The sequence below is a fragment of the Lissotriton helveticus genome, chromosome 4_1, assembly GCF_964261635.1.
Source record: "Lissotriton helveticus chromosome 4_1, aLisHel1.1, whole genome shotgun sequence".
NCBI classification, from domain to species: domain Eukaryota; kingdom Metazoa; phylum Chordata; class Amphibia; order Caudata; family Salamandridae; genus Lissotriton; species Lissotriton helveticus.
Window position 1 is genome coordinate 354,097,111 of NC_136063.1, and position 144,179 is coordinate 354,241,289.

A 144,179-nucleotide genomic window follows, 5' to 3' on the forward strand; every position below is an offset into this window, starting at 1 on the left:
GAGATATCCGACATCTTTGGCATAGACGGCACGAGCGAAGTGAGAAGCACTTGTGATTTTCAAGCAAAAGATTATTATATTTGCCAAATGTTTAGTGAATCAGCGCGCCGAGAGGTGGCAATTGGCATTTTTAAAGGGCGCCCTAGCACTTTGGCACAAAGCGGAGCACAGGCACCAGACACAGTGCAAAATGATTTGAGGAGCAAATATCAACAACTTGAGAGAGTATATGAACGAGAAACCAGGAAGTGGTGGGAGGCCACTTCCTTGCAACATTACGTGGATGTGAATCGCGTCCCTCGCGGTCTTCGAATATGTCTTTGCATACGAGAACCCAGACCCAGAGCTATTAACTGAGTGGGCAGAATATATAGCGCATTCCTGTGAAGGAATGCTAAGACTATTGATCAAATTTGCCTGGAAAGACAACGAAAGGGCTCTGAAAGACATTGAGAATTTGGAGCTAAGAATCCTGGAGTTGGTGAAACCAGATGAGCTTGATAAGGAGAAGGAATCCATGAAAGTACGTCTGGTAAAATACGAAAAAATAATCAACCAACGGAAACAATAAAAATTTGAGCGGGACGCTCGTGATTACGAGCAGGGAAGAATACTAACTTTTGCTCGAAAGTACGATGCCCCACGTAGGGATCTGAGGGCAAGGAATTTGAAACAACAGGGAAAACAATCTGAAGTAATAGAAACCTCAGAATCAGAGGCAACCAGTGCGGAACACTCAGAAGAGGAGAATCTGACGGATACACGTCCGAAAGAGAGGGCGAGATGCCAGCCTTCTTTTCACGAGGAATTCGACCTCATCCGTCAGAATTGGTTGAGGGACGGAAAGAAACATCCCCCGGAAAAACAACAAACCACAAACAGAGGCGCATCACGCGAAGAGGAGGGTGGAAACATAGAAAGCACGACCCGTCAGACGAGGAACCGCCAAGCGAGGACCAAGAAGAAGTGACAGAAAATTTGAATATTCTCAATCTATCACCAAGAGTCCTCACGCAATGTGAAGAAAGAGTATTAAAGTTAGGATTAACGTTCTGCCCTACTAACCGGTATGAATATACACAGACGCGCATAGATCTGTTCCTTTTCACCCGCAAGATCAAATTGTGGAAGTTCTTTAAACAAAAGGCCCTCAGAGACAATGAACAAAATCTAAACTTGGAGGGACAAACCGACCCGGACAATCCCTTTGACATAAATATTTGAGATTTGGAGAGCATGGCAGTCCTGGAGGAACTATTGGAAGAAAATGAATCTCTTCCTGCACCACGAACGACAGCAACCGAGAGAGGCATTAGCCTTGGTATCGTTCAGGTGGGAGAAAAGAGCAATTTGAAGCCACAATCACGCTTTTTACCACAAACGCCAACGGATGCCATAGACATTTTCTCAGAGACAGTGAATAGAGAATTGCAAAAACTGTCAGAAGAAGAGTCTGAGAATAAAAACAACATAAAATGGAATTTGACACCAAATGAGAGGGCAGCAATTTCCAGTCTAGAAAGGGATGAATCCATTGTAATTAAGCCCTCGGACAAGGGCGGCAATATTGTCATCCAAGACCGTACCAACTATTGTAAAGAGGCTCTCGACCAGCTCCAAGACCGCACAAACTACTCATTGACTACGGAAAAAGAATACCTCACCAGCATCCATGAATATCATTTGCTAATCGAGTATTGGTATAACAGGGGAATTCTAGCAAAAGAAGAACATCTCTATCTGCAGAACCAACAACCTAGACTCCCTTGCTTCTACCACCTACCCAAGATACACAAACATCCCACTAGACCACCTGGGAGACCCATTGTTTCCTCCATTGGAGGTCTAACTGAGAGGATGTCTAAATTTATCGATCTCTTCCTAGCACCCTGGGTTATGCAGTTAAGTTCTTATACTAAGGACACAAAAGACTTTCTGCGTCAAATACAAGACATCACTTGGGAAGAAGATATGATCATGATAACTATGGACATCTCTAGTCTGTATACTAGTATTGGACACCTGGAGGGAATAAGAGCAGTAAAAACATTTCTGAACTTACGCTCTGCAAGATATCTGGAGCATAGCAAGATGCTACTAGAGTTCATCTCGTTCTGCTTAAATAATAACATTTTTGTCTTCCAGGAACAAAGATACAGACAAACCAGAGGGACGGCGATGGGCACCTGCTTCGCCCCCAGCTACGCGAATTTATTCGTGGGCTGGTGGGAGAAGCAGGTGGCCTGGGCCGATGATAAGGCAGTGTGGGTGGATCATTTGATTTGCTGGAGGAGGTACATAGATGACCTCTTCCTCATTTGGAAAGGACCTCAATCCTCAGCTGAGGAATATATCAAGTCCCTGAACACAAATGATCTAAATCTTAGATTTACTTATCAGATAAGTAAAGAGGAGGTCAGCTTTCTGGATTTAAAAGTTTTCGTAGAATCAGGCATGATCCAAACAGCTCTCTACAGAAAAGAGACAGCAGGGAATTCTGTCCTTCATGGACGTAGCAACCATCCAAGATCCCTCATTAGTAGCATCCCCTACGGGGAGCTGTTGAGAATCAAACGCAACAGTTCCCTCGAGAGAGATTATTCCATTGCAGCAGAGGGCAGCATCAGGCGCTTCGAATCACGTGGCTACTCAAAGAAGGTTCTTATAAAAGCAAAAGGGAGAGTAGCCCAAACTGAAAGGGAATCACTTCTCAAGGAGAAACAAAGTAAGAACGACAAGAATGGAAGGGGCATAATTCGGTCGATCACCAATTATTCGGTGGCAGCGAATAAAATTAGAACTATAATGCTCAGAAATTGGAACATTCTGAAATCAGACACTGTCATTGGCAAGGAACTGTCAGATCATCCGCTGATAACCTTTAGGAAAACCAAGTCCTTGAAAGATAGGTTAGTCCGGAGTTACCTGCCTAGTATAAAACCTAAAAAAGAGCTGCAATCTATGCATGGATCTTTCCCATGTGGTAAGTGCAAAGCCTGCAGCTCAAGCAAGAGAGTGTTGTCCTATAGTGTTCCCCACAAAACAGAGAAGATTAGGATCTCTAAATTCATTACATGTTCAACACCTTTTGCAGTCTACTGCTTGCAATGTCCCTGTGGACACCGTTACGTAGGAAGTACTACTAAGGCAGTCAAGCTTAGAATACTGGAACATCAACGTGCCATCGTAAATAAAGATGACAGCTATCCGATGGCACGACATTTCGCGACACATCATGGGAGTGACAGAAACCTCTTGAGCTTCTTTAGCTTAGACTGCATCAAACAAGATCTGAGAGGAGGAAACTACAAATGTCAGTTGAGACGTTTGGAGTCTAGATATATTATAGAGCTCCAAACAAAGTCCCCGGGAGGTATGAATTCGGGGGAGGAATTACTGTCACATCTGTAGTAGCTGAAAATTTTGGGACATTAACTGATCTAATTGCGTAACTGTGTGTGAGCCTGTGCTCTCTGTGCTCATATGTAAATATGTATATATATGTATAGGGTTGAAATTAGGAAAGTGTTGTCTTATAATTTGTTAATATACGAACGTAAATGAATTTAATTAATTATTAGAAATCAAATGTGTAATTCTGTAAGATATGCCTATCATAGGCGTCAATAGTTTCTAACACAAAAGACAACAAACAATTGCTTTTCTCACAACCTATGAATTTATTTTGGTGTTGACGTGACGGTTATGATCATTGTTTATAGTGTGAATTATCTGGATTATCACGAATGCCCATACAGGGCGAGATTGATCTGGTAATGATATAATCAACATATCAATTGAACAATGCTTATAGCGTTCCACAGCACGATTTGCTTTGTACTTTACTGCTTCAAGATGGCGCCTATGATTTTGGACGTGTAGTCCTTTGTTTATGTTTGTAACTTGCCTTTATTTTGCATGTACCTCTTGGACGCCAGTGTGAAACTGACGAAGGCAAGAGCCGACACGCGTTTTTCTTATAGTGCAAAATAAACCGAACGGTTTAACTTACTGAGAGTGCTGGAATTTCTGACTTCTGTCAGGGGGAGCTGTTATGTAAAAGCGGCACGCCGCCGCTTGTATCCGGCACCCGCTCGGTTGAGTGCGGGTTCTTATCTGGCGATTTTGGAGCTTCTGAAAAGGTGTAAAAAGGGAACCGCACCGCCACGAAGAGTCGGCGAAACCTTAACTGTCCGGAGGAGTACGTGCTCCAGAGGAGGAGCTCGGAAGACGGTGAAGGGCAGTGGAAGGTAGGAGATATCCGACATCTTTGGCATAGACGGCACGAGCGAAGTGAGAAGCACTTGTGATTTTCAAGCAAAAGATTATTATATTTGCCAAATGTTTAGTGAATCAGCGCGCCGAGAGGTGGCAATTGGCATTTTTAAAGGGCGCCCTAGCACTTTGGCACAAAGCGGAGCACAGGCACCAGACACAGTGCAAAATGATTTGAGGAGCAAATATCAACAACTTTAGAGAGTATATGAACGAGAAACCAGGAAGTGGTGGGAGGCCACTTCCTTGCAACATTACGTGGATGTGAATCGCGTCCCTCGCGGTCTTTGAATATATACGGTTCCCGCATACGAGAACCCAGACCCAGAGCTATTAACTGAGTGGGCAGAATATATAGCGCATTCCTGTGAAGGAATGCTAAGACTATTGATCAAATTTGCCTGGAAAGACCACGAAAGGGCTCTGAAAGACATTGAGAATTTGGAGCTAAGAATCCTGGAGTTGGTGAAACCAGATGAGCTTGATAAGGAGAAGGAATCCATGAAAGTACGTCTGGTAAAATACGAAAAAATAATCAACCAACGGAAACAACAAAAATTTGAGCGGGACGCTCGTGATTACGAGCAGGGAAGAATACTAACTTTTGCTCGAAAGTACGATGCCCCACGTAGGGATCTGAGGGCAAGGAATTTGAAACAACAGGGAAAACAATCTGAAGTAATAGAAACCTCAGAATCAGAGGCAACCAGTGCGGAACACTCAGAAGAGGAGAATCTGACGGATACACGTCCGAAAGAGAGGGCGAGATGCCAGCCTTCTTTTCACGAGGAATTCGACCTCATCCGTCAGAATTGGTTGAGGGACGGAAAGAAACATCCCCCGGAAAAACAACAAACCACAAACAGAGGCGCATCACGCGAAGAGGAGGGTGGAAACATAGAAAGCACGACCCGTCAGACGAGGAACCGCCAAGCGAGGACCAAGAAGAAGTGACAGAAAATTTGAATATTATCAATCTATCACCAAGAGTCCTCACGCAATGTGAAGAAAGAGTATTAAAGTTGGGATTAACGTTCTGCCCTACTAACCGGTATGAATATACACAGACGCGCATAGATCTGTTCCTTTTCACCCGCAAGATCAAATTGTGGAAGTTCTTTAAACAAAAGGCCCTCAGAGACAATGAACAAAATCTAAACTTGGAGGGACAAACCGACCCGGACAATCCCTTTGACATTAATATTAGAGATTTGGAGAGCATGGCAGTCCTGGAGGAACTATTGGAAGAAAATGAATCTCTTCCTGCACCACAAACGACAGCAACCGAGAGAGGCATTAGCCTTGGTATCGTTCAGGTGGGAGAAAAGAGCAATTTGAAGCCACAATCACGCTTTTTACCACAAACGCCAACGGATGCCATAGACATTTTCTCAGAGACAGTGAATAGAGAATTGCAAAAACTGTCAGAAGAAGAGTCTGAGAATAAAAACAACATAAAATGGAATTTGACACCAAATGAGAGGGCAGCAATTTCCAGTCTAGAAAGGGATGAATCCATTGTAATTAAGCCCTCGGACAAGGGCGGCAATATTGTCATCCAAGACCGTACCAACTATTGTAAAGAGGCTCTCGACCAGCTCCAAGACCGCACAAACTACTCATTGACTACGGAAAAAGAATACCTCACCAGCATCCATGAATATCATTTGCTAATCGAGTATTGGTATAACAGGGGAATTCTAGCAAAAGAAGAACATCTCTATCTGCAGAACCAACAACCTAGACTCCCTTGCTTCTACCACCTACCCAAGATACACAAACATCCCACTAGACCACCTGGGAGACCCATTGTTTCCTCCATTGGAGGTCTAACTGAGAGGATGTCTAAATTTATCGATCTCTTCCTAGCACCCTGGGTTATGCAGTTAAGTTCTTATACTAAGGACACAAAAGACTTTCTGCGTCAAATACAAGACATCACTTGGGAAGAAGATATGATCATGATAACTATGGACATCTCTAATCTGTATACTAGTATTGGACACCTGGAGGGAATAAGAGCAGTAAAAACATTTCTGAACTTACGCTCTGCAAGATATCTGGAGCATAGCAAGATGCTACTAGAGTTCATCTCGTTCTGCTTAAATAATAACATTTTTGTCTTCCAGGAACAAAGATACAGACAAACCAGAGGGACGGCGATGGGCACCTGCTTCGCCCCCAGCTACGCGAATTTATTCGTGGGCTGGTGGGAGAAGCAGGTGGCCTGGGCCGATGATAAGGCAGTGTGGGTGGATCATTTGATTTGCTGGAGGAGGTACATAGATGACCTCTTCCTCATTTGGAAAGGACCTCAATCCTCAGCTGAGGAATATATCAAGTCCCTGAACACAAATGATCTAAATCTTAGATTTACTTATCAGATAAGTAAAGAGGAGGTCAGCTTTCTGGATTTAAAAGTTTTCGTAGAATCAGGCATGATCCAAACAGCTCTCTACAGAAAAGAGACAGCAGGGAATTCTGTCCTTCATGGACGTAGCAACCATCCAAGATCCCTCATTAGTAGCATCCCCTACGGGGAGCTGTTGAGAATCAAATGCAACAGTTCCCTCGAGAGAGATTATTCCATTGCAGCAGAGGGCAGCATCAGGCGCTTCGAATCACGTGGCTACTCAAAGAAGGTTCTTATAAAAGCAAAAGGGAGAGTAGCCCAAACTGAAAGGGAATCACTTCTCAAGGAGAAACAAAGTAAGAACGACAAGAATGGAAGGGGCATAATTCGGTTGATCACCAATTATTCGGTGGCAGCGAATAAAATTAGAACTATAATGCTCAGAAATTGGAACATTCTGAAATCAGACACTGTCATTGGCAAGGAACTGTCAGATCATCCGCTGATAACCTTTAGGAAAACCAAGTCCTTGAAAGATAGGTTAGTCCGGAGTTACCTGCCTAGTATAAAACCTAAAAAAGAGCTGCAATCTATGCATGGATCTTTCCCATGTGGTAAGTGCAAAGCCTGCAGCTCAAGCAAGAGAGTGTTGTCCTATAGTGTTCCCCACAAAACAGAGAAGATTAGGATCTCTAAATTCATTACATGTTCAACACCTTTTGCAGTCTACTGCTTGCAGTGTCCCTGTGGACACCGTTACGTAGGAAGTACTACTAAGGCAGTCAAGCTTAGAATACTGGAACATCAACGTGCCATCGTAAATAAAGATGACAGCTATCCGATGGCACGACATTTCGCGACACATCATGGGAGTGACAGAAACCTCTTGAGCTTCTTTAGCTTAGACTGCATCAAACAAGATCTGAGAGGAGGAAACTACAAATGTCAGTTGAGACGTTTGGAGTCTAGATATATTATAGAGCTCCAAACAAAGTCCCCGGGAGGTATGAATTCGGGGGAGGAATTACTGTCACATCTGCAGTAGCTGAAAATTTTGGGACATTAACTGATCTAATTGCGTAACTGTGTGTGAGCCTGTGCTCTCTGTGCTCATATGTAAATATGTATATATATGTATAGGGTTGAAATTGGGAAAGTGTTGTCTTATAATTTGTTAATATACGAACGTAAATGAATTTAATTAATTATTAGAAATCAAATGTGTAATTCTATAAGATATGCCTATCATAGGCGTCAATAGTTTCTAACACAAAAGAAAACAAACAATTGCTTTTCTCACAACCTATGAATTTATTTTGGTGTTGACGTAACGGTTATGATCATTGTTTATAGTGTGAATTATCTGGATTATCACGAATGCCCATACAGAGCGAGATTGATCTGGTAATGATATAATCAACATATCAATTGAACAATGCTTATAGCGTTCCACAGCACGATTTGCTTTGTACTTTACTGCTTCAAGATGGCGCCTATGATTTTGGACGTGTAGTCCTTTGTTTATGTTTGTAACTTGCCTTTATTTTGCATGTACCTCTTGGACGCCAGTGTGAAACTGACGAAGGCAAGAGCCAACACGCGTTTTTCTTATAGTGCAAAATAAACCGAACGGTTTAACTTACTGAGAGTGCTGGAATTTCTGACTTCTGTCAGGGGGAGCTGTTATATATATATATATATATATATATATATATATATATATATATTATATATATATATATATATATATATATATATATATATATATATATATATATATATATATATATATATATATATATATTACCTAGGTTAGGTAGTTATAGTTAGGATTGTTTTCCATAGGGAATCCGCAACATTCTATTGGGAATAACTTTGGCGCAGATTGAAGGATCTGCCTGTAATTTTCCTCAAATTTGCCTCGCGGCGCTCCGCTCCTTCCCTGAAAGATTGGGGGGGATTTGTCAAGCAGGGGCCGAGATAAAAGGGAGGTTCCAAAACGTATTTTCCCCATGTTAATTTCCATAGGGCGGTTGGACTCACTTTTAGCCCGAACGGCTGAATGGATTTCCACGAAACTTGGCAAAATTGTAGGGACTGGTAGCCCGATGTGCCTTTGCTATGTCTCAAGATATGTGCTCCAGTGAATTTTGAGTAATTTAGGTTCAAAAAAATATATATATCTATAAGCGCGCACCGGTACGCGCACCGGGAAGCGCACCCGGCGCGTAGCGCGAGTTCGCAATCGGAAAGCTGATTGGCTCTCGGGTGTTTGTCAACATTCTAAACAGTCCGGAGCAGCCGCCATCTTGTGTCTCGGTAGGATCGAGACACAAGAGGTGCCAAAACAAAGGGGGAAATAACCAAAAGGGGGCAGGGTAGACCCCCCCTGACCCCCTAGGTTTGATGTGGGGGTCATAAAAGGGCCCCGCCGCATAAAAAAAAAAAAGAAAAATTCGATTTTCGCGAAGGGAGCGCCTGGTACGCGCCCCGGCGCGCGTACCGGGGAGCGTACCCCGGAGAAAAAACAATGACAGACTTCTTTACAAATGTAGCCTTTTTTAATACATTGGAGGTAGTTCTTTTTCATTTTTTTAAGAACACAGCTCTTTGATGAGAATTGGAGGTAGCTCTGAAAAAAAAGAAACAAAAACAGGGAACTGGAAACAGCTCAACAGGAGCCAAAAAAAAATAAAAAATTAGGCCTGGGGATGGCAGCGGTGGTTCTCGAGAGCTCGAACCATGAGTGTGACACTTTGCTCCCCATAGCAAAGAAGATGGTCACATTTTCGGCATTTTATTATAGCCTGATTAAAAGCAGGCTGAATATTTGGTATCATCTCCTGCTCACTCCGACGCACAGAAGGTGTTGCTCCACCGGTAGAAGTAGAGCCACCATCCCTGGGAGCCTCTCGTGCCAGAGCCCTGACACTCTCCCGTGCATAGTTCTGGGGATGTTTCCTTTCCAAGTGGCGTATCATCGTCCAGTTCCCGAAGCTGTATTTTTTTCTGGGATTTCCTCTCGATAAGATGGTGTGGCATATTTTACACTCCACCTTTGGAGCATTTACCTTCTTCTCCCCCTCTGGAATTTTGAAAAATTTCCAAATGAAATGTTCCTTCACAGTTCGTTCAGGAACCTCCTCATCAATGAAATCCTCAGTCTCATCACTGCTGCTGGATGCTCTTGCAGCCATGATAATAGAAGTAAATATGACACAGGTGCCAAAAGCAGGTCTTGCACTCACAAAAGTGAAACAAGAAGTGAAGGAAATGGGTGGGGATTTCAGTCTTTGTAAAAAAAAAAAGTTAGGAACCAATGAAAAGAGTTATTTCAAGGTCATATGACTTGTTACGCTTACGCTACGCGCTCTGGAGCGCTTCCGGGGGCGCGTATGCGCCGCGAACGTGGGCGCTTCCGGATGCGCTTCCGGGGGCGCTTACGCGGAGCGCCTAAATGACGTTTTGCGATCTTTTTTTACGCACGGGGAAATAGCGCTTCCGGGTGCGCTCTCGGGTGAGCGCACCGGTGAGCGCACCGGTGCGCCCACCGTGAGCGCACCGAGGAAATTAAAAATATATATATATATATATACATTGAACAAATAATTTTTTTTTACAAAAAATAATATAATTAATTGTTGTAAAAAACAGCTAATAAAAAAAAAACTTAGGTTACAAAGTCGATGTACAAAGGAATTAGCTTTTAAAAAAACTATGAAATTCACTGAAAAAAGCATAGGTTTCACAAACGTTATAGTTAGGAATTAGTTTTTAAAAAACCATTGATATTCACTGAAAAAACCATAGGTTTCAGACCAGTTATGGTTAGGAATTAGCATTTAAAAAACCTTTTAAATTCACTGAAAAAAACACAGGTTTCACACCAGTTATAGTTACCTGGAAATTTTACTGACATAAAACCAATGAAATTCCCACATTATAGGTAGTTGGACTCACTATAACTCGCGAGCCCGCAATGCACTGCTGATGATGTCACATATTACATCATTCATGACATGGTTAGTGACATCACTGATGACGTCACTGATGACATCTCAAATGACATCACTGATGACATCACTGATGACATCATCCATGTGATAATACAATACACCTCCTCACACTGTAATCTAACACATTAAATAGAAACTACCATTCTTGAAACCATTGACACAGTAAAACCACTTAACCACATATGCACTCACTGATTTCTAAGTCTACACACACATCCACTCATTCACCCATACAATCTTTCATACATACAGTCACTCATCAATACAAGACCAACATATAAACTCATACACCTATACAGGGACTCACACACTGCCACTCATCTATTGAGTTACTCCTACACCTAGTCAGTTAGGTAAAGAATCAATCACACTCCCATTTCCACAACTATACAGTTATACACACAAAACCTTGCTTATTTAAACATAGACTAACATATACTTATTGTGTTTTACAATCACTGATACAAGTACATATTGATAGATATAGTCTCTTATGCAATCACAGGCTGTTAGACAGTTTAGTCAGATACCCATGCATTCACTAAGACACATTTAATTACTCACTCATGCAGTCAGTCATGCACCTACTAAATCCTTCATCCAGACACTCATAGATACACTTACTCTTCAATATGTAACACATATTTTAACTTTACAGAAACACACATTCACTGGATGATGTCATCAGTGATGTGATTTGAGATGTCATCAGTGATGTCATCAGTGATGTCATTTGAGATGTCATCAGTCACTAACCATGTCATGAATGATGTAATATGTGACATCATCAGCAGTGCATTGCGGGCGCGTGAGTTATAGTGAGTCCAACTAACTATAACGTGGGAATTTCATTGGTTTTATGTCAGTAAAGTCAGTAAAATTTCCAGGTAACTATAACTGGTGTGAAACCTGTGGTTTTTTCAGTGAATATATATATATATATATATATATTTTTTTTTTGTCAGGGGTGAAGGGGGGCTTGGAGTCGAATAAACTTTGATTCATCACGACATCGGAGTGCTTGCCGTTTTTTTGACCTGGACAGGTTGGATTGTGTAATATATATATATATATATATATATATATATATATATATATATATATATATATATATATATAATTACCTATATAATTACCTATTGTCGGTCGCCAGTAGGTAGTTATAGTTAGGACCTAGTTTCCATAGGAAAAGCTTTTTCTGTTTTTCAATAACTTTGGCGTTCTTTGATGAATCTTCACAAAATTTTCAAAACTAGTGGCCTTCTCTAGTCAGCTCCTGTCATGGAAGATTCGAGGTGATTCATCAAGTGGGGGCCAAGAAAAAAGGGGGGTCCCAAAACGTGTATTCCCTACGTTAATTTCCATAGGAAAGCTACATCCGAACTGCTTAACGGAATTACACCAAATTTGGCAAAAAGGTAGCCCTTGGTTCAGAAAGATTCCTTTTTTTAAAATGGTGTAAATCCATTCAGTAGTTTTTGAGATATTAAAGGAAAAAAATCTTTATATATCTGGGTGGAGCCTAACCCCCCCAGCAAAAGCTTAGCTCTAATTGGCTGCCAACACTTCAAATCAAGAAGTGTCGGAATCTTGTGCCTCGCATCGAGTGAAAACCTTTGGGGGCTGCTGCTGGAGGCTCGCTGCTAGCACACCTCTAGGTTAGTGATAGTCTTGATGTCACCTTAGCAAAGCTGTTCCATAGATATATAACTTTGTTGCTGGGCGCTATACAGAACTCAAATAATGCACAAAAGTGAAACGAGCGATGGTAGCAAAGCAAAAGGGACGTATAATGTATACAATAAAAGAGTGGCAGGCGTCTTGCTGACAAATTAATAATTATTTCCTATTAGAGGGCCGCACTGTCACAGAAGAGATGCGGCTCGTAGTGTGAGGCATCCCGCTGCCATATGCAGGGGACGCGCCTTTGTCCTCGCATGGTTTCCTGCTGAGGTTGAATAATATTGTTGTTTTCACTCTTAATTGATGTGGTGCAGTTGTTGGTTTTAAAGCAGCACCTATACTGCTTTACACAAGCGATTTCCTTCCATTGGCTTGTTTATTTCCAGATGTGCACTTTCAATTACATCATGCAAACTGTGCTTTTTTTTTAATTTCACCAACAGATTACGCCCTCATTCCTTATTAACCACGGAACATACTCCTGCAGCTGCATAATGGTTTTTGAGGTAACAGTGATGTACAGTATGCTATTGATTGTGCTGCTGGGGGTGGGGCAGAACTACAGGTGGGACAGAAACAACGGCTGCCGTCGGGTAGGTGTTGAGGGGGCGCTCATGTTGGAGGTGTGCATAGGTCCCGGCCAGCGGAGAGGTCATGGGTGGCCTGCTGCCTTCGTGGCCAGAGTGTTGTCGCCCTCCTTGGATGTACGTGGTTCCGTGGCGGGGCAGGAAGTGGCAGTGGAGTAATTTGGAGTGCCTGGTCAATGCATGTAAAAAATGTGGTGCATCGATGCGTGGTACACACATGGATGATGTCTCCTTGGACTTTACTGACATTTTGTACTTGGGACTGGAGCTAAGAACGGATGAAAGCTGGGGGCTCAGTGTGCATGCCACTTTCGGGGGCGGATGGCTATTGGTGTGATCATGCATATTGTGGAACAGTGGTCCATGCGGGATGTGTTGCCGGTTTATCCAGTGGTTCGGATGAGGTGGACCAAGGTTTTGCATTACGGCAATGTGGTATCGGGTGCTATATGCTGAGATAGGGAATTGTTTGGTCTCTTGGGTAGCTGGAGATGGAGGGATGTACGTTTCGCCACGGCTCAGGAGTTTTGGGCTGAGTGGAAACACTCGGTTAAATTTGGCGGCGTCTTCACAGTAGGCAGACGGGTTGATCGGGCTCTGAGTTGGGCTGTTGCGGTAGTGTATGGAGCGCGTAGCTCTGGGACGATGCGGTGCTGATTCCAGTGCTGGCCTGTCAGTGTTGAGTATGCCTTTTGCCATTTGTTGAGTGATTTGCTCTTGGAGATATTCGGCATTCGGGGCAATACTCGGGGGGGGGGAGTGCTAGCAACAGGACTATAGAGCTCTACTTGCCGCTGAGGTCCAGGTTATTCTAATGTGATTTGCCCTTTCTGAATTCTATCATGTCTGCCAATAAATGCACCAAACATGTAGTCCTTTAGTCCGGTAGACGGTAATTTCTAAATAATATGGAACACAGGATCTTAGTTATAATATGTGTGAATTATGTATCATGTTAGGTGAATTATTTCCAGATGTACAAGTCAAATGATACACATGTTATCAAATATTTTAATAAATAGCTGGTTCCGTGGTCAGGCCCGGCCAGGTGGATTAGTGGATTAACACATCCATTGCAGGGGCTAGGGTTTGGCCTTGGCAATTGTTGTATGAGCACTCATTGCGGCATTCCCTTGTTGTACAACGCACAGGTTAGGGTTGCCAAGATTATTGGTATGGGCAAGAATTCATGATGGCAAAAGTGGTTGCCCAGGGTTACAGCTTGTTCTCATCTCTCTTTCTGTTTCGCAGCCTGTCGTTTCCTTTGAAGAAGCATTGCACAGGACATAAAGGAGCGCTGTGCGGGCTTATACCAATGTTTATGGGTTCACAAATGGTGCTTTGGAGCCGCATTTCAGCACTTACATTCACGGCGGAACGGCCGGTGAGATTTCCAGGGGCTAATACCAAATTGCTTCGGGCGCATAAATGATGCTTTGGTGCCACACATGAGTACTTATATTCAAAGGCAAGGCTGGCAGGTTAGAGTTATGGCAGCTGCCAGCAAGACAGGGATGAAACGGGTACTTAAATGAGAGATAATTCTCTCCATTCTTTGGGTGCTGGCCCACGTTAGGCAAACGGATCACCTTTCCCTCATGCCATGTGGGTGTGCCTGCAAAGGTGCTCTATTACGGCCATCACCAAGACAAATTGCCATCGGAAGGCACCGAATACTGTTCTTCCCAGAGCCCTAACTCATGTGTACGGTAAAAGTTCAGGATAGCTAAGGCAATACCATTCCCATGTATAAATTGCAGGGTGTTAGGCAGTTAACCAGTATGTAGCTAACAAGAACAGGATATATGTGGAGTACCGGAGATGGGTCTCTTTGGTGATGGTTTGATTTGGAACTTCCTTGTTAATGGAATAGCCGGTGCAAAACCGCTATTGCAACAGCCTGCTCCCAACTCTACTCATTTTCCCTCCATGAGACAAACTTTCATGTCCTCAACTAGACACTCTTCACCACATTGGCTAAAATATAATTTCTTTTGGATACAATGTAATGAATTGGGGCTATCTTGGACCATCGAGGGAGTGTTGATTCGATTTTGGTGAAGGCAATTAAGAGCCCCTTCCATTATCCAAAATGAATAGCTATGCAAGCTTTTGAATGATGTTTATTAGATCTGAAGCGGACCAATCCTGGACTAGCCGCACTATTGTCACAAGCGGGCCACTGTTTTTACAAAAATCTTTTCCACATATTCCATAGACTGTTCAGCAGGTTGAAAAGATTGAGTGGAATACCTGCAGTATCTCTCTTTAAAAGAATACGCTAAATATGCTGAGTATTAAGAGTCTACATTTCCACCTTTAGAAATTACCTCATTATCAACACTATATTATGACAAAGAATTAACTGTGACAGATCCCTGAGGAAGGAAAAGCTGAAACGCGCAAATTGTGTTTCTATTAGACCGCCAGTTTAATTAAATGTTTATATTTGCCATGTGTTTAAGACATCTAAAAAATGTCAAGATGTACTATGCTTAGATCAACTCAGTTCATATATTGTAATATTGAGAGTAATCACAACAACATTGACTGCATTACTTTGTCAGAATTGTTAGGTATATACACAATTGTGTCTTTTTTGTAAATAAATATGTATGAGTACAAAGAAATGTATTTTAAATATATACATATAAATGCTTCTATAAAACATTTATGAATATTTTATACCAAGTAAATGATTGAATGTTCAATCTTTGAAAGTCACTTTTGATTGTATGTCACATACTTCTTTCTATCTTTGGTTTCTCTGCCCATATTAGCTAATGACCACCACCTCGCCTTAGGCTTCTCTTTTCAAAATGCATTTGGAATGTTACATGATCAGGATTAGTTGCCACATGTTATCCAATTTTTTCATTAGGGGCTGGTTCCATCGCCAAGCCAATGGATTAGCGCATCCATTGCTGGGCCCTGTTTTTCGCGCCTTGGTCACAAGTTCAGTCCCGGCAGGTACATGGGGCCGCTCCTCATGGCCCAAGTGGACAAATCAAACACCATTCGGTGAAGTCAATTACACATCTGTTATTCGGCGCCGAGATGCCCCTTTGAAGGAGTTCTGGGGCACAGTGCAAATACAAGTCATGCTAGATATCAGAAACACGGATGGGCTGCTACGATCTGGTGATTGAGGAGACACATAAGCATCATTCAGTCAGGTAAATAATCATCTGTTATGCTGCACCAAGATGCCCCTTTGGGGGAGGAAGTGCACGGGGCAGCTACAAGTCCCCTCGTGTGTCAGGCATATGGATATGCTGCTGCGACCAGAAAGTGACACCTTTGCTGTTTGGGATGGTGATCTGATTGGTTGCAGACCCGAGGTGCAGCATCCTTTGTTAACAGGTTCAGAGATTCTCGTACATGGGTTGACGTCTGGTGTGATTCACTTATTGAAAGTCAATACAATAGGGTGGTTTCACCCTGCTGCTATACTACTGGTAGGTAATTAGGCTTTAGGCTCCTATGGGGGTATAATGCAGGGATCTACATACTTCACTACTGCGCCCCATAGCTTTATTACGTCATTTGCCTTCAGATTAGTGATCGTCTGACGTTGAGGGGTAATCCTCAGGGGGTATCTAACAGCTAAAGGGAGCAGTTGGTTTGCATTGTCAAATACAGAGATAGTATTCATTCATAGTTTTAATTATAGTCACCGATGGTGCAGAGTCACCCAAGCAGTGAGGGCATACGGGAATACCTATTTTAGAATGCAGCTTTAGGGAGTGGGCTACGTAACTCTCTGTTGTCCATGCAATTTAAGAGCTATTCATGTTTTAGACAACAACACAATGTCCTGGTGTTGCTATATGGGGCGTGCTGCTCAATTTCATTATAGGACTTCAGTTTATACACTCATCACAATTGCTCATTGCCAAATGTTTAAATGCACAGTTCTCTTCCCATTTAGGTGTCAGCAGTCTCGTGTGAGGCCGCTGGCGTACTCTACAATTAACAAGGAGTGGGCATTGGGCGAGAAATGCATTTTAAAAGCTCATCCCAATAACAGGTGGCGATGTATTTATAACATAATACAGAGGCAATGGTGGAACAGGTGTCAGCAGTCCTTTGTAGGGACCCATGCACAATGGACCCCAGGAGGGGGTAGGATTGAACTGTGCAGTGGGTTGGCGGGGTGGGGGACCGGCGTGCTGGTGGTCCTCGACTTTACTGCCCTAACACGCCACTTATAGACTGAGATGAATCTTGGGTAGGCTGCCTGTATTCAGGGCTGGTTCGCTATGCGGTGCCCTGGACTGGATTTCAAATAAGGCAACTGATTGCTGTAGCGCGTTCTGGCCTGCTGGCACAATGTGCGCAGGAAAGGGTTCAAGACTGTGGACAACTTGATGCAATGCTTAACTGTAATGACATTTTAATTTTGTGGTGCCTTTGACATGTGAATGTTGCTACAGTGTGATGCCATTGTTCAGGTACCACGCAGGGCCGATGCGCTCTGTAGTGTCCTGGCTTTCAAGTAATGCAACTGTTTGCTGTAGCGCGTTGTGGCCTGCCGGTACAATGTGTGCCGGAGACTGTTCAAGAGTAGGGTCAACTTAATGCTATGCTTAAGTGTAATGACAATTTTAATTTCTTAGTGCTTTTGACTAACGGGTGGCGATTTATTGGTAGCATAATCCACAAATAATGGTATTTCGGAAGTCAATCATATGTAGGTTGGCTTTACTAAATTGCCAAGTATTTAAAGGCAGAGTGTGGTTTTTCCTTCTCTATTATGTGTCAGCCATCTGTGGGTGGTCCAATTATGGTGCGATGCAACCTACATGGAGGGGTTCTTCGGAGGAAATACATTTTGAAAACTCATACCAACAATGGTACATATCCCAATATATATTGCAAAGTTTCCCTTTCCTTTGTCGGAGTTAGCAGTCCTTAGTGAGGCTTGGTGGTGTGCAACTGATTTAACGTGGACTGGGCTTTGGCAACAGACTGCATTTTTAAAGTAAATCCCAATAACAGGTTGCGATTTAGTTCTGTCATTATCCATACGCAAGGGGGTTTGTTAACATTTCAACAACAAGTATAGTGGCTCTATTCAATAGCCCAAAATACCTACATACGGAGTTCTCTTGTTCTTGTCACTATTTGCAGTTAGTGAGGACTGTTGGTGTGCGGCCCAATTGTCATGCAGTAGGCCATGTGTATTCCACCATGTGTTCGAGTACCCCGGGGGCCGGAGGGCTACGAGGGGGCCTGGTTTTAAATACAACAGTTTGTTGTAGTATGTGGTGAGGGCCTGCCGGTACAACATATGCAAAGGAGCGCGTCCTAAGGACGCTGAGGGACAATACACGAGTTTTAGTGTATGGCCAAGTCAAAGTTTGTGAGGATTGGCTTGCCTAATGTCCTTTCTGCCTTTATGATGGGGAGTGTACCATTGCAGGTTAAGTGGGACAACTGTTTGTTGCAATTATGTTGAGGCCGTTGGTGCATGGTACACAGCAGAGCGGGTCGGTAGGACTTCGAGTGGGAATGCTCGAGTTTTTGGGTACTTTGATGGCAAAGTCAAGTGGAGTGTTTTGCCTAATTTCCTGGTTGCCGTAAGGCTGGGGTATATAACTGGCAAGTTCTGTGTGGTTAGCTGGAACAGGCTATACAATCAAACGCAGTTTCTCATCTGGTCATTTTAGTCATTAACGCCCATGGGAATAATATATAATATTATGCCATTTAAGGAGGCAACAGTTTTGGGAGGCCTGGTTTACATCCCCCTCTTTCGGAGTTCACAATTTGTACTTGCATCATCTATAATATGGTCGGCAGTACGACCACAAGCAGTTGTGGCAGGAGAACCCCAAGTTTTGGTAACAATCACATCTGGATAGCTGAACAATCTCATTAAATACATTGTGCAGGTTCCACGTAAGGCACTAGTAGGCACACCTTGCTCCAGTTAGGTAATAGGGCTATTACGGAGCACTGTCAGCGCCTGGGGGGGCAAGTGCGCCGGGAATTTTTTCACCCTGTGGCGGAGCACTGACAGGTAACAACATAGGTGGATGCACAACAAGGGAGGTTCAGTGACTGGATGGACCCCAGGAGGGGGTAGGATTCACGTGTGCAGAGGGTAGGCGAAAAAGGAGGACTGACCTGTTTTTGGTCCTGGACACTATTGCCCTAACCCTCAATGTATGGACTGAGTAAAACCTCGGGGAGGCTGCCTGTGTTCTGGCACCCCGGTGGGCTGGTGTGTTATGCGGTGCCCTGGGTTGCAAGTAATGCAACTGTTTGCTGTAGCACGTTGAGGCCTGCCGGCACAATGTGCACAGCTGAGTGGAGAGCTTGGCAGGCTCAATTGTAAGGCCCAAGTTCAAGTGCAGGTGTAATGTCTCCCTAATTGTTCTTACTGCCTTTCACATGATGTTGCCGCTAAAGTGTACGGCCAAAACTGAAGTTCAAGTGTAATGTCATGCCTGATATACTTAATGCCTTTGACAGGTTGATGCGGCTAAAGTGTGATGCTGTGAATAATTGTATATATCCAAACAGGATGTTTTTCTCGTATTGGTCTGTGAGGAATTACCTGGTTTGATGTGAATAAAAGGCTACACCCTGAACAACATGCTCTGACTCTGGGAGTTATTGGGCATAGCGGGTTAGCAAATGTTTGAAATGGAGAAGGGTGAATATCTCGCTGTGCACATACTATGACTGTTGGTAGCAGTGCCACAATAAAAGGCCATTTTATTATTGTGAGCTATATTGATGCTGTTGCTGTGCTGCTTTTCTCCAGCAAGTACATATATTTTTAAGTGTGTTACATCGTTTATCACTAGTTTCAAATCTTCAGTTACAACTCACGTTTAGCTGTCTTAATTATACCTGAACTGAAAATCTGTAGCCACCTACCAGTGCACAGCAGGCAGAGGACAAAGAGCGAGCGGTTATAATTTCGCATTATAATTTGAATTAATTGGCCAATTATGAAAAACAACTATAAAACTGACATATCTGAGAAAGAAAAATGCATTTTTGAGGAAACCGGCACTTGTCTCAGCCACGTATTAGTCATAAAACATACCAACTTTAAGGAGAAGCATACTTTTTATTGAATTGTACACCAGTAAATGTTGAATATTTAGGGACACAGTAAAATAATAGAGTACTTAAACGTGAGGCTTAGTCCACAGGCATGTACGATGCCATCCACTAACATGCCCCAATGCCACACATACCTCACTGGCACCTCTGTACCTCTCTGCACTGCCAGACCTCTTATGAATGACGAGGCACACAATCACCTACTCGTGAAACTAACAGCTGTCACTGAATGCAAGTGGGCACATGATGTCATGTAGGCAATGACTAACTACCCATCTCATGCACTCAAAGTTCAGAACCAGCTATCATCCCTACACGAATTACCATGACCAGGTCAGGACAAGTATGCTAGTGTGAAGGCGGTGCCAGGAGCCCACAAAACAAAGAGAGCTGTTAAATCAAGCACAGTTAGTAACAGGTATACAGACCTGAGCTCAGTTTATCTTAAGGGAGTTTTACAAGTATTAATAATGTGCACTAGGAGTTATGCGTATAGAGGTATACATAAACTGCGTGATGTACCATTCACTGCAAAATATATTAGCTTCATAGTGCAGTTAGTAATGTTTAATGAAGCAATATGACATTTCGCTAGTCTGACCGCTTGTACCCTTTTAAAATTTGCCAGTGGTGCCTGAATGGATAAGTGCATGTTGAAAATCAGAGGGCACTGTCCACCTATTATAAGACCAGGCAACATTACAGATTTGGTGCACTGTCACACACTGTCCTGCATTAGCCACTTACGTCTGTCAGCCAGATGCAGACCGGGTCAGTGCACCGTATCAAATCACATGCACTGTTCCCAGGACAGGTGCAAACCTATGCCTGCTATGGAAAGAGCATTTTAGTAAAAGATAAACAGAGGTTTGAAGCAGCTGATCCACCTTTCACCGTGCAAACGCTATCCCGGCCTGTGTGAAATGGAGGTGGAGACCCCTCTGCAGCCAGGTCTTGGAGTGACTGTACCGGCGCCCAGGAGGTGCACTCACTTTGTATCACCTGGTGGCCTCTTGGCTGTCTGTAATAAGGCAGAGACACAAAGGCAAAACGATTCTATTGTCGCATGGGGTTCCCCCCATGCAAAGGATGGAACACCCTCTAGAGATCGTGGCAGTGTATATTTAGCACCAGCATATTACAGAAGGGGACACCACTCAAATTACTTTCATATTTCACTATACTAATTCACCACGCTAGGTTCCGGAGTAGCGTGCGTGTTAGAAATGGGATCTCTGGTTGGCTAAGGCTTGCCCAAAGCCAGGCAGAGACCACCACTCTAGTCAGGGCAAGGGAGTTACACGCGACGATAACCCCTGCTCACACCCTTGGTAGCTTGGCACGAGCAGTCAGGCTGGTGAAATACTGAACTGAGGCTTAGATCTGGTAACATAAAAAATATAAGAGGCCTAAATCATGTCAGGCATATATCACCTTTGCATGGACCACATGAATCACCTTAGCATAGACCACCTTAGGCATAAAACTACATTATGCGCCAGCCTAATAAACATAAATTATATGAGGTAATAAGCGTCACCAGCATAAACACATTGGGCAATAATTAGTATAAACACAGTGTGCCCCAATCGGGGCACCACACACTGGAACTGGCCCCGGCCTATAGGCCTCTCTCAGGGGCTCAAAAGGCCCTATGTCCTGCAAAAGTCAGGGCTGGCTGCAGGAGCAGCGAAAGCAACGTGCGCAGGTGCACAGCCTAAACGTGGCAGCTGCCCACTAATTGCTGGGCAGCTGTGAAAATGAGCACAGGCACCAGCATGCCTCCTGAGCCCTTTTCTGGGATTCTAAATGAATATGCACCCAAGGAGATATGGGGCTGGCACTGCGGTGCTTCCTGAACTCCCACTGGGGCTGTAACAGAAAAGATGGCCCACACGTTGCAGCTGCCCATTGCCAGGCGGGGCAGCTATAAGACCAGCACAGGCACAACGGTGCCTCTAGAGGGACCACGGGGGGCAAGCACCGACAGTGTGCCCCGACGCCCCCTCCAACAACTAGATCACCAATGAGCCCTACTCACCGGGCTCTCACAGTGCCTGGGGAGGGCTAACACGGTTCCCCCTTCATCCCCCCCTCACCGGGACTTTGACGGGCTGCTCCTGTCGCGGAGGGATGCTCTATGCTCCTGTTGCGGCAGGTCATGCAGTCAAGGGAGCCCGCGAGGCTCCCATGCCCCCTTTCTTCTGTCGGCTTCACTCGGTTCCTCTCCCAAGGTCACAAGACTTTGGCAGACATGCGGGGTTCTCCTCTGGTCACAAGGGCACCGCAAACAGCAGCGCTTGTCCTGACTTTACCCGGGCCCCCTCCAGTGACCCCGGACTACGATGCAGAGCCCGCAAGGCTCCTTCCTGCTTCCTCTTTGCCGTGCTGCAATTGGCTGCCACCTAGCTCTGCCCACAATCAGGCCACGGGTCAGCCTGTCTTCCTGTTCGCCTCTCCGATGCAGCAGTTTCTTTATTTGGATCTCGAGCCGCAGCGGTGACTTCTAGGCAGCAATGCGTGGTGGGCTCCCGCTGAGTAATTAAAAACTAATGCGGGGTGGGCACCCGCTTCTGTGTAAAAAGGTATAACACGGGATAGGATACCGCCAAAGACATAAGGAGTGGGCACCCACCTTCAAGGTACCAATGCGGGGTGGGCTCCCGCTCGGTTTCCAGTCTAAATCAGCGGCACTAATGCGGAGTGGGCACCCACCGTAAAAGCAGCAAAAGCGGGGAATCCCTACGTCGGGATTCCCTCGAAAATGATCGCAGCTCAGCGCTACAGGCAGCAACCGGAAGCACCTCTTCTCAGCTGGCAAAGAGTCAAGTGCACCATTGGAGCAAATGCAAAAGCGCTCCTCAGAAATAAAAAACAAAGCGCTCACACAGCACCTTAGTGCAAGTCCAGGGGGGCAAAGGCTGGGCCCAGGCAGGACAGCACACAGGGCCCTCCAGCAGGGAGGCAGTCCCTTGTGGCGGTTCCTCCTAGAGCCCGGCAGAAGCAGGCCCCCTTCAAGTCAGGAGAACAACACAACAGAACAGTTTCATGGGGTCACAGCCCCTTCATTTATACACCCTTTTCCCTTTTTCTGTAGGCACAGGGCTGGGGAAACAAGATGCAACTGGTTTGGGGAAGCTTTGGAGCACTTTGTTTTGCTCAGCTCCTCTCTCCTTTGTCAGCTGGGGGTTCAGGGATCAGACACACCACAGGGGGCAGAGCCGGCATTGTGGATCAGCTCCTGTCAATCACAAGCCAGACATGCAATTCACATCAGGCAGGCAAACACACAGCAAACAGAAATGCCAACTTCTAAAAGTGAACTACAAGTGTTTGCCTATGCCTCCAAACTAATTAGGGTACTCACAGATTCATGTACGAGTAAACAATAGTTTATTAGTTTACCCAAACAACACTTTATGTTTTTCAATTAGTATTCAATTCATAAAAAAGATATTCAAAAAAGCAGACCCAAGTCTGCTATCAACTTCATGTCATAGCCATACACACTTTCGAAAAACAATTTAAACATATATACAGTGAAACAACAAATAGTTGACGTTTTTAACATAAAATGACAAAAAACTTATACCGTGAACACATTTCACCACGAAAACAGTTGAATAACATGGATAATTTAACCATGCATACATGAAAAACTTTTTCAGAAAAAAGAGAGAGAGACAAGGATATTATTTCCAACAAGTTACACTCCCAGGTCCTGAACCTTATGTGATCAATTGAATGTCAGGAACATTGCTCATTTTAGCATCAATAACATTGGCCAACTGGCCAGTGAAAAAAGAGAGAATGCCGACGCGTTTCGAATCCAGATTAATGAATTGCTGGATTCTCGTCAGGGCAGTGTAATTCTATTCCGTGGGAGCTGTTTAAAAAAACACAACAAAATGTTTGTCAAAGAGTGGGTCCTCTAGCCACTCATCACTAAACTAGTTTAGGAACAGAATAAAGCGTAACTTGTAATATTCTGCCCACAGTCGCTCCTATTTACATGAAAAATGACGTCTATGCCGGTCAGTTTGCGCTGCAACAGAGTGAGATTTAGTCAAATCTGGTAGGCGGCACCTTTTTTGCATAAGGATATTCACCGAGTGTTTATTACCTGCACTATTCTTGGACGTATGGCAAGTTGTGCCGATATCTTTCCGTATTTGGGATTGTGCTCATATCATTTCTGAAAAGACAGACAGAAACAGGAGCGTGTTTGAATAAACTGCTCGCTCGGTGGCGCACCCATGATCCCGGCCCATGGAAAGAAACTTACTTGAACACCGGTCCGCGGGTTTCAAAAAATGGGGATTCTGTTTCTTAGGACGCGGTCGTCCGGCACAGTCTAGCTTCGCAAATCTGGGGGAGTAAGGGGAAAAGGGTGTTAGCGCCCTACAGCACATAGTCCTGTCTCATTCCAAACAGTACCGAGGGCCGATCTGCTGGCAGATCTAGTTGGCGGGTCTCAAGCTTACCGCAATTGTTCATGAACCTCCGCTTAGTGTCCTCACTCCAACCGACACACTCCGGTTTGTGAATGTCAGTGGCAATGCCGGTTTTGGGAATTCCGGGTCATGTGATTGTTGTGGGACCAATCAGAATTCAGAGGCAATTCTAATGCACTCTGGGACCTGTAGTTCCAATTAGCGGTTGTTGTGTGCACTGTGTGTTTGACCGGGATTATCAAGTACCGATTATGATGCACGCAGGGACCTGTGATGTCAAGGGGACAGACCAATGTTTTATGCCCTGTTAATTTCGCTGAGGCTATTCAGACCCTTATTCACACTATCAAACTTGAGGATTAAGTAAGCCTCCTTGCGCAACAACATTGTGTCAACGTCTTGATAATGTTTGGGATCAATCCAAACCAGTGTAGTCCACCTGAGATCGTTCTCAGAGTGAGCCTTACTGATAAAGTGTTCCACCATGGGGGCGGTCAGAACTTTTTTCTTTATGCGAGATCGATGCTGGGTAATTCTAGCATTGATGGCCTGGTTCGTCTTGCCTATATACACTCTGTTGCATGGGCAAACCACCGCATAGACTACATTGCGAGTCTTGCAATTAGTGAAGCATTCATGCTTCCATCTGATGCCATTATTTGTAAATGTGTCACCTTCTAGTGTAGTGGAACACGACACACAATTACCACATTTGTGGTGCCCGCGTATTGGTTTTAGCTTCCACTGCGCGACAAGGTCACTTTTGGGTAGTGGAATATGGCTGTCTGCTTTAATCAATTGTTGCCCAATGCTTCTGTTTTTCCGCATGGCAAAAATGGGCTTAGAGAGGGGGTGCTCCAACGTTTCAAGGAGATGCCAATTTTTCCGAATTATATTCTTGAATTGGTTTGTGTGTTGGCCAAATGTTGTGACGCAAACCAATTGTTCCAAATCCTTCTTTTCTTTCTTTTGGAATAATGTTTCTCTTGGAGTGAATTTGGCCCTATTTTTTGAGTGTTTTAACAATTTTTTGGGGTACCCTCTCTCTGCCATTTCGTCGCAGAATCTTGATGCATGACAGTCAAAATCACTTACATTCGTACAGTTTCGCCTAATCCTCAGCAGTTGCCCATAGGGCAAGTTGTTTTTGAGCGATTGGGGATGCGAACTGGTGTAATGCAGGATTGTTTTCCTGTCGGTTTCCTTCTTATGCAAGGAAGTCGTCAACTTAGTTTCGCTGGTGCCTACAGTGACGTCAAGGAAAGTCATTTCCTTTGGACTGTGATTAAGCGTGAATTGGATGTCAGGGTGCCTCGAGTTCAACCACGCATGAAACTGTTCGAGTGACGCCTGGCTCCCCTGCCACAGGAGCCAGACGTCATCGATATATCTTAGCCATTGAATGATCTGGCCTGAGAAAGGGTTGTCATTCAGGACAAACCTCTCCTCATATTGTGCCATATAGAGCACTGCCAGCTCCGGTGCATAGGGACAACCCATGGCTGTCCCTTTGATTTGAATAAAGAAGTTATTCTCATACTTGAAGTAGTTGCTTCGAAGAGTAATCTCTGCTAATGACAGAATGAAACTAGTAGGCACCCGGTGGGGTCTCACCCTCTGTTCTAGATAGAGTTCAATGACCTCTAGAGCTTCATCCTGCGGTATTTGGGTGTAGAGCGCAGCAACATCCAATGTTACCATCAAGTCAGTCTGTTCATTGAATGTGCGCCCCTCAATTAATTTGATGAACTCCGTTGTGTCTCTGAGATGCGATCGGACTTGTTGTATACATGGTTTTAAGAAAAAATCTATGTATTTCGATATTGGTTCAAGTGCCGAATCGCATCCAGAGACTATGGGTCTGCCAGGGGGTGCCTTATCATCTTTGTGAATCTTCGGTAAGAAGTAGAGAATTGGAGTTCTGGGCATTTTTTTATTCAAAAATTCGTGCTCTTTAGGCCCCAAGAAACCTTCATCCAGACCTGCCTTTGTAATTCTGGAAATTTTCTCCTGAATCGCATGAACGGGATCTTCTTTTGAAGATCTGTACCACTCCCTATTGTTCACATGTGCTTGGCCTTCAGCAAGATACATCGGGCGTGGCCAAAGGACCACTGCCCCGCCTTTATCGGCCTGTTTTATGACTATTGATGTATCAGATTTCAAATCATCAATCGCTTTTTTTATACCTTTGCTGATGTTATTTTTAACAAAACTAGTTTTCTTCTCAAGTTTAGTGAGGGAGGACAGTACAGCTTGCTCAAAAGCAATGATCTGTTTTGGGATATTCGAGGTAGGAGTGAACCGTGATTTCACTCTGAGTCCAGTAGTTTCCTGTGATGACGTCATTTCGGCTCCAGCGAAATAAGTTTTCAACCTGACCTTGCGACAGAAGTCAAGTGCTTCCAATTTCAGTTTTGTAAAATCAGTTCTTTTGGTGGGGACAAATTTGAGACCCAGGTTAAGAAGCATTTCTTCATCTCTAGATAATTCCTTATTAGAGAGGTTCACTATGGTGGACAGATTTAATTGTTGTTGTTGTAATTTTTGTTGCGAGTTCGCATTTGTCATGGTTGTTTGAAACGTGGTCGCGTTTGGCCGCCCCTGGACAAAAAAGGAGCCGGCCCTCCAGTTGCGCCTCGTTTGTTGAAATTAGACTGCCTAGAGTCTGTGGAAGAATCAGAAGAAGTGGTGTCTGAGAAGGTCAGAAACATGTTTTTTGATCTACCCTGAAATGTATTTAGGGCCCCTCGTGACTCACCAGAAGTATAGAAATCCTCTTTTAGAAAAGGGTATACTCGATCTAGCTGAAAAGATTTGGAGTCTTTATCAAACTGTGCTGATTTAGTATTAAGAGTGAAATCTTTGAATGTGGCAATTTCCTTGTCAATTTTCTCCAGGAGTGCCTTAGCTTCAGTTGTGGTCTGGTTCTCATTAATGGTTTTGATCAAGTCTTCTATCTCCCTTTCTTCCTGGCTGCAAATGCGTTGGGCAGTTTCAATGGTATGTACCATTAAATCTCTACTACATTTAGTATTGATTTGACTGAACCCTTTCTTGTACTCGGTGTCCTCTATGAAGATGACCGGAATGTTCTTCACCTGAAGGCCCCAGGGTATGGTACCTGCTTTTAAATGTCTAAGTAGGAAGTGGCCGTGAAGTTCCGTTCTGATATGCTTCTTATGAAGCCTAGTTAGTTTGTCTGCCTCGTTTTGCTGTTTTGCCGAGGCACTCAGGGTAATCGAGGAAAATGGCGAGGACGCAATCAATTTTTCAATATGGCTTTCCGTGAAGGACAGCGTGTCCTTGTCTGCCATGCTAAGCAAGAGTACACACTCTTGCAAGGCACTAAGTGCTCACTAGAAGAATCAAAGGACACTTTTTTTATGTCGTTCCCAGGCCACTCGGGCATTCGCCCGCTCAAATAATCAAAAGAAACAAGGGTGGCTGGGCCCAGTGGGAAGGAGGGTAGGCAGGGCCTCACTATTATGAACTACAAGTGTTTGCCTATGCCTCCAAACTAATTAGGGTACTCACAGATTCATGTACGAGTAAACAATAGTTTATTAGTTTACCCAAACAACACTTTATGTTTTTCAATTAGTATTCAATTCATAAAAAAGATATTCAAAAAAGCAGACCCAAGTCTGCTATCAACTTCATGTCATAGCCATACACACTTTCGAAAAACAATTTAAACATATATACAGTGAAACAACAAATAGTTGACGTTTTTAACATAAAATGACAAAAAACTTATACCGTGAACACATTTCACCACGAAAAAACAGTTGAATAACATGGATAATTTAACCATGCATACATGAAAAACTTTTTCAGAAAAAAGAGAGAGAGACAAGGATATTATTTCCAACAAGTTACACTCCCAGGTCCTGAACCTTATGTGATCAATTGAATGTCAGGAACATTGCTCATTTTAGCATCAATAACATTGGCCAACTGGCCAGTGAAAAAAGAGAGAATGCCGACGCGTTTCGAATCCAGATTAATGAATTGCTGGATTCTCGTCAGGGCAGTGTAATTCTATTCCGTGGGAGCTGTTTAAAAAAACACAACAAAATGTTTGTCAAAGAGTGGGTCCTCTAGCCACTCATCACTAAACTAGTTTAGGAACAGAATAAAGCGTACCTTGTAATATTCTGCCCACAGTCGCTCCTATTTACATGAAAAATGACGTCTATGCCGGTCAGTTTGCGCTGCAACAGAGTGAGATTTAGTCAAATCTGGTAGGCGGCACCTTTTTTGCATAAGGATATTCACCGAGTGTTTATTACCTGCACTATTCTTGGACGTATGGCAAGTTGTGCCGATATCTTTCCGTATTTGGGATTGTGCTCATATCATTTCTGAAAAGACAGACAGAAACAGGAGCGTGCTTGAATAAACTGCTCGCTCGGTGGCGCACCCATGATCCCGGCCCATGGAAAGAAACTTACTTGAACACCGGTCCGCGGGTTTCAAAAAATGGGGATTCTGTTTCTTAGGACGCGGTCGTCCGGCACAGTCTAGCTTCGCAAATCTGGGGGAGTAAGGGGAAAAGGGTGTTAGCGCCCTACAGCGCATAGTCCTGTCTCATTCCAAACAGTACCGAGGGCCGATCTGCTGGCAGATCTAGTTGGCGGGTCTCAAGCTTACCTCAATTGTTCATGAACCTCCGCTTAGTGTCCTCACTCCAACCGACACACTCCGGTTTGTGAATGTCAGTGGCAATGCCGGTTTTGGGAATTCCGGGTCATGTGATTGTTGTGGGACCAATCAGAATTCAGAGGCAATTCTAATGCACTCTGGGACCTGTAGTTCCAATTAGCGGTTGTTGTGTGCACTGTGTGTTTGACCGGGATTATCAAATACCGATTATGATGCACGCAGGGACCTGTGATGTCAAGGGGACAGACCAATGTTTTATGCCCTGTTAATTTCGCTGAGGCTATTCAGACCCTTATTCACACTATCAAACTTGAGGATTAAGTAAGCCTCCTTGCGCAACAACATTGTGTCAACGTCTTGATAATGTTTGGGATCAATCCAAACCAGTGTAGTCCACCTGAGATCGTTCTCAGAGTGAGCCTTACTGATAAAGTGTTCCACCATGGGGGCGGTCAGAACTTTTTTCTTTATGCGAGATCGATGCTGGGTAATTCTAGCATTGATGGCCTGGTTCGTCTTGCCTATATAATCTGTGAGTACCCTAATTAGTTTGGAGGCATAGGCAAACACTTGTAGTTCATAGTAGTGAGGCCCTGCCTACCCTCCTTCCCACTGGGCCCAGCCACCCTTGTTTCTTTTAACTTCTAAAAGTGGCATTTCTCCACCAGTCACCAGAAATCAGCGAACACCATTGTGAGGTATTTATCCTCACGAGTTCATACATACTAAACTCGCCCCTGTACTCCCCTCATACCAGAAATTACCATGGACACACATATCCCCTATGGGAGGGCAGGCCAATCTCACCACACGCACTCAGAGCGCGCACGCACTTTACACTGGGCCACAGTGCTAAAGTGCCCAGAGGCCTAAAATCACTACTACTATGTCAGAGCTTAAGGCAAAAAGTTCAAGTGTGAACCTGCCAAAAAGGGCCAAGTCCAACAGTGCTACTCACCGAAAAAGCACTTTGAAGAGTTGTCAGGAGTACTCAGCGCTATATAAATGCAATTTGAATACAACACAATATAAGCATCTGCAGTCTCTTCTGTAATAGCAAAATGCCTCAGGTGCCTAAAAGAGGACACACCTGTTCTGTCAATGGGGCATTTTTTGTAATACCACCCCTGGTTTCACCTACGTAGTTTCTCATTTACATCCAGAAAGTCAATGCCCTCTTCGAATGTCCACAAATGACATGTATTTAGTATCCCCCAAACAGGTAAACTTAAGGTGGGCTGGAGCTGCTCTACTCCAATTTCCCATTCACATGCCAAGATGGCTTAGGTCCAGTCGTGTGCCTGCTTACTGGGCAGTAGCAGAGAGGCATTACAGCTGACCGTTCTCTAATGATTAGTCAGCGTATTTTAGAACACATTTGCTTATTTAATCCCTGGTCCAAAACAAACTGGACAAAGTAGACAAGTGCTACAAAACGACACAAGGGCAGTGGAATGCTATGCACACTCATGTCAAGTAAGTATAACTATAGATGAGCACTGGCAGAGCTTCCAGTCTGTGAGCAGTTTTCTATTGCACTAATCTATAACTATGGCTGTCACACATCCAGTGAAGCCCTATTTAAACCACACCTGTGAACAATTGTACGTAAGCCCAACCAGGGGAGTAATACAGGCCCCTGCAGTGCGGGAGGGGATCCAACCCTTCACTGGCCCCCAATCAGCCCAAAGCATACGTTTGTCAACCATTGGGGGCTCTGGGACCCTTTTCTCATTCTCTAGGGGGGCATCATGTTGTCTTATGCACTGGGACCAACCCCTTGGGCTATGATGAAGTAAAGCTGGTAGGCCACCAATTAATAAAAAGATTATTTCCGAGATGTGTGACATTACTAAAGTTCATTGGTGAGGCACTGCCAATAAAACCCCTCCTAGGAGACTCTGTGCTCCAAGATTTGGCCTGGGGAACTGACAGCAGGCGTGGCTAAAGGACCGAAGAGCACACAGATCTTATATTTCTGGTTTTTACTATATGTGCTATTCTTTTAATGTCAATCTAAACCAATCTTTATCTAGAGCTTTAATTCCAGTTAATTGTATTGTCTTTTTGTTTCTCCAATTCCATTCCTGTAGTGTCAATGGAGCCTGGACTCTATGAGGATCAATGCCCTTCAGCTAGGGATGAGTCTTAAGGACCACATGATATAAAAGGCATTAATGTTCCAGGCATTAATGGCACCATACCCTGATTATAATTGAGCCCAGTCACTGAGGGTCCCGCATTGCCCTTGACAATACAAGACATTAATGGGCGACAACTGTAAGGAGTATATTAATGAGCCTAAATGGCTCCATGATGTAATATAGCATTACAGTGCACTGCTGTGAGCTATAATAGTGTCAAAGGCCCTACACCCTAGTTATAGGACCTTGCCTCATGCAAGAGCATATACCGATGGAGAGGACCTTTAACAACTAGGATAGCCAGAGGCAGAAGAGCTATAATTTGAGCATTCCACCTAATTTCTTTTTTATGCCTGTTAGCTGCCATTATGGCAAATAGACATCAGGGCTGTTGTTTTTATGTAGCCTCAAATGAATTAGGGCGATGATGGACCACATCAGATGCATTGATGTTCATTTTCCCATATCATGTTGTGGGACCAACGACTTAGCAAGGCCCAGGCAGTTTATTCTTTACACCTCATCCTGTGGAAAGCCCTTGGTGCATTTGTATCCCCCGTCACGGCTAGGACAGGAGGAGTTGGATAAGGGCCTCTTTCTTTTGTCATCTCTCTCCAAGATCTGCAAAAGTAGGTAGACCTAGGGCTCATACACTCATTCCTTCTGCAGAGTGGTATGTTTTTAAGGCTTAAACAACTTTTCAACTTATATGAGCTGTTTATCCAGCTCTGATTTGTGAACATTTGGATGTTCATGATCACAAAAGGAGGAAACAATGCTTTTACCTGGAAATGTTTCAAAGGTATTCTCACATTGTGATGCTTACAAACATAACGATTATTCAAACAGGACTTGTAAAGCACGGCTAATCACCTGTGAGGGTGTCCCGGCACAGTGAACCATGTGGCAGAGGGGTAGGTGGGGGGGGGAATTCAGTTGAACAGCCAGTTCTTGAGTCCTTTCCTGAATTCCAGCAGACAGGGTGTGGTTCAGAGGTGAAGGGGGGAGGTCATTATAGGACTTTGCTGCGTAATAGGAGAAAGAGCATCCTCCACTGTTGCTTCTGTAGATGTGGGGGTTGTGAGCAAGGATGAGGGAGGCATAGCACAGGAGTCTGGTGGATTGGCAGAAGCTCAGGCTGTAGTTGATGTATGGTGGTACTTGGTTGTGTAGGGCTTTGTAGGTGTGGATCAGCATCTTGAATTTACTGTTCTTCTGAATGGGCAGCTGGTATAGCTTCCCGAGGTGGGGGATGATGTGGGTTTGTCTGGGGAGGTTGAGTGCACTGTGATTCCTACATAGAGAGCGTCGCTGTAGTCCAGCCAGCGGGTGACTAGGGCTTGAGTAAAATTTCTTCATATCTTGATGAGGAGCCTTTTGAAGATTTTATGGAGCATGCGAAGTGTGAGGAAGCAGTTGGAGGAAACTGCATTGATATGCTTTTAATGGTGGTCTTGCTGTCCAGAATGATGCCAAGGTGCGGACATTGCGGAGTTGATGAGGGTCCTAGCTTTGAAGGCCACCAGAAGTCCTTCCACCTTGAGGAGTTATTTCAGAAGATTAGCAATTCTGTTTTGTCTGTGTTCAGTTTTAGGCAGTTGTCTTTCATCCAGTTTGAGATGCTAGTCATGCAACTGTGGTAGTTGGCCATGGTGGTGGAGGATCATCCGACAGCGAGAGGATGAACGAGGTGTTGTTTGCATGGGATATGATGTTAAGTCTGTGTGTTCTGACTTTGTTGGCCGAGGGAGCCATGTAGGTGGTAAACAGAGTGGGGCTGAAGGACTAGCCTTGAGGGACAACCAGATGATGTTCTTGGGTTTGGCATTGAAAGGATGGACGCAAACTCTCTGGGTTCTTCTGGTGAGGAAGGAGGCAATACACTTGAGGGCATTTCCTTGGATTCCAATGTAGTGGAGTCTCTTGATGATGGGATACAGCTGAGGAGGATCAGGGCTGCTGTTTCCCCCAGGTTAAGGAGGGCTCTGATGTCATCGGTGGCACTGATTAGGGCGGTTTCATTGCTGTGGTTGGTGCAGAATCAGGATTTAGAGGTGTCCCAAGAACTGTTGTTCTCCAGGTGCCCCGTGAGTTAACGTTTAATGGCCTTTTCACGGATGGGAAGGGTTGCAGAGAAATGAGATGGTACTTCTTGAGGTTGCCTGGGTCTGGAGTTTGTTTCTTGAGAATGGATTTGATCTCAATCTGTTTCCATTCTTCGGGGAATGTGGTCATGGTGATGGAAGTGCTGAGGATGGCGGTGAGTTTGTTGCTGATTATCTTGCTCCTGAGGTTGAAGATATGTTGGGGGCAGGGGTTTGAGGGTGCTCCAGAATGGATTGATTTCATGATGGCCGTGGTGATTTGCATGGTGAGGTGGTCCCAGGTGGTGAGCAGGTGGCCGTGGTTTGCGCTTGTGGGAGCCAGGAGGTTGAGAGTGTTGCCGGCAGTGGGTTAGGGTACAAAGTTTTTATAGATGGTAGCACATTTTGTCCTGGAAGAAATCTACAAGGGTGTCATGGAGTTCCTAGGAGGGGGTGGTGATGTTTTTGCAGGCTGAGGGGTTGGAGATCTCTCTAGAGATGTTGAAGAGTTCTTTGCTGTGGTTGGAGCTGTCTTCGATGTGGTCAGCGAGGGCGTTCTTTTTTGTTTTTTTCAGGAGCGATTGGTATTGGTTGAGGGTTGTCTTGAAAGTGCCTCAGTTTGGTTGAGACAGGTTTTGGTGAGGAAGATGACATCAGAGGTTTTGGAGCTGATGGGTCCTAGCACCTCAACACTGAAGTGCTACATGAATGCAGGTAAAATGCTGGGCTCCGGTGACCTGGAAAATGAAGAGCTAGAGTCTGAAGAGCTACAGCCTGGAGAGATGCTGCAGCATCCTATTCGTAAGTCTCAAAAGCAATCAGAGAGGTCCAGACCTGGTGTGGCTTTTATACCGGAATGGAGTCAAACTCTACATGACTGCCGAATCTGGTTTTTCATGGATAAAGCAGGGTTGAAATTCACTAGCTCAGTGTCCATACAACAACCTGCTTATTTTAATATTCTGCCTCTTTCTGCAGTTCTCTTTCTTCTTTTTGCACCCCTCCTGCATCTTTCTCTTGCCTCTTTTTATACCTCTCCTACCTCTTTCTTTACCCCTCTTACCTCTTGTTGTACCTCTGTTGGTTCTTTCTGCACTGCTCTTGCTTTTTTCTGCACCTCACTTGCCTCTTTCTGCACTTATATTGCTTCTTTTTAAATCTCTGTTGCTTCTTTCAGCATTTCTTTTGCATCTTTCAACACTTCTCTTTCTTCTTTCTGCACTCCTCCTGCCTCTTTCTGTAACTCGCTTGCCTCTTTGTGCGCCCCTCCTACTTTTTTGTGCACCCCTCTTGCCTCTTTTTCCACCTCTGTTTGTTCTTTCTGCACTGCTCTTACTTCTTTCTGTACCTCACTTGCCTCTTTCTGCACCCCTGTTCCGTTTCTGCACCTTTCCTGCCTGTTTATGCACTTCTCTTGCCTCTTTCTGCACCTCTGAGTTAGAGGTAGTTTTAATGACCCTGCCCTATTATGTACTAGGGCCTTACAGGAGAGGTCATGCCAATCACAGGGATACCCCAACCATAGTGTACCCTAGTGTATGTAGGTGTTTTTACTGTATTCAAAGTGTCTTTCAGCATAGCACTGACTCGGGGCCTCCTTAGTCAGAGTCAGTTACCAGTAGTAGTCAGTTAAAAGTTGAGGGCACATGATGACTTTGCAACAAGGCCTTTTTCTGCACCTCTGTTAGTTCTTTCTGCATATCTCTTGTTTCTTCCTGCACTTTTCTTCGTCTTTCTGGACTTCTATTGCCTTTTTCTGCATTTCTCTTACTTCTTTCTGTGCCTTTCTTCCTTTCTTTGCATGGCCCATCTCTGTAGGCATAGTTAGAAATTAACATTTGAAAAACATTAGAAATCCACTGAAAAAAACCCATAGGTTTCAGGGGCGCTATAGTTAGAAAAGGTCATTTAAAAAAACCTTTGAAATGTGCTGAAAAAAACATAGGTTTCAGGGACAATACAGTTAGAAATTAGCATTTAAAAAACCTCTGAAATTCACTGACAAAAACATAGGTTTTATGGACGTTATAGTTAGAAATGAGCTTTTAAAGAAACTTAGAAATTAACTGAAAAAATCACAGGTTTCAGGGACGTTATAATTAGTTGGACATTTCACTCATACAAAACCAGAGGAATTTGGCCGTTATAGTTAGTTGAGCTAACTATAACTTGCTCCCTCGCAATGCACTGCTGATGACATCACATATTACTTCATGAAATGGTCAGTGACATCACAGATGATATCACTGATGAAATTTCAAATGACAATGGATCCACATTTACTTTTACAAAACTGCATAAGTATGCAACAAAAAAAATTCTAAACCATTTGTCTATACTTAAAACAAAAAAGGGGCCAGAATACAGCCCTGGCGGACACCTTCAGTTGATGGGATAGACCCAGTTTTTTCGCCACTAGGGCCATATCGAATAGCCACAGAAGTAGCAGCATGTAATCTGCGCAACAAAGTAACCAATGATTCCTCGAACCTCATGGACTCAATTAGCAGCCACAATTTCCCACTACACACAGTGTCGAAAGCACTGGATAAGTCAATAAAGGTCAGGTGAATTGAAGCAATCATGGCCTTTATTTACTTACCCATAATCAAGGCCAGATTAAGGCACTGCTCTGTTGTCCCCCTACCTTTCCTAAAGCCATATTGTGTATCCACAATGAGTCCAGAGGAGTTCGCCCATGTCTCTAGGCGGGCAAATATTACTCTCCCCAATAGCTTGCAAGAGGCATCTATTAAGGAGATTGGCCTATAGCAACAGGCTTGCTTGTATTACCTTTTTAAAAATGGGCACAACTACTGCCTCTTTCCAAGATGATGGAATGCGCCCCACAATAATCACCTTGAAAACATTAAGCAACAGGGGCACCCAAACTTCAGGATTATTTTAAAAAAATCCAAGGGTACAGCGTCAGGACCTGGTGCCATAAGTGGGATACCTCTTCTCAGGGCCTCCTCCACTTCACCCAACGTAAGCGATACACTAAGCTGCTTTGCAGTCTCAATATTAAGATTAATTTCATCCTCACTTTCATTTATCAATGAGGTGCCCTTTGGATTAAAGATCCTAGAGTAATGGGCCTCCCAAGCCTCCCCGGTTATCTGCGTGACCATGGTCCTGTTTTCATTACTGAAAAGGGGGCGATATATTTTTTTAAATCATTTCTTTATTAGAGATAAAGCACAGATTCATCAGTACAATATCACAAAAAAGTTCAACTTATGAACGCCACCTTTCCACATCATATCACATTTTTGTGACAATTTGGAGATTATACTGTCACAATGTCCTCTCAGTACCGTATCATCTGATATAAAGGTCCAGGACCTCCCATAGGTGCTGTGCAATATCAATAGATAACAAACAATTGAACACTTGGCAGATCCCTGTTTCAGTTGTCCCTCATCTCCATATCCACTGACGGAGAGGTACACATTTTCCCTCTGTATATGTTCCACCCACCCCTCTTCCTATCCCACTTCTTAGGGCAGCCCCACTGCTTGTAAACTCTTTTTATGCAATCATGCATCGACCCATTTCCACCACCCACCCCACCTTTAATGGCTGTGTGTTGGATCCCCAGTGCATTGCTATTGCACGCTTTACCAGTAAGTATGCCAGTGCCACCCATTATTGCTTCATGTGTGTCAAGTCGGTGGCCTCTCAGATATTCTGAATCCCCATTTGCGGTGACAGCTGAAGGGGTTTACTCAGTGTGTCTCTCATCTTATTAGTGGCACCGTCCCATAGAGGACGTATGATGGGACATTCCCATACGATGTGATAAAAGGTACTGCCTTGGCCGCATCCTCTAAGGCATAACGCGTCTTTTAGGTTTCCTATTTTGGCCATGAGTGCCCCGGAGAGGTAGAACCTGTGGAGTATTTCCAGTTGTATGAGGCGAAAATGGTGATTTATTGCAATTTCCCACTGGGACATTAGTGCATTTTGCCAGTCTTCATCGTTCAGGGGCCCCATGTCTGTTTGCTAGCATTTACAGAGAGCTTGGAAAGAGTCAGGCAAATTATTGCAAAGTTTGCGATATGTACAGGAGACTGCTCCCTTCCTTCAAGAGCCGTTCGGAGAGCAGACGGTCCTCCAAGGGGGAGGATTCCTGCAAGGAGGACAAGTCCAGAGCACATGTGAGAAGGGCGTGTCTGATCTGCATGTATCGGAAAACCTAACCTGGTGCTAGATCATATTTGGTCTGTAGGTCTTTAAATGTGAGGAGCTTTCCCCTACCGATCAGCTATGCCAAGGATGTCCCATTTATCGAACCCTACATGATTGCAGAGTTGTTCCAACCAACCTCTAAGAAGACCACAGCGGTGTAGCTTTTGGGAACCTGTCCGCCCATCCCAGGCACCTAGTAGCTTTATGCCAGATGGCATACTGTCTGTGACACAGGTCCCATATAGCAACCTTTTCGGACTGTGCTGTAAAGAGCACCCAGGTAGCCCTCCCGCCCTGTTTGGTATTGTTCTAGGTTGAATGCAGGTTTGATGGAGAACCAATAATCCAGTGGTTGACAACTACAGGGCCACTAGTTGCGAGGCCCAGTAATAGAGGCGTAGGTCTGGAAGGGCAATCCCTCTGTCGTACCACCATTTTGTTAGCTTCCAGAGGGCGATGCGAGGTGCTCTTCTGTCCCATAATAATGTACAGAGTTCTCCTTCAATAGTTGTAATATACTTGTCATTGAGTGTGAATGGGCAGTTTTGAAATATGTACAAGAATCTGGGAAGGCTGCCCTCCCTAAGAGAGATAAGGGCTGCGACCTCCAGTGTTTGATGTCTTCCAGCAAGCGTTTGAGGGGGCCTTGTAGATTTTGGTCGTAGAACTTTTGGGGGTCTGGTGTGATAAAAATGCCCAGGTACTTAAAAACTCCGGCGGCCAATTCCACTGTGTAGCCGCGAGGTAATAGGGGCGGGGTGCCATGTAAAATATATAATACAGATTTGGACCAATTTATGGTATATCCTGCATATTTGCAAAAAAACGGTAATAACTTTACATAAACTATCAATAGGAGTTCGAGGGGAAGCTAAGTATATTAAGATATCATCAGCATATAACAATATGTTGTCTTCTTTATCTTTGCTCCATCGTAGTCCCCTTATCGAGACATCTTGATGTATCCAGTGTGCTAAGGGCTTCAGGGTTAGGGCAAAGAGAAGGGGGGAGAGGGAGTACCCCTGCCTGGTACCTCCCTGTTAAGCAAATACACGTGATGTGTGATTGTTAATACAGAAATGACCCAATAGTTCAATGTAAAGTAGTGACACCCATTGTCGGAATCACGGACCAAAACCAAATCTTTTCAGTACTTCAAAGAAGTAGGGCTATTCTATTGAATCGAACGCCATTGTGGCGTCTAATGATAGTAGACTGCATCTTCTTGCCGGTATGCCTGTCTACCCAGGACATTGTGTACCTGTCGGATATTTAAGGCTATATTTCGGCCTATTACAAACCCGATTCGTCTTCGTGGACCAGGGAGGGAAGAACCGTGATTAGACAAGATGCCAGAAGTTTAGCTAGTACCTTAACCTCTGAAGGGGGCCTATATGAGCTACAGCAAGAGGCCGGTTTGCCGGGTTTCCGTATGATGACTATGGAGGCTAGCCTCTGGTCTAAGGGAAGAGCTCCTTTTTCTAGGCTTTCATCTTTTTGCACGCTAGAGCCTTATATTCCAGCTGTTTGTTGCAGGGCTTTTGGGCTGTGGTCTCAGTGGGAGGGGTAGTTTGCTCCGTTTCTAAAATAAACTGTTCACTTTCCAATTGGGTCAGTTGTTCATTTTGTTTATGGATATATCTAATCTTTAGTGCCAGAGCTCGCCCATTCATCGCTGCCTTGTGGGCCTCCCAAATAGTATTTGCTGAATTAATGGATCCAACGTTTTCAGTGAAATAATGTTCTGTCTGCTCAGAAAGGTCTCATTTGATGTCAGGGTTAGTAAGAATCCAGGGATTGATGACCATGGGGCCTTGGGTACTCTGTTGGTGGAAGGTAAGGTCAACCCTGAGGGGAGAGTGGTCCGAGATGCCACTTGGGAGCCCCTGGGGATGTTGGAAATGGCCTTTATCTGCAAGGAGTGTGAAGAAATAATGAATCCGGTACTGACTGTTATGTGCATTGGAATAATGTGTGAAGTGAGCTTTCCCAGGATTTAATACCCGACAAATGTCCACAATACCCATAGCCTGGGAGAAGTCTGCCAGGTATGTACTACGTCGGGAGGATGGCTTTAGGGGTTGCCTGCCGACGCGTAACACAGGCCCCTGCAGCCCCCGCGGTGCGGGGGGGCCCTCACCTTCCAGGGTGCCCGTCAGCACCGCACTTTTGCTGGGGAGCTCTAGATTGAGTCCGGAGGGGGCCCCTTCACGTACCCTGCAGGGGGGCCCCCTCAAGGTTCGTTACGCCACTGGTTGCCTGTCGAGTGTGTCATCCATAATCATATTAAAGTCTCCTCCCAGTATGAGAGTGCCAGGTGGGAGATCTATCAATATCTTGCCCAGGTCCTGCAATGCAATTTTCCCCAGAGCTGGAGGAAGATAAGCAGATATTATATTCAGCAATTTACCTTCCCACATTGGCCATAAGACTGCAAATCTACCTTGTGGGTCTGTCCATATATGTGCAGGAGTAAGGGCTACATTTTTTCAAATGAGAATACCCGTTGCCCGGGATCCTGAAGTGAACCCAGCGTGTGCCACAAGCTTGTATCCCCACCTGTGAAGCGCCAAGTAGTTTTCTTGTAGGAGCACTAGGTCTGGTGATTGTCTCCTAAGGAACTGCAGGACCACTCCCCTCTTTATCTTACTAACCAGGCCGTTGACATTCCAGGTCAATATTGATAACCTTGTTTCTTTGGAGTCTGCCATATCTTGCTAATTGAAAAGAGCAAATGGAAGGAGAAGTGCTGCCTCACTGTTGGTGGCCTATCTGACCAGCCGCTGTGGGAGAAGTGTGACACCATAACCGTATTGGCTGAGTCTCTCCTGGTCCCCCTCCCAAAATACATTAACGATAACAGTAGTATAGCATTGACATGTGGCAGAAGCAAGTTCAATAATATGTTCTGTGTTGAAAAACAAATAACAGTGAAAACTTCAACTATCCTCCTCCCCCTCTGAGTCCCCCTTCCTGCCCCCCTGCCAGTGGACTTGAAACGTCCCACTCCCCAACAAGGCAGAGTGCCTGTCGCCCACCCCTCTATGTTTGAGGTGCCTGACTCACCACCTCTACCTCTCGCCTAGCCACTTTAATATGTTCATGATAAATTTAGATGTATTTAATTCTAGTCCCATCCTCATGTTGGCTTCTAGGTACCAGAAAATGGTGAAATATACGCCAGTTCCACCTCGGAGATAGTGTCCATAGGTACTCATAATGTTACGGCATACATGATGCAGATCCTTGAAACCAAAAGAAAGAAAGACCAAAGAAAAATACCAAGAGTTGTTAGGTCGTGCAACCCAAGTCAGTGTGCCCTGTCCGAATCTTCCTCCGGAAGCCGTTCTCTGGGCGCAGGAGGAGCATGTTACTATTGCTGGGGCTTCTGTTGTTACGGCCAGCTGATGGCCTTCCTATTTGATGCCATCCATCTAGCCACTCCCAAGCTTCATACGGGGAGAGGAAAAACCAAGTCTTACCTTCAGCTTCTATCCAAAGTGTAGCCGGGAACAGCATGGAGCATTTAATGTTTTTGTCTCGAAGTGCTTTCTTTACCGCTGTGAAGCTGCGTCTTTGTGCTTGGACTTTAACTTTGAACTCCGGGAAAAAGGTCACGTTGGCTTTGTATATTTTCAGCAGCGGTCCAGCTCATGCGGTCTGCAGGATGACATCCCTGTTGCAGAAATTAAAGCCCCTCACAATGATGGGGCATGGGGGAGCTCCTGGCTTTGGACGTCCTCCGGGTACTCTGTGGGCCCTTTTGATGGAAAAGTAGCTGGAAAGCCGCTTAGGTTGAAGTTTGTTAAGCACTAGGTCTTCCACAAAGAGGTCCGTGGCAGGCCCCTTCATTCACTCCAGGACTCCTAGGATTCGGATGTTGTTGCATCTTGCCCTCCCTTCGTAGTGGTCCAGAAGCTTTTCTATCTGTTTCTGCTGATCCTCGAGTTGAGTAACGTGATGCTGCAGCACAGAAGTGTCAGAGACGAGGGCCGTCTTTGTGGATTCAACATCTTTAACTCTAGAGTCCATTTTCTTGAGGTCCGCCTGCAGGAGAATCACTTCAATATTCACTAAATCTATTTGTGTCTCTAAGGATGTCCATACTCCCGCAATTGCCTCCATGATGTCTTCAAGGGTAAGAGTTTTTGCTGACGGACGAGGTTGTGCAGTTTTGAGATCCTCTTCAGGTGTCGTAGCGACATCTTTACCCTTCTTGGACAAGGCATAGTTTGCCAGTTGCTTTTGTGTTTGAGATTTGAGTCCTTTGGTGCTGGCCTTGATGGTTGTGTGGGAGACAGAGGAGACGTTACCGCGGAGGGAGACACACCTGTAGAGGCCACCCCCTACCCGGAGGGAAGAACTACCCTCCGTCGGCCTGTCGGTGTTCCAGGTGGGCCTACTGAATAACCAGAAAGTCAAACCGTCTCCAGCTCACAGCTATGTCGCAATGTAGCTGAGGTGTGCACCCAATAGTGTTCAGCAATGTCTAATGCAGCTACGGTGAGGAGCATTCAAACAGCGTCTTGTTAATTGGTCACATTAGATGGGGCCCTTGCTGCCGCTCCTTCGTGGGCTGTTGGGGACTCAAGCTATCCCTGAGTCACAGTCTTTTCCCTATTGGGGTGGTTCTTAAAAAGAGTCATCAGGTTACCAGAGGTCAGTAGGGAATAGGCCATCCAGTAATACTCTCCGGAGCTGCCGTGAATATAGGTCAAGGATGTAAGCTCTGATTAAGTCCTCAGGGCTGCAGCCCGAGTTCGCCTAGCCAGCTGAAATCCTGAATGGGTAATACCTTTCAAATATCTCTGTGGTATAGTGTTGTGCTTCTCTGTGGGGGCCTAAGAAAGTACTGCTGATCCTATGACTACCAGTATCGTAGCGTGGTGTCCCTGTTCCAGTCACGGATCATAAGTCAAATGGAGCCTGAGTATCTCCGAGTGTTAGGCCTTGCAGCTGGGCAATTGGATGCTGTCTGCACTGTCTGCACACTGCCTTGTGCATATGGCGGGGGTGTTTTAGCAGCTCCGTCCCCCTTTCAGATCACCCAGTCTGCTCCTCTTCACCTTGTTTTTCTTGGAGTTCGCCGAGGACTCCATGATGCATTGAGTGCCTCGGCGGCCTCGCGAACAGGTCTCAAAGCTGGGGCCTAGATTTTGGTGACCCTCGGCCGATAATTCGCCTCCACAGGCTGCAGCCACTCCTCATCCCCGTTGTCTGCTGTAATTGCTGTTCCCACACCCACGTCGTCCTAGAGCAGCCCCCAGGGGGGTCCAGCTGCTTCTGATAATGCTGGTCGTGAGGCGCAGGGATTTTTCGCGAGGAACGGTCGGCGCTAGTCCCTATGCACTACAGTCGCCATCTTCTCCTCCGCAGCTCGCCGCACGTCTGATGCCTTTTCTAGCTCAAAAACCAGGCAGGACTCCTCTACAGGCAGCGTCTGTGTCTAGGCTGGGTTCGCTGCCAAAGATCCGCCTGGCCAAATGGGGTCTGTTCAGAAACTATCACAACGTTAGCGTAAGGATCTCTCCCATGTCACTTATAATAACAACCCAAACACCAGCATTCCACATGCACTATACAGTGCCCTTTTGCACAGCACGTGGAATCAGCACATGATCGCCATGGGCTCTTAGACTTCAGCCAGTTTGTGTTACGTCCATTCGCTGATACCGCATGCAGTAGGTGCTGATAGACTCTACTTGTTCCAAGAGGTAGACCCCAAAAAAGCAAAATGGCTTCACCACTTATACCTATGCAGAATCGGACCCAAAATTAAGTCCAATAAGGCATAACCCCAAAGAGTAGACATGAATCTGACCTGATTCGGGGCCAACCCAATTGCTCTGTACCTTTTCACTCAGCCTAGCAATATTTAAACTGAGCTAGACAGGATGCCCAGGAAATGTGCAATAGGGGAGGATAATGTTCAGCCCAGGAGTTTCCAGAGGAGAGATTCTTGAAGATCACAAAATGGGCAACTCAATGCACAAACACAACAGTTGCTGCCTTCATTTGTGGTCCACGGGTGGTCCTTAGCGTATTCAGGACAGTCTTCTTTAACAACAAGTGGACCCCAAAATGGAGTTCCTATGTAGGGCCATCACTGGGGTGAATGTATGACATTGTTCTGCATTCTGTCCATTAACTGTTGTTTTTGCATTTGTCACCCCGAGTGGGATGGATATGCTCAGACGTGAGTCCCATGCTCTCCACACCACTGGAGTCAAGCTATCCTGGCTGATGACGGCTGATAGCCAGAAACCGGTCCTAGGATGCTTGATTCCGGTCCAGGAAAGACATGGCTTGGCAGTTCGGGCTGGACTGTTCCCATGAGGCACAGGGTCAAGGCTGATTTGCATATGGCCATGTCTGAACAGGGGTGGTGTGGAGTGCAAAAAAAGATGGATTTAGGCCCAGATCTCTCTACTGGGGTGAATGTATGACATTGTTCTGCATTCTGTCCATCAACTGTTGTTTTTGCCGAGGTCACTGATTAACAGATCACAGGTGAGATGGCACGTAGCCAGGAAGGGTGAGTTCCGAAAAGTTCTGCAACTGAGTTTTCCTCTCTTGCAGCTGGCCAACATTAACTTGGAGAGCACAAGCATGGAAAATCATACTCTAGACCACTTCCCAGCAAGATTTCTCTACTCAGGCAGTTGCATCAGGTTGCTACTGCTTGCATGGAGAAACCTGCCACTCGCATTGAGGAAGTTCCACTCGAGTAGATCATCTACTTGAGCAGGAGAACGAAGCAGTGCCCTCTTGCCCTTCATGTGGTGCCATTTTTGGTGATTTTACAGGGAGCAGGACAAGCTCCAGGCACTATAAATCAGTGGGAGCAGCACAACTTACAGCACTCTCCCAATTGGGGAACTCTACGGAGAGCAGCAGAGTTTTCTCAGCACTTTACGGACTTCCATGTAGTAGAACTCCATGAACTCCTCCCAGGCCTAGTTGCCAGCAGACAAACACGTGAACAGAAAATCCTAGATCAATTCCATAGGTAGGCACAGCAATACCACAATGGTCCAGGGTGATTGGCCCCAATAAAGCACACATGGCTGATGGGGTGCGCACGTTCCTATAACACCAGAAAGTCAGATGCAACATGAAGTTAGGAACACTTAGCCAATTAAGTCACAGTATACACAGTACACGCAGTGATCACACGTCCCCCATGCTGGACATATGGACGTGTTACCCACTGGCTGAATTGTGTCCATGCAAGGTAGAAGCCCACCTTGATTGCTCATCCAATAGCTTACGTTAACAGTTCTGAAGACTGAGGGACACATGCCTTAGCAAAAAAAATTGCCTGAAACATTTTATTACAATCAAAGAACTGTAAAAAATTCTATGTCAGACTGACTGTAAATTGAGACAGTCCTCAGACCCTATGTGACTGTGCTCCCGACCACATTGTTCAATTAAACAAACTGTTCCTGTTTTGCCAAACACCTCTTGTCTATTGTTTTTCCAAGTTATTTCATGTTTAAGCAACACTGGCATGATAATACATAGCAGACAGCTGTCCTGATGTGCGGGATTAGACCACACAGGTGTCAGTTACCAAGGTAAGGGTTGACTGAACTCACACCATGTATTATATCTGCCTGGTTCAGAGTCAATGCAAGTGATGCACACTAGGGGAACATTTGTGTTAAAACCAAAGATGCTGTGTGGAGCTGGTAGGCCCCTGGTTGTGCAGTGTTTTATAAGTGCTGGCTGAGTAGGTTGAACTGCCACTGTGTTGGAATGGGGAGACATTGCATAGCAATGATCTCGGAATGGATATGAGTTCTGCAAGGTAGCCAAACTAATACACATGTGTCTGACAGTGTCACACTTGTATTGCAGCTGGGAAGGGATGACTGTGACATCCTACATGTGATGTGGTCCTGGGTGAAGATGTAGCATGTGCCAGGTGGATTTTTAAAGATAATTTGCCTCCCCATGCCACATATATCTCAGTAGGAAGATGTGAAATATGGATCTCTCAATGGACATGAACAATGAATCTCCCACCACAAAGGGAAGGAGTCAGCAATGGTTGGGGAATAAAGTGGATGTGCCCAGTTATGTTGCAAACCTTGGTAGATACATATCACCAATTATAGCACTACTGCCATGTGGGGTACAGCTTGATTCATAGCCTTCAATAACAGCCAGCCATGTCAGACCATTGGATACGGTCACAAATATTGATGGTGAGAGTCAATGTATGACCTGGGTTACATCACTGTGTGGCATTAAGTTGAGTCACTGGCACAAAATTAGAAGTGGCTTAGGAAGCATAGACATGGAAAAGTATGCATTTCTGAGTCACAGGACGCATCATACTTTGCAGATACCCAACTCTAGCAATTATCAACTGTAGTGAGTGTCAGTGCTGGCAACCTACCTAGTTTAAAAAAGCCCATCCCCTCAGATTTGGTACACGGGGACCACTGTCAACAAACATGAAGCAAAATGAGTATCCAATTAAAGCAAATGAGTATCCACAAATATGAAATAGATGATAAGCACATGCCCTCACAACTTCCTGCAGTGTAGCAAGGTTGGTTGGTGTGTACAGTTGTGCAGGATATTTGTTACACAATCAACCCTTTCCCACATAAATGCACAATGTGCATTCAAGACCACACAGTAAACTTTGAAAGCTAGATGGGAGGATCATAACTAATGCATGATCACACCAACATCACCTGCATGAGAGCAATGGGCAGAATATTGGGGAGTTTAGGTACCCTGGGGATTAGGTAGACTGTGGCAAGTAGTGATGGTAATATGTTAAAACACAATCAACATAGGTGAAAAAGACTGCAAATCACCTTGGCAGATGCAGACCTGACCTCTTCCTATCAACCCAGGAATGGTAAGCACAGACACCTGTGTAACTGTGTTGCAATATGTGTCATAAGACAAAAAGTCAGAATTGTCACACAGTGGTTGTATAAAGTAAACAGAGATACTGCCATGTGAAAGACAACTACAGTGTAACTTGGACTCTAAACCTCTGTGTAACAGACATCCTATGCTTCAATGGTAATCAATCAATCAAATCATCCTTCCTGAACTCCTGCAGGCAGGGGGCCATGCGGAGATAGAGGGGGAGGCCGTTGCAGGATTTGTCCTGCAGGTGTGAAAGGACACGGCCACCACTCCTGCATCTGTGAATGCCGGGTTTGTGGGCCACGAGGAGGGAGGTTGACTTTGATTAGGATTAGAATGTAATACTAACCTAACCATTAACCTATTCTACTCTCCACATATACCACAACAGACAACAGACAGTTTAAACATCACACTCCATTCTTCACAATACATATGTGCACATGAGACAAACATAAGCTACACCTATATGCAAACTACCTAAACATTAAAACCTAAACAATTATATATTTATGTTTGTATATTTTGTATTGCTTTTTTACATTTTTCTGGTACATACATACTAAACATTAACTCCCACCAACTTAATGACCTGCCCACCCACATCCTAACAACACATAAATATTAAAGTCTATAAAAACAATAACACTTACCTACCTTATCACTTGTCTAAAACCTATCCTTATCTATGTTAAAACTATATGCACTATGAAATTTACAAAAACATAAATGTGGGGGGGCAAAACATTGGAGGAAGGCCCTACATTTGCGCAGCAATTTTGCTCATAAATTGGTGGAGTGTTTTTTTTACCATCTGCATAGTGCTGCCATCTGAAGTTTATGCCCTGCCAGCCTTAATTTCATGTCAGCATTGTCAATCATGGCTTGTGTCTCAAGGTCTGTAGGCTGAGTTACAGTCGGGGTTATCGCCTGTGGTGCCAATTCTGGCGGTGCTGTGAAGAGTCCTGCTACAGCACCGGGATCTGGCACATGTGAGAGGGCCACTTCATGCCTGATGCTTGCCCTGTCCTGTTCGGTCTGGGCCTGAGATGGTGACTTTCAGACCCCTGCTGTCCTTGCCATCCCATACTGCTTTCCCATCCTCTGGAAGCCTGTGGCCTTGTGCACGATGTGGTGGTACCTCTCCTTTCTGATGCAGTACTAGCATTCCTGCTCAGGGGTCATGAGGAGGAAGGACATATGTATCAGCCCAAGCTGAAATTGTCCAGGTTTCCATCAAGTACTTGCATGAAGTACAATTAGCTGCACAAGTGGAATCTCCAGCCAAAAAAGGGACATCTATAGAATAAATCAGGACCAAAGGTCACAAGAAGCATGCACTGTTCCTAAAGTTACAATACTAAAGTGCTCATGTCTTGGCATTGTAGGTACATGAAATAGCAGTGTCTGGCCTAATAAACAATAACAAAAAGAAAAATTGATGGACAGAATGCAGAACAATGTTATGCATTCACCCCAGTACAGAGATCTGGTCCCTTGCTCACCGTGCCACTGGATTCATGCTAGCCTGGCTGAAGAAGGGTGACATACCCTGAAACTGGTCCCAGGATGCTTGTTTCCAGTCCAGGGAGGACCTGGCCTGGCAGTTCGGTCTGGACTGTTCCCATGGGGCACAGGGTCAAAACTGATTTGCATATGGCTGGGTCCAAACTGGGGTGGCGTAGTGAGCAAAAGAACAAAGGATTTATCCAAGATCTTTTGAATGGGGGAGAATGTTTGCATTGTCAGCATTCCGTCCATAATTTGTTTGCTGTAACACTTTTCACCCTAAGTGGAACGGGTATGCCCAGACGTGGGTCCCTTGCTCACTGTGCCACTGAATTCAAGATAGCCTGGTGGAAGAAGGGTGACATACCCTGAAACCGGTCCAAGGATGCTTGTGTCCATGCCAGGAAGGACCTGGCCTGGCAGTTCTGTCTGGACTGTTCCCATGGGACACAGGATCAAGACTTATTTGCATATGGCAGTGTCCAAACTGGGGTGGCGTAGTGGGCAAAAGAACAATGGATTTAACCCAGATTTTTTGACTGGGGGAGAATGTTTGCACTATCAGCATTCCGTCCATCATTTGTTTTCTGTAACACTTTTCGCCCTAAGTGGGATGGGTATGCCCAGACGTTGGTCTCTTACTCTCTGTGCCACTGGATTCAAGCTAGCCTGGCTGAAGAAGGGTGACATACCCTGAAACCAGTCCCAGGATGCTTGTTTCCGGTCCAGGGAGGACCTGGCCTGACAGTTCGGTCTGGAATGTTCCAATGGGGTACAGGGTCAAAACTGATTTGCATATGGCTGGGTCAAAACTGGGGTGGCATAGTGGGCAAAAGAACAATGTATTTAACCCAGATCTTTTGATTGGGGGAGAATGTTTGCATTGTCAGCATTCCGTCCATCATTTGTTTGCTGTAACACTTTTTGTCCTTAGTAGGATGGGTTATGCCCAGACGTGGGTCCCTTGCTTACTGTGCCACTGGATTCAAGCTAGCCTGGCTGAAGAAGGATGACATACCCTGAAACTGGTCCCAGGATGCTTCTTTCCAATCCAGGGAGGACATGGCCTGGCAGTTCGGTCTGGACTGTTCCCATGGGGCACAGTCCCAAGACTGATTTTCATATGGCTGGGTCCAAACTGGGGTGGCGTGGTGGGTAAAAGAACAATGGATTTAAACCAGATCTTTTGACTGGGGGAGAATGTTTGCAGTGTCAGCATTCCGTCCATCATTTGTTTGCTGTAACACTTTTTGCCCTAAGTAGGATGAGTATGCCCAGACATGAATCACTTGCTCACTGTGCCATTGGATTCAAGCTAGCCTGGCTGAAGAAGGGTGACATACCCTGAAACCGGTCCCAGGATGCTTGTTTCCGGTCCAGGGAGGACCTGGCCTGGCAGTTCGGTCTGGACTGTTCCAATGGGGTACAGGGTCAAGACTGATTTGCATATGGTTGGGTCCAAACTGGGGTGGCATAGTGGCAAAAGAACAATGGATTTAACCCAGATCTTTAGACTTTGGGGAGAATGTTTGCATTGCCAGCATTCCATCCATCATTTGTTTGCTATAACACTTTTCGCCCTAAGTGGGATGGGAATACCCAGACATGGGTCCCTTGCACACTGTGCCACTGGATTCAAGCTAGCCTAGCTGAAGAAGGGTGACATACCCTGAAATCAGTCCCTGGATGCTTCTTTCCGGTCCAGGGAGGACCTGTACTGGCAGTTCGGTCAGGACTGTTCCCATGGGGCACAGGGTCAAGCCTGATTTGCATAGAGCTGGGTCCAAATTGGGGTGCCTTAGTGGGCAAAAGAACAATGCATTTAATCCAGATCTTTTGATTGGGGAGAATGTTTGCATTGTCAGCATCCCGTCCATCATTTGTTTGCTGTAACACTTTTCGTCCTAAGTAGGATGGGTATGCCCAGACGTGGGTCCCTTGCTTACTGTGCCACTGGATTCAAGCAAGCCTCGTTGAAGAAGGATGTCATACCCTGAAACTGGTCCCAGGATGCTTCTTTCCAGTCCAGGGAGGACATGGCCTGGCAGTTCGGTCTGGACTGTTCCCATGGGGCACAGTCCCAAGACTGATTTGCATATTGCTCGGTCCAAACTGGGGTGGTGTGGCTGGCAAAAGAACAATGGGTTTAAACCAGATCTTTTGACAGGGGAGAATGTTTGCAGTGTCAGCATTCCGTCCATCATTTGTTTGCTGTAACAATTTTTGCCCTAAGTAGGATGGGTATGCCAAGACGGGTCACTTGCTCACTGTGCCACTGGATTCAAGCTAGCCTGGCTAAAGAAGGGTGACCTACCCTGAAGCCGGTCCCAGGATGCTTGTTTCCGGTCCAGGGAGGACCTGGCCTGGCAGTTTGGTCTGGACTGTTCCAATGGGGTACAGGGTCGAAACTGATTTGCATATGGATGGGTCCAAACTGGGGTGGCATAGTGGGCAAAAGAACAATGGATTTAACCCAGATCTTTAGACTTTGGGGAGAATGTTTGCATTGTCAGCATTCCATCCATCATTTGTTTGCTGTATTCAAGCTAGCCTGGCTGAAGAAGGGTAACATACCCTGAAACTGGTCCCAGGATGCTTCTTTCCGGTCCAGAGAGGACCTGGCCTGGCAGTTCGGTCTGGACTGTTCCCATGGGGCACAAAAGACTGCTTTGCATAGGGCTGGATCCAAATTGGGGGGCCTTAGTGGGCAAAAGATCAATGCATTTAACCCAGATCATTTGACTGGGGAGAATGTTTGCATTCTCAGCATTCCGTCCATCATTTGTTTGCTGTAGCACTAATGAACATTAACCCATGTGCATATTAAGTTAAGACATATTCTGCACCATTATGTTGTGTATACATGGAATGATACACATGGTCTATCTAGGTACTCCCTTGGGATAGTAATGTAGCATGCACGATGGTAAAATCAATGGCCTATATGCAAATAGAAATGTGTTGCATGTACATGTATTGTGCCTCAGCAATGCTTCACTATTATGGCAGGTGCACAAGGTCACACACATTGTAGCAGCATTGTTTCAGGTAGTTGAGACATAGAGACAGTGTGGCTAGCTACCTCCGAATCAACAGACCTGGTGGACACTTGTCCAAGCATGACACATGGACATACCTGGAGCATTTTAACCTAGACCACATCATGGAAATCTATCAATGGCATGTGGCCCCCTTCACATATCCAAGAGTGTGTCTATAAATGCCCTGTAGGAATTGTTACCTAGATGCAGATCAACTCATACTTAATACATATGGTGAATGTGTGAATGCATGCATAATTCAGATCTCATATGTATGAGTATATTGTGGTATCTTGCATGTAATTGGCAAAAATGGTTCAATGGTGACATTTCATAGGGGAGACAGTATAGGTAACGGCAGCAGTAGTTGGGCTGTGAAATAGCCTGTATGCTAACACAGTGCATACTTGCATGTGGTACACATTAGCCTTATTTCTCACAAAGCAGTGCAAAGGCATGGGCATGTGTCCATAATATGTCTATAATAGGACATTAAATACATGGAGCAGGAGTCAGGCATATAATAGCACTGGATTGGTGACATGTTCCACATCCACTCATACCTATTTAGTCTGCACCAGTGTAGGATTCATCACAGCCTGTTAAACCTGCCACACAAAAAGTACTATAAATCAACTGTGGTTCACTATCTCACATGTAATCGATGTGCAGTACTCTGAGGAATACCCTGGTACCCATGATGCAAGATGACAGTTGCCACATATCATGATCAACGTGGGCTAGGGGTGAACCCAGCTAAGTCCTTGGCATGGTGAATGGGCTTATGCACTCACTGCAACAAATGGAGATATCATGAATGATATACATTAACTATGCCACCTCACAAATACATATGCAGCATCTATACTATGATGGAATCATGTTTTGGAAAGCCAAGCCTTTCCACATGGTACCCCAAGGCCATTGGATTCCAAACTCTGGATAGATGCTGTAAGGGATAAAAATTAGATTTTCCATACATGAGGAGCATCAGACATATATATTGTGTTAGTATGATGTATCTATATATCCTCTTTGCTTAATATGCACACAACATAACCCATATATGCTTTAGCTGGTAGGAAAAGGTTTATTCTTTCTTGTTTGTTCCATACTAACAGAGTAAGCCGAGAACCATACAGACGCCACATTCTTTCTCCTGATTCGGACACGAGCTGTGATCACGTGTTACTCTTCAGTAGTTGTCAAGTCCCAGTTCATTTCTGAGTTACTGAGAGCAGCTGAAAGTAAACTGTTTTCCCTCTGTCCTGGGACTCAAGGTCGCAGCTGGCTTTGGGTGCGACAAGAGCATTCCTGGAGGGGCCATGCCTACACTCCCGGGCACCAGGACGAAAGGGAGTCACCCCTCCTGACCTTCCCAGTATTAAATAGTAAAGCTTTGAACCAATCATGTGTGCCATATATGGTCCTTCCTTGGGGTCCAAGGGCCAAAGTGTATTTTTCCATGTACTGTGGTTTCATCTGTTGAACTGAAAGTATACATGTTTGGTTTTGACTGCAAGCCAGCAGTCTTCTCCGCTCACCTGATGGGTGAGGGTTGGAGAGGCTCCTCTATAGAGTATTTTGCTTAATAAACGAGTGAACCTTCTTCACTGCCGTCTGACTGATTATTTGGTAATGGTTTTGGGGCTACATGGTAGGTATAGCCCTTTATGTTATTTTTACTGTACATCAGTTGGCGACTCCGCCGGGACTCCACGATAGGGTCGTCCTCCCGTAACCGGGTGGTAAGGACAAAGAAAGGGGAGCTCTAATCGAGTGGGTGGACTGACCGGAAATTCGGACTTACCCCACTCTCGCGATCAGGGACCCCCTTCTGCTAGTGACCCTTCACCTGAGTCCTATGGGCGTAACACGGGAGCTGACCGTGTTGGTCCTCAGGAGTTGGCAGTGGAAAATACGCAATTGTACCTGCCTGTACCAGGTGAGTGAATTGTTTTTGGTGTCTTTTGGAACACGCTGTTGAACGGTGTTTTGTGAAGCAAAACTGAATTAACTGTATTGTATTTGGTGGTCGGTGTACCACGGAGAACTTTGGGGGTCTGACGGGGCAGCATTGTGGCTGCACGGGTAGATGCTCCACGGACTTGTTATGTGATTAATAGAGACATCGATCGGACGCCTTGGTGTGGCTTGTGTGGTGCACCCGGCCGGACTGGTCTCGGAAAGGCCTGTGGTTGTACCTGGGTAGCCTTTGGGACATATCTGAAGCAACGCTAAGGCAGCGGGCTTAGTCAGAATAGTCCCGAGTGTGAACCAGGAAGACTTCGGGATGGTCTGTAGGATAGTCTGTGGTTAATACCTGTCCGACGGTCTCTTGGTAGTCTTTGCACTGCTTGATTTTGGTATCTGTTGGTCTGGAATCTGAATTGATTAGTTCTCCATGAACGGGAGTTGACGGGCTCCGTTTTTTTGTTTGGAAAGAAGACATGTTTTGAAAATTCTTTCATGGTGTAAATATGTATGTATTGTTCTGTCCGTGTTTGATTTTGAGAACGAGTGAAAATGTTGAGAATGTGTGAACATGGCCATGTTTGAAAGACTGTTTTCTGAATGAGATTTAACTGTCAACAATCATTATGCCGTGTTTTAGTAAATTATGTTTTGAATGTTGTTGTCGCCGAAAAGGCACACGTTTGGATGAAAGTCAGCCTCCCCCGCCAGAGGGCAGCCCAAGTTATGATATGTATGTTAAACATGGTATTTCACCCATTCTGTTTAATACACTATGGCATAAATTTACTAAAGGTAATGTGGATCTACAATGGCGCTTAACTGGATCTTTTGATAAAAAAAAGATACATTTTTTTCAGGATTGATTGCTCTCTAAACGAAGTCGGCACGGAATGTTTGATTCTTTAAAAATGTGGCAGAAGGAAGCAAAGCGTAGACGCATCAGGGAGGAAAAGTTATGTAAAATGAAAGGAGGCCAGACGATTACACAGAAAGCTATAGCTTACGATAAAGCTCAAACCGAGAAAGGAATTGATTATACAGATAGACAATTTAGATTACAGGAGGATAAAAGCTATGTTACTAGGACTGAGCCAGAGGATGAGATAGAGGATTTATTGGATGTGCATCAGCCTCCCCCTTATACTCCACAACGCATATATCCTGCGGTCCCTTTAACTCGAGCTCCGGCTCCAACAGCTTCTGTGCATGTTGTTTCCTCTCCCCCGTTCATCTGGGAACGTCCTCTGTTTTATCTCCCTCCACATTTAGAACGGCTACTTTATGGACCAATGCGTTGCCGTGCCCCACTATGTCCACAGCTGTTTTTTCTCCCCCTACTTCCGCTTGGGCGGCTTCCGAGTTCTCGAGCACGACACAAACCCTAGCTGACTCAACTCCCTCTCGTGCCCCGGGGGATTTTGGCGCGCAAAGGTTTTATCCTCATTCGGCGGTAGGTCTAGAAGAGAAGCAAGCAGACGATTGCGAATCACTCATCTCAGTGGATGCCCAATCCTATTTATACTTTAGCTGATATATGGAGTACACTTCGGGACTGTGAGCCCGTTATGCAGTAGCACATGGCCATACGTCTTATTTCCTTATGGGAGCAGTGTTTCCCGGGAGGGTAGGCCCCACAAGTGATGTATGATATTCGGGACAGGGCTCATAAGTCTGAATTAGGACTAGAGGAAGTGTACAGAAACATTAAGGTTTTATTGAATTATCGAGGGTGGATGCACTCGAAATGCCCAAATTGGGACTCTCAGAACCCTATGTGGGAAGTCCATCCTATCTTCCATCCTGAAATACCGAATTAAGAAACGATCAGAATGTAGTAACTAGACCTCGTGTGGAGGCACGATTTCAAGAACAATGGGTTTATACCCCTTGGAAAAGAAATTAAGTCCTTTTGCTAAAGTCACAACTCCCCGACCCCCGTAAAAACCCTACGGCTTACTATAAAGAGCTTACAGAAGCGGCCTCCTTCAGCTTTTATGACCCTAGCTGACATAGAGCTATTTTTTGGGTTACTAGTCCCCGTTGACGTGTGGAGCCAGGTGCATGATCAGGACCGTGCCGCAGAGTTGGGCGGGACTTGTGATCAGATTAAAGATTGGGATAAGGATCAAAAGCCTGGTGATAAACCGAAACCCAAACTAGTGGCTTTACCGGGTCAGATTATTACCTACATGCATTCCTTAATTCCACCCGGTAAGGTAGATTGGGACAAATTCACAGCGTGTAAGCAGAAGAAGGACGAAAGTGTTTTGGATGTCTTCACTAGATTTGAGGTGCGTGCATGCCATGTGCTCTGTCCTACCTTGCTGTTGTCTGCTCTTGAAATCTGCCTAGAGACCGGTTATATTTAGCCTCTTCTGCTTCGCACATGCTCAGTTGAGCTTGCAGCTGTCCTTGCAGCTGTCCCTAGTCTGTAAATGTCAGGACGTGTTCACCAGAATTAGCAACTGTTAGCTCCTCCCACTTGTTGACTGTGCATTTTCTGTATGACCTTATATGTACCTGAAACCTTCTCTTGTACTTGTACTGCCTTCTTTTGAGCCCCTGTGTGGGTATAAAAGGACCAAGCTCCTTCCATTCAGTGTGATACTTCATACATTGCCGAAGGGTGTTGTGTGAATATAGTTCCACCTCAAGAGGTTTAATAAACTCTGTATTTTCTATTCCAGTTTCTGTGCCAACTTTTATGCTATTGGTCTGAGGACTTGTACCTAGCACTGGTAGGCCTTGCTGAGGCCCACCACCACAAACTGGCGCCCGACACGTGGGGATCATCGGCGACTCGGGTGCCCGAAGGAGTGGTCGGAAAAAAGGATTGGAATCTCGCTTTGGACGATCACTGCCCGAGGAGACCCATGTCTTGGCAACCACGGTGTTTTTCCTCTCTTTTTGATCTGACCCTTCAGTTGGTGTCGGTCCTTGACTGAGATCTCTTCTGTTGATTCGCCGTGCAGTGGCCATTTGGTCGATTTTGAGAACTTGGCAGTTGGAACCTGGACACCAAGTGATTGGTAAGAGTTGTTATGCAACACTTGCTGTTGGTTTTGAAGCCTGGGATTGCTAAGGTAGTTTAGTAACACTTACTGTGGCTTTGGAATTTTGGAATTGTGTTGGCCAACTTGGATTTGTATGGGACTGATATATGAATTGCAATTTATAGAGGCAGGTAATGAGGAGAATTTTTTCTATTTGAATTGATTTGATTGGCACATCGTACTAAAGGTACCATAAGTGCTACTTTGGTTATAATACTGCATATTCTGCACTATTTTTGGCATGCCTGTTTCTAGCACACTTTGTAGGATGTGTTGCTTTTGTAGTGGTACCAGTTTGAGACTCGATGAAGCACAACAGGCCCCCCCCCGGTGGGGACGCCTAATAGGGATATGTATATTAAATATGGTATTTCTTCTTTAATGTACAACACGTTCTGGAATAAATATACTCGTAAGAATCCAGAATTGCATTGGCCTATGCATGGGTCATTAGATTTGTGAAAGATTCAGTATGTGGAGCAACGAATGTTTAAGCGACAGGCTAGGCCAAACATGTTTGACTGTGTACGAATGTGGGAGGAAGAAGTGTGTGAACGAATGAAGCATTAACAAGCCTTGAGTGAAACAGAACAGCGAAAGAACATCTATGCGAACACATTAGAAATGAAAAATAAAGAAATAAAAGAACTAAAAGAGAGGGAAGATAGGGAGCGCCATTTACAGGTAACTGGCCAATACGCTGTTCGGCGACCACTCTATCCTATCCTTAATAAACCTCAAGATGATTTCTTGTTATTAGATCGTTCTCCACCTCTGTATACTCTTCCTTCTGCTCCTCATGATTCAGATGAGGAGTCTCCCACAGACTAGGACAAAACACGAGAAACTCGTTCTATGTTGTCCGCTGAACGTGCGTCTCAGCTTAGATCTGCTGCTCGCAACGCCGCCTGTAATACTGCTTCTACCTTTAAACTTTTAGATAGCAGAACGGATTGGCAGGAAAGGGAGCAAATATATTTTACAGAGGTGTTTACCACGGAAGTTGTTGAACGGTTTAGGAACTATTCTGAAGAATTGGAGCCTGTTGATATAGCAAATGATTGTAAGCAAATGCGTGATGGTCTTTTTGTCTTTTCCCAGGTGGCTGACTTAATCAGGCGTTTGGTTAAACTACGTGTTGAGACAGTCCGTTTGCAAGAGGAGAAAAAGGCAGCAGACGAGAGTACACAAACACCTCAGACCGGCGTGGCACAAGCTTCTATCTTCGGAACAGATAAGACTATGATAGTTCATGCGAAACCTAAGCGGAAAGCCGCACCTCCTAAAGGAGCAAGTACAAGTGATGATAAGGCTTCCTCTGATGCAAAGTGTTATTTTATTTATAATTGGGTTTACACGCCTTGGAATAGAACGGATGTTATGGCTCTTAAAACTGCATTGCCCGATCCGCGGAAAAATCCAGCAGCTTTTTATGAGGAAGTTGAGGGTGCCATTAATTCTTGTACTATGACTCTGCCTGATATTGACCTGTTTTTCGGATTGATATTACCCCCTGATATGTGGAGAATTGTACGTAATGTTGATGATTATGCGACTTTTGGGGCATTATGGAAAGATTTAGAACAACTGGATGTAGAGAGGGAACCCGCACAGAAACCATGTCAGTTAATTTGAGATCTTCCCGCAGCCATATTAGTTAAGTTAAAAACGATTATTCCCCCTAAAAAGATAGATTGGACTGTATTAGCGTCTTGTAAGCAAAAGGCAGATGAATCGGTTTCTGACTTCTTTACGAGTTTTGAGGAGGCATTCCACGATTTTAGTGGCCAGTTATTGACAGATGAGGCATCTGTTTGTCGATAAATATGTTGTAAACCTGTTGCCAGGAATAGCTAGTCGCCTAAAGGCCAGGGAGAGCTCATGGACTACCTCTTCTCCGGTTTCTCTTTTAACTATGGCTCAGTATTATGAACGGCAGGAGTTAGACGCAAAGGGTAATGAGGATCAGAAGACTAAGGAGTTAAAAACAAAGGTTATGATGGCTCAGGTTTATGGTCCGATTTCTAGAGGTAATGATAGAGGTGGAGGTTGATCTTATGGTTTGTCTTTTCCTTCTTATACTCTTTCGAATTTGTCTGTTGACCAGTGTGCGTACTGCAGGAAATTTGGACATTGGGCTTCTGATTGTCCAGCATTGCGTGCTCAGCAGCATCCACGTGGACGGGGACAAATGAGAAATTGTTCAGGATATTCAAGGCCTAGAGGAAGCACGGATGATTGTGCTAGGTTTGATGCTAATACACGTGGACAGGATGGGTTTAACACTTTTGATAGACGAAATCAATATCAAATGTCTGCTTATGCGCCGTCTGATTTGAAAGATTCTGCTTATGCATAGGATTGCCTAGGATGGGGTACATGTTTTGGGTTCTACTGATCAGTTTCTGGTTGATACAGGAGCTACTCGTAGCGCCTCATCTAAACAATTTGTTCCAAGGGCTCCCCTGTCTGGCTTAACCATTACATCGATAGGTTTCGATGGAACACCTTCCCTTAGCCCGCTATCACAGCCACTTGCATTCCATGTTGATAAATTTACTGCTCCATGTCCGTTTTTGCTCTCTCCAAACACACCAGACAATACTGTGGGTCTTGATATGCTCAAATATTTCAGGGCTACGATACGATGTTCTCCTGAAGGTATACGTGTTAATTTGAATGACAACTACCCCGTGATTGAGAGACCTTCTCTTGTTAAAGAGGATATTGCATTAGCTTCACTCCCTAGTACTTTGTGGGCTACTTCAGACACAGACACAGATGTAGGGCGAATGGTTATCCCACCAGTGCATATTAGTGTCAAGGAGGGAGCTTCATTGCCACGATTGCCGCAATACAACATTTCTCAAGAAGGGGAAGAAGCACTTATACGCATTGTCCATGATTTGATTAAAGTGGGAGTTGTGGAAGAAGTTCCTTATAATGTTTGCAACAGTCCTATTCTTCCAATTTTGAAAAAAGACACTCACACTAGGATTTACAGATTCATCATTGATTTGCGAGAAGTTAAAAGATTGTATTGCTCCAATACCCTGTGGTTTCTGACATTACAACACTTCTTACTCTGGTTCCTCCAACAGCAACTACATTATCTGTGATCGATTTGAAGAATGCTGTCTTCTCGATTCCTATTCATCCTGATAGCCTATATTTGTTCGGCTTCACTTTGAATATTCGATTGTTTATTTTGTAGAATTCCTCAAGGGTACCCTGAGAGTCCTAGCATTTACAGTCAAGCATTGAAAAGACAACTTGATTATTTTGTTTCGCCTAAAGGAGTGGCTCTCATATAATATGTCGATGACATCTTGTTGGTAACAGATACGTCAGAACAGTGTGAAAAATGTACTTTGTCTTTCCTTCTCTTTTTTGCTACACACCATCATAAAGTGTCACGTAAGAAATTGCAATATTGTAGACCGAAGATAACCTACTTAGGTCACATTCTGTCTAAGGAGGGCCGTGCACTTACAACAACATGGAGGATCCATGTTGTTCCAATATAAGAGATGAATGTGGACTTCACTCTGGACATTTCATCTACCAAAACGTCAAACTCATCTGTGATTCTAAATCTCATGTACAGCACTGTCTCCACACATGTATGTAAATAAACTCAGTATTACACTATACCTGCTTATGTTGTGATTAAAACTTGGTATGTGTCATGGAGCTGATGAAATGCCGAAGTACACAGTGCATGCAAACTACCACAACAATGTCATTACCATAATGTGACTCATGTTGATGTTACTCATATGAGGGAGACACACAAATAGGGCATCACAACACATACTAACCATTGACATGTGACACATTGCCTACAAAGATATTTGCCAGATATAAGGTGGGATGCACAGACACCACACCTATCCACAGTCACTGCTAACAAGTCCACAGTTGAGGTAACCAAATGTCAGTCAGATGTGTGAAGACAGACAACACAGATAAGTAAGTGAAGCACAGGTTCATTACACAGCAGAAACAAATTTATTACACAACAGTAGCAAGGTGAATCCACATGACAGTGGGAACACGGTCACCAAGTGTCATCAAATTTAGCTTCAGGGGTGTGTGGTACATCACATGATGGGATACTAGAAGTTCCACCCTGGCATTGGATTCTGGTTATTGGGTGTCAGAGTTGACTAAGCAACAGGAAAAGTACCTTGGGAAGGACAGAAATGAGACACAGTCAGAAGCACACTAGAACAGGATGGAAATGCAATACACATGCACAAAACATGTCACAAGAAATCTACACAATAACAAGTTAGCATGTCAACACTATTGTGGACTAGAGACCATCTGACAGGACACATCACTGCACGCATCCAGTCAAGTACCACACGGACAAACTCAAACAGCAACTGAGCTGCACGAACACATCACAGGCTAACTCAGGACATTGACATAACAACCCTGTGGACTCACATTCAGCTGAGGAAGTTGTTGATGAGCTGTGCGCGGACGTCACCCTCATCATCATCATCACTGGCCTCGTGGCCCAGGCCAGGATCCCCTACAGGTGGTGAATGTTGGTCATCGTCATCCTGTATGAGAGGCACCTTCTTCCGCACTGCCATGTTGTGTAACATGCAGCAGACTATGATGATCTTGCACACCTTTTTTAGGATCATATGGGAGGGCCCCTCCGTTCTTGTCCAGGCAGCAGAAGTGGCTTTTCAGGAGAGAAACGGTATGCTCAATCACTCGCCTGGTTCTAACACATGCCTCATTGTAGCGCATCTCAGCTGCTGTCACAGGGTTCCTGAGGGTTGTCAGCAACCACGGCATGTAGGGGTATCCAGAGTCACCTACATACAGAGAATTGCACATTAGTTGAGTATTATAAGAGGGTGGGAGACAACATTGCAAAACACACACAGCGGTAAACAATACACAAAAACAAGCCAGGCATGCTGGTTTGGCATCTGTGACATCATCAACAGTATGCGACTCCTCCTCATGATGTAGGCATTGTGCCAGAACCAGGGAAACGTATACACACTTGTGTGATCACCATGTCCGCTAGACATACCACTAGAGCATTGATGGAGTGGAAATGTTTCCTGTTGCGGTATGTCTGCTCATGTGCCCGTGGTGGTATCAGGGCCACATGTGTTCCATCAATTGATCCAATGACGTTTGGAATCCTCCCTAGTCTATAAAAGGCATCCTAAATGTCAGCGAGTTCACCAGGGCTAGGAAACCTGATGTACAAGTCAAGGAAATGCAACATCCCCTCCAAGACATCACGAAGCACATGACTGAACATAGTTTGTGACATACCACCAGCAGTAGCCACAGTGTGTTGAAAGGTACCGGTGGCAAAGAAGTGCAGGGCTGCCATCACCTTCCCCCTTGGGGGTCAGTGCTGTAGGGTATGTCCGACCAGGTAGCAGATGTGGCGCCAACTGCTCCGCCAACTCATCAATCCATCTCTTGGTGAAGCATTACCATCAGATGCTGTCGCGTTCCACCAGGGTCTCAAGTTCAGGGAACGGTCTATGGACAGCTGGTGCCCTGCCGTACAGAGATGGCTAAAGTAAGAATTTACATTCATCTACCCATGTGGCACTGACCTTACAAAAAATAACATGATACATCATAGCAATACACAATGAACTGAGGTGTGTGCTGTTGGGTATGGACACATATGTCACCTTCATGCCCATCATCTCACACATCAATGAGACATGTGTACAGGAGTTCCATGGAGTGCATTGGAAAATCATTGGGATGTGGCACAGTACCTATATACTGCTGTCACGTTCAAAACACACAACACAGTGACAAGTGAGGACTGATGTTTCATGGCATCACAACTCATGTCAGGGAGATAGCCATGGTCCCTGTATTGCCACATGTGCACTGTAATGACATGGCATATCATGGACATCCCAGTACCAATTATAAGTCCCACAGGTAGTGGCCCCTGTGGTCCCTGCGGGCCATACATGGACGTCCCTGAGACACACACACAAACACTGCATCAATGCTGATGCACAAAGCACATGGTGGACACTGTCTCCCATTGGGCACATGGAACCCCAAACATCAGAGACACAACATGCACACAGACTGTGGGTGTACATCATGATTGTGGCGTACATAACATGTAAATGTAAATGTAGTTGAGCTTATATAGCGCACAGCTACCCGCAGTGGGTTTCCCGGCGCTTGCTTAGGGAACCCTTCCTGGTATTCCCCAGTGAGATAGCAGGGTATCCACAAGGTGAAAGTCAGGCATCCCGCCGCGAGGGGCCGTTGTGGAGATTAAGCAAGCTATTGCCCAGAGTCGCAGAGTGTGAACCCGTGAGTCGAGGAGGCACCGGGGCGAGAATTATCGAGTCCGTGGAATTTTTAGCCCAAGACCAGCCGAGGCGGGGAAGTGAACCCTGGTCCAGGACCGATCTCAGCTTCCGGGTCTGCTGCCTCTAACCCCTGAGCCACACTTCTCCAACATGCAACCCTGTACTAAGGGTGTATGTGACAGGTCAAACACATCTCCAAACTGATACTGTGTCCATGACTAATGGCCATAAGTGAACACTTGCACATAACATTGGGGAGGTGCACAACACAAAAAGTATTCTGTCCCCATGAACCATTCCCAGCCTGTGAGTGGCTGCACCAAAGTGCCACACAAGAAAACAAATGTTGCCCCCCCCATAAATACACAGGTGATGCAGCCTTACATGCCATGGGATGTAGTGTGGGACACCAGCCTGCCAAGTTTCACGTATCAGGCGTGACGCTAACACATTTCAGTGTGGGGTTCCCGCATCGCCACACTGAAATGCATTGTCACACATTTGCCACTGACAGGCCGCAGGCATCCTGGTGACAGCTCTGAAACTGGTGACTGGTCACCTTGCTGTGACAGAAACTGAAAGCTGCAGTGGCATGTGCGCTGCTCCCAGCAGGCTTGGGGGGGGCTGGCTGAATAGAGCGGCAGTGCTACAATGTAACAATCTAATTCCAAACATGACCGCACAGCATTACGTTCTCATGAGACTGACGTTAGGATAGGCAGTTCCCAGTGGCTATCGCAATATCACCACTCCTAACACATACTTAAATAAGCGCCACGTACACTGCGGGGCTCAGGCTGCAGATCGACATCATGATAAACTGTTAGGAGTCTGCTGTATATTTATTAAATCAATGCTGATCCTCCCCTCCGCCGTGACCGGACCCAACCTCACGGACCGCGGCAGGTAGACTGGAGCCCAGAGCACACCACTGAGCTGCTATGCTGATGAGAGTCTGAATTCCAGGCGGCGTGGCATATTGTCGCGGGAGTCAGTCGTTGCTACCACGAGGCAGCCTGGTTTAACCTAATTGCAGCGCCTCCCCTCGCAAGATGAGTCAGACAGTTGGTGCATGGAATCACACTCTCAAATAAAAATATGTTTTATTCTAAATTATGTGACCACCTATCACCTATAATGTGTGCTTCACCCTAAAGCTTCCCTCTATTCCCGGCGAGTGATTGAGTCTGACTCCACGAGTACCGACTATTCCACCACTCGTCGGACATCACAAAACACTGAACCATTTATTCTTTCAATTGGTTCACAGGTCTAAGGTATATTGGATTTGTTTTGGGAAATTTTTATTCTCCCTTATTAGTACAGCGCCTCCCCACACGCTACAGGCAGGGTAAGTAGTCGAATACAAATAATAGTATATAAAGCACGTGGATGACCTTGATCATGATATTTCTGTCAAGAGGTAGATACAAGTTATGAGCCCAGCCTACAAAACCGTGTTGGAAATGAAAAGCCAGAAGTGCAGATACTCGTTATCCTACTGCACCTATTTTCCAAAGAGCATGGGTGGTACTGTCCCATTAAAGGTATTGCAGCACTGTAATTAAACAAGTGGAGGTACTGAGTACCTGCTCATTCAAAGCACTGCAAAAAAGCGATAAAAGATGCACTAGTGTTCCATGGACACTAGTGGGAGCAAGGAAAGTGGTCCCCTGACAGCTGATCATGCAGTAGATAAAATACATCAATAACTAGGGCCCACTGCACTTTTGACCCCTAGTGCCACTGCACCATTGATAGCTATTCCCCAGAAAAGATGCAGCCTGAAAATTCAGTGGGTATAACCAGATGTAGAAGAGTGCACTTGTTGTTCAAATGAGATGGAGCTCGGCCTCTTCACGTTTGTTTTATGTGCTGTATTATAAATTATGTGACTATCATCTATCATGTGTGCCTCAGCCTGAGGCTTGCCCTCAATTCACGTTGGGTGCTCCAGTCCACGAGTGCTGACTGTGTGTGACTCATTAGAGTCACTAGACTTAATATATTTACTTGGGCAGCTCATCTTGCAACTGGCAGCAGGGCTGGGCAGGTAGCTGCGACCCGACCGGGGTTAGACAGGCCCGCTTCAGAGCATGAATGAATATTTGGAGTATAATACACTACATCTGAGCGCCCTGGCTGCCGGCTGTGAGTGACCTATATGACTGTGTGTGCCTCAGCCTGAGGTTTCCCAATGTATTTGTATTTCACTGCGCGTGTGTGCAAATGTGCACAGATTTTTAATAAAGTAGTGCCTCTCAAAGAATTGTTTACTATCATGATCATGATTACACATTTGTTTAACAGTACAATCAGGTTACAAGGGGACTAGGTTTGTGCTCTTCTATTCATGGTGCTTTTCAGCAGTTTAAAGATCATCTTAGAGTTTCTTGTTGCTGAAATGGGTGTAATGTCATTTTATTTACATGTTTGCCTAATCTTCATTGCTTGATTTTGATTGTGTGAAAGTGTCATTCATAGTCATTCAGATCTCACACATAATTACACTGAAATCCTGAAAATGTCACACATCGCAATCTGAGACCTTGGCAGCTATGGGGACATGGTGTGACGTTTAAGGTGTGGCCATGGCAATGAAATCTGTGTGGTATCCGTCTGCAAGTCACACCAATGTGAACCGACGCATGTGACTTGTGTGCAGACGCGCCGTACATGCATGGGCCGAGTAGTGCGCACACTTGTCCATTGACTGCACGATAGATATGCATTACAGTCATCCGCCTCGGTTCACATTGAACACAATGAGGTATGCGTGTGCACGGCTTGGTTCATGCATGTACAACGTGTATGCAATGTGACCCGACGCGGGTGACTTCTACAGAGACGCGTCGTACAGTTCTGGACCGAGTTGCGCACACGGCTTGGCTATTGACTGCAATCTGAACCGACGCAGGTGACTTGTAAGCAGATGCGTCGTACAGGCTTGGACGGATATGTGTGCACGCATAGCCCATAAAATCGTATTGGGATGGATGCGTGTGCTTTTTAAAAATACGCATCGTATAGTCAGTTTACCGATCCGTGCCCACCCATTGGCAATGGGCTGTCATGGAGACGGACGCGAATTCAAAAATCGTACGAGTCGTGCGCTGGAAATTCAGTTGGATACCTACAACAATGTTGCAATCCTAGGGTGTCCTGAAGGTGAAATTTTGAACGATGTGAAAGACGTGTAGGAGTCTTACATTTCCAACGATTGGACAGATTCATAGAATGCAACGTGTCGGGCACATCAGTAAGGAGCAATGTCACAGATTCTGCCTCTGCAGCACTAATTTAAGGCTGGCAGGCCCCCAGGGAGCTAACTTGCCTGCACTATATGCTACAGGACCACAGCTCTGAGACCACTGCTGCTGTATATGCTTCCTCTGCATCCTGCAATGTCACGTACTCTGGAGAGGGCCCCAGCATTCACAGAGGAGGAGAACCAGGCCCTGCTGCACTAGGTCCTCCCAGAGCACAGCAAGCTGTATGGGAAACCAGGGGAGCAGGTGAGTGTGCAGTCCACTGCCTACCAATTTTGCAAGTTGTCTGAGTTGTCTGAGTAGCAGTAATAGAAGTGTGCACAGCAGTAGGAAGCATATGCACTGAGTATGTTCTGCACCCAATTCATGTGGGTACATGTGATGAACAGGTGTTCTGCTGCAAAAGTGCAGTCGTGCTAGCCTTTAATTCCTAGGAAATGTTACCTTGTCAGACCTGCAGCACAAATGCACATTTCTATGGGTGCACTACCTGTGTACCTGTTTAGCTTTGTTTTGACTACATGTTTTTTCAACTGTACGCAGCACAATTATGTGGCATGTGTGGTAATGTCCTCTTCTCTTTGCCATCCTCATAGGTTGATGCCCACCAGAAGCAGTAGATCTGGCTGACTTTCGCCCAGGCAGTAAGATCAGTGGCGGTCTCAAGCGCCGGATCCACAACTGCCAGAAGAGGTGGCAGGACCTACGTAGCTGGACCCGGAGGATCGAAAGGGTCCAGCTGAAGCTGTTGCCTCCTCGCCGTAGGGGCGGAAACTGGACCCTGACCCCACCACATGCTCTGGATTCTGGCAGTGAGCTTCCCGGACATGGATGGGCAACTGACGGTCAGACAGTGGCAAGGAGGGGTTAAATCCATGCCCAATCTGTGAACTATGTTTGATATGCTATTTGCAGTCTTTTGGCCTGGTCATGCTTCCACATTACGTTGGTCTTGTAGTCATGGACTCATGTCCCTCAATTGTGTAAGTCACACTCCTCATCTGATCCACAGTTGTGGCCCCTACAGTGTGTGACTTTATTCACCTGGGCACTGTGTCCCTGCAGTCAGCTATGCTGAAGGTCCTGTACAGCATATGTTACTGGGACTGAGATGTGTGCTTTGTGGGTGGGTCTATTGTTTGCACTATGCCAGGTCTTTGACATGTGCTCTGTGTGTGCCTTTCATATGTGTTCCTATTGCTGGTCTGGCTCACCACATGTGTGTGGGGTTTTTAAAAGACACACATGCAGCAGGTGAGTCCATGTATTGTCCTCAGGAGTATGTATATCAAGTGTGTCACACTTGCCCAGACACCTGCCTACTGGCCAGGCCTATACACTGTTTCAGGTTTATCTGGGCACTCATGCGCACTTCACGTCATTGTGAGACTCTGTACTCACACTCCAGTGTATAAACCTACTGATTGTGCTTTGTGAAATGTGCCATTAGGTGTCTGACACAATGTCATTGTGGTGTAGCCATAGTGACAACTGGTGAGTTGATGATTTAGTCAGCAGACATCTGTAAAGTGACTATGGGGACGATACTTATGTAACATATAGGGGTGTGCTCACTTGACTGTGCACAATACTGTATGCAATAGTGACTTCCATGCAGCTGTGTCACATTCGCAGCAGACTGTGAGGTGCTCATGTTCAAGTAGTTGTGTTTGCAGTCACTCATATGTCTGATTTTAGTGATGTGGGTTCATCATAGTCCAAAATCTGTTTTTGACAGGGGACAGACAAGTGCAACTGTCAGCTGCAGATTTTGCTATGTGCATGACCTTTGATTGTGACACAGTGCAGACTGATGTTGTCCGGATGCCCTGCCCCTATGACATGTGGCAGTGAAGACTGACTTATCATGCATGCCTGTGCCAGGGCATGGACTTGCTAAAAGGGATCCTGCATTGGAGGCAAAGGTGCTCCATGCGCCCCATTGTGTCATTGACAATCAGGACAAGAGGACATCATTGTGTTTGGTGCTGCTAGGCAAAGCAAGATTGTGAAATGGGACTTTGACCATCCATTCATCCTGACACCTGTACTGAGTGAGTGGCATGTGATGTGTAGGTGTAGTAACAAACTTCTACAAGGTTACTTGCATGTCCAACAAATGTGTAGGTGGTGCATGTGTGCACTTTGGGGTATTACCAGCCAAGATGCAACTGACATATGGGTACAGGTCCAGGAGGGATATGGATGCCATGGTTGATGCTGAGACTGGCTATTGCCTTATGTACACCAGTGTGGGCCGTTTGAGAAATCCTCAGCTGACGATCCAAGTGCATGCCCTGCAATGTGCTGTAATCACTGTCTTGTGTTCAGTCAGTGCAGGCGACTAATGCGGGTCTTGTTTTCCTAATCATATGCAGATACATCCACTGGCACAGGAGGAGACAGCGCCATGGAACTGGAGGAGCCACAGAGCCTGCCTGGGCCAGCATCCGAGGAGGGGGAGGGACAAAGTGGCACAGAGGTAACCCTGGGCGTAGTGGGCGTAGTGGGGCTTCGCGGAGCTACGTGAAGTGGGCGAGAAACTACGCCCACCTCCACACTCCGCGTAGCCCCACTACGCACCGCAGGCCTCCCTCCCGCCCTCCCTAAATACTTTAAATTAAAAGTGGAAACGAATTAAAACGCACTTACCTTGCCCGCCGCTGCCCGCCGCTGCCCGCCGCGTCCCCGGGGCTCGCTATCTTCATGGCTGCCGTCTTGTGTATCTAATGCGCATGCGCGGCCGCTCGCGCATGCGCATTTCTCGTGAGAAATGCGCATGCGCGGCCGCTCGCGCATGCGCATTAGATACACAAGACGGAAGCAATGAAGATAGCGAGCCCCGGGGACGCGGCAGGCAGCGGCGGGCAAGGTAAGTGCCTTTTAATTCTTTTACACTATTAATTTAAAGTATTTAGGGAGGGCGGGAGGGAGGCGGGTGGCGGCCAGCTACGCTCCGTCTGCGGAGCGTGCATAGTGCCGGATTCTACACCTGCTACGCAAAATGCATAGAAGCCGGCACTACGCACACTCCGTGCACGGAACGTAGCCGCCCGCCCAGGGTTACACAGAGGGTGAGCGGAGCCACACCGAGCAGTCCTCAGCACCATCCACCTCAGCTGAGGACCACAGCAGATCAGAGGATGACTCCCTGGTGGGGGCGGATGTCAGCAGCAAGCAAACCACAGATAGTGAGGCTTTTCCCGCCACCACCACCACCACCCTCCCCTCGGCTCTCATCCCAGAGGTCCGTGGCATCTCCCGTGTTCAGGAGCATGTCTCCTTCATGCCAGGCTCCACACCCCCTGCCCCTCTGTTCCCTGCTTCCCTAAGTGTGGAGTCTGTGGACTTGCTTAAACAGATCCATGTAGGGCAGACATCAATGCTGAGTGTCCTCCATGCACACACCAGTTGTTGACACAACTGGTGTCATTCATGGAGGGCATCTCATCGGACATGTTTTCCCTATCGAGGACCAATCAGTCCATGGCCTCCTACCTGACGGTAGCAGTATCCCTCCTCCAACAGTCCCTCACCCCTTCTGCCTCTGCCCTATTAACAAGTCCTAGCACCCTACCTGTCACCAGCACACACACACCAGCACAGTCACCCAAACGCACACACAAAGACTGAACACAATCCCCCAAACCAAAGTCAAGATGTGCACGCAAGCAAAGTCAGGGGACTGATACCACACTCCCAGGGGATGGTTTGCAAACACTCACACAAGCATCCACAACCAAGCGTCCTCCGATCCCTCTCCCTCCAAGAACCCTTCCCTTGCCTCACCTGCAATCCCATCACCAAAGAAGCTCTTTCTGTGTGACCTTGGCCTCTTCCCCTCCGATCCAGCAGATCCAGACTACAGGGGGAAGAGGAAGTCCCCACACACAGAGGGGAGTGCCCTTCACACCCGGACACCCTCCCCCAGGTGCAGGCAGACTGAGGCCCCCACCCGCAAGTCATCCCGTACCTGGTAGAGCAAGACCCAACCCCCACCCCACAGCTCCACTGCACAGTCTCCTTCCTCCATCCCCCGGTCAACACTCCACCGGTTCCCTTGCCACTCCCTGTCCTTGGTTCCCCCACCCACAGACACATCATCCCCAAAATGCTCAGGCCCTCCCCAAATCCCACTTGCTCTTCCACTGACACCACCACCAGTCTGTCTGTTCATGCAACTGGTGTGGGGACAGTGGCCCCCCAGCTGTCCTGCCAACCTCACCTGGACCCCTTTCTGCTCCCATGGAGTTAGGCACTGCAGTGGAGTCCATGACTACCCAGTCTGACATGGGCACTGCAGTGGGGACCCAGTCTACTATACCTGACCTGCCCACTGCAGTGGTTCCGGCAACCACCCCATCAGAGTTGTGCCCCACAGTTGTGACGGCACACACCATGTCAGACACCTCCACTGCAGTTGCCAGTGACTCTCCTGCACCCACCACCACTTCACAGCCTCCTTCTGCTGAGTCCTGATCCTGTCCCAGTGGTGCCTGGCCTGCCCCCATGTATGCCCCTCAGAGTGGATTTCTCCAGTCCTTAGCAGTGCAGGCAAGCAATGGGTGACACGTGTCACTCACACCCTATTTGGACTTTGCATTTTGACAGGACATTGGCTATTGTCTTTTTCTGGACTTTCCCTTTCAGTTTTGAATTTGCTGAATAAAGCATTTTTTGTTATCCTTGTGAATTTGATTTAGCTGTACATTATGTTGATGATGTTTACCATGACCGTGTTGTGATGATGCAGGATTTTCAATGTTGGATACTCCGGTGTTGATGTGATGTACTCCATGTGGTCCATGAGATATGTATCCTGTTCTGTTTGGTATCCATGTCATCCTTTGCAGCTAACTGGGTGTGTCATGATTAACTAATTTAGCACAGGGATGTTAACATTTCATTTGCATTGCCACATCTGTGGCTTGCACCCATGCACACATGATGTGTTTCACATTGTACAATTTGTCTATTTCCCTGACTGTGGGCCCATCTCCACTGGACAAGCATGTGTGGGCATCATTGGTGTAGTAGTCAAGTGTATCCTCTGTGAAACTTGGTAGACATATGTATTGTGTATGTACTGATGACTTAAGGGACGGTACTGTACCCAGGCGGATGTGACCAGTGCCTGTATTGGGTGGTACATGATGGGTGTCTGTAACAGTGTTGTGCTGACATGACTGTGACCTGCTGGAACTGTGTTTGGCACAGATGGACTTCCACAGGAGTTGAGTCCTATAGATTTAGTGTGTTGTTCAGTGACATTGCCTGTGCCCATGGTGTGTGTTGTGTAGGCATGTCTGTGTGTGTTCCAATCCCTTTTTCTACACAGGCTATGTTCCCTTCATAAGTTGATGTGGCTGATGTTTGCTGAGTTCTCCTGTGTTCATCACACATCTTTGTCTGAGCCTCCCAGATATGTGGGTGCACGACACACTACTGTTCATGTGTGTTTCATCATTAGGATGTGTCAGTTCTGAGTGGTGATGCTGTAATCAGATGCAGATGTTCCACAGTCAGGGCTACCCTGAGCACTTGTTTGTTTGCAATATCATGTAGATGTCCATTGGTGGGACCTTTCAGTGATTCAGACGTGTGTGTGTGTGGCTCTGCTTCTATCAGTCAGGTTCAGAGGTGCAATGTTGGCAGGTTTCTGCATGTGTGCCTTGTGATTCTACTTGGCTTCTGCATTGTCTTAGAACTGTGGCAGGGCTTGCTAAGGTCAATGGAGGTCTGACGTCATGGCAATGTACAGCATACTGTGCAGTGTGTCTGTCATTCACCCTGTTTGTAGACTGCCATTGTGTGATGAGTCTGTGCAACTTAGATCCTCACAATATTACTGTGTTTATCACGGGTGCCAGTGCAATGTTACTGGTCCATGTGGGCTTTAGTGATGCACATCAGTGCAGTTCAGGGTGTGTGGTGTTGAGGGTGGACAGATGTGAATTGTTGCATGTCTGGGCCCCTAGCTCCCTTTTGTCCCTGGTTGACGTGCCATGTAGAGTGATTGGTGTTTGTGTAGGTGTGATGTACGTTTGTGTCACAGGACACCAGTCTGTGTTTCCCAGTCTGCACGACATCTCCCTTTGACATCACAGTGGACCTTTCATGCAGACTTGTGTCACCCCAATATATGATCCCTGGGGGTAGTGCTGTTGTGGGTCTGTCTCATGCTGTTTCAGTTGATGTTCATTCCAGTTGTGTCAAATGTGTCTGTTGGTATCCCTATCATATCACGATGCCTGATTGCCCACTAAAGGGTGCACAATTGATGGCTTACTTTTGTGTGGCACTGTGTCCACATCTGTGTGATTGTGGTTAAGCCACCCTCATGTGTTGTGTAGTTGCCTGGGGAAACTGAGACACACACACATTCTGTGTGAGATGTGCAGTGTGAGGTTGCCTGTTGGTGTTTGTGCATCTGCACCAGTGCATTGGAATTTCTGTTGTGGGCAATTGTCTGGATGTTGTTTAGTTTATTTTCCCTGCTGTCCCTATGAGTCATATGTCATCATTCTGCACATTGTTCCTGGTTGTCCTGTCCCATTGCTGCTATGGAATTGGATTATGTGTACTGACACCTAAAGTCTACACAGGATGTATTGCTTTGTGTGTCTAGTGTTGAGATGTGTGTATGCATTATTATGGTCACATCTGCTTTTGTGTCATTGTACACAGTATGCAATGTCAGACCCCATGGGTGTTGCTTGTCTGCACCTGGCCGAGTGTATGTTGTGTTTTCACTGCACCGTTTGCCTCACCAGAACTCTGTGAGTATGTGTCACAACCTCTGCTTTGGCACAGAATGTGTGTTATGTTCTGCGACCAGGACTAATACATGCTGTTTGGCGTTTGAAGCTATTTCCATGATGACACTTACCTTCAGGTCACTGAGATGATGGGGGGATTTACACCCATTGCCACAATGCGCAACCTTTGCTGCAGTTTGTGCCCACACATTTTACATAGCATTTACACAATGATGGGGATTTGGATCACATTGGCACAGTGCTATTGTGAAGCTTGACTTGTGTAGCCCACAATAAATGCACAAAATGTGATGCAGTGCGCGCAACAAAATTCATTTTATTTATTTAAATGTTTACTTACCTGTAAAACTCCGTAGTCCATACATTACCACCCCCCACCCTGCCCCTCCCCCTGTCCACGTCACCGCCCTACAGAAACACCTACTGCCGACTGCTACTGGTGATAGGCAACATGCCCCTATTGGTAGGGGTGGCAGTAGTGGTGGCAACATGACACATATGGGTGGGGGTGGCAGTAGTGGTGGGCAACATGACACTTATCGGTGGGGGTGGCAGTAGTGGTGGGCAACATGTCACATATGGGTGGGTGTGGCAGTTGTGATGCCCAACATGACCCATATGGGTCGGGGTGGCAGTAGTGGTGGGCAACATTCCCCTATGGATAGGGGTGGCAGTAGTGGTGGGCAACATGCCCCTATGGGTAGGGGTGGCAGTAGTGGTGGGCAACATGCCCCTATGGGTACGGGTGGCAGTTGTGGTGAACAACATGACACATATGGGTGGGGTGTCAGTAGTGGTGGGCAACATGCCCCTATGGGTAGGGGTGGCAGTAGTGGTGGGCAACATGCCTCTATGGGTAGGGGTGGCAGTAGTGGTGGGCAATATGACACAAATCGGTAGGGGTGGCTGTAGTGATGGGCAACATGCCCCTATGGGTAGGGGTGGCAGTAGTGATAGGCAACATGCCCCTATGGGTAGGGGTGGAGATAGTGGTGGGCAACATGCCCCTATGGGTAGGCGTAGCAGTAGTGGTGGGAAACATGACACATTTGGTTGAGGGTGGTAGTAGTGGTGGGCAACATACTATATGGGTAGTGGTGGCAGTAGTGGTGGGCAACATGCCCCTATGGGCAGGGGTGGCAGTAGTGGTAGGCAAAATGACAAATATGGGTAGAGGGTGACAGTAGTGGTGGGCAACATGCCCCTTTGGGTAGGGATGGCAGTAGTGGTGGGCAACATGCCCCTATGGGTAGGGGTAATAGTAGTGATAGGCAACATGCCCCTATGAGTAGGGGTGGCAGTAGTGGTGGGCAACATGACACGTATGGGTAGGGGTGGCAGTAGTGATAGGTACCATGCCCCTATGGGTAGGGGTGACAGTAGTGGTGGCAACATGGCACATATTGTTTGGGGTGGCAGTAGTGGTGGGCAACATGTCACTTATGGCCGGGGGTGGCAGTAGTGATAGGCAACATGACACATTTGGGTGGGGGTGGCAGTAGTGAAGGGCAACATGACACATGGTTGAGGGTTGTAGTAGTGGTGGGCAACATACCCCTATGGGTAGTGTTGGCCATAGTGGTGGGCAACATGCCCCTATGGGTAGTGGTGGCAGTAGTGATAGGCAACATGACACGCATGGGTGGGGGTGGCAGTAGTGGTGGGCAACATGACACATATTGGTGGGGATGGCAGTAGTGATGGGCAACATGCCCCTATGGGTACGGTTGACAGTAGTAGTGGGCAACATGCACCTATGGGTAGGGGTGGCAGTTGTGGTGGGCAGCATGCCCTTATGGATAGGGGTGGCAGTAATGGTGGGCAACATGACACATATGGGTAGGGGTGGCTGTTGTGGTGGGCAACATGCCCTTATGGGTATGGGTGTCAGTAGTGGTGGGCATCATGACACGTATGGGTGGGGGTGGCAGTAGTGGTGGGCAACATGACTCATATGGGTAGGGGTGGCAGTAGTGATGGGCAACATGCCCCTATGGGTACAGTTGACAGTAGTGGTGGGCAACATGCCCCTATGGGTAGGGGTGGCAGTTGTGGTGGGCAATGTGACACATATGGGTAGGGGTGGCACAAGTGATAGGCAACATGTCCCTATGGGTAGGGGTGGCAGTAGTGGTGAGCAACAAGACACATATTGGTGGGGGGTGACAGTAGTTGTGGGCAACATGACACATATGTGTGAGGGTGGCAGCAGTGGTTGGCAACATGTGCCTACGGGTAGTGGTGGCAGTAGTGGTTGGCAACATGCCCCTATGGGTAGGGGTGGCAGTAGTGGTGGGCAACATGACACATATGGGTAGGGGTGGCAGTAGTGGTGGGCAAAATGCCCCGTGGGTAGGGGTGGCAGTAGTGGTGGGCAACATGCCCCTATGGGTACGGGTGGCAGTTGTGGTGAACAACATGACACATATGGGTGGGGTGTCAGTAGTGGTGGGCAACATGCCCCTATGGGTAGGGGTGGCAGTAGTGGTGGGCAACATGCCTCTATGGGTAGGGGTGGCAGTAGTGGTGGGCAATATGACACAAATCGGTAGGGGTGGCTGTAGTGATGGGCAACATGCCCCTATGGGTAGGGGTGGCAGTAGTGATAGGCAACATGCCCCTATGGGTAGGGGTGGAGATAGTGGTGGGCAACATGCCCCTATGGGTAGGCGTAGCAGTAGTGGTGGGAAACATGACACATTTGGTTGAGGGTGGTAGTAGTGGTGGGCAACATACTATATGGGTAGTGGTGGCAGTAGTGGTGGGCAACATGCCCCTATGGGCAGGGGTGGCAGTAGTGGTAGGCAAAATGACAAATATGGGTAGAGGGTGACAGTAGTGGTGGGCAACATGCCCCTTTGGGTAGGGATGGCAGTAGTGGTGGGCAACATGCCCCTATGGGTAGGGGTAATAGTAGTGATAGGCAACATGCCCCTATGAGTAGGGGTGGCAGTAGTGGTGGGCAACATGACACGTATGGGTAGGGGTGGCAGTAGTGATAGGTACCATGCCCCTATGGGTAGGGGTGACAGTAGTGGTGGCAACATGGCACATATTGTTTGGGGTGGCAGTAGTGGTGGGCAACATGTCACTTATGGCCGGGGGTGGCAGTAGTGATAGGCAACATGACACATTTGGGTGGGGGTGGCAGTAGTGAAGGGCAACATGACACATGGTTGAGGGTTGTAGTAGTGGTGGGCAACATACCCCTATGGGTAGTGGTGGCCATAGTGGTGGGCAACATGCCCCTATGGGTAGTGGTGGCAGTAGTGATAGGCAACATGACACGCATGGGTGGGGGTGGCAGTAGTGGTGGGCAACATGACACATATTGGTGGGGATGGCAGTAGTGATGGGCAACATGCCCCTATGGGTACGGTTGACAGTAGTAGTGGGCAACATGCACCTATGGGTAGGGGTGGCAGTTGTGGTGGGCAGCATGCCCTTATGGATAGGGGTGGCAGTAATGGTGGGCAACATGACACATATGGGTAGGGGTGGCTGTTGTGGTGGGCAACATGCCCTTATGGGTATGGGTGTCAGTAGTGGTGGGCATCATGACACGTATGGGTGGGGGTGGCAGTAGTGGTGGGCAACATGACTCATATGGGTAGGGGTGGCAGTAGTGATGGGCAACATGCCCCTATGGGTACAGTTGACAGTAGTGGTGGGCAACATGCCCCTATGGGTAGGGGTGGCAGTTGTGGTGGGCAATGTGACACATATGGGTAGGGGTGGCACAAGTGATAGGCAACATGTCCCTATGGGTAGGGGTGGCAGTAGTGGTGAGCAACAAGACACATATTGGTGGGGGGTGACAGTAGTTGTGGGCAACATGACACATATGTGTGAGGGTGGCAGCAGTGGTTGGCAACATGTGCCTACGGGTAGTGGTGGCAGTAGTGGTTGGCAACATGCCCCTATGGGTAGGGGTGGCAGTAGTGGTGGGCAACATGACACATATGGGTAGGGGTGGCAGTAGTGGTGGGCAAAATGCCCCGTGGGTAGGGGTGGCAGTAGTGGTGGGCAACATGCCCCTATGGGTAGGGGTGGCAGTAGTGGTGGGCAACCTGACACATTTGGGTATGGGTGGCAGTAGTGATAGGCAACATGCCCCTATGGTTAGGGGTGGCAGTAGTGGTGGCAACATGACACATATGGATGGGGGTGGCAGTAGTGGTGGGCAACATGTCACATATGGGTGGATGTGGCAGTTGTGGTGAACAACATGACACATATGGGTTGGGGTGTCAGTAGTGGTGGGCAACATGCCCCTATGGGTAGGGGTGGCAGTAGTAGTGGGCAACATGCCTCTATGGGTAGGGGTGGCAGTAGTGGTGGGCAACATGACACAAATCGGTAGGGGTGGCTGTAGTGATGGGCAACATGCCCCTATGGGTAGGGGTGGCAGTAGTGATAGGCAACATGCCCCTATGGGTAGGGGTGGAGTTAGTGGTGGGCAACATGCCCCTATGGGTAGGGGTGGCAGTAGTGGTGGGAAACATGACACATTTGGTTGAGGGTGGTAGTAGTGGTGGGCAACATACTATATCGGTAGTGGTGGCAGTAGTGGTGGGCAACATGCCCCTATGGGCAGGGGTGGCAGTAGTGGTGGGCAAAATGACAAATATGGGTAGAGGGTGACAATAGTGGTGGGCAACATGCCCATTTGGGTAGGGATGGCAGTAGTGGTGGGCAACATGCCCCTATGGGTAGGGGTAATAGTAGTGATAGGCAACATGCCCCTATGAGTAGGGGTGGCAGTAGTGGTGGGCAACATGACACGTATGGGTAGGGGTGGCAGTAGTGATAGGTAACATGCCCCTATGGGTAGGGGTGACAGTAGTGGTGGCAACATGGCACATATTGGTTGGGGTGGCAGTAGTGGTGGGCAACATGTCACTTATGGCCGGGGGTGGCAGTAGTGATGGGCAACATGACACATATGGGTAGGGGTGGCAGTAGTCGTGGGCAATATGACACATATGAGTGGGGGTGGCAGTGGTGGTGGGCAACATGACACATATGGGTAGAGGTGGCAGTAGTGGTGGGCAACATGCCCCTATGGGTAGGGGTGGCAGTAGTGGTGGACAACATGACACATATGGGTGGGGGTGGCAGTAGTGGTGGGCACATGCCCCTCTTGTTAAGGTTGGCAGTAGTGGTGGGCAACATGACACATATGGGTAGGGGTGGCAGTAGTGGTGGGCAACATGGCCCTATGGGTAGGGGTGGCAGTAGTGATAGGCAACGTGCCCCTATGGGTAGGGGTGGCAGTATTGGTGGGCAACATTACACATATGGGTGGTGGTGGCAGTAGTGGGGGGCAACATGCCCCTCTGGGTAGGGGTGGCAGTAGTGATAGGTGACATCCCCCTTTGGGTAGGAGTGGAAGCAGTGGTGGGCAACATGACACATATGGGTGGGATTGGCAGTAGTGGTGGTCAACATGACACATATGGGTGAGGGTGGTAGTAGTGGTGGGCAACATGCCCCTATGGGTAGGGTGGCAGTAGTGGTGGGCAACATGCCCCTATGGGTAGGGGTGGCAGTAATGGTGGGCAACATGCCCCTATGGATAGGGGTGGCAGTAGTGATAAGCAACATGCCCCTATGGGTAGGGGTGGCAGTAGTGGTGGGCAACACGACTCATATGGGTAAGGGTGGCAGTAGGGGTGGGAAACATGACACATATGGGTGGGGTGGAAGTAGTGGTGTGCAAAATGACACATATTGGTAGGGGTGGCAGTAGTGGTGGGCAACATGCCCCTATGCGTAGGGGTGGCAGTAGTGGTGGGCAATATGCCCCTATGGGTGGGGGTGACAGGTGTTGTGGCCATGCGACCCCTATGGAGGTCTGTTGCTGGTGGGCAGGGCCTGGACCCCCTGGGTGTGTTTGACTTTTGGCAGGTAAGTGTCATTGATTTGTATAGTGGGTTTCCGACTTACTGTCTGTGCCATCTGCGTCTGTTCCTGATCCGGTCATACATGTACAGGACTGGTATGACCTGACGCGAATTGTGTGTTTCCGTGTCAGGCTCGTACGGAAGTTCCGCATTGTACTTCTTCGCCTGGTACGATTTAGCCAGGTAAGGCTACTACAGGTCTCGGAGGGCTGACAGACCGAGATCGGAATCGACCCCCATAGTGTCATATTTACAACGATAATGGCACATTGGCTACTGTTGTGTTAAGTTGACTATTATAGTGTCATATGGTACACACTTGGTCTGCTTGCAATCTGTCATGCCATGATGAAACAAGCCCTTTGTTTGTGGTACAGTATATTGATTGGTGCAATGCAGATAAACACTCCCAATGGTCTCTTTTTCTGCTAACATTTTATTGGCTGACATGTTTGTAGAACTGGAATGTGTTGCATGTTAACAGTGCAAATAAGTAGGACTTGTTGCATTATTGGAGTCCTATTACACATAGTGAGCACGTTCTCTATTTGCCCCACAGCACAATTTACAAGATGGTGTGCCATGTGCAAACAGATACAGTGTGCCCTATTACTTTGAATGCGTTGCCATCTGGGCAGTCACCAACTTGTGTTGGCTTGCGGGCACTGTAATCACTAGTGAAATGGAGCAGCTGCTTTAAAGCTGTTCTATGTTTCACAGTGCATGTAGCAACCTGCCTGCACTTTTAAAGGGGATCAGAGATCCCCTTGCAGGCTGGTGCAGTGAGTGATGCCCCTCCCCCCAGCAACGCCCCTGCAACGCCCTCATGGCACAGAGTTCACTAACTCAGCCTACTGAGGTGCCTTGATTTACTCCGTAGCTATGTGTCAATGATGATCTACTTAGGGTGATTTTTCAAAGCTTCATACATATGGTTGAGAGGCTTGGGCCACCTGAGTTCCTGAAGTAGTTAGCCAACAGGGACACCAGCCTGTGGTACATTGGCCCATATCTGGCTCCATTCTTATCCTAAAATGTGTTATGAATCCATCACCCACTCAGGGATTGGCATACGCTGGCTGGGTGACACATTGACTGCCTAGATGTGTAATGGATGTGGCTAGGCATATGTGTCACGTGTTGATATGTGCAAACCAACAGTTACCATTGAGTGATAACCTACAACCACCATATTATGTCATGGGACACACACATCTCCCATTTGGACTTGGTTCTGGAAGAATATGTGTGGAGCATGCACGGTGACAATGCAAATTAGTGTTTGCATCAAATACCAGCTTATATTTGGGTGATCACAAGGCCAGCTTTGGAAGCCAATATAAGTCATATTTATTCTGAGGAGGTATATGTTTGCTGTTTGTATGCATCACAATATGTTGCTATTTTGATTGGTTACTTGAACTTGGTTCACTGACAGAACATCGATGCTAAAAAAATAAATCGATGTTCTGAATATCGAAAAAAATGTTGACTACAAAAATATTGACTCCAATACCTTAACAGGTAAGTGAACAAATATAGAATCAAAAATATCAATGTAAAAAATATTGATCTAAAAATATATATTTTTTTATATTTGTTAAATATATAAAATATGAATATAATCTTTAACAACATTAATTACATTTAATACATAGATTAACTAAATATAAGAATAAACTTAATTTAAAAAGTATAAACAGACAAACATAATAATGTATACATATACATATATCTGCTTTAAAATAATGTATTAACTATGATTTTTATTTAAACTATATACAAATAAAATATATATATATCAATAATTTAAAATAAAAAATAACTATTCTATAATTAATTAAAACATGTAACTATTTAAAAAAATAAAACCTACAGTTCGTAATATAGTAAATACACCAGTACAAAAAATGTTGGATAGCGGAATAAATACATTTACTATTCTAACTCCAGTGAGTGCAACAGTAGGGAAAGTGTTGGATAGCGAAAGGGTAAAAATGACTAATCCCACTCCAGTGTGTGCAACAGTAGGGAAAGTATCAGATAGCGGAGGGGTTAAAATTACTATTCTCACTCGAGTGAGTGCAACTGAAGGGAAAGTGCTGGAAAGTGGAGGGGTAACAATTACTATTCCCACTTCAAAGAGTGCAACAGTATGGAAACTTTTGGATAGTAGAGGGTAAAAATTACAATTCCCACTCCAGTGAGTGCAACAATAAGGAAAGTGTTGGATAGCGAAGGGGTAAAAAATAGTAATCCCACTCCAGTGAGTGCAACAGTAGAGAAAGTGCTAGATAGCTGAGGAATAAAAGTTACTATTCCCACTTCAGTGAGTGCAATAGTAGGGAAAGTATTGGATAGCGGAGGGGTAAAAATGCTAATCACACTCCAGTGAGTGCAACAGTAGGGAAAGAGCTGGATAGCGGAGGAGTAAAAACTACTATTCCCACTCCAGTAAGTGCAACAGTAGGAAACGTTTTGGGTAGTGGAGTAAAAATTACTATTCGCACTCCAGTGAGTACAACAGTAGGGATAGTATTGGATAGCGGAGTTGTAAAAATGACCATTGCCACTCCAGTGAGTGCAACAGTAGAGAACGTTTTGGATAGCAGAGGAGTAAAAATGACTATTCCCATTCCAGTGAGTGAACCAGTAGGGAAAGTGCTGGATAGCGTGGTGGTAACAATGACTTTTCCCACTCCTGTGAGTGCAACAGTAGGGAAAGTATTGGATAGCGGAGGGGTAAAAAATATTATTCCCACTCCAGAAAATGCAACAGTAGGGAAAGTGCTGGATAGCGAAGGGGTAAAAATTACTATTCCCACTCCAGTGTGTGCAACAGTAGAGAAAATGCTGGATAGCAGATGAGTAAAAATTACTATTCCCACTCCAGTGTGTGCAACAGTAGGGAAAGTATTGGATAGGTGAGGGGTAAAAATTACTATTCCCACTCCAGTGAGTGCAACAGTAGGAAAAGTATTGGTAGCGGAGGGGTAAAAATCAGTTGCGGGCCGTGGAGGGAGTTACGGTGGGGCAGGGAGGCGGGGAGGGGGAGGGGCAAGGTGGGGGCTGCTAAAAACCGGCATATGGATAATTGCAGGTAAGTAACCTATTTAAATAATAAAACGAATTTCGTAGCGCGCACTGCATCGCAAAATGCGATGCAGTGTGGCGCTACGAAATTCGTTTTATCAATTAAATTGTTTACTTACCTGTAATTATCCATACTCAGGTTTTTAGCACCCTCCACCCTGCCCCTTCCCCTCCCCGCCCCACCGTAACTCCCTCCACGGCCCGCTTCTGGTAAAAATGACTATTGACACTTCTGTGAGTGCAACAGTAGGGAAAGTATTGGATAGCAGAGGGCTAAAAATTACTATTCCCACTCCAGTGAGTGCAACAGTAGGGAAAATGCTGGATGGTGGAGGGGTAAAAAATACTATTCCCATTCCAATGCGTGCAACAGAAGAGAAAGTGTTGCATGCAGAGAAACAAAAATTACTAATAACATTTGAACAATTGTTATTTTTTAATAGTCTTAAAAATAAATAAACAATATTTCTAAAAGTCTAAATATAATAAACATTAACATTAAATATATAAATTACATATAACAAAAATAAATAAACAAAGAAATTCCTTTCTGTGTATTCAGAATTTTGTCACATGAACTTATATTATTAACATTTGTTAAGACTGACCACCACCCTCTTGTATAGCACAAAGATGAATTTTTGCCAATAACAGCTTAAAGTATTATTCGTCTCAGTAGTTTTTATTAAAATTATTTTCCAAAATAAATGCATAAACAAATTAAAAACATATATACATATGCCTACCTAATCAAATTATACTCATACATTTCACAGTGAATCAGTACATTATTCAGTTACAGTACATGGATTAAAAAACAAAATTATACATATAACAATATTTTCCGTGTGTCGACGCGTTTCGGTGCTTCGTTATTATAGAACACCTTCCTCAGGACTGTTAAAAACATCAAATCTTCTTTCTAAAATCAAATACATACAATTAGTTTTTATTTAGGTAACGTTTTTTATATATATTATACTATACAGACAGCTGGAGGGTGTGGTTTTAAACAGATCTTACTTCAATGTTTGCTTTATCTTTATGGGTACCAAAGGTATCCCAGGGGTTACAGTGAATTTTCAACCTCCACGGCCTCTCTTTATCACTTCAGAGGACCTGTTTATGAAACAACATGGACTTTAAGGAATAAGCACTAAGTACACATCATGAAGTCTCTTATGCGTGAGAAAGTGGCTAAAAGGTACACTTAATGCAGATGCAGAAGATCTCTTCAAATAATAAAGAGGGACTAGCATCGAGTGACCCTTTGAGGAGTTAAAGAAAAGAATCCCTTTGGGTTGGTTCAACAATATCGTCAAACGTTATCTGATAAAAAGCGTGGCGCCCCTTTGGCCAGTAATAAGTAAGTGTACCTTTTAGCCACTTTCTCACGCATAAGAGACTTCATGATGTGTACCTAGTGCTTATTCCTTAAAGTCCATGTTGTTTCATATACAGGTCCTCTGAAGTGATAAAGAGAGGCCGTGGAGGTTGAAAATTCACTGTAACCCCTGGGATACCTTTGGTACCCATAAAGATAAAGCAAACATTGAAGTAAGATCTGTTTAAAACCACACCCTCCAGCTGTCTCTATAGTATAATATATATAAAAAACGTTACCTAAATAAAAACTAATTGTATGTATTTGATTTTAGAAAGAAGATTTGATGTTTTTTAACAGTCCTGAGGAAGGTGTTCTATAATAACGAAGCACCGAAACGCGTCGACACACGGAAATTATTGTTATATGTATAATTTTGTTTTTTAATCCATGTACTGTAACTGAATAATGTACTGATTCACTATGAAATGTATGAGTATAATTTGATTAGGTAGGCATATGTATATATGTTTTTAATTTGTTTATGCATTTATTTTGGAAAATAATTTTAATAAAAACTACTGAGACGAATAATACTTTAAGCTGTTATTGGCAAAAATTCATCTTTGTGCTATACAAGAGGGTGGTGGTCAGTCTTAACAAATGTTAATAATATAAGTTCATGTGACAAAATCTGAATACACAGAAAGGAATTTCATTGTTTATTTGTGATACTTTCGGTCCTTTCTGGGTTTATTTGGGAAAACTCTCTCTTTTTAGAGTCATATAACAAAAATATACACATATATAAAATAAATTAATAAATACATTATAAACAATATTAATTTAAAAGAAACAACAATTAAAAAAATGAAATCATAAATGTAATAACTTTTTTTCCTACTCTTTAACACCACACCAATAAAAAAGTCAGCATTTTTATTTAAATAATTAACATAATTAATAATAAATGTAAAACATATTATTAATAACAATAAATAATGAACATTACTTTTAGTACACATTCTTTAACACTAAAATATGCACAACCTACACCTAAAATGAATTACACAATTACCACAATGAATTACTAAATAATTAATGTCAATTAATTATTAACTAATAATTTATTACATCAATTAAAAATAAATTACTTCCCAACATTTTCACTTATAAACACCACAACACACACCTACAATTAAGTACAAAATTAAAATAATTAATAGCCAATTAATTATTTTAAATTAAGTAACAACTATATATTAAATAATTAATAATACATTAATTTACACATTTAACACTATAACATCTCAATTCAACAAATATGAATAAATACAAATTATTCAATAAACTTAATATAATTAAATTACTTCCCACACTATTCCTCTTTAGACTCACAACCACTACAGAACTAAAAATGCAAAAGAAAAAAATAATAACAATAATAACTACTAAAAATAATCAATACATTATATATAATTAAATTACTTACCTTCCTATTTCCCTATAAACCCACAACCCACTACGGAACTAAAAACGCAAAATTAAAATAAAAAAAATTAACAACTTCTAAAATTTTAACTAATATAAGAAAAATAGAAACAATTCTCATACAAAAAATACATACATCACAATATAAAAATATACTAAAATATATATTATAATAAAAAATCTATATTTTTAACATCGATGTTTTTGCAAACGATATTAAACGCACAATATTTTTTAAATCAATATTACTTACCTAAAATCGATATTCTTGACCAAGAGAATTTGTCTGTCGATATTCTTGACTCACAATATTTTTGACACAGTTGTTGTGCAATTCGATATTTTTAACTCCATATTCTGACTCTGCACACTTGAACTTATTATGGGCCAATTACTATCATATGTGATGTGAGTGTTTTGATGTTTACACTGACTATGAAGTACAACTGCTCACACAATGGTAGTGTTGATAAATGTATTAGAATGTTAGGACACTGTTCTCATGAAGTCCATATATTTGTGTCTATTGATGTGACTAATGCATCTGCAAAAAAAATTGTACAATTTAGCCTCTCTGCCATGTCCTTGCAATTGTAAGTGCATTGTGGATTTGGTGCGCATCTTCCTCATTACATCCTCTGGGCCTGCATGCTCCTCATTTCCCTTGTCCCATGGAACACTGGTCCGCACACATATGTTGTGCAAAATGCAGCACACAAGTATGAATTTACATACTATGGGGGGAGTAGTAATCTCCACCCAGACATGGTGAGACAGAGAAAGAGCGATTTAAGGACTCCAAAAGTCTGCTCCACTATGGACCCGATACTACAAAGTGCATGGTTGTAGCTCTGCAGGGTCTCTGTCTGGAACTGTGCATATTGGGCCATGACTCATGGTTGCAGTCTATAACCTTGATCAGCTGAAAAGAAAGGAGGGGAACAATCAGTTAACGGTCATGATTGTTGATGGGCTCAAATCCAAGTGTATTCTGTTATATGTCCAAAATGACTCATACACATTTCAACAGTATGGGACGTATAATGACATTGTTTGCATTCGTGCAAAAGAAACAGGCACTTTAATTTTTGGTATTACTGACACTGTACTACACACACAAGGATACTGACCTGTGTGATGCATTTACTATTTACAATACTTGTGAGTTCCAATGCCATAAACACGGTGGATCTTATTCTTTACTGGTATGGAGAGTATGTTAGCCATTGAGGTGACACACTACTCACACTTTGCTTTTGTGTTGGTTTGGGACTACAATTTAGCTGATGTTAATGATGTTGTCCCTTTGATTCACACATATTTGATGTGACAGTAGTATTCACTGATGTTCATCAGTTACTGCCATGGAGAGATTAGTGACTGCATCACATGATAGTCTACAAATGGCAGTGCACTGTGTCCACTATGTTGACGGAACCCAAGGGGAGTGATATGTGGGAGTGTTGCACTGTACAGTGCAACTGGTAAACTATCAACAATGCTCAGCCTCACTGCTTGAGGGCAGTGTAGGACATATTTTTCAACATGATGTAATGTCCTGGGTGTGCAGCCTGCACTAGCAGGCATTGTGCAGTATGACACCAAGAGAGACACATTAGCAAAATGGTGAATGTTTGACTCTCTGTCCTATAAGATATCCTTTGTAACAGGGTCTACCTTGATGCACAGTCTGAATTCTTGGAGTACTGATACAGTAGGTCTTTGTGGCACAAAATGCACATGTGTATATGATGACTAATGTAAATGTCCATGGTTCACATGACCCGGAGAGGACAATACTATTTGTATTATATCTTAGTTTCACAGGTATTGGATACACAACAAGCCTCATGACCATGGGAGTTACCTGTGGACACCCAGACAACAGAATTGGAGGCCCTTCCTACAACACAGTGTTGTAACACAGAATTTTACTAAGTTTTGCATTGCAGAGGATCTCTCCACCATTTTGGGACATACACAGGGCTTCATTTATGAGATTTTGCAGCGGGGCACCAAAGGAAGCGATTTAGCTGTGCTTCCTTGCATAAAAAGGAAAGAGCTGGAATGTGCAGTAATAATGGGATGCAAGGCATTAGTGTTCCTTCTGCATGTAGAAGATCACAAATTGTTGGCTAGAGCCAACACAGGCCCCCTTTCACCATGGTGCAGGTGTGTCTATGTTGTTGCTCAATGGTTTTTATGCAGTAATGGACTCATTCCTGCACAAAGACAATCGATGGAGGCATTTTACTCTTTCTATGTGTTTTGCAGAATACAGCACGCATAACAATAGGTGACAAGTAGGAGAAGTAAATATATTTCTCTGTGTTACTCATCCCATGGTAGGGAGGGCGCAAAGTATGGATACATTCCCAGCTTTACTTATCCTTGGAAATTTGAGAATGTGTCAAATACCATTGGTTTTGCATGGGAAAAGCCAACACATGGGCATTGGAACAAACCCTTGACATAGAGTAAGGCAAAGCAGCACTTTGCTCTGCCTTACCTTACACCATATCTATGAGGCCATGTAAAGGCACACAGCGTGACTTTGCGCTGCGTCATGGATTTCTGATTAGGAGAACTGCTCCACAAGAGTATCATGGAAATTGGAACGCCAGCAGCTCAGGCCTCCTCAAAGTGTGTCCCAGAGTGGCTTAGCAAGTCTTGATATGTGTGACTTGCAGGTTTGTATAGCTCATCTGCCATGTACTATGGTGCAAGTATGCTGCAGCCTGGCTGGCCTTATCATAGCCATAATCTCTTCAGCTGTTTTAGACTCTGGAGAGGGGTTTTTATACAATGGCTCTATTTCTAATATTTTAAAATAGGACCTTAAGGATGGCGTAGCTCTAGTTTTGTTCCCCAGGAATTTTGTTACTCCTCATCACACTCCATTGTCTTTCGATGTTGCCTGACAGTTGCAAAGTGACCTTAATTTACACTGCCAATGGGGGTTAGACAAATGTTGTACTTAAGCCTGTATCCCTATGAGGTTTCCCCGCTCCTTGGGCTAACAAATGCTCACACTCTATGTTTCATGGAGAGTATCTATTTTTGCATGTCCCAACAGCTTCAGTCACATTCTTCCAGAGCACCTTTCAGACTGTGTGGCAGTGAGGTTAGTAGTCTCTGGAAAATTAGCAAATCAAGTATGGATGGACGCTAGATAGAACACTTTTGGGGAAGAAAGATGTGGTAAGTGCTTTAAAAAAGGATGTGACAAAGTTTGTTTACATAAATGGAGATTCTGCAGCACCTCACATTGTATAGGATACTTTTTAGGCCTATTTGCGTGGGAGAGTAACAAGGTTTGCAGCATTTAGGAGGAAAGAGGGGAAAAGGGAGTTTAGAGAACATGAGGTCAAAATCAGAAAAGCACAGAAAAGTCTTATCGATTGTCATAATCCTACTTTAAGAACTGAACTCCAGGGTAAGCTGAATGAGGCTAATGGACATCTAGTTGAGTTGTTGGAGAGAAGGATTCAAGAGCGATGGGATGCCAGCAAAATGGCCCGCTATGAATTTAGGGAAGGGTGCGGCAAACTTCTTTCATGGAAGACAAAGCAAGATCAGTTAAGGAATGAGATTAAGGAGGTGCAGATTGGTGCTACCCAAGAACGATGGTTGGATGACTATAGTATTGGCAAGGCATTTAGGGATTTTGTCCAAGATTTATACACGGAAGATACAAAGTCTACCCAGAAAGAATTGAATGAGTGGTTGAAGCAAGATTCTGTTCCCAGGATAGAAATTAGTAAAAAATCGTTCCTTAATCAAGAATTCACCACTCCAGAGCAAGAGAAATATATCTCCCATTTAAAAAGAGGGAAAGCGGCAGGCTCAAGTGGCATTTCTAATTAGCTGTATAAGATCTTAAAGGAAGTGCTGGTTCCACACTTAAATACGTTATTGAATAGCATCTACGTTCATCATGCTCCTCTTCCAGCGTCATGGAAAGAGACAGTTATAACAATAATTTTAAAACCAAATAAAGACCCAAGGAAGTGTGAGTCTTATAGATCAATTTCTCTGTTGAACAGTGTCTACAAAATATTTACGCAAATACTGGCCACAAGGTTAAACAGTGTATTAGTTGATATCATTAATGAGAACCAAAAGGGCTTCATGAAACACAGGCAGCTTCATGACTTAACACATGATTTGATTAGTGCAATTGACATAGCTACTACAACCAGGTTTCCTCTAACTGTAATAATGATTGATGCTGCAAAAGCATTTGATAGAGTCAGCTGGCCTTATCTGCATAGAGCCATCAAACAAAATGAGTTAGGCAGCAACTTTATTAAAGCTATACGATAAATATATGATACACCAACTGCAAGGTTAGTAGTAAATGGGTCCCTTTCTCCTAAGATTATGATAGGTCGTGGTACCTGACAGGGGTGCCCATTGTCACCACTACTTTTTAATTTTTGTATAGAGCCCTAGCTAGGAGAATCAGGTCAGAACAGGGGATCCTCCCTTTTAGATTTCTGGACTGGGTTAAAAAAGAAGCATTGTATGCTGATGATCTTTTGATCTATACATATAATCGGAAGGTATCATTACCTCCTATAATGGGAGTAATAGAGGCTTTTGGGGAAATCTCTGGCTATTTAGTAAACAAGCATAGAATGGAGACTATGACATGGAATGGCTTAGTGGACTCCTCACTAGAAAAGCCAAAGATCAGATATCTTGGTGTAAGAATAGGCAAGAATTTGGATAAAATGGCTTTCATTAACTTTAATAGAATTTATCTGGAGTCCAAGAAGTTATTGGACTCAAGGACGCATTTACCCCTGTCAATTTTGGGTAGAGAAAACTTGGTTAAGATGGTGATCCTCTCTACGTTTATTTTTATCTTGAATACTTTACTGTTACATTTTAACACTGAATGGTTTAGGAAATTGCAAGGGGACCTGAGCAGTTTTGTATTGAAAAATGAAGCGGTGCGAATAGCATGGAAAAACTGTGTAAAACGAAAATGGACGGTGGGATAGCATTACTGGACCTTCAACTCTACCAGTTTTTTTTATTTAAATATGGCCACCCAAAATTCTTTAAAAAAATTAAATTCAAGGTTTTATTAGCAGCCTGTAAATTATGGGTTCATATCAAGCGTATATTGAGTATACCTTATTATAGCTGTAATGCTCCGATTTGGAATTCACCAGGGATTGCCGAATGTCTTTTGGATGTCTTGGCGTTACCTTTATTAACAGTGGGTCTGATAAAGTGGGGGCAGTTCTTTGATCAAGGCTTATTGATATCTTCGGACACATTAGCAGCAAGAATCAACTTCTCACTATCGAGGTTTAAAAATCTTAAATTAACAAGGTAGTCATATAATCAGCTGCAAATTGGGCTGGAATCAGAATGGAAGGATGAGTTAATAAAAGATCAAAGCAATGTGAAGGAGGTATCCAAATGGCATTGGATGCTGGAGGAAACAGAGGACCGCTCCCTAAAGGCACCAGAGGAGATATGGAGGACGGACATGCCGGTGTCAGATATACAAATTCATGGCAAGTATCAATGGCTACACTTTGGCTAACAGTGAGATCTGCACCATTGACAAGGCACCATCTTTTTACTTTATATAGAGGGTACTGGTCTCCAAAGAAGCTGTCTAAGATAGGTGGAAGTAAGAAAAAACAATGTCCCAGGTGTATGGTGGAAAATGCGGGTGACATCCATCTACTATGGCAATGTCCGGTAATCCAACTCTTCTGACATAAGGTGACTAGATTGTTTGTAAGCCTTGGGTTCTTTTATTTGGGATATTACTTGGGGGCGGGGGCAATCAAATACATGGTCGGATTGTGACAGTCTCAGAAAAGTGGTCCCTTTTGCATCATTCAATATCTTTTGCTTTCTGTGGTAGGGAGCAAGATATGCATCTTTAAATTGGAACCTACTATGTTATTTCATATGCCGTCCTTCAAGCTCTTTTGCTACTGCTGAATCTTATTAATATAAAGTGTGTCACACGTTTTTCCTCTGGTACTAAACCAAAACGACATAAAAATGATCCACCTTCTCCTATTCTCTCCTCACAAAACCCAGTCCTGGACTCTATGTTAGACGAAGTACGAGGCCTTCAACCTTTTATGTCTACTACCAATAAAAATCTAAAACAGATCGAGGAGAGATGGATCGTTATGGAAGAAAAAGTTTTGGAACTTGAACAACGAGTAAGCGACTTACAAGATGCTTCTTCAAAGATTACAATATTAAAACAAGAAATTCATAAGTTAAAAATACACACAGAGGATCTTGAAACTCGTAATCGAAGGAATAACCTATGCCTTTACGGACTTCCGGAAAATATTGAAGGTTCTGATATGGTTTCCTTCCTACAGAAGTTCCTACCCAAACTAGTTGACCTCCAGTCATCTACATCTCCCCTCAACATACAGAGAGCACATCATCTTGGTCATCTCCATCCTTCTTCAAATAAGTCAGGTGGAATTATAATGCTTTTCTTGGAATTTACCAAGCTCATGAATGCCCTAAAAGCAGTAAGACTTAAACGTCGATCCGGCATTTTGGCAATCCATACAAATGAAACTATCAACTGTATCTAACTCTAACGTAGTAATTGGTGGTGACTTTAATAATTGGTTGGACAGTTTTTCAGGCAGAAAATCCAAATGTAAATTTAAACCAGACAAAACTTACAAATCATTCCAATCTGCCATTTCATCTCGTCCTTTATTTGATTCATGGAAGACATGCAATCCTGATATCTCAGGATTTACTTTCTTTTCTCCTGTGCACTATACAAGTTCTCGTATTGATTACATTTTAGTTTCCAAATCCTTATTGCCTTGCCTCCGCTCCTCACAAATTGGTTCTATTTTTATTTCTGACCATGCTCCTGTATCTACTTACATCAATATATCCATCACCTCATGTAAACAAGGGCGTTGGCGTTTTAATAATTCCCATTTATCAGACCGTACCTTTATTTCTGAAGCAACTTCCTTTATTAATGATTTTTTTTTAATTAATACCTCTTTAGACACCTCAGTCCATAATAATTGGGATGCATTTAAAGCATCTTTTAGAGCTTTCACTATTGCTTATTCTTAAAAAAAAAGAAAGTTAATGAATGCCAAATATACAGACACCCTAGCATTAATCAAAACCCTGGAGCACATGTATTTCTCCTCCAAATCTCCATCATCATTACAATAATTACATAAAGCTAAATCCTCCCTAAATAAGATTGCCATGGTAGACGCCTGTAATACTCTTCTTAAGATTAAATCGTAATTTCACGGAGGTCAAAACAAAGCAGGGAAAATGCTTGCAAATTACTTAAAAAGTCAATCAGAACGTAAAACCATTGGTCCTATTCATGCAGAATCGAACGGTAAACTCCTTTAATCTGATTCTGATATCATTAGTACATTTCAATCATATTACAGTCTCCTATACACAGAAACCACTAATCCCTCTAAAGAAGATTTCACATCCTTTTTCCAAGATATTCCTAAACCTACATCTCTCCCAGATATCTTTTTACAATTAGAAATGGATATTTCTCTTTAAGAAATTTCTGACGCCCTCAAATCGTTGAAGAAATCAAAAGCCCCAGGTCCAGATGGTTTTTCAGTTGAATTATTTTTAGCCTTTTCCTCAAATTTTGCACCTAAATTATTAGAACTTTTGAATTCTTTTATATCCAATTCTAAGGCATGTGGTTCTTTCTTGGAAGCTCTTAATATTGTTATCCCTAAACCAATAAAGACCCATCCTTCTGCAAAACATTCCGTCCCATATCACTAATACATTATGATTGTAACATTTTTGCAAAGATTTTGGCCTCCCGTTTGGAGAAAGTTATTTCTCTTCTCATTAACCCAGATCAGGCTGGCTTTGTCAGAAGACGTTTAGCCTCTGATAATGCCAGCATGTTTTCTAATATTCTTACTCTTAGTAAAAAATATCCCTCTTCCCTGGCTGCATTGTCCCTGGATGCAGAAAAAGCCTTTGACAGAATTAATTGGGATTTCATGTTACACACCTTACAATGGTTTGGTTTTGGGCCTAAGTTTATTTCATATATCAAATTATTATATACAGATCCAAAAGCATGTGGTTTTGTTAATGGTCTTTTTTCGCCATATTTTTCCCTGCCAAGAGGTACACTTCAAGGGTACTCCCTTCCACCATTACTCTTCTTGTTATGTTTGGAACCTTTTGTTGAAAGTATTAGAAATAATCCTCTTATTACTGTATTTACTCTGAAATCCCACCAAATTACTCTTTCTGCATATGCAGATGATGTTTTTATTTATATGGCCAACCCTGTTACATCCCTTCCTCCATTTTTACATGAAATTTCATTATTCTCTAATGTTTCAGGATAGAAACTTAATTTATCTAAGACTGAAATTTTACCTTTAAACTCTTCATGTTACCAACATATATTTGATTCTACTAATTTTATGTGGTGTCCACGAAAAATTAAATACTTGGGAATATGGTTCTCTCCTAGTATTCGTAATACTCTTCCCCACAATTTTACTGCTTTAAAACTTAAGGGGGCAGATGTATCAACATCCGTGTTTGCGATTCTCAAATAGCTATTTTTTGAGAATCGTTATTTGAGAATTGCAAAATGGGATGTATGTAGAAAATCGCAATTTTTTCGCGATTTCTTAATATTCCTTAATTGCGATTAGCAAATTGTGAATCGCAATTAAGGAGTACTTTTCCATTCACTTCTATGGGCCTCGCAAATTGAGAATAATTTCAAGGGTGCAAGGGTGTCATAAGGACACCCTGATGCACCCCTCAAATGTACATGTGTGCGCCACAAGACACCTTCACAAATGGCAAAAAGTGCATTTGTGAAAGAAATCGCAAATTACCACCAACTTCAAGTTGGTGGTAATTTGTGATTTCTTGATTAGAAATCGCACAACTTGGGTGCTTCATACATAGCATTTAAGGAATCGCAATTTGCAATCCTTTAAATGCTGATGCCAAAGTAAAGAATCGCAAATTTTGCGATTCCTTAATTTTGCAATACGATTTCAATAATACATCGCATTTTCCGATTTTTTGTCGCAAACTCTGCTTTTTTGCAAATCGCAGCGTTTGCGACAAAAAATATGGATGCATATGCCCCCTGATTACCAAATTGTTGACCTCGTGGTCCCCTTTATTTCTATCTTGGTGGTACAGACTTGATACAATTAGGATGATGATTGTTCCACAGATATTGTTCACAGTGTCAATGTTACCATTCAAAATTCCCAACTATTATTTTACACAGATTAATTCTATATGTACTAAGTTTCTTTGGAATAATAAACATGCATGCATTGCTTTATCCAAGTTACGTCGTCCTAAAACTGAGGAAGGTATTAGATTCCCTGATTTTAAATTATATCACACTGCTTTTTTGATCCGTAATGTTATGCTATATCTAAAGATTATCAAGACTTACCTAAACATTTTTGGGTTACTGTTGAATGTTCACTGCTAAATGGTTTTTCATTAATGGATGTTATTCTTATGACTAATTGTACTTTTATTTCTAAATATCCAATTTTCAAATATTCCCATTATCTTTTACATACACTTTTCTTTAAGAATTTTGATAAATATCTATTTTTTCTTGCCCCCTCATTATGGTATAATAAACACATCAAATTTCGTCACAAATCATTTTACTACAAACTTTGGAAAGAAAAGGGTATTTTTATGTCAGTCAAATTATTGTCAATAATATGATTTTACCTTTTCAACCATTGCAAGAAACCTTTAATTTACCTGATTCATACGTAATAAGTAATATAACATTCTAGCTCCAACACACCAGGGTTACTTGCAGAATTGTACTTCTCATTAACTCCAACTACATTCATACCTGATTCACCCTTGTGCCAAGTTTCTTCCGTCCGATACTATTCCTAGTGCCTCGTTTATATATAAAACTTTATCTATAACTAACTGCACACAGACTAAAACAAATATTGAGCTAGAATGGCAACAGGACCTATCCCAAATATTATCTGTTTCCCAATGGGACAAATTTTGGCAAAAACTCTTCAAGACATCTAAAGCTGCTAATCTCACACACTCCTTATATTTTATTTTCAATAGAGTTGTTATTACTCCCCTACAGTTACATAAGTTTAATCGGTCAGTCTCATCATCCTGCTGCTCATGTTTTAATGCTGAAGGTTCTTTACTGCATTTACTCTACTATTGTCCTAAAGTTTATGGTTTTTGGGAAGCTGTTTGGTCAAAATGTATATCGATTTTTTCTTATAACATTCAATTTATCATTCACAATGTGTTTTTAGGTACTATGTCGCCTGATTTTGATCACATTACCTCCAAATCAATTCTATTTGATCTATTTATTTCTGTAGCTTTTAAGGTTATATTAACGTGTTGGAAAAACAACTCTAAGTTATCCTTTTAACTCTGGTGGAATTTAATATGTGGACAACAGGATGTGGGAGCACACCACTGACCTCTCAGGCAAGGATCGCCCCTGGCATTCTGGTAAAAGCAGTCTCTTGTAGCTCGCTCCAATATTTTCGAGTATTTCGCCAAGGTTGGTGCAGATATTGCTTATCTCTAGACATGTGTTTCTGGTTTATTTACCGTCATCAGTAGAGAATGCAGTCTTTATTTTGGGGTTTTACGAGTAGGCTGCCAAACATTATATCAGGTCCGGTACCTCTCACTGGCGCGCAGATGCTTCATCCACAAGCTTGTCAGCTCAATGACTCACGGTAGTACTTTAAATAGACAACACCCGATGTGGGAGCACACCACTGACCTCTCAGGCAAGGTTCGCCCCTTGCATTCTGGTAAATGCAGTCTCTTGTAGCTCGCTTCAATATTTTCGAGTATTTCGCCAAGGTTAGCGCAGATAGGGCTGATCTCTAGACACATATTTCTGGTTTATTAACCGTCATCAGTAGAGAATACAGTCTTTATTTTGGGGTTTGCTGAGTAGGCTGCCAAACATTATATCAGGTCCGGTACCTCTCACTGGTGCGCAGGTGCTTCATCCACGAGCTCGTCAGCTCAATGACTCACGGAAGTACTTTAAATAGAAAACAGGAAGCGGGAGCACACCGCTGACCTCTCAGGCAAGGTTCGCCCCTGGCATTCTGGTAAATGCAGTCTCTTATAGCTCGCTCCAATATTTTAGAGTATTTCGCCAAGGTCGGCGCAGATAGTGCTGATCTCTAGACACGTTTTCTCATTTATTAATCGTCATCAGTAGAGAATACAGTCTTTATTTTGGGGTTTGCCGAGTAGGCTGCCAAACATTATATCAGGTCCGGTACCTCTCAATGGCGCGCAGGTGCTTCATCCACGAGCTCGTCAGCTCAATGACTCACGGAAGTACTCGTAAATGCAGTCTCTTGTAGCACGCTCCGATATTTTTGAGGATTTCGCCAAGGTTGGCGCAGATAGTGCTGATCTCTAGACACGTTCTTCTCATTTATTAACCGTCATCAGTAGAGAATACAGTCTTTATTTTGGACTTTGCCGAGTAGACTGCCAAACATTATATCAGGTCCGGTACCTCTCACTGGCACGCAGGTGCTTCATCCACGAGCTTGTTAGCTCAATGGCTCACGGGAGTACTTTAAATAGACAACATGATGTGGGTACACACCGCTGACCTCTCAGGCAAGGTTCGCCCCTGGCATTCTGGTAAATGCAGTCTCTTGTAGCTCCCTCCGATATTTTTGAGTATTTATCCAAGGTTGGCGCAGATAGTGCTGATCTCTAGACACGTGTTTCTGGTTTATTAACCGTCATCAGTAGAGAATACAGTCTTTATTTTGGGGTTTGCTGAGTAGGCTACCAAACATTATATCAGGTCCGGTACCTCTCACGGGCGCGCAGGTGCTTCATTCACGAGCTCGTCAGCTCAATGACTCACGGGAGTACTTTAAATAGACAACAGGATGTGGGAGCACACCGCTGACCTCTCAGGCAAGTTTCGCCCCTGGCATTCTGGTAAATGCAGTCTCTTGTAGCTCGCTCCGATATTTTCGAGTATTTCGCCAAGATTGGCGCAGAGAGTGCTGATCTCTAGACATATGTTTCTGAGTTATTAACCGTCATCAGTAGAGAATACAGATATACCGCAATATCTGCACCAACTTTGGTGAAAAACTGCAGCTAATTTTGAAGTAAGTTTGAACTGTGTACTGCATTTACCAGAATGCAAAGGGGCGAACTGTGCTGGGACTGGGAGGCAGTGTGCTCCCAACCCCCATTGAATTTAATATGTGATGAACATAGAATTGCTTCGGTGCCTCAGATTTCCATTCAATTGCAAATTAGATCTGATCTCTTATGGCTACCATTTACTTCTTATCTATCATCAACTTCACCTCCTACTTAACTTCTCTTTATTTGATATTGACTCTTTCTTTCCCGTTGTTTCCTCTCCTTTTCCTATCTCCCCATATCTTCTTTGTCTCATCTTTACCTCTTTCTTCCTTTCTTTTCTTATAAACATCTTTTTCTTCTCATATTATATACTCTCTCATGTTCTCATAGGTTCCTATTATACTACTACAAAGTTCAGTACTGTGCTATTTATCAATCAGTTTTTAGGACACTCTATACAAGAATGTATTAATCTCATTGTTTTTACTTATTTATAGATGTTATTCTTGTATAACTGCATACGTATTTCCGCATCTGAATTTAATATTATATTTGTATTCCTGTGTCATTTATATTTAATAAAAAATTATTTAACAAAAAAAAGAAAAATTCCATTGTCCTCTTCTGTTGAGTCCCCCCACACTACCCTACTCCTCTTACCTGCACAAGCCGCTCCTGGGTGGAGATGGTGGTGCTGGTGGTGGTTGTCCCTGTCTTCTTCCTGCTCCCAGCAGTATGAGTAGCTCCATTGTATAGTTTAGCTTGCCAAAGTGAACTGGGAATTTTCTGCTTACGTAACAATGTCGATGTGTCATTTTTACCCCTGGGTTGTCAATGCGCAAGGATTTTGAAGCATTTTTGACTCAGCATGTCATTTGCTAATGAAGTAATCACTTACCAAAAAACGTGTAAATATGGATGTGTCTGTTCTGCATTGGATGGTACGGGGGCACACCTATCTTGCACATGATTAACGTAACCTGACACAGCCGGTTGTAGCGCAGAAAAAAAACATTGCAGGACAGAGAAAAGTGACGTAATAAGCCTAATGCATCAATTTGAGAATATGGAGCAAAGAGTGCGCTGGCGCTGTGTCACGAAAAGTGATGCAACGGCACCGCAAGCTCCTTGTAAATATGCCCTAGCATCTTTAGCTGAGAGCCTGGGTAATCAGTAATTAGCACTTCCTAAAACATACAAGCAGGTATACGAGTGCCCCAACTTTACTTATTGCAGCTCGACCCTCTAGCAAAGGGTGTATAAGTCTTCCCTGTCGACTGTAAAGGGGCCATACAGTGAAAAATGTCGAAATGTCTCGAAACCACAACAAACATGATTAGACAATGAACATTCTGGAAGGGTATTGCTGGTGATTATTAGTGATGCAGGACATAGAGAACAGGTTTTTTTTTGTCCTGGCTGGATGGCACCTTTAATAGCCATTACAATTATTAATTATTATGCTCCTACTGGGTTCACTCTGAGTTTTGAGCATTTCATATGCAAAGGTTGTCAGCATAAAGACACACATTCTATACAAATTTACCAACAGACAAAAACAAACATTGTAGATACAGGGAAATGGATGTGTTTAGGCCTTTTTTTTAAAATTCCCGTTAATCAAAAAGCGACAGACTAGCCAGTAGGTGCAATTTCCCAGGTTAAAAACAAAATTGAAGAGGCATTCTTTTGTTATATTTCTTTAAGTTTCTGTTTTTTTCTACAAATATATTATTTCGGCTTGAATGCAACGAATGCTGGTTATCGAATATAATTATTGGTGCAACAGGGACACCTATTGGCGAATGTGCTAATCTGTCTACTGGAATTCTTTGTACAGAGGGAGAGGCGGAGGAATAGACTGTCAGTGGTGACACCACACACCCACCTTGCAGGCACCTGTCGAGGAAATTCATCGAAGAATCGAGGCCGAGAGCAGAGGCTGTAAAGGACGCAGATGTTGTCTGAGAAACAACCAGGCTACCTACCCCCAGTTGATTTTGAAAAATGGGTGACGGGTTGACAGGACGACTGTTTCACTACTACCCACAGCTGGATATTTTGATACATAATCAAGGAGGTAGACAGCGGACAGCTAGTATCCAACCAAGCCTTGATGGGTTCGTCAGGTATTGTATGTAGTTCTTAGGTCAGTTCCCTATTGCCCTATCAGCCCTAGAAAGAAATTGTTAAGAATGTATCGTCATACTGCATTTAAATGTAATATTTGCGCAAGTCCTTGAATATATGGGGGTGTATGTTGTAAATACTCATTGACATTTTCCCCTAAAATAAAACCTCGGAGCTTATTTACAAGCCCCTTGTGCCGCCGTTGCGTCACTTTTTCCCATATAAAAAGTGACACACCGGCGGCGCCAGGGGCTTGTAAATGAGACACCCCATGTTTTACAGCCAGTTTTCATACACCATGCACCAATGTTGCTTACTATCTGTCGATAACACGTGACAACCGAAAGCTAGCTTGGAGGTTTCTGTACCATAGACAGTTTTTCATGTGAATCCTAAATGCATAAACATATAAATAAAATAGAAATTATGGAAATGCCCGTATGAAGTAGTACTTGGGCGTGTAATATTACCGTATCTGAGCAATTGAACATTTATTGGGTATGTTATATGGAGCTATAATTGTGGAAGTATTTGTATGTGTATTTGTATTTATGTATGATAAGTATGTATGGCAAACCTGGCAGAAGGGACTCAGACCATCATAAGTAGCAATACATTTAGAAGGAACTATTGTAGGAGAGAGAACAATGTAAGATTATGTAGTCTAGTAAGTGAAGGAGGGTGGATGTAGATACTTAAAGGGTTCTTCCTACTGGTGAGATGGCAATGGGTCTTTAGCTCCTTGCTCAGTACGGCATTGAGAGTCCATGCCAGGTGTAAGAAAGGATGTTATTCTGGATCTATGCAGTATAGGCATGGTGAAATCTAGGTCCCGGGGCCGCAGGGTAGTCAGAGGTTAATGGGCTCCAATTATGACAATTTGAATTGTTTACACCTGTCACTTAGTGCCATAGTGCTATTGAGCCTCAAAATACCACGCACAGGCACAGGCACAGCTCTCCAAAACTCACCTTGGAGAGATTGACTAGGTACTCCTTACTCAGTAAATTACAGAAATTACCACTCCCCCCTCCCCACAAACAAAAAGTAAAAAGTTACCCTTCTTTCAGTGCTAACATTTGCAAAAAAGAAAAGTGGTGTAATACATATAAAGCTGAATACAACACAAAAGTGGATTATCACATTGGAAGGAGATACGTAAAAAAACGGTTCTGCTGAAAAAATCTCAGCTTCACTAGCGGTACCACCCACAGAGCAGTAGGCTTTCCCCTAGAAACATATTGATATGTAAGTAAATTTAAGCAGCACCAAAGCAGCAGTAAATTATGGAAACAACACACAATTAACAGAGCTAAGGTATAACGTATCCTCCCTTCTACCAAAATATAACACATCTTCCCATTTCCCAACAGTACCCAAACCTAGCTTAAAAGAAAATACAAAGGAAAAGGGCCAGACAGTACAATACACACACACACACCACACAATCTAAAGGATGATACAGACACAACTAAAACTTTGATTAAACCCAGAGGGGAAAGGAAGAGGAGAACATTAATAAAATGTTTCTTAATCAAATAAGAAATCTTCTGGATCTAACAATGTCCTTCTTACTTCTAGGTAACTCCATTTCTTTACATAACATTGTCATCTAAGATTCCCCATCCAACGCACAGTCTTGGGTGTAGTGTGAACAGCGATATTGTCAGCACCTTCATTTCCACCATTACTCTCACTCTCACTTCCCTTGCCCCCATGAACACTTTTGCAAGATTCCACAAATGTCCACATTTTATTATATAAAAGCATTTCCATAAGTGTGTCCTTTCTCACAGGATGACCAAAATGTACTCTTCCCCTTCTTCACATGGACAACCGACTTGATCCGAACCAAAATGCCATTCTTAACTTTGACCACTTTAACACTTTTCTTCCTGTCATACCAATCTATTTCTTTGTCTTGTGAATGACTAACATTCAGTTCAACCAAGGCCATCGATTGCCCCACATCTGACTCACTTTTAGGCCATTTAGCCATCCATGCTGGGATAAAACTAGTATTGGTTTTCCTGCTCCTCAAGAGTTCAAAAGGAGACACTTTGGTGGTTGACTCGGGTGTTTTGCTGTAAAACCATACCAGGCTACATACAGATTTTACAATATCATGGTTCACACATTTAGCCCAACTAATGAACTCACCCACTACACTATTCATTCTCTCAACAAGACCATTAGTTTCTGGGTGATGCAATGAACTTCCTACATTTTTGATAACACACAAATCAAGAAAAACCTGATGTTCTTTGCTCACAAATTGGGTACCATTGTCAGAAACAAGAAAGTTAAGAAACTCATTCCTAAAAAATATTTCTATTAAAAACATCACAACTACACCAGAGCTAGGTTCCTTGACTATTTTGAGCTCAGGCCATTTAGACCAATATTCAACCAGGACAATGAGAAACGTAGCACCACTTGGCAAAGAGTCATGCAGACCCATGATATAATTTCCAACACTAACCCATGGAACTGAAGTACACTTAATGGGCCTAAGTGGTGGTGAAGAAACTTTCAAACCTTTGTCAGCAGATTTGCACACAAAACTATTTTCTATCACCCATCAACTTCAATGTCCATTCTTGGCCACTAAAGGATTCTCGTACACAATGTTTAGTGAGCAATGAACCCAGATGTCCCTTACAAATAATACTGTTTCTAACTTAGTGAGACGGAATCAACTTAACTAAGCTAAAAGTCAGCCGTTCTCAATATTCAATTGAATTTTCATCCCTAGCTTTGCAATAAGGTTGTACCAAAAGAGGCAACCTTTTCTCTCTAGACCATCCAGCCTTCATTAGTTCCATGACCTGCTGCAGAACTCAATCTGTTTTGATCACTTCCATCCAATCACTTTCCAAGTATACCTTCAATTCATGACTTTTTATGTCAAGCCCTGAGGCAGCGCGCAAACGCTGCTCTGGGATTGATCTTGGGTTGTTGAGTAAGGGAGAGAATCCACGCCTACTCCCCTGCCCATCTTTTTCATTGACTTGAGTCTTTGTCCTTTACTAAATGCTGCCTTCCATTGGTTTAAAGGCCTGTTAGTCCCTCCCTATAACGGCCATGTCGTCAGTTGAATCCTTCCATGGCTACTGGCCCCTTTACTTCGAGTACTAATTTCTTCCCCGTGCCTCCCCCCTGCAGTCCATGCCTTCTCACCCCCTCCACTCCCGTTTTTTGTGCCTTCACGCCTCCCTGCCACCGCCCGCCCACCTGTTTGCAATGCAATAGGTCTCACATAAATGTAATTCCTATTACATTGCAAATGCTTGTTTAACTAACAGCGGACTGGCGTAATGTTTTCAAAGTGCCTGGCTCACCAACGTAACTGAGAGATTGCTTGCCAGCTTGTTTTTAAAATTCCAAGTATTTTGCCTTTGTAAAAGGTTCAGGCTCGGGCACCACTCTCCACTCGCTGTATCTTTCCTTTTTCTGCACAGTCCAGCCTAACACCAAGGGTCCTCCTTCTAACCACTTCTTGTTTGTGAAGAGTCCGGCCTCATGCCCCAGACTCCTCGCTCTATTCACTTCCTGAGTTCCTGTGTGTGTACAATCCTTTAACATTGTGTATCCGTTAACTTTGTATTGAGTCGCTAGCATTCAGTCTCCTGTCTTATTTGATTGAGCCTTGCCTTTCTGCGATTGACTCTCTCCCTGGGCAGAGCCACCCCACTCTGCTGTCCTCTACCACTTCCAGTCAGCCCCCTCTTTAGGCGCTCGGGCTTGGTTCCTCTCCCGCAGCTTCATTCTGCCTGCCTCTGTGTGATCCACACAGTATTTTTTTATCCCTAGCAGAAGCTAGCTGGGGAGTCTTTAATGTGCGCAACAAAGGTATGAAATTAGGGAGAGTTGCAATCTGGCCAAAAGTATTTTCTCGATACTTACATACCTTAAATCACTGAAGACATCAACAGCCCCTTTGATCACGTTGGATCAGCAGTGTGAGGACCTCACCACCCCTTGTTGTAAATATTTTTGTCCACCCTAAGCGTGGAAGGGTATACTCAGACATGAGTCCCTTGCTCATTGCACCATCAGGATTCAAGCAAGCCGGGCCGAAGACGGCTGTAATGCCAGAAACCGGTCCCCGGAAGCTTGTTTCCTTCCCAGTGTAAGAATTGGCTTTTGTAGTTTGGTTTGCCCTGTTCCCATCATGCACTGGGACAGGAACAGACTAATTTGCATACAGCCAGGTTCTGAAACTGGGATGGTGCAATGAGCTAAAAAACGGTGTTGGATCTAGCCCTGATCTTTTGACTGGGTGAGAGTATTCTGCTTAATTCAGAGACGCTGTCCCTCACCACCCCTTGTTGTAAATATTTTTGTCCACCCTAAGCGTGGAAGGGTATACTCAGACATTAGTCCCTTGCTCATTGCACCATCAGGATTCAAGCAAGCCGGGCCGAAGACGGCTGAAATGCCAGAAACCGGTCCCCGGAAGCTTGTTTCCTTCCCAGTGTAAGAATTGGCTTTTGTAGTCTGGTCTGCCCTGTTCCCATGATGCACTGGGCCAGGGACAGACTAATTTGCATACAGCCGGGTTCTGAAACTGGGATGGTGCAATGAGCTAAAAAACGTTGTTGGATCAAGCCCTGATCTCTTGACTGGGTGAGAGTATTCTGCTTAATTCAGAGACTCTGTCCATCACCACCCCTTGTTGTAAATATTTTTGTCCACCCTAAGCGTGGAAGGGTATACTCAGATGTGAGTCCCTTGCTCATTGCACCATCAGGATTCAAGCAAGCCGGGCCGAAGACGGCTGAAATGCCAGAAACCGGTCCCCGGAAGCTTGTTTCCTTCCCAGTGTAAGAATTGGCTTTTGTAGTCTGGTCTGCCCTGTTCCCATGATGCACTGGGCCAGGGACAGACTAATTTGCATACAGCCGGGTTCTGAAACTGGGATGGTGCAATGAGCTAAAAAACGGTGTTGGATCTAGCCCTGATCTCTTGACTGGGTGAGAGTATTCTGCTTAATTCAGAGACTCTGTCCATCACCACCCCTTGTTGTAAATATTTTTGTCCACCCTAAGCGTGGAAGGGTATACTCAGATGTGAGTCCCTTGCTCATTGCACCATCAGGATTCAAGCAAGCCGGGCCGAAGACGGCTGAAATGCCAGAAACCGGTCCCCGGAAGCTTGTTTCCTTCCCAGTGTAAGAATTGGCTTTTGTAGTCTGGTCTGCCCTGTTCCCATGATGCACTGGGCCAGGGACAGACTAATTTGCATACAGCCGGGTTCTGAAACTGGGATGGTGCAATGAGCTAAAAAACGGTGTTGGATCTAGCCCTGATCTCTTGACTGGGTGAGAGTATTCTGCTTAATTCAGAGACTCTGTCCATCACCACCCCTTGTTGTAAATATTTTTGTCCACCCTAAGCGTGGAAGGGTATACTCAGATGTGAGTCCCTTGCTCATTGCACCATCAGGATTCAAGCAAGCCGGGCCGAAGACGGCTGAAATGCCAGAAACCGGTCCCCGGAAGCTTGTTTCCTTCCCAGTGTAAGAATTGGCTTTTGTAGTCTGGTCTGCCCTGTTCCCATGATGCACTGGGCCAGGGACAGACTAATTTGCATACAGCCGGGTTCTGAAACTGGGATGGTGCAATGAGCTAAAAAACGGTGTTGGATCTAGCCCTGATCTCTTGACTGGGTGAGAGTATTCTGCTTAATTCAGAGACTCTGTCCATCACCACCCCTTGTTGTAAATATTTTTGTCCACCCTAAGCGTGGAAGGGTATACTCAGATGTGAGTCCCTTGCTCATTGCACCATCAGGATTCAAGCAAGCCGGGCCGAAGACGGCTGAAATGCCAGAAACCGGTCCCCGGAAGCTTGTTTCCTTCCCAGTGTAAGAATTGGCTTTTGTAGTCTGGTCTGCCCTGTTCCCATGACGCACTGGGCCAGGGACAGACTAATTTGCATACAGCCGGGTTCTGAAACTGGGATGGTGCAATGAGCTAAAAAACGGTGTTGGATCTAGCCCTGATCCCTTGACTGGGTGAGAGTATTCTGCTTAATTCAGAGACTCTGTCCATCACCACCCCTTGTTGTAAATATTTTTGTCCACCCTAAGCGTGGAAGGGTATACTCAGATGTGAGTCCCTTGCTCATTGCACCATCAGGATTCAAGCAAGCCGGGCCGAAGACGGCTGAAATGCCAGAAACCGGTCCCCGGAAGCTTGTTTCCTTCCCAGTGTAAGAATTGGCTTTTGTAGTCTGGTCTGCCCTGTTCCCATGATGCACTGGGCCAGGGACAGACTAATTTGCATACAGCCGGGTTCTGAAACTGGGATGGTGCAATGAGCTAAAAAACGGTGTTGGATCTAGCCCTGATCTCTTGACTGGGTGAGAGTATTCTGCTTAATTCAGAGACTCTGTCCATCACCACCCCTTGTTGTAAATATACCTAGGATGTGAAAGCAGGCAGAGGTGGTCCCTCTGCTTAAAAACCCACTCTGGATCCAGCTAAACCAGAGAACTTCCACCCTATTTCTCTCTTGCCATGGCATCTAAGATCGCTGAGGGTTATATTAACTCCCTCCTAACAGAATTCCTGAATAAAAACAACGCTCTAGACCCCTCTCAGAATGGTTTTCGCCCAGGCCACTGCAGTCTACACTCCGAACTGTGACCGAACATCTGCGGACGGCACTTGATGCTGGGCGCAGTTCGGCACTGATAATATTAGACCTCAGTGCCGCATTTGTCACAGTCTCCCATCCAATTCTGCTGCACCGCCTGGAGGAGGCAGGCATAGTCGGCTCTGCCCTGGATTGGCTCACTTCATTTCTTTCTGAGAGGACGTACCAGGCGACAGCCCCCCCTTCAACTTCGGTGTTCACACCATTAAACAGAGTGTGCCAAAGGGCTCATCCTTGAACCCATTGTTATTTAATATGTATGTCCAACCTCTGGCCGCTGTAGCCAGGAACAGAGGGCTGACTACTGTCTTCTATGCCAACAACACACAGTTGGTAGTGGCACTCTGGGACGACTCTACGTAGGATGCTTCCAAGTTTCAGAGCGTTCTTGCAGCCGTCGCTGAGTGGATGACTGCCAACTGTCTCGAGCTTAACGCCAGCAAGTCTGAGGTGTTGTTGGTTGGGAAAGACTCTGGGCTATGGAGTGAGCATTGATGGCCCGCTACCCTCGGCAGGTGGTAAAAAATCTGGGGGTGTGGATGGACTTGGCTCTCAGTTTTCAAGTCCAAACTAAAAAGGTGGCAGGGACAAGTTTCAGGCTACTGCGGGGGCTCAAACCTTTACTGGTTTTTTTACCCGTCGACCCGGCAAGTCATTATCCAGGCCTCAACTTTGTCAAGACTGGATTATGCCAGCTCACTCTATCTGCAAAAAACACAGTTGATGGACAGAATGTAGAACAATGTCATACATTCACCCCAGTACAAGGATCTGGGCCTAAATCCATCGCTTTTTGCACTCCACACCACCCTGGGTTAGACACTGGCTATATGCAAATCAGCTCTGACCCTGTGCCTCATGGGAACAGTCCAGTCCGAACTACCAAGCCATGTCTTTCCCAGACTGGAATCAAGCATCCAAGAACCGGTTTCTGGCTATCAGCCTTCATCAGCCTGGATAGCTTGACTCCAGTGGTGTGGAGAGCCTGGGACTCACGTCTGAGCATACCCAGCCCACTCGGGGTGAAAATTGCAAAAAAACACAGTTGATGGACAGAATGTAGAACAATGTCATACATTCACCACAGTACAAGGATCTGGGCCTAAATCCATCGTTTTTTGCACTCCACACAACCCTGCGTTTGACACTGGCTATATGCAAATCAGCTCTGACCCTGTGCCTCATGGGAACAGTCCAGTCCGAACTACCAAGCCATGTCTTTCCCAGACTGGAATCAAGCATCCAAGGACCGGTTTCTGGCTATCAGCCTGGATAGCTTGACTCCAGTGGTGTGGAGAGCCTGGGACTCACATCTGAGCATACCCAGCCCACTCGGGGTGAAAATTGCAAAAAACACAGTTGATGGACAGAATGTAGAACAATGTCATACATTCACCCCAGTACAAGGATCTGGGCCTAAATCCATCGTTTTTTGCACTCCACACCACCCTGGGTTAGACACTGGCTATATGCAAATCAGCTCTGACCCTGTGCCTCATGGGAACAGTCCAGTCCGAACTACCAAGCCATGTCTTTCCCAGACTGGAATCAAGCATCCAAGGACCGGTTTCTGGCTATCAGCCTTCATCAGCCTGGATAGCTTGACTCCAGTGGTGTGGAGAGCCTGGGACTCACGTCTGAGCATACCCAGCCCACTCACCCAGGTCCCAGGATGCTTGTTTCCGGTCCAGGGAAGACATGGCTTGGCAGTTCGGGCTGTACTGTTCCCATGAGGCAAAGGGTCAGACTGATTTGCATATAGCCATGTCTGAACTGGGGTGGCTGAGTGAACTAAAGAATGGTGATGGATTAAACCCAGATCTTTTGACTGGGGGTGAGTGTTTGATTTGTTCAAATGCTCCGTCCATCATCCCCTTTTGTATCACTTTGTTCGCCCTAAGTGTGGCAGGATATGCTCAGACGTGAGTCCCTTGTTCACTTGGCCACTGGATTCAAGATAGCCTGGCTGATGAGGATTATGAATCCGAAACCGGTCCCAGGATGCTTGTTTCCGGTCCAGGGAAGACATGGCTTGGCAGTTCGGGCTGTACTGTTCCCATGAGGCACAGGGTCAGACTGATTTGCATATAGCCATGTCTGAACTGGGGTGGCTGAGTGAACTAAAGAATGGTGATGGATTAAACCCAGATCTTTTGACTGGGGGTGAGTGTTTGATTTGTTTAAACGCTCCGTCCATCATCCCCTTTTGTATCGCTTTGTTCGCACTAAGTGTGGCAGGGTATGCTCAGACGTGAGTCCCTTGTTCACTTGGCCACTGGATTCAAGATAGCCTGGCTGATGAGGATTATGAATCCGAAACCGGTCCCAGGATGCTTGTTTCCGGTCCAGGGAAGACATGGCTTGGCAGTTCGGGCTGTACTGTTCCCATGAGGCACAGGGTCAGACTGATTTGCATATAGCCATGTCTGAACTGGGGTGGCTGAGTGAACTAAAGAATGGTGATGGATTAAACCCAGATCTTTTGACTGGGGGTGAGTGTTTGATTTGTTTAAACGCTCCGTCCATCATCCCCTTTTGTATCGCTTTGTTCGCACTAAGTGTGGCAGGGTATGCTCAGACGTGAGTCCCTTGTTCACTTGGCCACTGGATTCAAGATAGCCTGGCTGATGAGGATTATGAATGCGAAACCGGTCCCAGGATGCTTGATTCCGGTCCAGGGAAGACATGGCTTGGCAGTTCGGGCTGTACTGTTCCCATGAGGCAAAGGGTCAGACTGATTTGCATATAGCCATGTCTGAACTGGGGAGGCTGAGTGAACTAAAGAATGGTGATCGATTAAACCCAGATCTTTTGACTGGGGGTGAGTGTTTGATTTGTTCAAACGCTCCGTCCATCATCCCCTTTTGTATCGCTTTGTTCGCCCTAAGTGGAGCAGGGTATGCTCAGGCGTGAGTCCCTTGTTCACTTGGCCACTGGATTTAAGATAGCCTGGCTGATGAGGATTATGAATCCGAAACCGGTCCCAGGATGCTTGTTTCCGGTCCAGGGAAGACATGGCTTGGCAGTTCGGGCTGTACTGTTCCCATGAGGCACAGGGTCAGACTGATTTGCATATAGCCATGTCTGAACTGGGTGGCTGAGTGAACTAAAGAATGGTGATGGATTAAACCCAGATCTTTTGACTGGGGGTGAGTGTTTGATTTGTTCAAACGCTCCGTCCATCATCCCCTTTTGTATCGCTTTGTTCGCCCTAAGTGTGGCAGGGTATGCTCAGACGTGAGTCCCTTGTTCACTTGGCCACTGGATTCAAGATAGCCTGGCTGATGAGGATTATGAATCCGAAACCGGTCCCAGGATGCTTGTTTCCGGTCCAGGGAAGACATGGCTTGGCAGTTCGGGCTGTACTGTTCCCATGAGGCACAGGGTCAGACTGATTTGCATATAGCCATGTCTGAACTGGGGTGGCTGAGTGAACTAAAGAATGGTGATGGATTAAACCCAGATCTTTTGACTGGGGGTGAGTGTTTGATTTGTTCAAACGCTCCGTCCATCATCCCCTTTTGTATCGCTTTGTTCGCCCTAAGTGTGGCAGGGTATGCTCAGACGTGAGTCCCTTGTTCACTTGGCCACTGGATTCAAGATAGCCTGGCTGATGAGGATTATGAATCCGAAACCGGTCCCAGGATGCTTGTTTCCGGTCCGGGGAAGACATGGCTTTGCAGTTTGGGCTGTACTGTTCCCATGAGGCACAGGGTCAGACTGAGTTGCATATAGCCATGTCTGAACTGGGGTGGCTGAGTGAACTAAAGAATGGTGATGGATTAAACCCAGATCTTTTGACTGGGGGTGAGTGTTTGATTTGTTCAAACGCTCCGTCCATCATCCCCTTTTGTATCGCTTAGCTCACTCTATCTGGGCACTAATAAGGCAGACATTTTGAGACTACAGATGGTCCAAAATTCGGCTACCAGGACCCTTCTCGGTCTCCCTAAAGCGTGTTCTGCAGCAGATGCCATTCGCTGGCTTCACTGGTTGTCGGGGACCAGGCGGATAGAGTTTAAAGCTCCCTGCATGGCCTTTAAGATTCTGAAATCTGCCTCCCCAGGGATCTTGCCCAACTTGCTTTTGCCCTATGTACCCACCCGACAACTTCGCTCTTTGGAGCAACACCTCGTGGTGGTCCCCCGGGTAAGGAGGGTGTGCGCTGGGGGGGGGGCGATCTTTTTGCACCATGGCCGCAAAACTCTGGAACTCTTTTCCTTCACAGACCCATAGCTTGAGCAACTTTCTAGCATTCAGGAAGGCAATCAAAAAACACCTCTTTCCTTTACCGCAGGTTCTAGTTCTCACCAGGGCCCCTTTTCTTTCACTGCTGTCAGCGCCGGGATGTCTCTTTGCTGGGGCAGCTGTGGGCTATATAACATTTTATAACATACCATAACATGCATTAAAAATTGAGGGGAGAACAGACAATTTTGTAATGTTTGAGTTAAAACGTAACAGGCATCCGTGCTTTTCATTTCAGGTGTTTCTAGCACGTGTCTCAGAATATTTATGTTTCGAATAAGAGAGAGACCCCCTACAACCAGGGGAATAGGGTACTTTACCAGTAAAAGAAGTTATCCCTTGGCAGACCGTTCCTACATGGGACAAACCCAAATGTTTGTCTCAAACTACCCAATAGGCCCACTAGATCCCTTAGGGGACCTTTCCTATCTTATGTACTAATGCAACAGAAATGTAGTTCATTTGTTTTATTGTAAAAAAAGTTCATACAAATACACTCAAATGTTAAAAACAAATCATTGTACACATATGTTAAAAAGTCCTAAACACATTCATGGAGTGCAATAACTTCTACACAAAAACATATAAAACTAGATTATTAAAAAACAACAATTGATACATATTATATCAAGGTAATAAATACAAAAAGGGGAGAGACATACATAGACATAAAATTGTCAATAACTATTGCACGTTATTTGAGATTTTTGACATAAATACCATCCTGGACATATACAATTCTTTGTCTACAGGCTAGGTTTTTTAATCTCCTGATCATGCAGAGAGGCGTCGACGCGTTTCGATGTTTTTTATCGATACATTACCATCTTTATCAAGACAATATTAATAGGTCTCTCCTACAAATGGCACTGGTTGGTTGCCGTCTGTATAATTCTCCTGCAGATAAACATATTGCCATCAGTATTTTATATGTATTACATTCGACTTTTTCATTCTACACAAGCCTCTTTTCTATTTGGTAATTGTATTACAATCATCCTAATTCTGCATCATATCATAGTATATAAACATTATCCTATTTCTGGTTCAAGAACGGTAATCTCAATCAATCCTGAGTAAAACACTGTAGGTTACTTAGGGTCATATCCCCCGGGGATTATATCTTCCCCCTATGCATCTTGTCAGTTCTGACCCACTCCTTGTCCCGTGTTGGCCACATTTCGCCTTTCTATTAGCCCCATCTAGTTGTTGTCTAATTCCTCAGCTGATATAATGTTCACAAGAGTCTAATTCCTCTTTACTGGGGGAACTTATATAGGATTCTCTTATTACCTGTTCACATCTTGCCCCGTTTCCTAATTAATATCATGTACTTCATCACACTTTAAACCAGGACTGGTTATACTGAAAAAATAGATACATATTGTTACATTATCACTGCTTCTATTTTAGAGGACAGGAGGTAGGTGATTTGTCCATAATAATCTGATTTACCTTATTATTTTCGTTTTGGTTTTCTTGAATTGATGCTAAAAAGAAAATGTTTCCTTTGCTGCCTTTTTATATTTTTCTTACTTTCTATAGATGAGAAGAAAGGAATCCTTTCTGCACGTACTCTGAAAATATACAGGTTACATTGGCCAATGGCAGCTCAATGAGTGACCAACAAAAATCCCCAATCGCAGGGAAAGCAAAGTCCACTTCACCCCCTTCAACCTAACAAGATGGAAGACCAGTTTGGCAAGGGGAAAAGACAAAAGAAGCGAAAAGGCTGTAATAAGATCCGTGGGTCCAAACAAGACCTGAGCCTCTACCCGATGTTTAACACCTTCAGATGAGCAGCAGCTATAGAGTGCTACGACTTAAAAAGAACTGATGAGCCAAAAATACAATCAGAAAGCTGGAAAGCGGCAAACAAAAGAAGATTGCCACTCCGCTACCAGCAATGGAAAAGGAAGTAGCAGGGGCAGTGAAGGCCCACCTGGTATATAGGGGGAAAATTGAGCCCACTACAATCACTCACATGGCTCTTTCTAACCCAACACCACTGCAAAAGGCAGAGGGTCAAGGTTCCACCGGGCCCCTTAACCTGCTTGGCAGTACCAATTCATTGAATCAGGCTCATACCAGCAGCTCACATCAAAATCATCCGGGCAATTTTACTTCACCGGCGAAGGATAAAGGAGGCGAAGCACTAATAGCCTGTGGCACAAATCAAAAGTGCCCTAGTGCACGGAATATGGCACCTTATACACCTATTCACATAATAATCAACGAGCAAACATTAGAACCCCCAACAGGAATAGATCAAACGCTTCGTGCTCAAAGACTAGAGCCAAATTCAAGGCTGCCAGTGGCCCCTTCTCATGGTGATCTAACCTTTACGCTTTTCTACCCAGAGTACAAGTCTAAAGGCAGCTGTGATATACTAAACTGCGGGAACATCATCAAATTGGTAGAAGCGATAGGCCTGTCAAATGTCATAACATCCCAAGATACCATATCGATAGAATTTTTCGCACCGGGCCAGGGCCAAACAAATGAAACCACGAAGGTCACTTGGAGTTCGACAGAGGTAATGAACAATATCTTAGGGCACACAGAAACCTTCAAGCAGTGGGGCATACTCATTCTACTCGGTAGGGAATTAGGCTACCCATATGTTCTGCAGGTAAGCCGAGGCACTGAGCATACACGTGTAGAAAAAAGAGCAGTATATTCAGTCTTGAGGAGTGCCTGTAAAAAAACTCCCACTTCCGACCCTAAAGCAAAAAAAGTAAGAGATGACCAGATCACACTCAATAGGGATCGGGAAAAGGCGAACATGGTCATGGCTGGCGGGCTCCCTAAACTCAACCCGGCTACTACGCTGACATCATAACAGCCAAAATGGTCACAACACTCGTCCTTTAACGATTTGCTCCTGAAACATCAATGGGCTAACAAATAAACTGGGGGATAAAGCAACAATCTCCTACTTACGATCATTTGCGATAATATTACTACAAGAGACATGGCTTGCGGAGCCGCAGCAAATAGAAGGGTTCAAAACTCATCATATTCCAGCCCTGAAACTGAAATCTTTGGGAAGAGGCAGTGGCGGCTTAGCAACATACATATCAATAAATAAGGCAATTGCTTCATGGGATCACGTGAGCTCATCCCATTTCCTCCAGTCCGTGGGAATCTCTTTTAGCACAAACAAAGGCCAGGCCAGGTCCATCACTCTAATGAATGCCTATGTTCGCCTAAATTCAGTGTCGAGGCAATCCTTCTCAGATGAGGTGACAGCGTCAGTATTAAGAATGAAATCTGGATTCCCGAATGTAGATATAATATTATCTGGCGATTTTAACATGTGGCTAATGACTGACTTACAGAAAAACAAGGTCATTAAATCACAGGAAAGTATTTGGGTCATACCACCGCAGGACCTTCCAAGATGGCACAAGGAAGACCCAAAGGGACGCTCCTTACAAAGTAACCTGGAACATCTAGGCCTTAGATCCTTCAATGGGCGCATCTTCCCAGACAAGCCACCCGGCCTTTCATACCTACCAAAAAATGGCACTTCCTTAATCGACTACACCTTTGTCAGCCTCTCCCTCCTGCATCAAATATTAGGCTTTGGATTCGGCATAGAACAGAAAGCAACCATAGTCCCCCAAAAATATCGCTTGGCACCAGATTAATGCAACACGAAGAGGAAAGGTTTCCGGCATCTGATAGCTACACGATTAACTTAAAACAAATCAAGTGCTCGGTTAGTAAACTACAACAAGTAACAATGGAGGCAAAACAAATCTTTGAGTGTACCAGTAGGTCAACTGATGATCAAATTGCAAACTGGACAACATTCGCAACTAAATTGACAGACAGTCACGAAAAACCAATAATGCATGTAAAATCAAATGGGGCATTCCTCCTGGAATCCCGCGATACAATCAGCAAAAAGAATTATGAATCGGCTATGGCGGAAATTAAAAACAAACCCAACGGACCCTCCAACAATAATTCAACTGAGAGAGGCCCACAGCCACCTGAAGAAAGAAAAAAGAGAAAAACGCAGAGCTCACTGGAATTCTTTTTGGGCCAAATTATACCAAGATATAAAAACAAATAATTCTGCAAAGTTCTGGCGTACCATCAATATTCTCGGAGGGCATGTTCCGAAAGTCTCGTCGTCAAATATATTGGAGCCTGAGTGGTATGCTTTTTTGCACATTCACCTCAACAACCACCAAGATAAAATTTCTGATCAGAACACTAGCGTAGGAGGCAGCAAAGCTCAAAAAGCAGTGAAATGGCCTTCAAAGCGACATAATAAAACATTAACTATGGATGAATTTTCCAATGTAGGTCAAACAACTGTAAAACTAACAGAGAGCTTAATTCATCAAAGCAGCATCGTATATAGAACAGTCCAGAAGGACCAAATTAAAAACCACATTAAAAAGGGTCGGAAGGATGGCATCCCTCCTGCTTTGTTCAAGTAGGATCCAGCATACCGGGCTTCCAAGCTATCTCCATTTTTCAATTCCATCCTACAAAATAACATCATTCCGCCCTCATGGCAAGGATCAATTCTTGCGCCAATTTTTAAAGGTGAGGACAAAAAATCTCCTGGGAATGACTGATTAATTGCCCTTATCAACAATGAAGCAAAGTATTTCGCTGGGATTTAGCTCAATTCACTTCCGGCATGGGCTGACGACCATTCTGTAATTCCTCTGAACCAAACCAGCTTTTCAAGCGACACTGGCAGCTCGGTCAATCTTAGGACTCTCTCCTGCCTGATAGATCAGGCGGAGACCAGCACTAGTCCGTTCTACATGGGATTCATCTATACTACTATTATAAAGAGTAAACTCGGGAACTACAGCGCCAATCCACACACCCAATACATTGTTGTAATCCTCAGGGTGTGCAGATGGACATGGGCTATAGAAAATGTAAAAAAAAACGTAAATTTAAAAATATAACTTAAATAAAAAGTAGTGCCCTGAAAGTAGCGCCGGCCGCGACGCTGACGGCCACGACGTAGCGCTGGCCGCAATGTACGTGATGACGAGGAGGAGCGGCGGTGAGTGAGGAGCTCGGGGAGGAGCGGCGGCTCAGGTAAGGCTCTGGGACATGGGACGGGAGGGAGCCGGTGCAGGAGGTTGGCCCGGAACAACTACGGTAAGGCTCAGGGTCTGGGGGCAGCATTTCAGGCTTGTGTGCACTTCCGCCCCGGCCCCCGCCCGCCACGACATTGTCCGGGACACAGACAATGTCGTGGCGGGCGGGGGCCGGGGCGGGAGTGCACGCAAGCCTCAAATGCTGCCACCAGCCCCCTTCTGCCCCAGGCAACGCTGGGGCGGGCTGCTAGTAGACTATAAAGCCGCGTTTGACAACGTTAACAGGGCCAAGTTCTGGCAGAAGCTTTCCAGATTGAACATCCCAAATGGCCTTTTAAGAGCCATACAGCTCTTGCACCAGGACACATCGGTCAGGATCAAGATTGGGGATGGCTCCAGACTGTCACGCCCAATCTTAACAACAAAAGGTCTAAAACAAGGATGCCTCCTGGCCCCCACACTTTTTAACCTATTTTTTATCAGATTTCCCGGAAGCCTTGAACAAGGTAAACTCTCATGCTCCTAAACTAGCTGGGTTCCAGCTGTCAAATCTTCTTTAAGCCGACGACGTGGTTCTTCTAAGTAAAACAAAGATCAGCCTGCAAAGATTCATGGACGCTACCGCTGAATACTCTAACAAGAACGAGCTTCTGATAAACAATAAGAAAACTAAAATCTTGGCGGTACGTCCAGGAAGGCCCAAGTAGCTGGTATAGGTCTTAAATCGTGAAAGTATTGCAGAATCCAATTGCCATAAATATCTAGGTGTTCTCTTCAACAACAACGGAAGATATAAAACCCACTTAGAAGAACAAAAAAAGAAGGGAGCAGCGCTAGCTTTTGCAATCAGCTCTATTCACAAGAAGCTACTTGGCCCAACATTCGCTCCAACATTGCAGGCCGCACAGGCAAAAGTCATTCCTACATTAACATACGGAAGTGAGGTGTTAAAAGGACGGGAAGCGGCCAACTAGACAAAATCATTGCAAAAATCTATAGAATAGTGTTTAAGCTACCAACACAAACGTCACCAGCCCAAATTAGGCTGGAACTGGGCATTTGTAATCAATCATCGGCCAGATTAATGAGCTTCTTAATGTGCTGTCACAAACTAAGGTCGTCAAAGGAAGGCAGCCTAGCGCAACACCTATGGTTCTGCCTGAATACGAAACGATGGCGAGCAGGGCATGAATATTGGGCAAGAGGACTAAAAACTCTAGGCTTGAACGAAGTTTGGAACTTACAAGTCAGCCATAATGAATTTAAAAGGCTAGCAAAAATAAGCGCAAAAAAACTCTCCTCATTGGAAGATAAGGCATGACTAGCAAGAAGAAGCCACGGCTGGATGACCCTTTTATCATACGTCCAGCTGACGCCTCAGACGTATCTAACCCTGCCGTTTACTGCACGGACCAAATTACGTTTTCTAAAATTGAGAATGGGAGTGATCAACTTGTTGTGTCATCTGCCTAAATGGATAAGAGACCATGGCCAGGAACATTGTCGACTTTGTGGAAACCATAGGGAAGACATAATACACATCATATGCCTCTGTCCAAACCTGTTGAAGGAAAGACGGTCCCTCTTACGGAAAGGCTGGAACATCAATGAGGTCAGATCATGGAGAGCCGCAGTACTGGCCTGCTTTGACCCACGGAACACCAATTTAAACTGCACACTAGTAAGGTTTATGGATCGTGCTGTAAAACAACTAGTGGAGGGGATCCATGAACAGTATCCTTCATTAGAAAAATAACTGGCAAGTCCCCCTCGCAGACATCCAGACAAAGGACAAACTGTTAGAGTCATCAAACTAACTGACCAAAGGGGAAGAGCACTCCGGTTGAACTACTCCGGGATCCAAAATTCTTCAAACTTGGACACGACCAAAATAGCCCCAAAGGGGTCACCTCCAAAGCTTTGGCGGCAGGGCAGCTACAAGAGACCTCTGACAATCGGGGGGTCCGGGGGTCTTTTACTATAAGGATTTGGGGTTCTACTTTCTTTTAATACGCAAGTTTTAATCTTTTGTAACTTGCAAAGGTTTTTTAAATCATGCAATAAAGTTTCTACTACTTTCGCTATAGAACTTTGTTTAAGTTAAAAAATTCCGACTCAAAACAATCATATTTAACTGTTTGTCACATCTCCCTTTCTGTTATTTTAGAGCCTCTTGGTATTCTTCAAGTTCTTCTCCCTCCTCAACAGTAAGCTTGGGCTAATGCACAAATACTGTCCACCCCTCAAATCCAAGTGAATGACGAAGTAGACAGTTCTTCCTTTCTGCTCCCCCCATATGACAGGAGTATCCAAATCCGAAGGTGGAGGTGTGACTGCTTGCATGACAAACGTAATGATCTACATTCTCAACAGGAGAAACTACAATAAATTATAGATAGATCTCTGTACTGGGTGTTAATGTTTGACAATTGTTAGCATTCCATCCATCATCTTTTTGTGCTGTTACAGTCATCCCAAGTGGGAAGGTGTTAGACCTCGCATGTTTGTCCTTATTTTCCGTCTTTTTGCTTCTGACCTTCTTCTTTTTTACTGTGTGCTGTATTTCATTTTCAAAGTGCAAATGCTCCCTGTGTAAATTGCATTGGTGATTGATTTATCCATGATTGGCATATTTGATTTACTAGTAAGTCCATAGTAAAGTGCACCTAGTGTTCCCAGGGCCTATAAATCAAATGCTACTTGTGGTACTACAGCGCAGATTATGCCACCCATATGAGTAGTCCTGCAACCATGTCTCAGACCTGCTCCCTTTTAAACTGCCATTTCTACATGGCAAGTGGCCCAAACCTGCCCAAACAACCCCTAAGGTAGCTCTAATGCAGCCAGGGTGCAGTGTATGTAAAAGGTGGGACAAGTCATGTTGTTCTGATAGTGAAATGCTGCAAATTTAATCTCAGGTGTTCTACTAGGGGCTCACTAAGAAGGGGGAGCTACAAAGGCGCTGAGGGCCTCGTTGGAAAAAGAGCAGAAGGGGGGAACAAGGGTAAACATGGTGAGTTCTCTAAACAGCCCCAACATAATTTCCAGCCCCTGTTGAGAAGGAGAACAGCAATATTACACCACGAAAGCCTGGTGGGAAGGGACCCCTGGGGTGCTTTGACTGTAACTAGGCAGAGCACTTTAGAAGGAGTCCCAAGTGTCCCAAGTGGGCGCGGGCTCCCACCAGTAGGCTGACACCAAGGATCGCCAGTGTAGCGGTTGGGGAGGAGTTGGTTCCAGGTGGGTGTGGGAAGCCAGCTGATATGACCCTTGACTTGCTATGGGACAGTGAATTGGTCTAGAGAAACTTAATGCCCGAAAACACTATGAAATGCAGGCATTGGGTGACCATTAATGGACAGAGGGTAGAGGCTGTGCGAGACACAGGAGCTGTAGTATAGTTCCTATATTCCCAATAGGCTCTGCGCATTGGAAAAATATATCCATGTGACATATGACTGAGGTCAGTATGTCTCTATCAAATATACTAAACTTAATTGTGAGTACCCACCCACCCTATTATTAACAATTGCTAAAGTTTAAAAAAATTACTTTAAAGCACCTTACCATATCTGCGGCGTCTGCAGCATCCCCGGCTGACCTCTCTTCATCGTGTTTGCGCTAAAAACTGCGCATGCACGGGCACCCGCACATGTGCATTTCTCGCAAGAAATGCGCATGCTCGGGCGCATGCACACTTTTCACTTCGAACAAGATCAACAGAGGAGTAGGTTAGAGGTGGACGCCACAGATGCTGCAGATAAGGTAAGGTGCTTTAAAGTTATTTTTCTAAAACTTTAGCAATTGTTAATAAAAGGGTGGTGGGAGGTGGGGGCAAGCCAACTCAGCTCTGCCACGGAATGTGCAGGGTTTTGTGCAGGGTTTACTCCGCGTTCTCTGTGGAATGCGGAGTAGGCAAAACTCTGCACACACCGTGGGTGGAGCGGTTCCCTACCCACAGTTAATCAGGAGCCCCCACAAACCTATGCCCTCTGCTCATCTTCCACAGAGCTGCTGCCGCTGCCACAGCACCCCCGCTACGATGTACCATCAATGCCACCTTCAAATTCTGCACTCTCCCCGACGACTGGAAATGGGCAGAAGTCAAGCCCCACCTCAAGTAACCCTCTGCAGACCCGACCGACCTGAAGAACTACCGACCCATATCCGACATTCTATTTGCATCCAAGGTCAACAAAGAGAACTTCATCCTCGACCACTCCCAATCCGGATTCCACAGCAACCACAACACCAAGACTGCCCTCCTCACCACCAGAGACAACATCTGCATGCTCCTCAACCAACGCCACACCGCAGCCCTCATCCTACTCGACCTCTCTGCAACCTTCATCACCTTCTCCCACTGCACCCTCACAGCCAGACTCCACAAAGCCGGAATACAGCGAGCCGCCCTCAACTGGCTCTGCTCCTTTCTTGCCGGCAGAACCCAAAGGATCAGACTACTGCCTTTCCTCTCAGAACCCACAGAGATCAACTGCGGTGTACCAAAAGGGTTATCGCTCAGTCCCACGCTCTTCAACGTCTACATGGCCCCACTTACCTCCATCATCCACAGCATCAACTCAGCATTGTATCCTATGCCGATGACACCCAGCTTATCCTCTCCCTCATGAAGGTCCCTGAAACCACCAAATTTAGCTTCCAAGAAGAAATGAAAGATGTTGCAGCCTAGATGAGCAGCAACTGTCTGAACCCCAACTCGGAGAAGACCGATGTTCTAGTCCTCGGACCCTCCCCCTCTGTGTGGGGCAACCCCTGGAGGCCCTCGGCACCCCCACCCCCATGGACAATGCCCAGAACCTCAGCATCATACTCAACTCCTCCTTCACCATGACCTGACAGATCAATGCTGTCGCCTCCACCTGCTTTAACACCCTCCACATCCTCTGCAAGACCTTCAAGTGGATCCCTCCTGAAGCCAGAAAGTCCGTCACCCCTGCACTCATATCAGACTGGACTATGGAAATGCCCTCAATGCTGGAATCAATAAATCCCTGCTACGCAAACTCCAGACCATCCAGAACACAACGGCCAGACTCGTCCTCTGCATCCCACGGCATGAACACACCAATCAACACCTGCAAGAACTCCAATTGCTCCTCATCAAGAAGAGAGTAACCTTCAAGCTACTCACCCACACCTACAAATCTCTCCACAACATCAGACCCAAATACCTCAACGAAAGAGTCTCCTTCCAGATAACCAAAAGGATCCTCTGCTCCGCCTACCTCTCCCTGGCAGAAACCCCATGGATCCACAGAACCAGAGCAGGTGGAAGAGCCTTCTCCTAAATCGCAGCCAAAGTCTAGAATGAGCTCCCAGTCAACATCAGATGCTCCCATACTCTGCACACCTTCAGGGAGAGCCTCAAGACCTGGCTCTTCGGCTGAACCGGAGCTGTAACCACCCCCACTGCAGCGCCTTGAGACCCTCACGGGTGAGCAACTCGCTCTAAACCCCCTGATTGATTGACAATCCATGATGATGGGGGCAAATTGGCCTTATCCATTATGTATTGCAGGTTTAGCTCTGAATGCATGACACGACTGGACACAACTGGAGCTACACTGCAGGAGTCGCAAGACCCTTAGATACGGTTTTGATAGACTAGAAGGGGAGAGGCGGTAAAAAACCAGGACCTGTTTGCAGGGTCCCCCTACTTTTTGCCACAGATGTGACTACTAGATGCTGCTTTTCTAACTCTAATTGTGCCCTGGGCTCTGCTAAATACACCCAGGGCCTGTGCTCCGATTTAATGTACATGGGTATTTGGTATAATTACAATTGGTACTGACAACCTACATGTAAGTCCCTTGTATATGGTAGGCACATATGTTTAGAGGCCCTGTAAATTTAATGTACTTAAATGTGCACTACTGCTGGCATTTTAACAGCCAGCCCTGCATTGCAGGATGCTTTTATGCTTACATTATAGGCAAATACGACTTGGAAATTAAGGGTACGTCTAAAATCTCAAACTACCTCATTTGTACATGTAAGTCACCTCTACGGTCTCCCATAGGCACCCCACATGCATGGTACCTTTCAACTATAAGCAGGGACATGATAAAAGGTGTTTAAAATATACCTGAAAGGATCAAAATGATAGTTTGAATAATCCAACAACTTGCCATTGTTCGACCTATTGTAAGGATGGGGGTGGAGCAGCCAAACTGGTCTTCAAAGGGAGAATGACTATTTAGGGCAGCACAGACCCATTACAACATCTTGCATTCTCAACCAGACAGGATCCTCAGTAATTAGATTAGCAGAGGGGGTGGAAGGGGAGTGTAAGGGAAAATTAGCTGCACTAGTGAGATGGCTTAGTCATATTGTAACCTCCAGAAGAGAGCTTCTCCATTTGGATTTTGAAAGAATAGTGCTTTCAAGAATATGCCACACATTGGAGGAAGTGGTCAAACTTGAAAGTGGGACCCTTCAGCCATTGTCCAGGAACTGTAAATAAATATGAGAGTGTTTCCCAGCAACTTAGATCTGTGCCTGGAAAATTCAAGAGATGTGCTGGAACCCCTGGTCTTCTCCACAAGAGGACTGCACTCATAAGGACTGCACCTTCTACTCACTTTGGAACAACAGCCCTAAAGACTTTGCCTTGCTTCATAAGGATTAAGGATGGACTCTCTGAAGGCAACATGTACAAAAGAGCTACAAGAGATCCCTGCCTGAACCTATAAGGAGAAGGAGTACTGCCCTGCTGGAACCCTGACCTGTTCCCCAAAGAATTGCACTCTGAATGACTGCACCTACTGCACACTTGTAACTACAACCCTAAGAACTTTGCCTTGCTTTGAAAATTGAAGGAGTGGACGGCACTGAAAGCAACAGGTTAGAAGAGCTCCAGCTGCCCCATCTCCACCAAGAAGATCCCTGCTGGAAGATATTCAGGGGAGGTTTAAGGAGCTGGCCAGGTGCATCTGGGAAACATAGCCCCAACATCCCAAGGACCATCTAAGAGCTTCTAGAATTGGGATCCCCATAGGAACTTCAGGGAGTTTGGTGCAGCTTTTGCAAAAATCTCCATAAGTTGACCCTTTGTATCGAGGGAGTTTTTGTCCCAGGCCCCAAGAATCAAACCACAGCATCTGAACCGTTGGCTGGCATTGTGGACCACTTTCCTGCCTCAAGAAACACTTATGGAAATTAGTGTAAAGAACTCTTGACTTTGTTTTGGTCCAGCATGACCTTTTTAACCCTTTGAGTGCTATTTGACTCTAAGCAATAGTTTTACTTTAAATCTTTAAAAAACTTATATCACCAGTTGCCTACATTGTTTTTTTGTGATTTTTGGTGTCTATTTGAACATTGCAACATAAACTGTTGTTATAAATTGGTGTTGGATTTTTATTCTGTAGTGTGTCTTTCTTATTTTCGTTATTGTTTTTTTAAATTCTTTGCACACTTGTCTACTAAGTTAAGTTTGCCTGCTTATTGCCAGCTACCAAGGGTTGAGTACAGGAGTAATTTATTGACACTTTGACTAAACATTTATGGTGTTTATTGCCTTATTACTAGCGGTAGGCCCCTACTTATCACTAATGATAAACCACTTTACAACAGAGGTTTTATAATAGCCCCAAGTTCCTACCGCATACGTGGTGCCGGGATGCACTTGGTGTTGTAGACGTTTAACAGGGGGAAATGCACCCTTACCCCGGGGGTCTTGGTAAGTTAACAGTTGCTCTACCACTCTGTTGAGTTTAAGACGTGAGCTGTTTCGCTGTGGCTGCCATGACTCAGAAGAATTAAAATGTGCTCCTAAATAGCTAAATTTACTTAGGTTGCTGAGTGGCTGACATTTAATAGAGAGCCTGGAAATGTAAATGTTACCAGGCCCCCATGGCATGATGTGCAACCTTCCAAAATTGGTAAACAGTTCAAGACTGCTCATAAAGGAACTGACCCGGTCCACCACTGTGCGTAAGGCATTTGGGGCAGGTGTTAGTAGGATCACATCATCAGCGTAAAGTAAAGTGGGCACCTGGTTCTAGTGATAATAGGGGTATCTACCAGTGTGAACACAGACCATTTACCTAGATGATAAAAAGCAACAGGCCAAAATACAACCATGGCACACATCTTGCTTAAAGGGGAATTCGGGGATATTTACCCGTTAACACCCAGATGTACTTTAGCAGCAAGATCAACATGCATCAAGTGCAAAAATGTCACTAACAATAGCTCCAACCCCAAATCCAGTAGCATCTGCTACACCCTGCTCCTATTCGTGAAATCAAAGGTCAAAGATTAGTCCTTGAAGGCCAGGTACAGTGGACAACGAAGAACAAAGATATATTTGTTTACTAACTGACCCAGATTTGGGCATTGCTCCACTATACCTAGCCCGTGATGGAACCCAAACAAGAATGGGGAGAGGATGTTGTGTACTTGGGCACATGTGCCAAGGTGGTTGTAGACCCCTCTTCCTATAATGTTGACTGTGCTTTCAATAAGCGAGACTGGTCTGTAACATTTTGGGGACATACGGTGTCTCTTTTTAAATATGTGCACTATAGAGGACAAAGATCAAGAGTGGGGGATACTAGTGTTTGAAGTGGTGTTTAAAAATATTAGTAATCAAAAGACCCCACAGATCCGTTATGCATTTTAAGAGGTCAATTGGGACTCCGTCTGTCCCTGGGGCTTTCCCACCCGAGGTCTGCTATATCGCTGACTCTACTTCTGATAGAGACACAAGGAGAGGCAGCAAATGCTGTTGTCTATTTTGCAGGGGTTTAACCAAGTCTACGTTTTCCTTTATGTGGTATATGGCAGTGAAATGTGAAACCCATTCAGACATTAGGATATTACAATGAAAGAGATGGCTTTCCGGGGTATTCCTAAGTCTGAGTTTCTTAACTGTGTCCCACTTGCTTGCTGTTATTACCTACTGTGTCAAGCTTCAAATGTTCCCAATCTCTCTTATGTAAGGCTTCCTTCCTTCATTAAAGGGTGGATTTATAAGCCAGATGGGCTGTGCTTAGGCCGCACTCTTGGGATAGCAGTCAGCACCTTCCTCAATCTGTCGTTGGCTGCCAAGCAATGTTCATTAAACCACCGGTGTACCCCCTTGTTGGACAGGGACAGTTTAAGCAGAGAGTGTCCAATAAACTGACCTAAACTGTCATAATGGGCCAGCATGTCACCCACACTAGCATCTGCCAAACAGTTGGGAAACAACCCTTGCTGAAGCTTCAAAAGCATAGTCATGGTGTCAGTTGGCTTTCTAAGGCACCAAGTAAACCTAGGCCATCTGAAGAGTGTTGTGTGATGGAAATTGCTTTGGTGGGCCGTTTATGTCTGCTCAAGGGCAATTGACTTGTGGCAGAGAGGGAGTTATGATCTCCCCATTCAGTTTGTACAACCTTTCCCTTGTTGGAGCATGACCCAGTCCTCTAAAAGATTATAAAGATGGCCTGTACCCTCTGAATGTGTAAATAAGATCTACTAGGTCATGTGCAGCTATGTGCCTGGACAGCCCTTTCCCCGTCATTGCTGATCTCTCCTTAATATTCCTCTGCGGATAATCCTAATTCCCAGGTATGGACTTCCACCTTTGCTTTAAAGTCTCCCTACAATAAGTAGTATGGCTGAGCTTTATACAACACACTTAGGGCCTCATTATGATTGCGGATAATCCGCATACTCCGGGCCGGCGGAAGCCACCGCCGGCCCGGAGTATGCGGATTATCCGCCGCAGTGACATAGAAGACCCACCGCCAGATCAGGATGGCGGTAGGAGTGCGGTTGGACCAGCGACGGACGGCTGAGGAGGGCAATTTGGTGACGGTGTCTGCAAGACACCGTCAGCCAAATTAGGAATTGCACAAACACATGCTTTTCCGCGGCGGCTTTTCCGCCGTGGAAAAGCATGTGGACTTTGGCTTTTGGGGGCCCGTTGCGGGCCCCCAGGGTGTCGGGGGGTGGGGGGTGCACATGGGGGGTACCTATGGTACCCCCCAACATTTACATGCTCAAAGCGGCAGGCAACGTGCGGTGCCTGCCGCTTTGTGCATGTAAATGTAACACATGCAGTTTTACCATTGCGGCGGTGCTGCTTCAAGCAGCACCCGCCGCAATGTTAAAACATACAGGATGTGACCGCAAGGGTGGGGGTCACATCCTAATTTGCACGGAGGGACCGCCGCTGCCCCTGCGGACGGTCCCTCCACCTCTGGGGTGGCGGACGGCGCAAGTCTGTCCGCCATCCTAATCGACCCCCTAGTGTTGCAATTAGGAAAGAAAATAAACTAATTGTAAAATCATTATTATAAAAATTAAATAAATAAATTCAATTTGAAGGTTCTCTCATGGCTCTGCCTCGAGGAGAGGGAATGGCTTGACTGGAGAGCATGCGTAGCCATCACAGGATGTGGAAGTAGTGACCCAGGTTTCCTAAAAGGCTATGACGTTACACTTGGTAATAAAGGCTAGCCAATCAGGATCAATCTACTGGCAGTAGGAATGGAGAAGAAAGCAGTTGGTCTTAACAAGGAGGCTGTTGGTCTTGGGTAGGCACCTTGTTGGGCCCTCAATTGACTGGGCTGAGAATGTGAATGCTGGAAACCAACATTGGGTGGCATGGTAGTGGTGAGGATGTATGACGTTACAACGCATACTTTTACTCCGCATACCATTACAACGCGGTATTTACAACGAATACCGTTACAACGCATAGCGCTTTGGGGTGCTGGATAGTGGTAAGTATAATTTACTATTCTAACTCCAGTCCCCGTGGACCCTAGGGAAGGTGTTGGATAGTAAATTAAACTTACCTCTTATCCTAGAGCGCCCCCCAGCGCAATGCGTTGTAATGTCATGCGTTGTAATGCCCGCGTTGTAATGGTAGTGCGGAGTAAAAGTTGCGTCGTAACGGGTGTATACCTAGTGGTGAGGTTGAGAGGTTTCTCTGAGTTTGGAGAAGAGGACATTTAGACAATGAGCTGGGTACAGGGAGGTATTTTCTTCGTCTGGCAAGAAGGCCAGCTAGGTAGAACTTAATTTACTTCAAAGGGGGCCTCTTTTGTAACAAGCAGATGTCTTATGCGATGTGTACAGACTCCGAATTATGTGCTACCAGTTAGACAGAAACCAGAACGAGCACACAGACTTTGTAAAAGAGGAAAAGAGTTTCTTCTTCTTGGAATAAATAAGCAAGAGGCAATGTGGGATTACTTGCAGTATGGCAGTTAGAATGGGGGTTCCTGTGTGGCACAGATATGCACCCTAACCAAGCATGAACCACCACTCTAGTCAGGGTAAGCTACCTGCATACTAAAAGGTAATCTGTGCTCACTCTCTAGTAGCTTTGTACAGAGCATTCAGGCTTATCCAAAGAGGCAATGTGTAAAGTAGTAAAGTATTTGTGAAACACACACACACAGTAACACAATGAAAGCAATAAAAAAGACTCCATATAAGTTTAGCAAAATAGAGAATATTTTTGGGAGAAAATCTAGACCAAAATGACAAAGGTTAGGTAAGTAAAGTCTGAGTTATGAATTTTTGAAGAATAAACCAAACAGTGCTTAGAAGTCAAAAGCGCTCAAAGGTTATTTGGGGTAGCGTTTGGTCAGGGTAAATCCAAAGTTCAGACCGACCGTGTTGGAGTGCAGGCTGGATACAGAACTCAAACAGGTCCTACTAACAAGGTATCTTGGATGGAGCAAAGCGTCATCATCGAGATTCAGATGTGTCAGTTTAGATACACGCAGTTGGGCCAATGCATCAAAGTCGAACCTCGCTGTCTGGCATGCAGATCAGCACTGCGTCATCCTTGAGCCACACAGGGAGGGTTTCGGATCAGGGCTGTGTCGTTGTTGAAGGACACTGCATTGGTTCGGATCAGTGCAGTGGTGACAATGTGTCAGATTTCTGACAAAACAACTGCAGAACCAACTTCTGAGACCCAAGACTTGAGGGGGCACCGTAGGCAAGTTGCAGGACATCTTTTTTGACCCTGAGACTTTAAGAACCAGGAAGCAGGCCAGCTAGCCTTTGTGGTCACTCTGTGTTCAAGTGAGATGGGTCCAGTCCTTGTCCTCAGTAGGTCAGAGATCAACAGTCAACGGGGCAGCACTGCAGTGAAGCAGTTCTTTAGAACAGTCAGTCAAGCATTGTGGCAAGCCTTGTAGCACTGCTGTCCCTACTTCTGTCAGAGTTCTTCTCAGGTCCAGTAGTGTACTGTCTTGGTAGAGTCAGTGCCACTGTAATTACACCCAACTGTGTCTTTGAAGGGGAGGTAACTTAAAAACGACTTCTTGAAGTGCACTGTTCCCTTTTTCCCAGCCCTGTCTGCCAGGCTATCTGTGGGGGTACTCAGCCCTTTGTGTTGGACACAGGACACTGCCTATTCAGATGTAAGTGTCAGCACTCACTTCCTCCTCCTGCTCAGGAATGCAACTGAATACAGATGAGACTTCTGTCACACTCAACCTTCCTGTGTTTGTGCCTGTTTAGAGGAAATGCACAAAGTGTAGCTGTCACCAGAATAGATGTGTATTGGAGACAGTATGCAAGGCACAAAGAGCAGCAAGAGCAGAGAAATATCCACTTTTTAAAAGTGGCATTTCTCCAATAGTATTGTTAGATCTAACTTTACCATTAAAGAAGATTTATCATTAGCATTCCAAAGGAATGAAAAATGATGCAGCTATGCCTTTCTAATCAGTAATTACAGCTAAGGAGTGTTTTAGGGAATTCCAAGTGCTCGTTTATGAGAGGAGTGGGATTCACAGTACTGAACAACTAATTTAGCTGTTTGCCACTACCAGGTTATGTAAAACTTAACATTCCTACCTAGGGCCTCCCTTAGAGGGGGCCTGTGTGTAATTGAAGGGGAGTTTAAGTATTGGCAAGTGATTTTAATTGGCAAGTCAAAGGGCCAGTAAACTGCACACACACGCCCTGTAATGGCAGGCTTGAGATCTACTTGTGTGGGTGGCACAATCAGTGCTACAGGCCCACTAGTAGCATCATTTAATACAGGCCATGTGTGTATGGTATACCACATTACAAGGGACTTAAAGGTAACCTAATGCCAATCAGTTATACTCCAATGTTACAATGTTTAGGGCAGAAGCAGATGCTCTTTAGCAGTGTATAGCAGTTGTAAAGTGCTTAGAGTCCTAAGGCTAACAAAACAACACATAAAAAAGTGGAGGTAAGTAGGCAAAATGTTGGGGAAGACAACCCTAAGGATGACAGGTCTAAAAACGGCACACAAAAACTGCTGCAAAGCTGGGTAGGGCTACTGCTGGGATCGTTTAGCCTATTGGTTACTGAGGAGCCAAGTGTCCACCCCACCCACAAGCTAGTGCCAGGCGTAAATTTGGAATCTCCTGGCACACAACTCAGACTACTGAATCTGTGGAAGAACAGATGGACTGCACTGACTGTTTGAGACCTGTGATGACACCTTAAGGGCTAAACCTTCTCTCCCTCTTGAATGCAGGGCAAAAAAGTGTACTTACAGGGTCATACTGCTGAACTCCTATTTAAGCTACAGGAAGACTACAAGCTACAAATTGCCTTTCCTGCCACTGCCCATCTGACCATTTCCAATTAAACCTACAATGGACCCGCACAAGCAAGTAGTGGCACGGTGCGTTAGCTGCTCCTCCAACTTAGCATTTCTCAGAACGGGCCGATTAACGGTTGATTTGCAAATTGCTAAAAAAATGTCAAAAGCAGACTTCTGCCCATTTTAATGTGCGCCATTGTTTTAAAAAACTTCTTGGTTTTAATCAACTCACTTGTGATTGTAAACGGCTCATTTGACTTACCAGTGCAACTCTCTGCCTCCCACCGTGCTGTCCTCTCCGGTCCACCGAGGGCTATCCCATTTGAGTGGAGGGAGGTACTTCCGGCAGAGAGGAGGTTGGCATCTAGTCCTACGTTTACCCTGATAAAAGCAGATGGAATTCAGAGCGTGCATCGGACACACACAAGCAAATAGTTGCATGGTGCGCTAGCTGCTTCTCCAACTTAGCATTTGTCAGAACGGGCCGATTAACGGTTGATTTGCAAATTCTTAAAATTATTTAAAAAGCAGACTTCGGCCCATTTCACTGCGCTGCATTGTTTTTAAAAACATCTTGGTTTTAATCAACTCACTTGCGATTGTATACGCCTCATTTGAAATACCAGGGCAACTCGCTGCCTCCCCAGTGCAATTCACCACGGGCTATCACATTTGATTGGAGGGAGGTAATTCCAGCAGAGAGGAGGTTGGCGCTCTAGTCCTACCTTAACCCTGATAAAGGCAGATGGAATTCCGAGGATGTAGCGGACTCACACAAGCAAGTAGTGGCATGGTGTGCTAGCTGCTCCTCCAACTTAGCATTTGTCAAAACGGGCTGATTAATGGTTGATTTGCAAATTTCTGAAATTGTTTAAAAAGCAGACTTCAGCCCATTTTAATCTACAGCTTTGTTTTTATAAACGTCTTGGTTTTAATCAACTCACTTGTGATTATTTGCGCCTCATTTGACTTACCTGTGCAACTCGCTGGCTCCCCCCGCGCCGTTCTGCCCGGTCCACCGCGGGCTATCCTGTTTGAGTGGAGGGAGGTTCTTCCGGTAGAGAGGAGGTTGACACTCTAGTCCTACCTGTACCCTGATAAAAGCAGATGGAATACGGAGCGCGCAGTGAATGCACGCAGCGGGCGCACCAAAGGCAAGCACGTGTGCGCCTGTCCACGCCGGACCACTGCCAGGCACCAGGGACTCTGCTCATCTACATTCAGACCCAGGTATGCGCCATATTCGTAGATACTCAAAGACAGAGCTTTAGCTTATGAGGGAAAGCTACCGCCACCCTTCTCACCACTGTCATAATGATAGAATTCAACACCTCAAAAACTTAGAGGGTTTCTTCTCCCTACACTGCAGGTATCAAAGCACAAATTCAGCCTCAGCAAATCTGTGGTCAAATGACCCCAAAATGCCTATCTCCACTACTGATTAACTAAAAGCTATGAAAGCAGTAGACCCAGAGCTGAACCCCAAGTATAAACATACCCCCCCAGGCAAAGCTGGAAAGGTTTCCTGGGAAATGTGAGATCCCTCCCCAAACATGCTATTGAGATATGCGACCTTGTACACTCTAACACACCCGATGTCTGCTTTATAACCGAGACATGGCTAAAACCGACTAGCTCCAAAACAAAACAGGAAGCGTAGAGTTACTGATAGAATCACCCTCCTAGCAGAATTGTATAAACAAAGAGATTCTATCAAAGTGAAAAAGTGATAATTTTTTATTTTTTATTTTATTTTATTTTCTGAGGTGATGCTAGGCTCTCTCTTAGGTTGAAGAAGATGAGAGCACAATGTGCTTGATAAAATACCCCTCACACACTAAAAAAATCCTTTAGTGTCATGCTTCATCATAGGGGTCTTCCCGTCCCTATAACGGGGCGGGGCGTGCTACGACCAAACGAACTACGCGGGAGCACTTTTAGTTGTGACAGTGGCTATGTGTCGGTGCAGGGGTGTCAGTGAAAGTGTAGGGACCTAACTAGTGAGTGTGAAAAATTACAAAAAAGTTTTAAAATTCCCTGGCTTAGTAGAAAACATTTTTATTCACTTCTCTAGCTGGGAACATTAAGAAGGGGATGGTGAGGTAGAGCATTAGCTTGCTACCTAGTCGACATGTTTCGTAAGCAGTCCCCCACTGCTTACTCATCAGGACCATATAGTGATCCCTACTACTAAAAACTCAGTTCTACAGAAGTATGCCTACTGTCCTACAAACAATGCAGCAAAAATAGGCTGACTGTTTGGGCTTCAGGGCATGACCTGGCCCAGGTAAAGCAAGGTAATTTCAATGAGTACCAAAAATATTGACCTAATGCGGTCTTCCGTGTCGAACCACGGAGCAGCACGGGGGTAGGAATAAGGATTCTTTCTTCTGCCGGTGATTCAACCGCGCTGAATACCCCTCGCCTGCAAGCTCATGGGGCATTGAAAAACTATCGAAAAGAAGACCGCATTAGGTCAATATTTTTGGTACTCATTGAAATTACCTTGCTTTACCTGGGCCAGCTCATGCCCTGAAGCCCAAACAGTCAGCCTATTTTTGCTGCATTGTTTGTAGGACAGTAGGCATACTTCTGTAGAACTGAGTTTTTATTAGTAGGGATCACTATATGGTCCTGATGAGTAAGCAGTGGGGGACTGCTTACGAAACATGTCGACTAGGTAGCAAGCTAATGCTCTACCTCACCATCCCCTTCTTAATGTTCCCAGATAGAGAAGTGAATAAAAAAATGTTCTACTAAGCCAGGGAATTTTTAAACTTTTTTGTAATTTTTCACACTCACTAGTTAGGTCCCTACACTTTCACTGACACCCCTGCACCGACACATAGCCACTGTCACAACTAAAAGTGCTCCCGCGTAGTTCGTTTGGTCGTAGCACGCTTCGCCCCGTTATAGGGACGGGAAGACCCCTATGATGAAGCATGACACTAAAGGATTTTTTTAGTGTGTGAGGGGTATTTTATCAAGCACATTGTGCTCTCATCTTCTTCAACCTAAGAGAGAGCCTAGCATCACCTCAGAAAATAAAATAAAATAAAAAATAAAAAATTATCACTTTTTCACTTTGATAGAATCTCTTTGTTTATATAAAACCGACTAGCACCCCTTCAGTTGCCATTGCAATACCAGAAGGGTATATGATTCTAAGACTCGACAGGCAGACCAAAATTGGAAGAGGGATCGCCATCATTCATAATGATAGAGCGAAAATTACAATTTTAGACCAGCGTAGTAATGAACAGATCGAAATCCAGATCTCCAGGATGGATCTCTCACCACAAAGCAACTGGAAAGGGGCATTAGTTTACCGCCCACTGGGCCCCTTGGCTGAATTCTCTCTCCAACTCACGGAGTCAATAGCCCCTTATGCGATCTTTTCTAACAACTTTATGCTACTGGGAGACTTTAATATCCACAGCGAATGTCTAAATAAACCTGAAAGTTGGGCCTTCATGGCAGACCTAGCCACAATGAATCTTAAAAAATCAATGATGGTCCCACCCACACAGCAGGACACACTTTAGACATTGTCTTCTCCAACTCACCTCTTCTCATATGCAAAGCCCCAAAGTCTTTAAACTGGTCGGACCATGCACTTACCGACTTTCAATTACAGGGACATAGCGAAGCACAGCGGACCGCCCCACGTAATCAATCTCCTTACAGACAATGGTATAAAATCAACCCAGAAACCTTCTCAACAGCCTTCACACCTCCCATGGACTTACCATACAGTAATATAGAAGAGAGCTTAGCCCACTTTAATAAATCAGCCTTTGCTGCTATTGAACTGATGGACCCACTGAGAACAGTCTCAAACAAACCCAAACAAACCCAAGCAGCGTGGTTCTCCCGAGAACTTCACAAGGAAAAAAACGCCTGCAAAAACCTTGAAAGAAGATGGCGCCGCACCCACCTCAAAGATGATAAAGGAAAGTACAGGTCTTCTCTCTCCCTTTATCACAAAAGCATAAAGCGTAATCGGAAAACCCACATTGCCTTACAACTTAGCCAAGCCGAAAACACCCCTAAAGCCATGTACCAAATTTTGAAAACTTTCACCAGTCCTAAATCCTGCGAATTGGAAGACAGGTTTTCTAAGTCTCCTTGTGACAAAATAAGTGCTTTCTTTATACAGAAAATTGCCTCCTGCTCCCTGATGTTAAAATCTTGCGCAAGATTTTAACATCAGAGAGCAATGCATGAAGGATTGCTCCTTAAGATTTGGAATAAACTATAGATTATGATTGTCTCTTGAGGAGAGCAGGAGGCAATACATTAATTACACTAAAAGGGTTTTTAAGATTTAATTCAAAATCGATTGTGTCTCACATGCATAGGTATCTCAAAATAATGTTTTTATTTGTAGATCTGGTATACACATTTGTCCTGATGAAGGTGAAAAACTGACAAACACCAAAACGCCGCGTCAACTGTTTTTTTATTCATATTTTTATTGCACTTTATGTCATTGGTCAACTGAGATAATGACGATTTTTAATGTATTAGAAAACTGATGTGTATTAGATTGTAACCCAATGGGAGGAATTTAATAACATTACTCTTTTTTATAAATTTGATCTTGTAGTATTAGCAACTTGTGACACTAGTTAGAATATTGTTGTGATTTTTCAAATTTTTTAAGCACTGAATTGATACTTTAATAAGATTGATTAGCTCTCTCCACTAATATTCTTAGAACCTGTGATTATAGCAGGCAACAACAAGATAGGGTCTGACTTTCTGTATCTATTTACCCCCTCCCTAACCAATAACTTTAGGGGTATCTTCCAACTTTTTGACCAAAGAACTTAGGGGTACATCTCGAACAGGCCCTAACAATGAAAGAGCATCTAATGCACACAGTAGGTTCATGCTTCCATGTGTTAGGCATGTTGAGAAGAGTTTTACCCTATCTTGCCGAACCCTTGCAAAAGACCTGATTCAAACCATGGTGCTGAGTAAATTAGATTATTGTAATACCCTACTGATCATGGCTAACGAGGCCTCCCTAAACTGCCTTCAGATGGTACAAAATACTGCTGCATGTCTAGTATTAACACCTTGGCTGCTAGAGATATTTTCCTCCTGTGCTGCATTCCCTGATTTCCCATTGTTCATGACAAGGTCAGCTCGTCATAGCACAGCTCCAGTGTGCCTCATGACGAGCTGAGCTCGTCATGAGCATGGAAGGAGTTAAACGCCCCCAACAGATCAGCTTCAATCCCCATTCTACACCACCTTCACTGGTTACCTGTGCAAAAACTTGTGACGTTCAAGACCTGCTGCCTGACACACAGAGCATCCTGAGGAAATGGAACCTCCTATTTAGCGGAGAGGCTACATCAGTATAACCCCAAAAGGGACTTGCGATCAAGCTCAAAATCCCCATGATCAAAAAACCACGCTCAGGAGGTAAAGCTTTCTCATATCAGGCACCTATCTTATGGATTCAACTTCCAATGGTCTTAAGACAATGCCCAGACCATCAGAAATTCAGAAAGACCCTTAAAACAGCACTCTTTTAGATCCACCTTCGGCAACTACTTCTTCTGCAAATCCACGAGCGCCAAGATACCCCATCTGGGGGTGATTCATGCCCTATATAAGTCAATAAACTAAACTAAACTAAACCAGATAGTGGCTTCTGCTGGAGTGGCCCATGACCATCACCATCAAGTGCTGATCCTGAGGTCCTGAAACCCTTGCCCTTGTCAAAGTATACCCCCCCAATAACAACTTGAGAAACCTGGGACTTTACTTTGAGACAACCTCTAGAGGACTGAGAGAAACCGCCTAACCTGACCCAAAGAAGGTGCGTTAATTCTGGGCGGTAGATTCAGGTTTACGCCACTAGGATCTTTTCTGCAGCATCAAATCTGATTCAGCAAGACCTCACGAAAAAAACATCTGGCCTTGCAAGAGCTCTCTTTAGCTACACACTGCCACCAAAGTGATTAAGTGCAAATGTAGAAATCTTCACATGGCGAATGTGCCAAAAATATACAACCTGAGACAGGCGTTCCATGGGAACAAAATTTTAATTTCTCCTGCTTGTAGTTTTTCTGACAAAAGTCAACAGCTTCACAAGGACCTCATCTGATGGCTATCCGACCTCATAACTCCCTTCTCAGCCACAGCCTGCTGCCTTGCCCTGCTGAAGATTGTGGACTTCCTTTTTAGTGAATAAGTCTGATAGTAAAACTTCCAGCGAGGGTATACCTGATTTCTCTAACTAGCCTGTGCTCCTAAATCGTGCCTACGTCCCTCGTCTTCCTTGCCAGTTGACTGAAATTGGTGCTTAACTATTTTTTGCTGCCAGAGTTATTCAAAACTCAAAACTCAGGATTATTTAGTGACTTTAGTGGTTCACTGTGACAACAATTGTGGTTATTGTACGAGGTAGGTAGTGACACCCCTGGATTAACACTTCAATTTCTCACAAGTGGTCATTGAGTTGCTCACTCCATTGTCAATGTATATTGATGTTCTTCTAATTATTATTGCTTTCAAGATGACACAGCAGATTTTGAAAAAAGATGTCAGCTTGCAACTTTACACAGTTTTAGTCCTTCATGATAGTATTTACAAGTTTTTACTTTTTCATTACTAAGATATGTTAGGCGACAGCCCATATTTAGAATCATCGATATAGAGACACCCAACTTGGAACAGACAGGGCTTGGATGGCCCTTTTAAAGCCTGTTTCAGGGAAATCGGTTTTTCGTGCCACAGGGATAAAAGCTGGTATCATGCTCTGATATATCTTGACAAAATAAACCTAGAGAGGTGGACGTTAAGGTGGTACACAAGTAATTTGGTGTTTATGGCTATCTGATGTTTTAATATTTTCACATTAATGTCGGGTAGCCATTCAAGGGTTTCTGCTTGTCTACTAATGTCTATATAGGAGAGAAATCCAGATCATCCCAGCACTGTATATCCATCACAACTGTTGTGTGTGTCAGATTAAACAATTCTGAAACACTGTCTCTACCAAACTCTTATGGAAAGTAAATAGAAAGTTGAACAAGAGGTCCACAAAACAGCTTGCATACCATTTAACGGGGGACTTTCATACTACCACAGAATAGTCCTTCTCAAATGATACACCCTTCTTTTTCAAGAAAGTAACTACATTATGTAGGAAAGAGAAATCATTTTATATATAACCTTTTATTGGGGAAAGTGTGTGTTGGCCAAAGGCTGACTGTACTGTTAACAATAAGATTTTGTCCTCTTTGTCACAAGAATACTTTTGCTCATACAGTTCAAATAGCACCTCTCATTAATCCAGGATGCCCTAAAATAACTACTTTGCTGCTAAGCTTTTCTTTCCTAGACTAAAATGTATTTTCTTGAAAGTTGAAGAATTTCATGCTTTAGAGTTTGTGGGCCAGATGTATCAATATTGGAAATAACAATGACCTAATTGGGATTTTCTGCAAATCGCCATAAGGTAATCACTATTTCTGATGTATGAAGCTCATGGAGTTTCATTTAGCGATTCCCAGTGGGTAACACATCGCCCTACCTCATGAATATTAATGAGGTAGGTCGCAATATGCATCACATTTGCAATTGTTAAAATCACAGGGATGGTGGTCTCCATATCTGCGATAACTTTGAAATAAAGCAATCATTTTGTTTAACTGCAGCCCAATTTCCTTAAAGTAAAATGGGTTGCTTTTACAAACTGTAAAAAGAAGAGTGTTCTTTTCAATTTTTAAGAATAGGCAGTGGTCCGTGGGACCACTACCTGCTCTTAGAATTTTTTTTAACAAATATCGGGGCCCTCTATCTTTTTTGCTCCCAAGGATATCAAGACCAAAGTTCTTCTTCTCATATTTTGTTTTACTGAGTATTGGAAAACTGTAAATTTGCTGTAAAAATAATAAAACATGGGTGAAATGCACAACAGTTCCTATTCAGACACAGGCACTGCTCACCTCTCAAGAGGTAAACTAAGGTAAGCGTTTTTTTTAACAATTTTGGGGAGTTTATTCATAGAGCCCAATAAATTCTTTCACACCAAGGATATCCAGGCCAAAATTATGTATTGGGAGTGGGAGTTGTAAAGGTACATAGTGTTGGTAAATTACTTTGGGGGGGGGGTCGTTAACGCAAGATAATAGCATTTTTTTCTATATAAAACAAAATATTATGTGCAATAAACTGTTTAATTCTAAAAATGGCATTCGCAAAAGGTTTGCTGTGATTAGACTGCCTTATTTCATGCTCGCAAAAACAGAAAGATTGAAAAAAAGACCACTTTGCTTTTGTGCTTCCTAGTTATAGGCCAATAGAGTCCTTATATGCTTTCTATCTACCTGCAATATTTATGGCTGAAGCAGTTGTGTGACTAATGTGTGAGCAAGTGATATATTATTTTTTTCAGAACATTCTGAATTTATCAGGGGATCGTTTGTGCAGACTGTTCAAAGATGTCCTAAAATAAATTTCATATGAAAAAGTCATCCAATGTGAGTGGGAACAAGGGGGAGTCAACCACAATGGTGTTCAACTATACCCTTTTAAACTTAAGGCCGATCTACAAAAGTAATACATTTTAAGTATACTGGGTGTGGCAAAGTTATTTAGTGTTTATCCGAAAACCACCAATACCCAGAAACATGTACTAACTCATGGCTTGCAATTCTGTGTTCATTGTGTATTGGCCATGCTTCACTTGTTAATGAAAAATATAATGAATACAATTTGGGCATGAAGGAAAGTTATGCGTTTTTTTATGCACTGTAGGAACTGAATGTGGAGATATGATTCAATTGTACCATTGGAAAAAATGTAATTATCCATAATGCCAAGGCACGCTGAGTTTCTTACTAAACTTAAAACATGTCAAAATATAGGGAATTTGCATATACTAGCACATATGCTACCATCCTGCGCACTTATAGATCAAATGTGTTTATTACATTTGTGGGTAGGCCTATCAACAGTGACATTTTTTTTCCAAACACTAACCTTGTAGAAGGTATAAAATATCTTTTGGAAAAAGTAATTTATTTTTTGGGCTGTGTGGAGTTGCCATGTAGTCTGTGAGTAGGCTGATATAAATGGATGTCGTGTAATTCCTAGGAATCCCCAGGACCTGCGCATTTTGGATGACCTAAACTGAGGGCTTGGTGTCCAAACCCCTTCCAGACGCCCCCACAGGATTTGTCAGCCATTAGACCAGCTAGCTAAACACAGTGCCACTACCACCCCTTGTATCTTACAGTGGTGTAGGTGGTTTCTGGCAACCACTAAACATGACAGCCCTGATTCCTCCGGGATCGTAGAAAACAGTACAGTATTTAACGCTCAGTCTCTCGTGCTTACTTATTCTCTGGAAATACACAGGATGGTGGTTAGGACGTTCAATAAGTATTTATTGGTCCAGCGCCAGTCTTGTGTAAAACATATTTGCTGCGACAATCAGGAGACAGAAGCATAGAAAAGAAATCACAAGTTCTATATATATAGTAAACAGTAGATGCATTTCTACCAAAGTGCTAAGAAGATGAACATATACAGTTCAGATAAGTCTGTAGCACTTGCATACTCCTAGAATGCACGCCCTGCGTAATTTGCCTAAATGTACCTAGCCTAGATATGTAGGTGTAGCATGTATATGTGTATAGATGTATATGTATATATCCAAGAATCCCCTAGGGAAGAACCAACCCCCTCACCTAATGGTAGAGAATGAGGCACCCTGTCTCTGCTCCGAGGATGACACCACACAAGGGATGTAAGACCTCTGTGTTTCAAAGATTCAGCATGCAGGACCCCTTGTCAGCGTGGAAGGAATTCTCCTCTAATTTGCAGGGTGGAATAAGGGCCTTACAGCCACATGCATCATTGTTGGTATTTGCGATTCCTAAATTGCGAAAATTAAGGAATTGCAATTTAGAAATCGCAAATACCTATGCATTAAAAATTCGCATTTTTTTTTGCGATTTCTTATTTTTCCTTATTTGCGATTTGCAATTCTGCAAATCGCAAATAAGGAATCCCTTTACATTGATTCCTATGGGCCAAGAGGCCCATAGGAATCAATGGGAAGGCATTCTCATTTTGCGATTCGCAATTAAGGAATCGCAAAATGAGAATGCAATTTCCAGGGTGCAGGGGGGGTCCTTTCGACCAAAGGACCCCCCCTGCACCCCAGAAATGTAACTTACAGTCCATTTTTCACACATACATGCCCAAGGGCATGTGTGAGTGTAAAATGAAAGTGTCAAAAATGCACTTTTGTGCATTTTTGAAACTTTTCTTAAATTAGCATGAAGGTTGACTTCATGCTAATTTAACACTTCTAATTTGCGAATTGGCAAACTTTTTCAGATAATGCATTGCATTTAAGAAATCGCAAAATTGCGATTTCTTAAATGCAATCGCAATTTAAAATATCGCAAATAATTTGCAATTTCTTAAATTGCGAAAGAAAACAAAAAAGGTTAATGCATCCCAAAACAAAGAATTGCATTAGCAAACGGACGAATTTTGCGATTCGCACCATTTGTGAATGCAATTCTGTTTGATACATGTGGGTCTTAAATACAGGTGGTTCTCCAGGGTTTCTTCTGGAATCGATATGTTTTGGAAAAAAATCATATTTTTTTAAAACAACCTTAAATGTTTTTCTAAACAATGCGATCATGCACAGCGGGTCTGTTGGCCAAGGATAGAAAAAATGGTGACCCTTATACACAATAATTATGTAGTGCCTGAGGACATGTTTATGTACTTCAAACTACTAGGTAAAAAGTCACCTATTCAGAACCATTATAGTTGTGTGGATATGACAATGAGTGTAAAAAGGGGGCATACATGACAGGACTATCCTAAAGGACATGACAGGGACACTTAAAAACCCTAAACATTTGTGAAAACCGGAGACCATGAGGCAGAAGTGTAATGTGGCTAGTGAGTATCCAATAATGTTTTCTTACCAAGAATGCCCTGCAAAAGTCAAACCTTAGTTACAAACAGAGTTCCATTACTGAAATTGAAGGCATGTGTAGGGAATAGCACTTCCACAGTTTGCAAGATAAAAATGGTACCCTGCATCTGTGGGTGTTGATATCAACCAGGGCAGGAAATATGCAACAATACAAACATGCAAAAGGCATCCAACTTCCTTTGGAAACTGTTGAGGGTGTGATATATGTAGCTGCATTTTGTAGGCCTGGGGTTGCATTGAAACTAGGAAAATCTACCTACCTCAGAAATTTATGAAACCAGAAAAGGGGTTCATGGTTAATTTGGCTTACATGGTGGTCTTTATTTACCTAGAATGCCTTTGGAAATGTCGAACAGACGTTTCCTACGTTTCTGTGACCCAGTACTCTGGGATTTAATGGAATGGCAAACATCCTATTACCGGCATTCCCACATTTTGCCTAAAAAAGACAGTAGCCTTAAATGTTTGGATGGTCGCATTGCCTGGGATGGGATAGGCCCAGAAAGACAATCAAATAAAGAGCGCCTAAACTGATTTTTGGGAAGATGGCAGGTGCTGGATCCTGAGACATCTACCACACCAGACATTTCCACAAAATATAGCCCAAAGGTAGTCCAGGTTGTTGTGGATTTAATGGACCCCACCAATTATGCTACCGAAAATGCATTGCAAGCATTAATCTTCGGTTAAGGACAGAAGTTCCTCATATTTCTCTTATGGAAGTTTGTAATGCTTGGGGAATGGCAAAAGTCCTGCCACCCAGTAAAGGGGAACATAGTTCATTTGAAAAAGGTTAGAAATGTTCAGCTGGCACCCAGTGAAACCTACCCATACAATCTTCCTGAAGGTAGCCAGTGTATAGATTTTAATTTAGTCATTCTTTATCGTCATAGATTTCTTCTCAAAATTGCTAACAATAATTCAAAGATTAGAATAAAAAAATACAAAACTAAGTACGAACAAGTTGCCCAATATTGAGATGTACTAAGAATAACATTGTGTTAAAAACAAGGGGGCTTAATTGCAAGCCCCTTGTGCCGCCGGTGCGTCACTTTTAACATAGGAAAAGTGGCCTAATGGCGGAGCAAGGGGCTTGTAAATAAGCCCCAAGATTCCCAGTAAATATCGGTAAATTCAATAAAATGTTTAAAGAGCCAATTCAGATGCTACTTAACATCTACTTAAAATAATATGTTTATTTCAAAATATTTGAATGCACATTAATATGTTTGCCAATATATTGATAAGCAATATGTTACTAGCATTCCTCAGTGATTCCCATAACTTTCATTAGACAACCAATGGTTTTTCTGAAGTTGCCCCTGAAGCACAGACCAGTTACTTCCAGTAAAGCTCTAATCCCATGAAGTCTAAAGATTGGCCTTAAATATATCTTTCAGGCTTCAAGTAGATCGGCAATGTGCATAGGATGTGGGCAATTGTTTTCATGCAAAAAGCACATAATGGTATGCGACTGGTATCCCTAATAGAAGGGATAACCTTTGGTATAATGGGACATGCAAAGAGGCAAAGAAAGCATTGATGACCCACTTGCGACAAGGTGATCCTATTCGAATAAGAGAGGCTAGGCAAACTTTATTTTAGAAGCAAAAGCAGAATGGGAATTTAAAAGATGGCAGGCCATGCAGAAAGCCCTAGAAGAGAAGGACATTAGAGGATTTTGGAATTTAGTAAAGAATGGTACGGTTGATGGCAGGAATGCCATTCAACCAAACCTCGGCGAGGATGCTTGGCGCTCTCATTTAGAGCCACTGTATTCCAAGCCTCGAGTGGAAGCTATATCAACGGGCCAGTCGAATATTGACCTCATTTCTGTACCCCAGGTAGATATACCCCCCTGCTCATTGCCTTAGGTTATAGCGGCCATATCGAAAGTCCTCCCAAATAAGGCACCAGGGCTGGACAGGATCCCCCGAGACTTGTTTAAAACTGAAACGGTGGTATGGGGTCCGTATCTGCACTGCCTATTTAATGCAATTATTTGCGGGTTGACACCTCCGCAAACGTGGTCAGGTGCAGAGATCATTCCCATCCATAAAAAAGGCTCCCCCTTGGACCCGGCAAATTACAGGCCAATCAGCCTTATCGATGTAACCCAAAAAATCTTTGCTCGGGTCCTCTTGGGAAGACTGCAGAGTTGGATGGATGACCACAACATCCTGACTACTCTCCAAGCGGGTTTTCGGTCCAAAACTTCAACAATAGACCAGTTGTTCAGACTCCAATTAAAACGATATTGCTGGAGAGAGGCTCCTCATATTTGACATTTGTGGACCTTAAGTCCGCCTTTGATGTGGTAGATAGAGACCAATTGTGGGACCTCTTGATTAAAATGGGGGCTCCAATCTATCTTTGTCAACAGCTCAAATGTTTACATGAAGAGTCATTTGCTAAAGTAAGATTTGGGAAGAATGGGGAACTTTCTGCACCATTCCCGGTAGAGAAGGGTGTGAGACAAGGCTGCGTGCTTGCTCCAACCCTTTTTTCTCTCTTCCTAAATGGGCTTATAGAAGACATAGACGCTCCAAAATTCGCCAACCGTCGAATTCCTGCACTAATGTTTGCGGATGACATGCTGCTCCTCTCTAAAACACCTATGGGGATGCAGCGTGTCTTAGACGAATTTGGCGCGTTTTGCAAAAAAAGGAATTTGGAAGTCAACATTGCAAAAACAAAGTATATGGTCTTTCACGCAGACTCGACCAATTGTCCCCACCCTAAAATGGATCTAAGTTCCTTGGAGAGGTACCCGTTTTTGATTGCTTGGGTCTCACTGACAGAATGGAATGGGGTCCACAGATTTCGAAGGCAAATTTGAAACTAACCCAAGCAAGCGGGGGAATTATGAAGGTCTATAGAAGTTGTGTGGCCAAAGTCATTGGTCCCCCGGCTGAAATTTATACGGTTCAGATAAGGGCTACCTCTCTATATGGTGCGGAACTTTGGGGTCACTGCCCAATTAATAGTTTGACAACTACTGAACATTTCTTCATAAAGAATTTATTAGCCTCACCCCAGAGTTCCCCGCTAGCCCCACTGAGGATGGACTTAGGAATTCTCTCCATCGCTGACCTGATTGCTTCCCGTCCACTACTCTATTGGCGGCGGCTATAGAGCACGCCGGAGCTGGTGGACTGTAGAGAAGAACTGAAGTCGGTCTTGACAATCCTGGGTGCGGGCAAGATCCCTTGGCTGTCATTCATTAGGGAAACCGCTTGTAAAATAGGAAGAAGCAATTTGTGGTCCGATCCTGAGGGTACTTGCACTGCAATCTCAAAAAAAACATTCAACTCTGCCCTTATGGAATTTAGAGTGATAACATTTATGCAAGCAACAGACTCATCAAGTTTAACCTCTAGATTTCTAGATGTTAAATCGCACTATATACTTGAACCAGCTTTAGGTATGATACAACCTCTCATAGCTAAGAAACTGCTCGTCCAATTTAGGCACGGGACGCTCCCCCTCTTTGCATTCACTAATAAGTGGGTGGGAGGAAACAAATCCTTATGTCCCGGGTGCAACGAGAAGGAAGAGACGGAGATCCATGTGATCTTTTTTTGTCAAGCATATCAACTGCCTAAATCAAAATGGATTATCCAACTATGTAAGAACTTAGGATCAAGGAACTACAGAGAGGTTTATAGAATTCTAAAGTATGATACATATCCTGTTGTTGTTGTTCCCATAGCAAACTTTCTATTTGCTATGTGGTACAAGCGCAAACTCAAAGTGAGAGGTTTGGACTAGAAACCAGTGTGCGCTCCCATTCAAATTGTAAATTTCCCGATTTTAAGTGGTATTAACTGCTGTTGTAATTTTCTACTTTTCTACTAGTTTATTTATTCTTTTATAATACAAAAAGGAAAAATTATGAAAGGAATTTTTTATTGTTTTTATGATGGTAGTATTGCAACTTGATTTTATAAACTGTTACTTGCTTGTGCCTCCCCTAGTTTCACCTTGGGTCAAAATTTTAATGTGGAAGCTTTTTTCTGCTTTTATATGGATTGCTCTATACACAAAAGGGTTAAAATGTGTTAGGGAAAGATTGATCAAATTATGCTAAAAGCTATCTCATGTTATCTCTAAAAATTGTGTGGTTTCTTTTACTTTCTGTGTGCTTTTATGGCAGAATTGCAGAAATAAAGTTTTATGACTGACTGACTGACTGGTATGCGACTGGTATGCTCGCAATTTGATCCACGAGCCCTCATATTTTGTAAATAGGATATGAAGTAGAAGAAAGCTAAAAAAAAAAAATTCACTGATGGTTTTAACAATGAATCCAAATGCTGTTGTCTCTTTGGTGAATAATTATCCTGTAAATTTCAGCTATTTTTATATTCTGAACACTTGCCGATATCTATTGAAAACTGAGCTATTCTATATTTGGGGTCTGTTTAATTAACAATTAGCATTCAGTCCTATTGATGTTGGTAAGAGTATTGACTGGCGGAAGAGCATATTCTCGCAGCATCGCTGTCAACATATGGTATGAAAATATTATTTTATTGATTACCTATTTTTTATTAAGGCTTTAATGGTTTTGTCTTGAGATGTAAAACAGTCACATGTATTTCAAAATAATTTTTGTAGGTCTATGTACATAATAATGGTATTATGAACTCAAATGGTAATCTGCAATGATGTCTGATTGTCTGAGCTTTAGTATTCTTCTTACAGAGTTAACCAGTGTTTTATCTTAATTAAGGAATACTTGGGTTTGCATACCTAATGTGCCCTATATTGATAATGGAATTAATTTGGAGTAGATTGCAGTCATAGTAATATATTTGACAGTTCCGTATTTCTTAGCAAAGCGTTTGTAGTCCCTGTTATAGTTGATCCTTTGTTGGCCTCTTTGGTAATGTGATGGGACAATTTAAGATTCTCCTGTTGCACAACGCTAATACATGAGTAGTTTTTGACCGGGTCAGTTTTCTGTTCATCAATGGCCTAGCTATAAGTAGGTTGTGGGTTGTCAAAACACATTATTCTGGTTTTATCACAATTTATTTTCAAGTTTTTATTGTGATTATATCCTTGTAGGGTTGTTAACTGATGCTATAATCCTAACAGAGTCATTGAGAAT